Below are 144,179 nucleotides of genomic sequence, written 5' to 3' on the forward strand. Positions count from 1 at the left end.
AGCTTGTCACATATGGTACAACAGAATTTTTCTTTGTAAGTTTTATCTTTTCCTGGGTGTGGGGGTAAAAATAAATATCACTATTTGTGTTATTTTTAAGTGTTAGGAAGTTATGATTTGTTTGAGGTGCTGGGGTATGACACAAAGCTGTATGGACAGGTATTGCACTTCAAATTGCTGCAATCTTGGCATTCAGTTGAGTCCATTTTGTGTTTTATCTACATTCTGGCTTTGGTTAGTGTAGAGCCATTTGCACATTCCCACAGCAAGCCTGGGACAACTGTGCAGTGCTGCAGACTGCAGAGCTGTCTGCAGGGCATCTAAGTCAATCTGATGTGTGCTCATGTTACTTTGGCTGTGCATTCATGATCGGTGGAAAAACAATATTCACCAATAAATCTCACAACACATTTGTGTATGCTATGATTCAAAGAGACAAATATAATTTAGCTTAATTTGCTTATAACATGTGTAAACGGGCTTTAATGTTCCTAATAAGTTGAACATCATCATATTAATTTGCCAATGGCTGAGATATGCCACAAATGCATTCAGATATCACAGACGTATTCCAATAAAAATGTTTTAAAAGTATTGTAATTTAATAAGAAGCACTTCAAAATATTATTTCATTGTTGAATTATGGGTCATATTTAATTAATTTACATATATGATGTGCATGATATGATAGCAGTGACCGATTGCTAGACTTTTGTCATATGGAAGTTGGATTGCATGACAGTAGCAGTAGAAATGATTGCTGATGATAGAACATTATCATTACTGTGGTATAGTTTACTGATTTTCCATGCATGAGTATAAATGCAGTAATTTACTATTGGAGTTCTGCAGTGCTAAGGATATCAACAGGAGTGTGTGATGAACTGAAGACTTTTGAAGTGACAGTAGTGAAAATAAAAACAGCACTATTATGAAAACATGACAAAGGCAGAGGGTAAGGCGAGGATATTTTTTGTGATAAAAATTATTTCATTCATCACCTGAATGAACTGTAAGTAATATAGTGCACTTTTTAGTGGATATATTGATATTTTAGTGTGCAATTATATGTTTTGTGTTAAGTAACATTTTTATTTACCATGGATGGCAGGAAGATTTGGTCAGTGTTTTATACTTTAAAAGCTGACATCAGTATGGTATTGTCACCCTTTCTATGTCACCCCTCCCCCATTTTTTGTACAGCACAAGGAGAGGGCAAATGATATGGTACCACATGTTAGAAGCAAGGCCAGCTAGAATGCAGTTTCTCATACCACTAGCAGGGGGAGGCCTCTGAATCTTTTCAGTAAACACCAGATGAGGAATACCTTCTATCCATCCATGGGGATAACTATGATACAGAAGATGGTAGAAATGGAATAACTAGAGGTGGTGTGAACACTCTTCCATTTTACCAATGTCTGCAGCAGTAGCACTCTTCTGCTGTTGAAGGTTGGTTTAAAATCAGGAAAATATATTTATGTAGAGAGAAATGAATGCTGACAAGGAATGATGTAATTAAACATGTAAGAGTTAATTATTATTAGGTGAACCTTATACATCAGAACAAAATAGAAATGAAGGCAGTGTGAATGTTGTGTTCCACTCACCCCCTTGTAAACATACATTACTGTATATAATTCCTTTATTATAAATGTTTTCAAATAATTTTTTATTCATCATCAGAAACAAATAGTTCAACTATACCAATAAATCTGGATGATAGCAGCAGAATGGGTGTTGCTGCTGCTGCTGATGATAGCAAAGTTATATTAATGAGACAGCCTGAGGAAAGTGACAGGCAGTCCCCACATTTAATGGCAGAATTACTCATCCTACAACATGTCTGCAACTCTGCACAAAGTGACAGTGCACCACAAAGTCAAGCACAAGCTGACATGCCACTCACACTTGTACAGGACAAACACCCCAGCACCTCTACACCAGTATCTCCAAACCTAGAGGGACACTTTGAGGAGGATGGCAGGCATGCAGACATAACAGTGTCCACAGTGACACCTTCTCAAAGAGGAGCTAGGTGCAGGAATTTCTTACAGCTACCACAGGAAACATGTAAAGGATTGGCTGCTGAACAGGAAGTGTGTTGTGACTTTGTTAGGGCTCTGAGCACTGACACAAAGAGTACTGCAGGGTATGCGCTGTGATTTCCATCACTACTTGCAAATGGCAGAGGGTAGGAATAATGTCATGATCACACTAATACATACTATGGTGGCACACCGAGCATTTGTACACCAGTTAGGACATAACAGAGTCAGTCTTGCAAGAGGCAAAGGACAGGATACGGTCTAGACACTTGGAGGCAGATCATATGATAATACCTTGGTTTCTCAAGACAGTAATGGAAGTAGTCAAAGTGAACAGTCAAAACATATTTCATGTAGGCCTTGTCAATGTTCATCTGCACTTAGCAGAACTTGACATTTGAGGTCATGGTCACATGGTAGTGTCATGTCAGTTACAGCAGGATCATCTGTATCAAGTAGTTCATGACATTGGACCAACTCATCTTACAGTTCTTATGGTAATCCCTCCTAATAATCACTTGCACCATCATCTAGCCTATGGATTGGAGATGTGTATGACTAATTAGATCTTCAACTACTGTAATTCAGCTTCAAAGACACAGTTGTCTGTATAACTGGAATGGGGATTTGGGTAGGACAAGATTGCAAATGTATGCATTGCATCTTTATATAACTAAATAAATGCTACATGGATTGCCATTCCTATAGGTGACAGGTACCTAAAAGATAAAAATAGTAATGCTCAAAATTTTCAGGAAAAATACATAATAAGTGAATGACAGTTTAAAATGAATATCCTGCCATGTAAACTAACACTACTGCTACTTCACCCTCCCCATTGCACAAATGATGATATATATTTTTATATTTCTAAAGTCAGAATTTATTGTGCAAGACAGCATAAAACAAATCTTATGTGCGGTGTCTCAAAATAATTTAAGAAGAGACAATATTTATTACTTTGGTATAAATAACTAATCAGTAAAGTAGAACTTATTCATCAAAGCAGACATAAATGTGAATTATTTTTTATATGATACCTTATGGGATCATTGAACAGGAGTCAGTCAGCACTCAGGGATGACTTATTTTATCGTAAGTAACAATAATATGAATACACTTTTCTAAAAGATAGTTAAAAAATACTTTAAGATGAGAGAGAATGTCAGATGAACAATGACAGTAGACCATGCACCATACATCATAGCCCACAGATATCACTGCATGCATCAATTATACTATATGTGTTCCTTTTTATAATAAAGGAGCACTAACCTCAATGTCATAGTCCATAGTTGTGTACTAGACACCACTTCTTTACCTGCACAAGCCTGTTGCATGGGGTCCTATACTATTGCTCCTGACAGGCCATCAGTAGCCGTAGTAGGACTGAAACTGGGAGCTGCAGTGACAGCATGGGTCAGTTCATCACCAGAGTGGTGCATGATCATGTTATGCATAATGCAACATGCAGTAAACATCCTGCATGCATTAGCTGTGTCATACTGAAGGGCACCCACAGACTCATTCAGACACCTGAAAATGACTCTTCTGGGGGCCAAAGGCTCTCTCATTGACAATACGGATCTGAAATTGAGATGTGTTATGCATCTCCACCTGGATTTCTCAATGGTGTCATGAGTCATGGCTCCAGTGGATATCTAGCATCACCTGAAAAAAATAAATAAATGAAAATAAAAAAGATAAAGAATATGGGGGAGAGAAAACAAAAAACTTTAGTATTCTGCAACACTAATGTGAGTTTCAACATGAGTGACTACTTAAATACAATATCAAAAGAAAAATATTTTTCCACTTATCAACAAGATGACCACTGGGTGTTTACCATGCAGGAATAGGTGGTAAAGTGAGTGTATACCAGTTATGGGAATCATGTGCACTGCCAAGATGCTGGGCAGAGACATTGGTGATGCACCCCCATCCATCACAAACTACCTGACAATTGAAGGAATGATAGCCCTGCTTATTGGGCAGACACGCCCCTCTGTGTACCAGAAGGGCTCCAATTGCAACATGAGTGGAATCTATTGCACTGAGTACCTCAGCAAAATGTGCCAATCCGTAAAATACACACATAGTCCTGGCCTGGTCCTGACGTGACATGGTGAAATTGATACACTAATCTGCACATGCTAAGATACATCCAAGAACTGCTGCAATATGCTTGATGCAGAAGTCTGTGAGATCTCCAGCATGTCCACAGTCTGTCTCTGAAAGGTCCCTGGGTGCTATACATGCTTTGGTGTCCACAGGGATAAAAAGTTCATTCATTCACCCACTGCCTCTATGAGGGTCAAACATACCTAGTAAGACCCTTATAATGTCCCTGCCCACTCGGAACCTGCCAAGGATTTCCTGATTATCAAAATGTTAATGAGTAATCCTTTGCCTATATGTTTACCTTCTTGGTTGGCAAATGCTACCATGTACAAGCGGTTTCAGCACAGCCAAGACAAGAAACTCAGACCTCGAAATAGCAAAGCTAGCAGCAAGTGGAAGCATTTTCACCTACTGCAAATTTGATAGATTTGGTGAGGCCTTTCTCTCTATAGCAAAAGTGTGACAGGGCAGAAAAGTGAGCAAATCTGACTATGAATTGCAAATGGTATAAAACATATATCATTAGCATCCAAAAATTTACATAATTTTTTTCCATCTCATTATTTGCACATTTGCATAAGCATATTCAAGATCATTATCCATTGGCATAAATGGTCTCTGTGAATCACAGTTTAGCTACATTCATCCACAGACATCATGGATAGTTTCAGTGCATTTGCCTAACTGAGTATGGATACCAGCCATAGTGTTTTCTTCATCAGAATTCTGTAGGCTTGGTGCAGAAACAATTTCTTGATTTGGTGTTATTTGCCCTTTCTTCTTGGCTGTGCTGCTCGTAGGTCAGCATATTTATATAATAAGCATGGGGCTTCAGGTGCTTTATCTTTGTAAACAATTCCTTTTTCCTTCTAATTTTCACAGGAAGTAGCTGTCTGTGTTCATTTTCCTTTTGTATTTAATTTACTGTTACAGGAAGCAGTATTTCTGCTTCTATCAGTTCATCAAGTATCTGGCCAGATCATATGCATCATGTGGTATGGATATGTGATGAATGTCAAGCAAGCTTTACATTTTACCAAATGTACCTTTACACCCCGGTATTTACCTGAAAAGCCATGGTCTAGATTGATGTGCACATCAGTCTTCTACCCCTTGCATTTTTTTTTGTTTTGTTTTGTTTTTAAGAGATGGCCATTCAAAGAGGCTAGATAGATGTTTGTACTACAAACTCTGCAACACACCATGCAGCAATTGAAAAAAAAGTATTGCATACATTGTATTCCAGAAATGGTACTGTCTCATAATGGATCTTGGATGTCATGTAGTTGAATTCCATATAGACTGCCTATGTATCTAGATATTTACAATGTCATCTTTGTGTAGAATGCATTTTGTGCTGTTTGGATCAGCTGTCACATTGTGTTGTGATCATTTTTGGTAAGGTAGATGTGCAGTGGCATTATTATGCACACTAAACTTTGTATATATTTTCCGTTCTAATTACCTCTTTTTTTTGTATTTTTATTAACCCCATTAGTGTACTATAGATAACTGCAGGGCTGTGATATACAGTGGCTGTGTGCTATTTTATGCAACAGCTGCAGCCACTATATAATGTTTCATTTCACTACCAGCTTATCATTTATTTTTGCTGGCATGATCAGAACAGTTCAGTCTACAGGGAAAACACTTTCCGCCAGTACTGCATGCATATTTGCTATATTCCCAATTATCACTAATCTTCCCATGTTGTCCTTGAATACTATTACTCTGTGCTTAAGTGTCTGCCTCCATAAGTGTCAGTATGTATTTTATGCACATTTTATATACATCAGTCAATATTTGATGTTATACATGTTTGTCTTTTCGTCTTTTTCCCAGTAAGGGGTCACCACAGTGGAACTCTGGTCCACTAATGATTGGCAGTAGATTTTTACGAAACGCCGAGGTGCCTGCTCGATGCCCAACCTTCAATGAAGGCACGCCCATTTACACACACATGTCTTTCGAATGCTACCCAACCATGGGGAGGACATGCAGACTCCACACAGAAGGCACTCCCAAGCCACGCCGAGAATTGAATGGGAGAACCTCTTGCTGTGAGGTAGCAATGCTACTGCCGTACCACCGTGGCTACTGTTTGATGTTATACATGGCATTGTGTAAATTGCCCTCACGCTAAGACTTGTTGTTATATCCATACCTCTCAACTTCTTAGCAAAAAAAATCTGGACAAAGTGGCAAATAATGGGGGGGGGGCAAAGGCCTACAAATAGGGACAGATTTTAAATATTGCTCATAAACTTAGAAAGCTGTTATAATAAAAGCTTTTGTGTAAACATGCATTTTTATATAGGATATGAAGTCTGAAACTTAAATGTCTGCCATATTTTAGTGAATTCAATCCTCACAGATTTACCACAAAACCACTATTTTTAAAAGAAACAGACCAAAAATTTGAGGCAAAAATCTGGACATTCTGCAAAAATCTGGATAGTTGAGAGGTATGGTTATATCTATATCAATATTTCAAATACAAACCTTACTGTTTGTCTTGTTGAAGCATTCTAATTTGTTATCTGGTAAGAGGTGTCTGGCTGTGTTCCAGTTATTGTGTCTTTCGGCTTTTCCCGGTTAGGGGTCGCCACAGCGGAAATCCGGTCCGCTAATGAGTGGCAGTAGATTTTTGTGTGCCGAGTTGTCAGTCCTGATGCACAACCTTCAACGAAGGTATGCCCATTCACGCATGTCTCCAGACAGAAGACGCTCGCTGAGAATTGAATGGGACAATGTCTTACTGTCAGGCGACATTGCTACCACAGCGCTGTGTTCCAGTGTTGATGTTTATTTTCCTGACTATACAGCTTTCTGCATGTGGTTTCTGTTGCTCTGCTTATTATACAAATACATCTTTTTGTCTTACTGTTCTTTTCACCCATTTTTATTACATGACTACATTTGTTTGTCTTAATTTTTATCCTTTTTTCCTTTTGTTCTCATTGTAACAGCTGATCCTTATTTTTGAACCAAAGAGAGCTTAACAGGGACAGCATGCATGAACTTAAACATAGCACTATACTTCTGCATATGCTATCAAGATCCTTGCTTTATGCTTAAATGCTACTCTCCTCTTTCCTCCAAGACATTGCTTGTCCATGTGCTCATGGTTATCATATTGGTATTGCATGCTGCTGTACATTGATTTATTCCTTAAGAAACAAGACATTTGAAATCATTTTTTTGTTTGCTGGAAATTAACTTTGAAGAAATGTGCTGTTTAAGAAAGCAAAAATATTTTTTTTTTCTGTAAAAAGAAATGTTGCAAAGTGTTACACATCAATTCTGGAAGTCAGCATAATTTCATATTTAAATTATTTTAGTTTCTTTTTTTACACTGATTATGGATATAATTAAAAAAAAGTTAAATTGACAGAATTAATGTCAGGTCTGCTTGTGATGTCTGTCGTTTTGTAAGGGCTTATAGACTGATTAATTTAGGGAAATTATTCAGATCAAAATGCAGTGTAACCTAAAGTAGCATATAATTTAACAACTATCTAGTAGAAACAATTTGCATTTAACAGTGTTGCAAAGCAAAGCTATGAGGTGCCAAAGTATGTTTGCATTATGTATATACTGTTTATTTATTTTGTTGTTTTTGTGACTGCTGTTTGTTATCTCATTTTATTTAGCTGCTTGCGAAAATGGAATCATCATGACTGGAATAGCAAAAGCTGTATTTCATCTAACTTTGCATTAAATAAATGCACACATCAAATACATGAAGAAACTTGAGAATGATTTTTCCTGCATTAAACAGTCTCTCCTTCATTATGCCTTGTCATTGAATGTCAAGGTCAGGCTAATCACCCTCTTAAATGACTGGATTGAAGAAAATTAGATAAAATGAAGATTGTAGTGCTGTAATGGAGATGAAGTTGAATCTTCTAAGAAGATCATCTACGTTGACCAAGGATATGTTCTGGCACACATTGTATTTGACTATTCAACAAAGACTGATTTAAATTGGCTGATCATGCTTTATTCTGCAAAATGAAGATTAAGGCATGTATTTACATGGCTTTCATATGATACTAAATGATGTTTTTCACCCTGACATTTTTAGAACTTTTCCTTATTTAAGATGTCAAGATTGCACTTCATTTATAATTCAAAATATGCTATTAGAAGATATGTAAAGTACAAAGAGCAAACATTACAAATATAGTAATACAACACCATACAGCTAGAAGAAGAAATAAAATCTGAGCTTAACCATGGTAAATGCCAAAGCTCTCCTAAAACACTGCAGGTCAGTAAGTAGCTGATTAATTGTTAATTGGACTGCAGTAACTATAAAAGTATTATAGACAGGTTGAGAAAATCTGTTTAGCTGCTAAAATATCATGACAACTTAAACATTTGTCACTACACCTTGCAAGATGAGAGCTTTTTATCTAGTCATTACTGAGGTAGGATAGCTGCTAGTCATTTTATAAGAATATTTCGCATCCAAAAGTTTAACATTATATTTCTATAACTTCCAGATCCTATTTTAGCTGTTTATAACTGTCATTCCTTCTATATTTATTTCATTCTCTTCAATTGTTCTTAAATTAGTAGAAAATAAAAAAATGAATTGTTGTAATAGCTATACAGCTAAATGCATTGCTGAATCATATCAATAATACAATTGATTATTTTAGGTAAAAAATAAACATGCATTAAGAAAAAATATTTCTGATTAAAAAGTATGAAAGGTTTTCTTAAATGTGGATAATGAGTTATTTCCAAATAGCTGGGAAGGTGGATAAATGCATGTAAAAAGTGAAACAGAACAGAAGTGGCAAAATATCAGTAAAGGAAACATTGAGCCTAATTCTTGTTGTCATGATCACTCATCATAGGAATTTGTTATAATAACTAAAGGGAACAACATAAGCATAGTTTACAACATGGGAGAGCAGGAATCCCTGCATCCTTTCAAGATTTTTTTAACTTTGATTTTAGGAGGGTCAGCCCCTCCTATAGTAACCATATTTGATAAAAATGGGTGAGATCTCATAGCACTTGAATTTGGCTTACCTCCTGGGGAAGAAACATTTTTTCATCTGGAATATGAAGTAAAGAACAATTCTATCAAGTAGACCAAACACTGATATACTGCTATAAAACACAACCAGAAGACCTAAGACCTTTTATTTATTTCTATATATCATGATTGACAACATTAAAAATTATATTGTAAGCACTACTTCTGTAAAAAAATCTTTTGTCTAGTAGTATGAAGACAGACACAGTGGTTACTGTGATACAATATTTATTTTTAGCTTCACTCTACTGCAACCCACATATTAATTCTAATTGCACAGCATGGGTGCAGGAGGTAGATTTCCCTTATTTTCCCTGCATGGGATATATGCATATATATATATATATATATATATATATATATATATATATATATATGTGTGTGTGTGTGTGTGTGTGTGTGTATGTGTGTATATATGGATTCATGCTATTGAGCGAAAGCTCAAATAACCGAAACCACATCGGTCAAACACACTTTACAGAAAATGCTTTTCACTGAAAAAATACTTTCAATAAAGTGTGTTAAAAAAACTAGAAAACAACAAAATAAAAAAAAAACAAAAACACAGTACTGATGTACCCCCCTGAATCCCCATGTGGGGGTCTGCGCCCCTCACACCCCCCTACTTTTATATTCTCAGTCCGAGATCACACTACAGTGGGGAAAAGGGAATATTCCCTTATCCCCACTGCGCTACGATCTCAGCAACAGCCATCTCTCCACATTTTTATCCTTATTTAAGCACACGTTTGAGAAAGTTCTTTTTCGGTGATAAGCACTTTTGCGAAAGTGTGCTTGGCTGTTTCACTTTCGGTGAAACGGCTGTTCGATAAAAAGTATGGATCCTGTAGATATATATATATATATATATATATATATATATATATATATTTATATTTATTTATATAGATTTACAATCATAATGTTGAAGCGGACTAGTTCAAATGATGGAATCATTGGACCACGTCCGCGAAGCATCACAATGCTGAATTCCGATATTGTTGAATTCCATCCCAATTCAACCTCGGAACAAGCATTAACATGGGTGAGATTTGTACTTCAACAATATTGGAGTTTGACGTTGTCACTGTTCGACCTCCAGACTTCGTCAAATTGGATCTGACCACTTCAATATTATGATAGTAAGTTTTATAGATATATATATATATATATATATATATATATATATATATATATATATATATATATATGTGTGTGTGTGTGTGTGTGTGTGTGTGTATGTATAAAAAGGGGTACTGTTGGAATGCAGTTTTGATTTTTGATTGCCTCCCAGTCTTGTGTTCTATGATATGGCTTCCAGAACCTGAATGCCAAATATTTATATATCAGGAATGATACAAACTACTTTGAGATAGGGAAAATGCTATTTTTTGTATGAGCATTTAAACTCCTCTTTCATGAAGGAAGTCACTTAAGATGACAAGTTCAGCCATAATAATTCACTTTACAAAATAATCAGATAATTGTGGACCTTATTGAATGTCTAAAGAGACAGGTAATGTGGTCGTTTGCATTTAGTCTAAGAAAAAAAAAAATCTTTCCTTTTTATCTTGTGACAGGTCTAAAATCTCAAAACCATCTGACTTCTTCAAACTCAGTGCATGTTTTTAAATGTTTCTAACAGTTCATGTATGTAGCACGTGGTGACATAATTTCAGAATAGAGTGATTTTTTTTATTCTAAATCTACATAGGATTATCAGGAATATTAAAAATGTTCCTTAATACAGAGTTCATATTTACATTTCTTTCTAGCAATGATCAGATATAAAATTTTAAAAGTGGATGAGATAAGCAGATAGTGATAGGGAAAAGGAGAACTCATCAATACCCACAACTAAAATTAAAATCTGCAGTTAAATTAATATCAAGATTGCACTGGATCATGACAACTACTCAAGGACTCCCGCACATATGGAAAAACTCCCTCTCAGTTCAATTGAACCCATCATCTCCCACCTTCAGGGTGGATTTGGATAGCTGCATGAGCATCAGCCAGTTCCAGCATAGGATACAGGATCATCTGGTGCTCCTTGATGTAGAAGAGGATTTGGGGTTGTTTTCCAAACCTCAGAATGTATGTGCTTTGTAGGGTTTTACTGCATACTGATTAGTGCAAAGTGATTGAATTCAGACTGCTCAGTTCATATCCCTCAGAAAACAGCACTGACTGCTTTTACAATAACATAGCACTACTGATGTGATATCTGTGTGGTGGCAGAGATTTAAAATGTAAATGCTTTTCCTGTATGTTCACAGTTGTGTGAAATTTATCTATAATTAAGGGACTCATGGGTACAATGCCCACCCTACCAAAGAAACATGTAAAGTTTGGGTGATTTGGCCTTTGTGAAGAAACACGTAATCTTTGTTTAATTCATCCATTTGCAGTTTTGACTGATCTATTTTGTCCAGTTGAAGCTTGAACAAGTTTTCTCTTGAAAAAGCATAGGGGATTCATGTTATCAAGCTTGCATTCTGAGATTCGATACCTCAGCTACCAAATAAATAAATGGAATGGTGATACATGCCAGAATTTTATCATTGTTAAAATATACTTAGTGACATATTTTCGAAGCTGAGGCTTCATTTCTTGAATTTCTGCATTTATGACATTTTCCTATGTCCCACAGAATTTGTTATAATGGCTAAGATGTTTACCTTCCAGACAGAAAGTACAGGATTTGAATCTCACCTTTGGGAAGTATTGTTAAGCTTATGAAGGCTATCTGAGGCCATTACTTTCATAATCACCTATGCACTTTTACTCTCAGCTGAGATCTTTACTTTCACTGTTTGGCAGAAAAGGGACTCATCAAAGTTTGAACAGAGCCATCCCAATTAACTACACCATGTTAAGTAGGATTTGCATGCTAGTGTAATAATCTTGGGGATTCAAGGTTGGCATAATTGTTAAGTTTTTTTACCTTGCAGATACTAGACACATGGTTTGGTTCTGGCCTCAGGTTGTTGGCTAGTCTTATAATAATCCTCAGACATATAGCAAAATATGAACTTATGAGACATTTCCATGCCTCAATCTTCAGTTTGTTGGGGATTGGTATAATGGTAAAGGTGTTTATTTCATGGTACAGGGTTTGATTCTTACCTTTGTGGGAAAGTGGCTGGGCATAAAATAGTCTCTAATGGCAGCTAGCCTAGTACTTTATCTATGAATGTATCTACATGCACAAACATTCTGTATGCTTATACCTTTGAGCAGCTCATACAATAATGAGAGATGCGTCACATTTTTACCCCAAAATTAAGAAGCATAACTCAAAAAAAAAGTATAAAGCAGAAAAATGTTTGAATGGAGAATACCCTTCCTTAATCCCCATATGGGGATATCAGCCCTCTAGCAAATCAATGTGGTTTCAACAAATCCCAACAAAATGAAAAGTCTTTCAGTGAAGAATGCCTTGATATAATATGGCATGCACAAGGACATGTGTGTGTGTGTGCGCGCGCGTGTGTGTACGTGTGCGTGCACGTGCGTGTGTGTCTGTGTGTCTGTGTGTCTGTGTGTGTGTGTGTGTGTGTGTGTGTGTGTGTGTGTGTGTGTGTGTGTGTGTGTGTGTGTGTAGTTTAGGACTGAGCAGCTGTGGTATTTAATTTGGCTTTGCTTGTCTTTGACAGTTGACTGTACAGTGTGTCTTCTGTGAATACCTTATTATAAAAAACTGCCTATTAACCAGTTTTTCCACTTACTGCATTTTGCTGCATCACATAACACTCAAGAAAAGCTGTAAAATTTGGCTCACAGCAAAGCTGTCTTCTTGAATAATCTGAAAAGACCCTATAGAGCCTAACGCTAATTAAGATAAGCTATTTAATTGTGAAGTACAGAATACATTCTTTCCTTTATCAACAGAGAATAACATTGGGAATGGCTGGTCTCGGTAAGGGAGAGTAAGAGGCTTGTGCTTTGGTCCATCTCTGCTACTGATTTATTAATTTTCTTCTATTTGCACACATTTATATCACATAGACACACAGGCATTCTCCTTTAATGTGCTTCCTGCACACTCAGTTTATTTTTTTAATTGTAGTGAAACACAGTCATTGGTGTAGTATCCTGGCAAAGGCCACTGATTCACCCAGACAAAAAAAAAAATCTCTGAAGAGATGGGAAGGAACCAATTATTTGATGAATGCTTTGCAGTCTTTATCAGTTATAAAAGTCCTCAGTTTTGGTTCACCAGTCACTGGTGAAAGGTGAATGCCCTACTTTTTGCAGCTCCAGGGTAGTGTTTCCATTGATTATATTGTGCTATATACACTACACCACATTTCATTACTTTTATTAATCCAGAAAATAGACAATTTTATTTTAGTATTTTATATTTGATTACTGGGTTGGTCTCACTGGGCAATCGGGTGCCCATGTTCAGCAGAGACCTGGCGAGAAAAGCTGCACATACATGACAATCATAAAAAATACAAAAGCTCCACATACATAATAAAAATACAAAAGTCAGAGATGAGTGCAAATTAATAGAGCAAACAATAGTATATCATGACACAGTATGAGGAGAAGTTACAGAAGTGTTCAATATAAAGAGCGTACAGTAGTAAAGCAGAAAATATAATGCTTTTCAGTAAGAAAGTGCAGTAATACTATATACAGTTATATGTATACATTTAAAAATACAATTCATTATGGTAGTTTATTCTGTGTGTTTGACCTTTGAGTGGTGCCAGAGGAAGATTTATTTAAATGGTGGTAGTAGAGCTAGCCATGGTCAGTGCAGGTACATTGCCAGATGAGACTGAGGTGGGCTTTTAACTGAGTTTTAAGGATGGGACTGCTGTTTTGCAATCTGATATCCTGTGGAAGAGAAATCCAGATTTTAGCAACTGTGTAGGAGTAGAGGGGTTCACCAGCTCTGTGTCTACACTTAGCTACTTCAAGAAGGGCTTTGTTTGTGGATCTTATTTCGTGAGCAGAATTATGAAAGTTCAGTAAGCCTGAGAGATCAAGAATCTTGTTTGGGTGGTACAGCAAGTAATGAGCCATGGTGAGTTTGTTATAGTTTAGTAAGTTGGAGAGTTCTAGCCAACCTAGTTGTTTTAGTGAGTGACAGTGGTGGGAGCAGAAATTAGAGTAGTTGCAAATCTACCTGTAGCATATGGACAGTTTGTGTAGTTCTGACTCATTAAGGTTTGTTAATACAGCGGATGCATACAGCAATGTAGAGAGAAGGTGAGTTCTGGATATAGTAATTTTGGTGTTTTTGGTTAGATAGTTTTTTGCAGCGGTATAGGGTTCCAAGTTTTTTATGGACTTTGGATATGATTTGTGCTGTATGTTTGTCAAACTTTAGGTTTTGGTCAAGTATTACACCAAGAAGTTTAGCTTGTGATACTGGGGAGATTTGGGTGTTATTGGCAGAATTTATAGAGAACAGAGCAAAAGAATGAATAGTTTTGGCAGGGTGGAAAAGCATAAGTTGGGTCTTTTTGGGGTTAAGTAATATTGGAGAAGGCCTCGGGTTTTAGTCTGGAGTTTTTGGATTGTGGGGGCTGAGCAGATCAGTGTTGTATCATCAGCATATTGTAGCTTGATGTGTAGCAGTATGGAGGGTGTTTGTAAAGATATTAAATATCAGGAGTCCAAGAATGGATGCCTGTGGTGCACCTGCTGTTACTGGGAGAAGGTGGAGAGGGAATTATACCACTTAACTTCTTGTTGGTGGTTAGATAGGTAGTCTTGAGACCAGAGCAAGGAGGAGTTGTTTAGGCAGAGTTTGGCTAAGATAGTAAGTAGTTTTCTAAGGGATACTGTAGCAAATGCTTTGGACAGATCAAGTAAGATGGCAGACACTAGGTTTCCTTGGTTACTATATTGATTGAAAGTGTTGATGAAGGATATGAGTGGTGTGGTGGTGCTACGGAATGGGCGAAAGCCATGTTGGGTGTTGGTGAGGAGACTATTTGTAAGTAAATGTATCAGCCAAGAATGGATACATTTCTCAAGGATTTTTGATAGGGGGGATAAGATTGCTATGGGGTGGTAGTTGGTAATTCCGGCTGAGGGACAACCTTTATGTAAGGGGATTATATTGGAGGCTTTCCAAAGTGGTGGAATTGCATGCTCATTGATAGACCGGTTGATAAGTATTGAGATGGGATAAGCTAAAGCACTAGCAGTAATTTTGAGGTACTCTGCATGCAGTTTGTTGATTGCCAAAGTTGTGGGTTTTAGTTTAGTGAGGTGCTTGTATATTGTTTTGAGAGTGAATGGAGGGTATAAGTTTGTTTTTTTTGACTGGTTGCGGGAGAGTGCAAGGCTAGCTGTTGCTAGTTAGGTTAAGGATGGAAAAATTGAAGTAGTTGTTAAACTGGGTAGCTATTGCTATATTATCTCCTCTGACATTGGGGGGAGGGGTAGTGGGTTTGTCTGGTTGCAATACTTGGTTGACAGCTGCCCAGACTTTTGAGGGTTAGTGGTATGTTTTACTTGTAGTTCTGTGCAGTAATTTTACTTATCCTGCCTTATCTATTGTTTTGCTTTATTATGTAGATCTTGGAAAATCTGCCTGTTGTGATCAGTCTTATTGCGACACCATGTATCCTAAGCTTTATCCCTAAGTTTGAGAAGGGTTATTGTGTTTTTAGAGAGCCATGAGTCTGGGATGGATTTTATTTGAATTGTCCATAAGCGGGCCATCTGCTTTAATATGTTTAAAAGGGTGGAATTGAAGTACTCCACTGCCTTGTCTTGTGTGAGAGTTGCTAGGGGAGCCCAGTTGCAATACCTTAGTGCATTAATGAAATGCTCAGGTATGACATTTTTTGAATTACGGGTATCACGTAAGGCAGTTGTTTTAGTGGTTTTGAGGTGTTGTCTTAATGTGAATGTGGGTAAATGGTCACTAAGACCAGTTGGTACTGTACCATAATATTGGACAGTAGATGGGTTGTTTGTAAGGATCCAGTCTAGTATGGATTCCTTGTTTGCATTTCTGTCAATGCGGTGGGTGTTTGGATAAGTTGAGTATAGGAATAGAGGTTAATGAGATTAGAGGGGATAGTTGTGCTGATAGATTTCCAGTCAATGTTAAGGTCCCCTAGGAGGAGTGTCTCCTGTGGAAGGTTTGCGGATATCTAGCTTAGTATAGACTTGAGAGCATGTATGTTGTCACCTGGGGGTATGTAAATATCCACTAGGTTAATTGCTTCTGTTGATTGATTTAAAATTTGGTGAATAGGGTTTCTGCATTGTTAAATGCTGGGATTTCTTAAAATTTGGTGAATAGGGTTTCTGCATTGTTAAATGCTGGGATTTCTTTATGTATAAGGTCTACTTTGAGGACAGTCTTGTATAGTATGGCTATGCCTCCACCTTTTTTGATAGTTCTACCAGCCCTGATTATATTATAACCTGGGGGAAGCATCTCATTGTCCTTAATGTGGGGTTTGAGCCAGGTCTCTGTAATGAGTGTAATGTCCGGTTTGTAAGCTGAGAGTGTGGTGTGTACTTTGTCAGTTTTGTTCAAGATACTTCTAGTGTTCATACTAAGTATAGGTCATAGGGCATTTTACAGATAATTGCATTTTGGATGTTTGGACTAGTGAGGTTGGTAGATCCGTTGTGGGGTCTGGGTTGGTATGTATATCACCACAAATCTGGAGCTGTTTTTGCAGGAATAGATATGGAGATTGAATTTTGAATAGATGTTTATTTAATCTGTTGGGTTTGGTGGAAGGAATGGTAGAATTAATATAGTTGAATTTGCATAGCTCAGTGGTAGAGTAGTTCAGTAAGTGGGGTTGGATGCAGGTAAAGGAATTGTTACTATATGGTTGGTAGGTGGAAGTTAAGGGTTGGGTTGGGGTAAAATATGTGAGCATTATGGTAGCAGGTAACAGTGTAAAGTGTCACAAAGGTAGCTAGTAGTAATAGATGAGAGGTAAACATAGTTACTTAAGGGTTTCTGGGTAGTGGTTCAGTTGGTGGTAAAAGTATGGGGGTATAGAGTATGGTAGGAGGACTTGGTGGGTGGAGGGTGGGAGCTTGTTAATATTTGCAATTGTTTTGGGATTGGTTGAAGTGATGGGTGGGATGTGGTTGTGGGGTGTGGTCTTGTATCGATAAATTGGCAGATAGTGGGGGTGGGTGAGAACTGGGGGCAGAACAGGGAGTGGAGAGGGCAGGCGTAGATCAATAGTCAGCTGTTGGAAATCACTCAGTGAACCTTAAGAACCTTAAGAAAAGGTATGCTACTTTGACAGTCACTTTACTTTATACTGTTAAATTAAGGCAAGTGTTATACATTATCTAATTTTACCCTGAAATTATTAAAAGGATATAAAATTAAAGCTTGGGATAGTTACAGATGAAACAAGAGAGGTTATGGAATGTCATTTCATAGTTTTAGGTGCTTCTCAAAAGAAAATAGATTTTAGTTGGGGGGGAATACTTACTGGAGAGGGTTATGCAGCTGCTGATTCCTGGTGATGTACTTGTCAATTCAGTGGTTTGGTTAACAAACTATACAGCAGAATGTACTAACACACTCACCAACATTTGTTTAAGTTAGTGCAGTTAAGGTATTTTAATGGCTAGACACTTGGAAGTTAAGCACCTACATTAGTTTTTAGTCTCTTTAGTTACAAGACAGTGTCTGTGGGTGCCCAGTGCACAAGAGAGATGTTTGAGGTTTCCACTGCTTGTTATGGGGATCAGATACTCGCTTAACTCAATAGGTGGTTTGGATTACTGAAAGAAAATTTAAAAATAATGTTAAAGAGCATTAGGTTAAGGCAGCACATGTTGTGTGACTAGTCAGATTGGACTTGGTTTAGCAGTAGTCAATAACAAAAACATCAGGTAATGGTAATGATTGTTCCTGCTTCAGCACCTGATAACATGACTCTGTTCTCATGGCAACATACAAAAATAAAATGTGAATAATACATAAATCAGTTCTCTTCTACATTAAGCAAGATATACTTTCAACATGTTTTAAACACTAGTCAATGCAGTTAGAGCAGTTAAATGCAAAATTTGAAATAACCCTTCTGGTTCTATAATAGTAAACAAGGAAAACAGAACATATCTAGGTGCATATGTGACATCAGTTTATTAAGCAGAAACATCAAAGACATCCTGCAGAGTTAAAAAACAGAAACAGATAGTATATGCTGTTGTAATAAAGAATTAGGTATTAAACCACAATCTACAGCATATCTTGAATGCAAAAACTTACATGAGGATGATTACACACCAGGGGAGAATGCTTCTGTGGGATTGGAAAAAAAACAAAATAATGTATTGTGTTAATAGGACTCTTCCATGCATTTAAATAAGTGGTCTTGTCTTTTCCACCAGTTTACCATTACTGATCAGATTTAAAAAATTTCCTAATGCTACTGTGACAGACCAGAAGTATTTTTGCTGGTTCTGGTAGATGAAACAGTGGCCATAAGTGGGACAGTTTTCCCACACTCATAATTTATTGGAGCTTTCTAGAACTTTATATTACCAACAGGCTTAAAACCTTCTTATAAGAAGAGCAACTTGCTAATTAAAAGAGGTATATCCTTGGAGAAGTCTTTCTCAGTTAGTGAGTGAATGAGTGGCTTAGTTAGTTGTTTTTGTAATTTGGAGAAGACATCTTACCAGTGGCCAGCTTTTTGATTTCCTATTTTTTTTAATGAGTATGTTAGGCTCGAAAGTTTAATTCACCAGTTATGTTTTCACCAGAGTTTTAGCAAAGTGTGTTTTATATGATTTTTTTTCAGATAAAGGTATGGGGTGTTATGTGGATTAAGTTGCGTTTGTACATGCCCAGATGTTCTGACACTTCTTTCATCACTACGCCTGCTCTGATGATGTATGTCCCATTCCCTCTGTGATACGATGACCCTGAAGTTGATCTTATTAAAAGATAACTACACCATACACACATTTCCTTTTTGCAGAGTACATTTTCCTGTCTTCAAAATGATCTTTACATTGATATATTAAGTAGGTGTCGTACCCTTTTCTTGCCATCTATTGTATTTGTTACCTTTTTCCAGATTCATGAAAGCACGCCATACTGGTTGTGAATGAAATATTATGATACTTTATTTAGGAATTGTTGTCATCCTTGCTCAATCACAGTCTTATAGTTTAAGTGTGAATGTATTTGTCCAAGGAAAATTCTTGTAACAATGTAGTTTAGTGTTCTGTTCTTTCCCAGCCACTGTGGTTGTAAACCTATTGAGTTTGTTAGAATTTACAGCTATTTTCCTGTGCACTGAGATTTACAGCTGTTTTCTTTCCATTTTCTGTGGACATAAACTTATTCAGTCTGTAAGACTGCAACAACTCTTTCTTTTGAAGAAAGATAACAATGAAAGAAACAGTTAACTTATGGGTCTACGTGATTAGTGTGTTTTCAAATACTCTAAATTAAGCACTATTCTGCAGCAACAGAAGACAAAGAAATTGCTTTTTATGGAATGTATAAAATATGACAAGCAACACAAACCAGAATATGTCATATGAGTAAAGTTTCACACACTCACTTCAGAGATTGTTAGAGTTAACCCTGAGTTCTGCCATTCAAAGTAAATGCAAACAGGATTTGGCGTAAAAGAGTAGTGCCACATAATTTGATCTTTGGGGTGGGATGTTGTATCAAATGCCTTAGCCCAGTCAAGATACACAATATGAATTGTTTTAACCTCATACATTGCCTTGTTGACCCTTTCAAAGACATCTACCAGCTTAAGTAGGCTTGACTTTCTTTTGACAAAGCCAAATTGGGACTGTCCCCATGTCTGTAGGTTGCCAATGTCCTTGTCTATCATTTCCATAATAATTCATTCCATGGCTTTGCATATAAGGCTTGTTAGACTGATGAGACTATAGTTCCCTGGGTTGGCTGATGGTCTGCTCTGGTGGAAGGGAATGTCTGTTATGGTCCTCCATTCACTTGAAATGTAGCCTCTTTCAAGGTTGTAGCTGAAGAGTGCATCAAGTTGTCCCGATGGGTCATGTTTTAGATTGTTTAAGGGGCAAATGGGGATGTTGTCAGGACGCATGGAGGCAGTACTATTGGCTTTATCGAGTGCTGCCAGCACCTGATCCCTGCTAATAGCTGGTAAAGTATGCTGGAGGGGAGTTTTCTTGGTGGAGTGTGTGTGTGTGTGGGGGGTTGAGCTGAATTTATCAGTCAGTAGATTTGCTATGTCATCCTGATCAGTGTGAGTGATGCTGCTCACCATAAGTTCAGCACATTGTTGTGTATTACCTCTAGGGTTCCTGATGTAGCTGAAGAAGGCCTTCCTTAATCTGCAAGGCTATCCTGACCTCATAGATGGCCTTGTTGGACTTAATTAGACCTCTTAATTTCTTATATAGTTGTATAAAAGAGCACTTGTCTTTACGAGAGTTGCTTTTCTTGATTTTGGCCATGAATTTTCCTCTTTTATTATATATCCTGCTTAGGTGATGATTCCACCAGTGGGATTTGTTTTTAGTGTTTGTTTTGGATTTATTTTTTGTAGGTACAGCAGCCTCTATGCAGCCAATCACATGTTTATATCAAGACTCTATGAATAATTCTGTATTGGTAGTTGTGGTCTTGGGGTTGGAGGGAGCCTTGAATTTTGACAGACTATCACTTAATAGGATATAGTGTGCCATTGAATAGTTCACAAATGTTACTGGCTTAGCTGGATTTTCTGGGTTAATTTTTTACTTCAAATGAGACAGCTTTGTGATCTAACCTAACTAGTGAGGATTTGACATGGGGGAGTGCTATACTCTCCCATGACGGTAAGTGCCACATTGAGTAATCCACTATGTTTGACCCTCTTGTTGGAGTGTGCACTATCTGTGCCAATGTGTTTTGTTAATAAAGTCCAGGAAGCATTGTGCCTGTCACTTTGAGGCAGTGTATGCTTCCAAGTCTATAGACAGGTAGTTATAGTCATCCATGAAAAGAAGCTTTGGTTGGATAGCGAGTGCCTCTAGAAGGGTTAGGTAAGAGAACAAAATGGCGAACGACTAGTAGAAAAAGTGGCAGCAAGTCCATCACAGTTAAAAGTTCCTTTAAAAGGTTTATATACAAACTCACACTTAAAAGCAATAAAAAAGTATCATTAAATAAAGTGAGATGCTAGCACTTTTGTCCTGGTAACTTCCAGAACTTCCTCAGATAAATCTCAGAGTTCTGAGAGTTCTAAGTTCTGATGAAGTTCCACCTTAGGGAACAAAAGTGCTTAATTAATGTTATTAGTCCATAAAGTCATTTTTTCCAGTTAATGTTTAGCTTTCATAGTGTTTTACCTATTCCTGGTGTGGGTTTATTGTTTTTTTTCATTGTTTGTGGTCACCTGGTTTTTAGTTTTCATTAACACCTTAATGTTGCTTGCAGACATTTTTACTATATTGGCAGTTTTGTCTTTTTGGCATTGCCTAATAAAGGGTCTAAGTGGGTGGATAACATTTTAGTCAATATCTGAAAGACTAAGGGGACAGGTACAACCCATTCTTGGCAAACAGTGTGTTTTTTTGACTATGTTCTCTCATGCTGACAGATATTGGATCTCCCTGGAGTGACACCAGAAACTAAGCCACTTACTAAAATCAATCATATGATGTTCATACTGTGACATCATCCTTGGTGAAGATAGAATGTTATTCAATGCAAGACGCACATTCCTTTGTCATATAGTACACTGGAGTATAATTCAGGTCATTTACACCCACATGGACTGTGACAAAATCATATTGGGACCTGGGGAGTGCAGTAACTTGAGTGTGTGCATGATATAGCAGATCATGCCTCTAGATAGGCAGATGACTGTTATCTTCCCTTTGTCTAATGTGTTGAGTGGGGCATTTGTGTGTTGCACAATGCAGTCCCTAATGACAAGAGTATTAGGCAAAGTATATGCTTGCCTTTTGGTGTTTGCACTTGGAAGACCATTAGGTGTACGTTTATGTGAGATGTTTGGTGTTGCTTTTGGTATTTGCTTTAGAGATTTCTGAGGAACAATGTTGTCATTAGGTGGCTTTGGAGGTCTTTGAAATTTGGGAAGGTCTCTTTTAAGTGCCTCAGCATAAGACGGTCTGTGTGTTTGTGGTAAGCAGTATGTGTGAAGTATGTGGGTATTTCTGACAACCTCATTTCTCTGTGAATTTGTTGCCTCCAAGGTAGTTGTGTATTTACATCTCTGGCATACTGTGTTGTTTTCTTCAGTGATTAACTGGTTGTCCGAGAACATGAGAGAATTAGTTCATTGCATTAGATTGCCCAGCTGCACCAAGATGGACACAGTTACATTTGGAAATTGCATATCCATGTTGTTTGGTCCTGTAATGGGGTTGGTTGTTTAAGATTAGGATTGGGTTTTAACAGTGGTCTCATAGGGTAGTTTCTGGGATTAAGGGCAAGTTGTTATATAATGCTAGGATATGGTAGTGCTAGCCAATGCACAAACCAGCTGCTCTAAGCTTATTTCCACACAATGCCACACTGTTTAACAGATTTCTGATCTACTCATAACTTTATAGGAAAGTTTTACTGTATAGGTTTGTGCTAATATGCAGGACACTGATAACCTCCGCTGCCCAGTCAGCAGCTCCACACAGCAAAAAAAAAAGCTTGAAAGCTTACTCCTGTGCCCTCTAGCCAATAAATAAATATACTTTGAAATTCCTGTAGTGCTTCCCAACTCAAGGAGACAAGATAAACATCTTCTGCCACAAGAAGTCTGATCCTAGAATTTGTTAATATAAAAGCACAGCAAAAGCATATTTCAAGTGCAGATTAAACAACTATCAATCAACTAAGTCCCTGGCTATTCACCCTTCTGTAAAGAGATTTGGAGGCCCACAGACTAGAAAAGCCAACAAATGGGGAAATGACTATTTTTGCCATAAAATTTAATACATGCCTTAAAATGCTCAAAACATTAGCCATCACTGTATAAAGCAAGTACGTGTACAATTAATCAAGAAAATAGTCTTATCCTAACTTGGATGACTCTGGATGCAGTTGAAACAATTGAGAAGTATTGTAGAGCTGTCTGTAAATGAGCAAAGAGCCTTGCAACTTGCCTGATTTATAGTAGAGAAAAAAGCTTGCAAACTGACACCTCTGACCTCTAGCCAATAAACATGTTCCAAACACTACATTAATACTTTCTAGTCCCATAGCTGTCCATTCTCAATAAACTCATACATAATGGAAAACAACATTTGCTTTCTCTTCATTTACTCATCGTGACATATATCCCCCAGATTTGAGTTCAGCACCCCCCAATAAAATATTTGTTAGCTAACTGATGATGGCAATCCTTATCATACATACTAAGTAACTTATCACTGCATTCCAATCAGCTTATTGTTTTCCAGTGATGGCAATTCTTTAAGTTTCCTAGAAATAACTTCCACATGGATATTTCTGTTTTCTGTAATGTTTAATCTTATTATGAGGCATGTGATTGTGCCAAATGCTTTTTGTCCACCTGATAATAGAGCTACAGCTTCAGCAAAGATGTGGAGCTGCCCTTTCTGTACTATTGTGCAAGCAGCTTCCCCCTGCAAAATAATGCTCTAGATTGTGTTCGCTGAAAGTGGCTTTGTACAATTATTTTATATTGTTTTTACTGTTAAATCCCATTGATAAACAGCATTCATTAAATAAATGTGAATCCCTTCAATTATTCTTTTTTTGCCCTGCAAATGTTTCCCACATTAATATATTAAGAAAATTGATCAAAATATCGAGAGAGGGAGTAAACAGAAAAAGGGAGAGCAAGACAGTCTATTGAAAATAACAAATAATTTAAACTATATTCTGTTAAAAAGGAGGATATAATGATTTCTCCTAATATAAGAAAAAACTGCTGATGTCTTACACCTTGTGTAACTTTTGTAAAATTAAAAGGAAAACCACAAGTAATGGTGAAGCACTGTGTCACACAAAAAAGACTTTAATCCACTAGTTTAGCACTTTCAGCCCAAAAATTAGACCTTCATCAGAACAAACTGTTAAAAAACTGTCCCATTTTTATAGCATCATCAGTACACATCAAACCAATCAGATCTCAGTTTTCTTAAAACTTAATGTAAAAAAAAAAAAAAATATATATATATATATATATATATATATATATATATATATATATATATATATATATATATATATACATATATATATATATGTATATATATATATATATATATATATATATATATATATATGTATAAATATATATATATATATATATATATATATATATATATATATGTGTGTGTGTGTGTGTGTATAAAATACATCCTAAATAATGCATTCATTTTTAACAAGCATATAAACTATTTACATTTATTATAATATGCTTTTCTTTTCAACACAGCTTTATAGTTGACACCATTGTTAAGCCCTGGTGCCCTGCATGCATCCAAAAGAACCTGCCATTTGAACTCTCTGAAATCTAGTTCCCCATCTCTGTCTCCATTGAAATCCACTGGAACATGATCTATAACTGTGAAAAGAAATTTAACACTGTCATTGTTACCCACACAGTTTAAAGTATGCTTATAAAGAACATTGTCCAAATTCTTTCTAATGGAATAATAATATTCATAAATCCTGTTTTTAAGTTGTGTATTGGTCTCCCAGTATAAAATGAAATACAGGTGGAGCATTTTGCCATGTATACCACAAAGGTAGATTGACAGTTGAAACTGCCTAGAACCTCTTATTCTGGGTTACAATACCAAATTATGGTCCCCTGAAATCTATTTACAAAAATTGCAGCTTTTGCATTTAAAAGTACCTGTGTTACCTTGGGGCTTTTTTCTTGGTCTACTTTCTAACATTTCCATGAAATTCCTTGCTCTTGTGTTAACAACAATGGGGGCTTGTCCTACTACCATCTGAAGATCACTGTTAGAAACTAATATTCTCAAGTTGTTGGACACTGTATTTTTGATTTCATTGCTGTCTATGTTAAAGGTTAACAACACTGATGTAACCCAGTCCTTCTTGTCCTGTGTGTTCCCTCTGAGCCCCACCTTTTCATTTGTACTAATAGTGTCATGCACAATTTTGGAAGGGTACCCTCTGTTTTTAAATCTAAAATGCAGTTCCTGTACTAACAGATCTAACTGTGCTTCGTCACTTGCAAGTCTCTTAAGTCTTATTAACTGCCCTTTTATAACGTTGTATTTCACATAAGTGGGATGCATCCTAGAATAACTCATAATATCATTACTTGCTACATTTTTATAACTGATCACAAACTGTTCTTCCCAAGCTGCCATGACAATGTTGGCGTAGCTACTGGCACATGGTGTGCCCATAGCTACGCCATCCATTTGTCTATAAACAGTGTCACCAAGCACAAATAGGTTATTTTCCAAAATGAGTTCCATCAGCATGACTAGAAGTCAATAAATTGATTATCATAGGTCCTGTCTTTCAACAGATACTGTCTAAGTAATTCTATCCCTGCTCTATTGGGAATCATAGTGAAGAGGGATTTTACATCTACAGTAATCATTAACCATTGTCTGTTAAGGTTGGCATTGCCAACAAACTCATGTAAATCTCAAAGAAATTGCTTGGTATCCCTCAATATAAACCTATTCTTAGATAAAACAGGCTTTAAGTGTTGTTCCACAAAAACAGACAATGGCTCAGTGCACCACCCTCTCCCTGCCACAATGCGCCTCATAGGGGATAGCGTAGCATGTTGGTGGACCTTAGGCAGTCCTTGTATAACAGGTACTATCGGTTGCTCTACAATAAAGTACTTGAATAATTCCATACTAATTAGTCTACTCTGCAGGCATTCAAAAGGGGAGTTATAAATGCATCTTTCACATGTACTAACCCTATTAACACTTATTTGCTCATAAAACTTCTTGGCATTTAACATTTCTTTCATAGTTTGTGTGTAAAATTCAAAGTCCATTATAACCAAAGGGCTGCCTTTGTCAGCCGGTCTAATTGAAATAGAATCATCATGGACTAGGACTTCCAAAGCTTCCCTTTCTTTTATATTTAAATTAGAAAAATATTTCTTGTTCGAATTACCACTGTTTTACAGTTCATATATTTCTTTAATGCAAGCCGAATTGTTTATAGGAATAAAGCTAATGTTTTTTTTTAAATTACTAGCAGCATATGTGCTATTGTCCATTCCACCAAAATGAACTTTCAACATAATGTTATGAGTATAATTTTTAAGTTCAATTATGTTCTCTGTAACAGTCATTCTTCTGGCTGGTATAAAGGACATACCTTTCTGTAGTATGTTGGCTTTAAATTCTGTCAATATACGACTTGAAATTATCCAAATCAGTGTAGCCTGTTCTGTTGCCACATCGTTTTTATTGTCAGGGACTTCTCCTCTTCTACAGAGGCTTTGCGTTTGTGGTGGTCTCTGCTCCAGGACCACTCTCAAAAAGAATTAGCTCGGATAGGGTAAAGCACTGTTAAGTTCATCTTGTTCATAATAAAGTTGTTCGTGGTGCCATTACATCCATAAGGGGAGACAGTGGACCCAGTATTTTTCCTCTGTGCCCCTCCAGTACCATTCATCTCTGTAGCAGTAGAGTTGTTCACCTCCTTTAATGGCTGTGCAGGAGGCGGCGTGTCCTGCATCTTAAAAGCTGTTCCGTCATTGTTAGTGTTGACCAAACTGATCGGATTTAAAGGAACAGCTACAACATCTTTAGTATCATGTGGTTTTAAAGTTCTATCACTGTCAGTTCTTTGAACAGGCTGAGGTTTTGTGTTATTACTACTAAAGCTACCATAAATCCATTCTCTCGGCCAGGCAAAAACCCTGCCAGTCAAGAAATTGTGTGTGTCTCTTTGCATTTTCTTTCTTTTATAATTCAATAACTGCTTTCATAAGCTCAACAATTTCCAGAACAGCATCAAGTTTTAAATCTAAAATATGGTGTGGATAGATGTCAAAGTTCCTTGTAAATTGTTAATGCTAGTTATCAGAGCTTCTTCCTCCTCCGGTGTAAAGAAATTAATTAACAATTTCATATAGCTCCTGCTAGTCTCTAGATTAATTTGTTGCCATTGTAGTAAAAGTTCATTATAGACAGTGCCATATGTAGGTATATTAAGCACCCATAACCCATGAGGGACAATATCCAGCTTAAGACAGGCTTCTAGGTGGAACCTTTGAGCCTGGAGTCTTTTTAACTTACGCAAATCATTTTCCAATTTATGTATCTCCTTCTTCAAGGCCGTTACATCATACTCACAGTTCTCACTAATTTGTGTAGCACTAACCACAGGTTCAAAGTCCAGCAATGGATTATTTTGATTCTCCAAAGTTAGTTATAGTTTCTTCTTCCAAGCATCACTTTCAGGTTCATAATAAAGTTCCAAATCCAATGAGGCATTGTCCTATGCCATGTCTCCACAGCACTTAACAATAAATAGAGAACAAGCAAATGCGAATAAAGTGGTGTAGGCAAACTGTACCTCGAAAATTAGAAGTACAATGCAAAAACAACAAAGGAGGCTCCAGACCACGGCTACTAAAACATATAAAAAAGTTTAATCCAAAGTGAGCGCTTTCGTAACTCAAGGCTACTTCATCAGACAAAACTTGCATCAAAACATACAGTTTATATACCTTCAAGTTAACTAATCAGTCAGTTAAATAACTAATTAGCTTAAAGGTACATAGCCAAATTCATTGACATTGACACTAAGTAAACTCAAAATGTAAAACTGCATAAAAAGGCATCTATATATATATATATATATATACAAAAAGCCATTGAAGGAAGTGAACAACTCTACTGCTACAGAGACGAATGGTACTGGAGGGGCATGAAGGAAAATACTGGGTCCACTGTCTTCTCTTATGGATGTAATGGCACCACGATCAGCTTTATGATGAACAAGATGAACCTAACAATGCCTTACCCTATCTGAGCTAATTCTTTTCGAGAGCGGTCCAAGAGAAGAGACCACCACAAATGCAAAGCCTCTGTAGAAGAGAAGTCCCTGATGATAAAAAAAATATGGCAACAGAATGGGCTACACTGATTTTGTGCATTTCAAGTCATATATTGACATAATTTGAAGCCAATGTACTGCAGAAAGGTATGTCCTTTATACCAGCCAACAGAATGACTGTTACAAAGAACATAATTGAACTTAAAAAATTATACTCGTAACATTATGTTGAAAGTTCATTTTGGTGGAATGGACAATTGCACAGATGCTACTAGTCATTTTAAAAACCCAGTAGCTTTATTCCTATAAACAATTCAGCTGTAGAGACTTTTGAAAAGGCATGCATTAAAGAAATATATGAACTGTATAACAGTGGTAATTAAAACAAGAAATATTTTTTCTAATTTAAATATAAAAGAAAGGGAAGCTTTTGATGTCCTATGTCATGATGATTCAATTTCAATTAGATCACCCGACAAAGGGGACCCTTTGATTATAATGGGCTTTGAATTTTACACACAAACTATGAAAGAAATGTTAAATGACAAGAAGTTTTATGAGCAAATAAGTGTTAATAGAGTTAGTACATGTGAAAGATGCATTTATAACTCCCTTTTAGAATGCCTGCAGAGTAGACTAATTAGTATGGAATTATTCAAGTACTTTCTTGTAGAACAACAGATAGTACCTGTTATACAAGGACTTCCTAAGGTCCACAAACATGCTACGCTACCCACTATGAGGTCCATTGTGGCAGGGAGAGGATGGTGCACTGAGCCATTGTCTGTTTTTGTGGAACAACACTTAAAGGCTGTTTCATCTAAGAATAGGTTTATATTGAGGGATACCAAGCAATTTCTTGGAGATTTGCATGAGTTTGTTGGTAATGCCAACCTTAACAGACAATGGTTATTGATTACTCTAGATGTACAATCCCTCTTCACTATGATTCCCAATGGAGTAGGGATAGAATTATTTAGACAGTATCTCTTGAAAGACATGACCTGTGATAATCAATTTGACTTTTTAGCCATGCTGATGGAACTCATTTTGGAAAATAACCTTTCTGTGTTTGGTGACACTGTTTATAGACAAATGGATGGTATGGCTATGGGCACACCATGTGCCAATAGCTTCGCCAACATTGTCATGGCAGCTTGGGAAGAACGGTTTGTGATTACTGAAATGCAAGGCTGACTTGACTTTTATAGAATGTTTGTGGATGACCTTTTTTATCAGCAATACTTTCAATCCCTTTTTTGTTAAATTAGGTAACAATTCACAATTTTTAAAATTTACAATGAAGAGATCCTTGTCCACAATTGACTTGCTGGATTCAGAATTATACAAAAAAACAATCAATTTGATACTGAGATATATCGAAAGGAATGTTACAGAAATTATTATTTGCACAGACAAAGTATGCACCCCAAGCACATCTTTAAAAATGTGACTAGTGGGCAAGGGGTGAGAACCTCCAGGTTGATAACTAATGATATGAAATTTGAAAAAGAGTTTATGGATATGAAAGATAGATAGTGAAACAAAAATTTCTTAAGTGACAATGGATATTAACAGCAGAAGAGAAGTAGATATTACCCCGTACTTCTCTAAACAGGAACCCACTTCCATAACACCGAAGTATAGAAACAACACATTGAGGATACCCATCACTTACTTTAGCAATACACAGTTATTACAAAGGATTTTTCATAAAAACTGGAATATCTTATGTGCAGATGACAAGGTGAAAGGAATCATGGGGGAAAGACCTAGATATGTCTATAAGAATAAGAAGTGTTTGAAAATAGTATTATGCGGGCCACAACTTAGTCGTGAATCAACTGACTCTGAAGAGGGAGTGGTATTTGGTACACACCCATGTGAGAAGTGCAGGTTCTGTGACTTTCTTGACAGTACAGGGATGTTCACCCACCCTGATACAGGGAGGGTATATACGTTTAAATTGACAGCACATTGCAATACTATTAATTTAGTGTACCTAGCCACCTGTGTATTATGTGGCTGTTTATATGTAGGGATGATGACACGTAGACTATGTGATTGCATGAGGGAACACCTCTATGACATCTCTAGGCAAATAGATACCAATGCCCTGGCGAAGTTTGTAGTGAAAAATATGGTCAGATCTAGTATTAGAGGGGGTGGTATTAAGAATAAAGTCGAAGTCAAGGAACTTGAATGGATAATCAGGCAGCAAGCCAATGTTAGTAAGAGCATCAATGATAACATTTGTATTAAACCAGTACTAATGGATAGAGGCATCAGATAACAGTGGCTAGATAAATCATGTATTTATTTTATTATATATTCCATGTATTCTGAATGAAAACTTTTTATAGTAACAATATATGTTTTTTAGAATATGTATATGCCTTTTTAGATAGGCCCATGAAGTAGGTAAATGTTGCTTAAAATGTTTTTTTATATGTTTTTTGATATGTATTCACTATTTTTTAAGCTTATACATACTATTAGATGCATGAACTAGGTGGAAGATGCTTTTTTATGCAGTTTTACATTTTGAGTTCACTTAGTGTCAATGAATTTGGCTATGTGCCTTTAAGCTAATTAGTTATTTAATTGACTGATTACTTGAAGGTATATAAACTGCACATTTTGATGCAAGTTTTGTCTGATGAAGTAGCCTTGAGCTACGAAAGTGCTCACTTTGGATTAGACTTTTGTATGTTTTTAATAGCTGTGGTCTGGAGCCTCCTTTGTTGTTTTTGCATTGTACTTCTAATTTTGGAGGGTTAATTTGCATACACCACTTTATTCGTATTTGCTTGTTCATTATTTAGGATGTATTTTATACACACACACACACACACACACACATTTATATATATATATATATATATATATATATATATATATATATATATATATATATATATATATATATATATATATATATATATATTTTTATATTAAGTTTTACGAAAACTGAGATCTGACTGGTTTGATGTGTACTGATGATGCTATAAAAATGGGACTGTTTTTTAACAGTTTGTTCTGATGAAGATCTAATTTTTGTCTGAAAGCACTAAACCAGTGGATTAAAGTCTTTTTTGTGTGACACAGTACTTCACCATAACTTGTGGTTTTCCTTTTAATTTCTCCTAATAGTAGAAGACCTGAAGCAGATAGTTGCATTAAACATTTTGGGCAGGATTCACGAAGCCTCCGTGTAAGAGTTATAACTCATACACGGAGGCTGCAGTTAAACGGAGTGATGTCACCATGCTTTGCATATTCATGAGAGCATGCTGAATCACACCTAAGGCTAACACGGTCCATGTAAGACAGTAGGGGGCATGTCCGTAGGCCGAGCCCTGTAAGCGGACACGCCCCCAGAAGAGTAAAAGTGCCCAAAGTAAACACCCACGACAGAGTCCACGGAAATGTGAATAAACAGAACACAACACATGCCCCCACAGACTATGAACAGAAAACATATAAATAAACATGTTATATATTTTTAAATTGTAAAATGTTTAACCGTGAGTGCGCTTTATGCTGGCGTCTGTGAGAGCAGCTACAGTTAGCAGTCAGTGGGAAAGCATATAAGAACTAAATATGCAGAATAAGCCAGGAAGCAATATCATAGCGGTAGAGATGTTGGCTGAAGAGCAGGCATTCATGGTACGAACCCCCACAACACCAATTTTTATTTTTAGCAAAATAAGCACGAAATAAGTCCCTGACAAATATGTACACATAAAACCACATTTTATGTAAAATGTAATGAAATAGCCCATTTATGTTAAAGAAATGTGAGGTAACAAAAGAATAAAAAATGCCAGATGTGCCCATAGCTGAGCTACAGTTTAACAGGGTGGGTGCATCTGCCAGTAGATGAGCACTGGTTTAACTGGTGCAAAATGAGTGCCCGTAGCTGAGCAGTGGTTTAACATGCTAAATCTATGTGCCCCTAACTGAGCTGAGCGTAATATGCGTGCTGATAGCCAAATGAGGCTTAAACCAGCGTGCACCATTTATGCGCGAGCTGCGATCGCAAACAAGCTAACCGTCTGGCAACGTTGAGCAAGCTGTATCAAAACTGCCTTTACACAGACACACCCCTCAGCATGTCTAGACAGTCATGAAAAATAAAAAGCAGTGGCCAGGTTCGAACCCAGGATACTATACACCATAGTCAAGGTACCAAACCACTAAGCCATGACAGCAGTACCTCGAAATGCAATAATAGCTAATATATAGGAATGAATACAAACTGGAGCATGACAATGCAGGTTTACTGAAGTTGATACAATTCCAAAATGACCAATCACAGATATGTGCGGGGAAAAACGGACTATATAAGCCCCATAGGCGGGAATACACAGCATAAACGATTGTAGAACTCAACTGCAGGCAGAATGACAGGAGTAGGAGAGGGTAGTTGCTTTCGAGCACAGAGGTGGGGCGTTGAGGAGTCCAGGTACATGGTCTGGCTCCTAGTCCACAATCATGAGGCCCAACTCATACAGGGCCAGGTCCTTTGGGGAGCATACAGGGCTGAGGCGTGGGACCGGTTGGCTCATGATCTCACCAGTGCCACAGGGATTCCAAGGACTGGTGAGCAGGTCCGTCACCACCATGTGGACCTGAAGAGACGCAAGCAGGACCAACTGAACCTTTGGATCCAGGAGACCCGGAAAACACCCAATGCCCCACTACTGAGTAAGTTACATTTAATTATGTATGTAAGAAATTAAACTAGCTGATATTATGGAGATGTGTATTCCAATATTACTTAATTTATATTACAGCTGCAGGTGTCTGTTCTGCGAACCGCAGAGCCTATGGTGATAGGCTGGTGCGGTTGCACCACCAGGCAGGTCAGTAATCCACTACCAGTAACTGTAAAGAAATATAAAAGTATGACAGTCAGCAAAAGAGTGCAGTGTAGTCACTAAGGAATAAAATGTGCAAGTAACAGTGTGAAAGTGTCTGCAAGTATTGCTTGATTACAAAAGTGTGTTTCAGCCTGTAAGTTAAACCAAAATATGAAACTGTCTGACATAAATTCTGAAATAAAAATGCCCCACCTGTAAGAAAATAGTACACAACCTGCAGAAGGCTGAAAAGTATAGCTGCAGAAGATGATGAAATCACATGTGTGAAATATATCCCTGTTGAAATACTGAAACATGACAGAAGTGAGACTGCTGGAAAGGATTGTAATAACTACAGGTAAAACATGTCAATAAAGCCTAGAAGTAAGTACCATCCTGAATAGTAAAATGAAAGCAAGTGAGAGAGTGTGAGAAAGTGTCATGAATCCAGCAATACAGTAGTAATAATCCCTGAATAAAGTATACTGCAGTCAAGACAGAATGAAATGCATGTGAGAATCAAAACCAAACAGCTAAATCTGTTCAAAGTGTTGCTGCATCTGGAATGTGTATCCCAAAATCTGGATATGTTGCTCTCAGTCTGCAATATGCAGATAGGATGATTGTCTGATATACCAAACATCCACACCTGTCTACAGCTATATAAAGCAAATGTAGCAGGATGATGTAGCTGAACAAAGCTAGATATGAATGTGTATGAAGAACAATAAAATGTATATTGATGTTGCAGTAACAGTCCTATCACCAAGTTGAAATAGTTATCATATAGGAAACTGTAGTTAGAACAGTAGTGTGTATATATCTGTAGCTATTAGAAATGTACAGCATATGTATTGGTATTTGAAGGTGTTAATATTATTTTCTTCACCCCACCCTATAACCACATATAACCCATTCCACATGAAAATGGTATGTGCAATCACAATTAACACCCCTGGACGTTTGTCCTGTTGGGTCATACATATATGCATGTCCATTGATGCATCTGCCCTGTTCATACATCCAAACCTGATGGCCTGTTGCCATCAATTAATCCTGCATGTTGCGTGAGTGAGCTCCGCGCAAACCAGCGCTAACCCGGTAACAACTGCTTAAAAGTGCCTTAGTCACTTTGATTGACAGGTCCTGTACTCAGTTCAAAAGCAAAATAAAATCCCACTGTCAGTCCTGACCCCAAGACCTTGGAAGCAGTAGTCTGTATGACCTACCACTAAGCCATGACTCTTATACAAGAACATTGTGCTAAAATAAATATAACATGTAATAGTAGGGATGAATGTAAAGGGAATATAGGATGTGTAGTACCCAAAGCATGTCATTTAGAATTACTGTCAAATCTACTGGATTCCCATAATAGTAGTGTGTGAACAGAAGCAGCCATGCTAGTTGGTAACTTGTAGGTAATAATGTCAGTTAATGTACATATATAAATGTATGTATATGTACATATATATATATATATATATATAAATATATATCTATATATAGTTGTAGGTGTCATTGTGCATACACACTTTCTACAGGGAACATGAGAGAGGAATGGAGAAATGTGAATCTACAACATAGCCTGAATCATGAGAGAGATACTAACCTTTACACTCACAGAACACTGTCCACAGCATACCAGCATGGTCCCCGCCCTTACAATCTGAAAGGGCAACGCCTATCCCACATACCCTTTTATAGCACTAGCCTGAAATCACAGTGAGAACTGCAATCAGTACACAACTGGCTGTATGCAATTAGCAAATGCTGGCTTACAATTGGTGCAGAGGCTATCACATGGACCTATGCAGATACCTACAAAAGCATCCAGTACTAACACTCCACACATGCAATACATTCATTGCACTGTCTGGAAGTAGACAGAGGGAGAGAGAAAAGTGAGAGAGAGAGAGAGAGAGAGAACAAAAAAATAAAAGAAATTATACACTGTGACTCTGTATTATGTAATGCTGTATCTGCTTACCCTTGTAGCTTTTCTCCCCGGGCCTCCCCTGGAAATGGACATGCATCCAGTTGGACTATCCCGGTCAACAAATGTAGGATAAATAAGTAAATAAATATAAAATATATCACAGTGACTACTATACAAGTCAGACATTGACACGCACTGACAACATGCTGAACACACTGGGGCATACGTGGGGACTCAGAATAGCATCCTGCCTGAGCATCACACACCTCTGCAGCTGGCACACAGGCATATGTTCCGTCAGAACAGAGCACATGCCACACATGGCACACACATCCCCTGTGCCACACACTCACAGCCTGTAGGGCTACACAACACACCTGCTACAGACATGTCAGGTACCTGTCTTGGGTGCTGCACTGGGGTCCCGCTCAACAGGCTGTATCTGGTGAAGGTCACAGTGATATGCCTCAGGGGCACTATGGTCCACCACAGAACACATGCATACAGGTCAGTCAGAGGCATGGACACATATGACTCACTCATTGACCATGCCAGTATGGCTGACCTGAGACATACCTCCCTGGACTACATGATAGGGAACATAGAATGGATCTCTCAGCATGTGGAACAGGCCAGTATGAGCCTGATCTTGGTTGCCAACATACCCTCACCAGGTATGCTACCACTATATGTGCGAAGGGTGTTGTATGTCTACATTATGCTCAGTCTCCACTGTCATTCATAGGGTATCTGCTGGCTGTCAATGTGTGCTTACATGCTAGGGAAGCCACAATGATGAGCAAGGGTCATCTTGCACGTGACACCCATGGCTCAATGTATAATGGCAAAGCTCCTTAGTACACACATACTGCCTTATGCTGCAGGACATGGTTTACATAGCCACCTCCGTGGGTATCACACAGGTTAGGACACTAACAGTGTTGCTACACAACAACAGCAGTGTACACCGGAAGATGCATGCACCAGACACTGTCCTCAGCACGGTGAACTGCAATGTCTGTGCAGTACCAGATTCCTGTTTCATGGCTCACAGGTGTTACCCATCACTGACAGGTTATGCCCCATACCATGCCTGTCGTCCACTACACATGTAACACACATGGACAGGGGTGTGGTATCCCAAGGTACCACAGATACACACACCTCCAGGTTGTTGGCACAGCACAAAGCATCAGGGCCTAATCATGTGCAGCTAACAGTGTGTCAGACTGCCATCTGGTTCATAGCCTGGCACACACAACCCTCCCATACACAGGAAGACCACCTGTCCTCCATAACAACACTGGCAATATGACAGTCTCAAGAACTGTGTTTATATGGCTGGACTGCATCCAGCCAAACATTGTGCATGAGCATTACTGTAGCTACAACACACTAGTTGAAGGGTTCACAGCATGTGGTCACTGAATTGCAGTGGAATGACATGTTACCACTACCACAACAGGTGGGAACATGCAGCACCTGTACATCGACTACATGTACACTATATGGCCCAGACCAGATGTGTATCCCCTGCTGTAGGTATTTTACCATATACACCCACACTGTATAGAGACATACCACGTGCGGACCCTGCACAGTAAGACACAGTCATATTGGTATACATTGCAAATACCATTTATCCACTCGAGGCATTTGTCAGACATGGTAACTACTGCAGGTCACAGATATTTATGTGTATGTGTCACACACATACATCATGTGTGCAATGCCATTGCTGGTTTAGGCAATGGCATGCATTGTTATGTACAAAGACCCACACAAGGTCATACTGTGTGACACAACCACACGTGGCAGTTGTGGGTTACTAAAACATACCTATCTGTACTCTGACAATGGTAATAGACACAGTAGCAGAGCGCACTATTGGCATTACTAGCCAACTAGCCCTGTTTGGCTGTGCTGATAGTGTGGTGACATCCCCTGTGTTTACTGGGGGAATATGCAGCATCTGGTGTATTGTAGTATTTGCCAAAAGGATCTGTTCTCTCACACTTGCATTTACACACACCCTACTACCCCCACACACACGCACACTTGCTATTTGCAAGATTCATTCCCCTACCTAACTAAGTCATGACACGTGAGAGAGACGCATTAGCAAAGCGCACTATTCGGATTACTAGATAGTTCTTTTTCTCTGGCTGTACTTATAGGGTGCTGACAACATCAGTATTTTGAAAGAGTAATGTGCATCAGGTAGTGTGATCTCCTGATTGCCAAAACTAACATGTTTTTCATACGGAAATGCACACACACAAACTCCCCACATCCAAACACACACACATGCCATTTATAGGTTTCAAACTCCTACCTAACTACATTACGACACTCGGGAGAGACGCATTAGAAGAGTGCACTATTCGCATTACTGGGAGGCTTCCCTTCTCCTGCTGTACTTATAGGGTGCTGACATCATCTGTGTTTAGAAAGGGGAATGTGCATCCTGTAGTGTGTTCTCCCAGTTGCCAAAAGGGACATTTCCCTCACACAAAATTGCACACACACTAACCTCCCTCATCCAAACACACACACTTGCAAGATTCAAACCACTACTTAACTATGTTAAGACACTCAAGACAGACGCATTAGCGGAGCACGCTATTCGCATTACTGGGAGGCTTTCCTTCTCCTGCTGTACTTATAGGGTGCTGACATCATCTGTGTTTAGAAAGGGGAGTGTGCATCCTGTAGTGTGTTCTCCCAGTTGCCAAAAGGGACATTGCTCTCACACAGAATTGCACACACACTAACCCCCCTCATCCAAACACACACACTTGCCATTTGCAGGATTCAAACCACTACCTAACTATGTTATGACACTCAAGACGGACGCATTAGCAGAGCACGCTATTCGCATTACTGGGAGGCTTGCCTTCTCCTGCTGTACTTATAGGGTGCTGACATCATCTGTGTTTAGAAAGGGGAGTGTGCATCCTGTAGTGTGTTCTCCCAGTTGCCAAAAGGGACATTTCCCTCACATAGACTTGCACACACACTAACCCCCCTCATCCAAACATGCACACTTGCCATTTGCAGGATTCAAACCACTACCTAACTATGTTATGACACTCGAAATGCACGCATTAGCAGAGCGCGCTATTCGCATTACTGGGAGGCTTCCCTTCTCCTGCTGTACTTATAGGGTGCTGACATCATCAGTGTTTAGAAAGGGGAATGTGCATCCTGTAGTGTATTCTCCTAGTTGGCAATAGGTATACTTCTTTCAAACAGTCTTGAACACACACTAACCCCCTCCACACACACTGAGCATGTACAGGATTCAAACCCCCACCTAACTATGTTATGACACTTGAGACGGACGCATGAGTGGAGCACGCTATTCGCATTACTGGGAGGTTTCCCTTCTCCTGCTGTACTTATAGGGTGCTGACATCATCAGTGTTTAGAAAGGGGATTGTGCATCCTGAAGTGTGTTTTCCCGGTTCCCAAAAGGGACATTTGCCTCTCACACACACAAACCCCACTCACCCACACACACACTGAGCATTTGCAGGATTCAAACCCCTACCTAACTATATTATGACACTTGAGGGAGACGCATTAGCAGAGCACACTATCCTAATTACTGGGCATCTGTTCTGCACCTGTAGTATTTATAGGGTGCTGACATCTTTATTTCTACAGAGGTATGTACATGTAGTACTACCTGTCAGGTGGGGGATAGCATATATATGCATTTGCAGCCACCTACGTCAGGGTCAGATATGCACATCGCACTGGCAGGTTATGTTCTATACCATGCTTTGGGACCACAGGACCTGTAACACACAACACAACCAGTCCAGAACACCACACCCACATCCAGGACACACACTTAGCTTCGCTGGGAACAGTGCCAGGATATGCAGGTGTTCACATACACCATTCCAGTTGTTAACAACAGGTACAGGCATATTATGTGTGAGAACTACTCAGGCCTCTACCACTTTACCCTACAGCCACTACAATTTGTGGGTCCATGTGCTATGGCAGAACCACACACCACAGCCACATGGGGGAATACATATTGCACCTGTCCATCTGCAACGTGGGTACTCACTGTTCCACACCAGAGGTAGACCACCATTGTTGATATCTGACCATACCCACCTTTCCCTGGACATCCATATCCCATCTCCACCCCCAGGCAAGGTTGTCACTGCACACAAACTGTATTTAACACAAGCAGACTCTACACTTGTGTAGACTGGGGTGGACGACTTCAGAGGACCCATGCTGGAGGACTATACTGGCCACACAGCATAATCATTGACAATTGCATTCTATGAGCATGTGTACGGTTTGCATTGGTCATGCTATCCCACATATACCCACGACTGCTCCACAACAAGACACCTGTCAGCTGTACACCAGCCATATATGCGCCGTACAACAGACAGGGTGACCTAATACATTGCAGAGCTGTAGCCCACAGAGGGAGGACATCTGTGAACAGTTCCGGCACAGCACTTCATTCACACATACTCATTACAACACAGTGTTGACAGTGGAATCGTCCAGAGAATGCAGATAGGGCTCCCCTCAGTCTGTTATTGACGGACACCTACTGTCAGAAATCCTCAGCAACCCTCTCACAGCACACACCGACAACATGGCTGTGGCTTAGCACATTCAATCCCTGGGACCTCCACGGTGCCCCTGCTTGACAGAGGCACAGCTCACTAGCCTCACATGTTGCCTTCTGTGACCTACTTTACAGTGGCACAGTAGCCTACTATCCTAGGGATGCAGATGCCAAGCACACTCTGGCTGAGCTGTCATTCCCTAGGGCAACAAGCCTAGTATTGACCTCTACACCCATATGTTCAATTGTCGGATGCACAATATTTGTTGTGCTGTTCTACTGTTTGCAGGTCTTTATTGCCATAGCATTCCCTGTTCCTATGACCAACTTGTGTATCTGTGGAAGATGTTTGCCTATGACGGCGATCCACTATATCACTTATGTCTCTTTAGTCATTTACTGTGTGCACTGGGCTGATTGCTGTGTTGTGGTTGGTTCCTGGACTGACACGTACAAATACCAGATATGTGTGGCCAACTGCTAAACGGAGATATGGCCTAAGTGTGTGTGCATGCCCAGTTCAGCCTTTCCATGGCATGTTGTCTGACATATGCCTCATTTATCAAAGTGTGCGAGCATGCCCAGTGTGAGCTTTCCATATGTTGCACTCTGAAGTCCACCACATATTTGGGTGTGTGTGAACTTCAACAATATCTCACGTTTATGGCTGTGTGTTGGGTGTCATGTTGTGTACTAACTGGCCAACTGCTTCGTGTCTGCCACAACAGGGATTATACTGTGCCTGCAGGGATTGCATGGGATACTTTGCAGACAGTTCTCAACATACTTTCATAATGACCTAACACTGTAGTACCGTATAGTGTACTGGTTCAGTACTTTCACTGTGGTGGACAGTATCCTGGGCTTTAGTCCTATGACTGCTTGACATCTTCATAGTGAGCACAACAGACTGTGTAGGGGCCAGTTGTGCACATATGACCATGTTGCAATATGTTCAGATATGGACTACCTACACCAGGCTCGTCCAACATTGCTAGTGTATTCCACAACATGGGTGGACATTGGCAAACACTAGCGATGTTCCCTAGGCCATTTCTGATGCTAGTCACAGGGTGTGTTTGTCCTTCGACACACATTGTAACTGGAGTTTGCCAGGACATATGTCATGGTTAGTATGCTGTGCCTCCGTCTACCTCTGACATAACAGTGATACCCAGGGTTAGCCTACCATCTCCCATACACTCATCAGGATTCCTCTTGAGGGGTGTCGATATGTGGCTCTCTGGCTGACCTGTACCAGGAGTTTACTGAAGAGTGGGGGTGCCTTCTGTGTTATGGATCATTCTGTACAGCTTGTCCTATGTATGTCAGTGCTGGGGTTCAGGTCTCTCATGTGCATAGCTCACTGCCATTCAGATTGTACAAGGTGCAACATGTTCATTCATTCCAGGTTGGACATGGCTTCATACATCAGGCACAGCTTTCCTGTAGCTGGGAAGGATGGTGGTGTGTGGGGCTGCAGTTTGTTTACTCAGGCAACACATTTGCTACCCCTGGTGGGGTACTGTTGTGGACTATACAGTTGATGGAGGTGTCTGCTGCGGTATATCCCACAGGGGCTATTGTAGTCAGTTGTGACATTGATGGAGGATGGCTGCAGAGCCACAGTGAGTTCCCCTTGTCTACATCTGCCAACCTTCATGTTTGGGTGGGTATATGGTACATGTTTCTGCGAACACTACAGCCACATGTTTGTCCAGTGCAGGATATTTATCACCTTTTGTACCCAGGTTTCACATTACATGTTAGGTACATCATGGGTTAACACCTGTGTGGTAATTTGTGGGCACTTACTGTATATCGACGGTGGTTGTCTATACACAGTTCTGCAATTAGTTTGCTGACATGGCTATGGCTACAGTTGTCTGTTTGTAGGTGGCCCTTTTGTGGGTTACTTGTGTCAGCTGGGGGTCGGATATGGTGGGCTGTTTGTACTCCTCTGCATACATGTTCAGTCACAGTCCTTCCATGTTGGCCTATACCTATGGGGTGGGGGGGGCAAGACCAGGCCTTGTGGGATGCCACTCATATCCGCTTTGTAGTCTGACATGGATGCGGCATGTCTGACCATGTCAGTTCTGTCCTTGGTCTGGTTTGCAAGCCCTCTACTGACATAGGGGTATATATTTAAGCTGCTGAACATATCCATACTGAACATGTACGGTATTGTCTAGAAACATGTGCACGGTCCAGCTACGCTGTGTGGACCACATTGCCCTCATCAATGACCTTAATGACTGCTTCAAATGGGTCAGACATGTTTAGGGGAGGTTCTGCAGTTACAACAGCCACACTGTGTAGGGTCCAGTATCAGTAGGTCCACAATAGCCTTCCTGGGGTGGTAGTTTGGAGTATCCATTCAGGCAACACCTTTGTTGATGGACCACTGTTGTTGTACACTGCTCTTTGGGTACATATCCTGTGGTAAGGCTGACATTGGGCAGTAGTGTGATTTGGCATTCCATTATTCTTGGAGTCCATGTTGGCCTCAGCACAGGACACCATCACATACCTTTGCTGCTGTGTGTTCTGCTTTGCAGATGATGGCTGTTACCTCAGCATCTGCAATGTCAGGGGACCATCAGTCTGCTGTGATAGGTATTTTGCACTCGGGGGGTGTTTGCACTACACCTGACAGGTTGTATGTTAGCAATATGTGTGTGTGTTTGGTATGTTGTTTGTAATATCTGTGTGATTCAGAGCATATCTGTGGATGCCCAACATGGTTCCTACCATCAGTTGGGTAAGCCTTGTGATTATCCTTAGTGTCCTGTACGTTTTGTATCTTCATAGGTTCATGGGTTCATACTAGGCTATACACGCTAGGCCATTAGTAAGCCTAGCCAGAGTGTGTGTGTCTTTTGCCACCCCTTGCTATGTTCAATTATGGCCATTTATGAAGTTCTTCACTGTGCCTCTGTCTGGTCATGACACAGTGAGGACCCCAGTATACATGTACGGTCATCCATCCACTTGGCAATATTCCTGTTGAGGGGTGTCAGTGAGGGGCTCTGCCTACCATGGATTGGGATCCTGTTTCTGGGTGTGGGGAGCCTCTGGGTTATGTATCTGTCCCTCCAGCACATCTTATTTCATTATGTGTTGAGGCTGACATCTGTGACTCTCACAGCTCCAATGGCTTTGATTTCCTGTGGTGTAGCATGTCCATTACTCCTGTGTTGGACATGGCCTTGTACAACAGACATACAATGCCTCTGTGTAGGCAGTGTGTGACTGCAGTCAGCTGGGGTGTCTACAGCCAGGCAGCATATGACATATATTTCACACCCTTTATCCTGTTGGTGAGGTAACTATGAGGTCTTCCGAACCGCTGCAGGTGTCACGTACGGTACGTCCCATATGAGTCATTGTACTAGATTATGGGTCTGATAAGGGAACAGTACAGCGGCACAGTGACCTCTGTTGATGTTGATGTGAATCCTTTCATGATACGGTGTCCAGTATCGACAATCTTCATAGCCACATTGGCATTGTGGGTGTCACATGACAGATTAATGTCGACCTGTGTCCCTAGGTCCCTGATTACTCCTTGCATACATAATGGTTTGACACCTATGTGGTAATTTGTGTGTACCTTGTCTGGTATTTGGTGGGACATTCATACTGTCCAGTGTCTTCGGATGTCTGGGTGGAGTTCTTGTGTGTGAGAGTGTGGTCTGTCGCATGCTACAGACTGTACAGCAGTTTTGACTACAGTTATGTGCACATGGGTGGTCTCCGCTGCTTTGTGCATTGTCAGTTACCTGGTAATATGGGTGTCTGTGCTGCATATGGATACTCCCCCTCCTTTGATGTTTTGGTGCAGGTGTTGGGGCCATAACACATGATATGTGGTATAACCTAGTAGTGCTGGTGTGCTATCACTAGGCTTGCAGCAGGCTTCTGTCACTGCACAGACATCAATGTTCTCCATAATGGGAAGTGCCTCAGGGGCATGCATATTGCAGTTTACACATCTGGCATTGGTCAGCATTACCCTTATGTTTCCTACCACTTATGTTTTCTAGGGTGGTGGGTATTCTTTTTGGCCTTGCCTACATACGGCTCTATGGAGGCGGCAAAGGCCTTATCCAGTATCCAGACGCACGGGTAACAGCTGCAAGCCATCCCTGGAACAGCAGCATGGCTTGTCATGCTTGACATCTCAAGCAGACAGACATTAGACCCTCTTGGACTGACAGCTGTAACTGTGCCAGCTGTTAAACATGAGCATTCTGTGTTTGTACTGTGGCATCATTCTTGGTGAGGGTTGGATGCTGCACACAGCCAGTGTCATACTGCCCTGGGGTACATACTCAGAGGAACCATCCATGTCTCTTTTGATGTTGACCAGGGAGGTACATCTCAGGTAATTCACACCAGCATGAACATTGAGTGCATCATATTTCTGCTTGCTTTGGGGTGACCTGCGTACTTGTGTTATGTGGCATTTTGTGGCAGCCTACAGGCAGCTTCCTCTACCCTTTCCCTTGTTCAGTCTGGTGAGTGGGACAGCAGTGTGTCTGCCTATACAGACACCTATTACGACTGTATCAGGCATGTTGTTTCTCCTTCTGGCCTGTGACTGTTTGGCACACCAGCTTTGCGTACTATTCGTTGCATGTGCTATGTTTGAAGGTTGTGGTTGCTTGTGATCTGCTTTGGAGGCCTCTGTTGGTGTGGTGTGTTTGTAATTAAGGCCTCCGGGAATATTTGTCTGTGTTTATGTGTTTGGTTTACAGTTGTGGTAGGTCTATGTGGGACTGGGTTTGTGGTGTATGTGGTTACCTTCTCCTCCTGACTAGTTTTGACAGTGCTGAGTTGGGGGAGCTCAACCTCTGGTTTGGATACATGGATGCATCTATCACATATATTTGTATTTATTGGGGGTGTTGTGGTTGTCTGTGTACTTGGGACTGGTGTCACATTGCCTCTGGATTCACAGATTCTACTTGTTGTGGCTGGACTTAGTGGATTGTATGTGTGGACATATGTTATTGCCATACTACTGGTCAGTGATTACTTCCCTTTTTATGTTTGCTCTATCATGTGGTAGCTTCCTCATTCTCTTGCATGGTTTGGTAATGGCTGGAGTCCAGCATGCCAGATGCCTGCGTGTATGGCATTGTGTGTTGTTGTTATTTGTGATTGCATACTCCAAGCATTCCTGGCTATGTTCATGGAATGCCTGTATAACATGTTCTGTGGTGTGTCCCATATTCTGTACTTGCACAGGGCCTTTTGTGGATTCAACATTGGTTTTGAGGGCTGCAACCTATGCTTTACACATGTTTTTCACTGTGGTATTCTGGCCAGGAACTGGGGTCAGGATGTGTATATCCAATGTGATTACTCTATGGTCTGGTCTTACCAGTGAGGGGTACACTTCTCATCTTGCCATCCAGTACACATGTTGCTGATTATCACATCCAGTATGCTTACCCCTCTTGTGGGAGTGGTACATTGTTCCTGGGCATTTTGGTTTATGGAATCTGGGTAATTTTCTCCTACTGTGTTGGTGCTAGTATAATGCTCCCTGTGTATGTCTGGGTATTTTCAGTCAAGCAATATAATGTGGTTTGGGGGACTTGATATATTCATGTATTCCGACATAGGCCAGGTGCAGTTCCTGGTATTAGGACAGTAGTCTGCAGCAGGCTATATACTGGGAGGCGGTTTTAGCCATTGGTATTTGATCATGGCTAATCCATGCTGCTTCTTGTTGTGGTACCAACATGGGGGTGTGGTTATCCTTGCCATTTCTTGCTAGTCACCCTCCTTTTGTAGCTTGTTCCATGTTTTGCGGCTGTACAGCACAGTATGAGGTGTGACCTGGTAGTGTTAGGGTGCTGATGTGAGCCTTGACCCAGTTCTCTATTATAGGACTGGTATCTACATTCTCCATACTGTGTGCTTTTACACTGCACACATCTTGCTGTTTATACATCTGTCATTGGGTAGCATTACATCTAGGTTCCTATCCCTTGTAGAACCTATGAAGGTGGGTTTGTGTTTTGAGACTTACCTATTCAGGGCATGCTGTGGGTACTGACAGCCTTTGCCAGTATCCATGGGGCATGGCATGGTAGGTGCACGCCACCCCTAGCAGGTGGTGCATCATGTCAAGCTCCGCATGTCTTCCCAGCCTGAAACACATTGGCTCCCCTTTGACTAACTGCATTACTTCAGCCAGTTACTGCACTTGATCATCCCATCGTCATTTTGTGGCTTCATGCTTGGTGAGGGTGGATGTTAGTCAGGGTGCTCAGGTGTGCATATAGTACATGGTGTTACATTACTTAACACATGGCATTCATGCCTCAGGTGGTGCTGCAGGGCTGCCTCTGTTGGATGCGCATATTACACTTCCCTGTACATGTTTGTGAGCAGGTCATGTCATTTTAGGCATCCATGTTATTATTTGAGTGATTCAGAGGGGGTATCATTCCCAGGGTTCCTACTGAGCCAGTGTATGTGCTATGCGTTGCCTCTTTGCCAAGGCCAGGACATACTGGGCACACCTCCTTCTGCCTACTGGGGCAGGCTCAGGTTTTTCCTCCTCCGAGTCACGCTCTGCCTGTGATGGCCTTGGCAATGGTGGGGGGCTGTTTGGCCCGGCCCTATGCTGGTCCTGCTGCAGCTGTTTTTGCAAGATCATATTATGTAGCATAGCACATACCATGACAATTTGGGTACATGTAGTTGGTGTGTACTGCAAGGCTCCACCAGATGTGTCCAGACACCGGAACCATGACTTGAGCAGCCCAAACACACGCTCTATTACATTAACTGTTTGTGCGTGTGCCTCATTATGGCGTTCCTGTTCAGGTGTGTGTGCATTTCTGATGGGTGTCATCAGCCACGGCTCCAGTGCATAACCTGCATCCCCCACTGGGATGTCCCCATTGGCAAATGTCTGGTACAGCTGCGTCAAATGCCAGATGTGGGAATCGTGGTAACTCCCAGGGCAGCCAGCACACACATTCATTATTATGCCCTGGGCATCACACACGACCTGGCAGTTGATGGAGGGGAAGCCCTTGCGGTTAATGTAGGCCCTACCCCGCTCACCGGCTGGTGCTTTGATGCGTATGTGCGTGCAGTCTATTGCACCCAGTACCTCAGGGTATTCTGCTATTTGCTGGAAGAGACGCATATTGCTGGCCAATACCTCATGGGCATTGGGGAAATATACATGATCACCGACATGTGCTGACATGGCATCCAGGAACTGGTGCAGTACCCTGGAGGCTGATGCCTGTGATATCCCCATCATATCGCCAGTTGGTCTCTGGAAGGTACCTGTTGCTAGTATTCTTAGGCCAACACATACCTTGGTTTCCACTAGGATGGGTTCCCCTCTGTTGGTTCTGTGTGTGAGGCGTGGCCTGCACAGCTCAACAATTTGCTGCAGGAGCTCTCTGTCCACTCTATAGCACTCTACTATCTCCAGCTCATGTAACCCGTGGTAGGTGACCCTGGGCCTGTACACTCTTCTCCATCTCCTCACTGTGGGTTGTCTGGCACCATCTGCATTGTCACCACCCTCAGCAAGTCGCCTATGTCTCATTATGACAGCTATGGCAGCCCCTAACATTTCTGCTCTGAGTTCAGCTTTTTCAGTTTTCACTTCTATTAGCTTACTCCTGTCTTGCAGTGTCTCTTAAGGGAAACATCCTGCACTACTGTTTGCAGAGTTTTAAGTGCTGGGCTGGGCTACTATTCTGCCTGTGTAATTGCCTGCTTCTAATTGTTTTCACCTGCTAGCTTCAGCAGTTATCCCTGCTAGCTTCCTATTAATTCTGTTACTTCCTTTTTCCTCTCTGTTTCCTCAGGGGGGAGCAACGTGCATACCATCAGAAACACGCTCACAGTGGCTTACACGCACGCACACGTGCTTACACGGTTCAGAATCTACTTATTCGGGTTAAACCGCGCGTACACCCACGCAAACACTGTTACACATCTGCCAACAGCCTCCAACATACTCAGCCTGCCCTACACGCGCGCACACCCATGCAAACAGTGTTAAACATCTCCCAACACACTCCCACATGCTCAGTCTGCCTTACACGCGTGCACACTGCCCTACTCACACTTCATGGTGCGCACACGTGCGCATGCACGCCCAGCAAGAAACTTTGGTGTAGGTAACAGTGTACACCTTCCATTTCTTGACTTTCCATGACTTATCTAGTGGCACACCTCTTTCCATGATCTGTGCCTGTCATCTGTCATGTTACACTGGCCTCCAATGAACTGCATTTCTTTCTACCATTCCCCCCTGTGATGTCACCTATCTCCTACTCTATTCCTCCCCTTTATATATCTCTTACACTACTCAGACTGTGCTCATTTGCTATGTGACTGTGAGATTCAGTATCCTAACCCTCATTTACATGAGATTGCCTACTAATGCTTAGTTACATGTCTTAGACTCAGCTTCCCCCCTTAGCAACCACTACACGGTGGCCATGTTGTTTTTGGTCTGCTGGTCCCTGCATTGTCATTCCATGTATTGCATGAAACCCACATTTGTGGGTTTATAACCTTCATTTTCATGTTTTATACAGTGCAGCCCGTTTGTGCGGGGCTGCGCTGGGTTTAAAAAAAAATTATATTTTTATTATTTTGCCATCGGGTTATATTGGCAATGGCCACATATTTGGCCATTGGCATACTGCCTGAGTCATATGCACCCTTTTTTTGGAGCTGACATGGCTCCGTTGTGGAATTTGCAGAAACGTACTCAGTTGTCAACTGAGTACATTTCTGCAACTAAAATGTCTCTTACACGGACTGGTTTCTGCTTCATGGATCGCTAATATACCTCATTTGCATACCTTTCGGATGCAAGTGAGGTATTTAGCATGTCCACGCCCAGTCCTTGTAAGAGACGTTTTAGCTGGTCTCTTACATGGAGTTTAGGGCTGTTCCTGGATCGCGAGGCTTGCATGGAGTGTTGCACGTCTCTTACACTCCGTGCAAGCCTTCCTGAATCCTGCCCTTTGTCTAGCATGTAAGCAGTTAAAATCTATTTGATAATGTTACATATTATTTGCAGTTATTTGTAAGTTTACAGCTTTTATATTTCAGAACATGAAGAATATTAAAGAGTCACTGCATTAAAATACAAATGCTAAGAGAATTAGATATGGAAAATGTATGGACATTTAGCTGTGGGGATGCTTACAGTGTAAATATATAAAGCAGACATGTCAGAAACATAAAAAATCTATAAGTATACTGTCTAGGTAGACTGCAGTACTGAAAGAAGGGTGTACATAGCACGCTGTAAAACTTGCAAGCCTTCAACATGTAAATATTCTGGGAAATCAACAAAACAGCCTATATAACCATTTGAATTCCATACCAATAAGGAAAAGAAAAGTAGGCAGTGCCTTATTTAATCAATCCAGTATATGTGATAGCTTTCATTACTCTATATTTCAATCTTTGGAAGGGATTTATAAAAACAGTGGTGTGATATTAGCAATTTATTGCTATTCAAACATTACTGTTGTAACTTTGGCTAGGAGGAAGTCAATCTCCTGGTTTAAAGAATATCTACGTTTTAAATAATCACGAAAATATATGGGACTAAGGCATTAGAGGTCACGGGATAACTGGTTTGTGGGCATTCTTTTTTTATAAAACAATTTTCAGAATGTAAATGCCAGTAAGAGTCATGTGAAGGATCCAGTCAACTACGAGATGTCCTTCCATATCACTAATGCAGTATTTTTTTACTAACGGGATCTCCTACCACAGATAGTCCAACATCTGGCAAGTATAGAAAAGCCTTCAGCTTTTATAGGTGCTATACATCACTCATATGCGCCCGTACAAAATGTAGGGCATAAAAGTGACATATGGGCGCAGATACTCAGATATTCTTTACAGCTAGTCTGAACTGCATTGTTGACTGTCCTTCTGCTGTGCTGGTTACCAAGCTGTGTTTACAGGTAAGTGCACCACTGGGGTTTCATCTCTTTCTCTTACTTTTTGTGGTTATTGTGTACATGTCATCCAAACAGGGAAAATGTCAGCATGGGAGGCAGATTCTCCATAAAGACTGTCATGACTGATCACATAAAACCTTCCCTAATTAATATTAATCTACATCCACAGTTCAGATGACTACTACCATGCTGGTAATGCAGCTAAAGTACCACTATTTGTTCTGTAAGAACTGCCATGTTCTATGCAATGCCAAGATTTAATAATGAACTCATGTACTGTACTGTATTTACTTATCTGTGATTATATATGTACTTGATTACCAATTTTTTGTCTAAGCTTTATAAGTCTTGTAACTATTGTAATTTACATTTATTAATCTTGTTAAGTTTCTATTTTATTTTAGCTATATTAATTGTGGAGCTTTTCTCCCCAGGTCTCCACTGAGAATAGGTTCCTGACCCAGTGGACTTTCATGGTCAACAAATGTCAATAAATAATAAATAATATAATAAATGACCAGTGTCTCTTCTGTTAGAGTGCTTTCCATGACTATACACAGTGGTCTATCTGCCAGGTGTTTGTACCTAAGACCCTTCATAGTTATCTCTTCTCTTTGTCCATCAATCTGGATAACAAATGTCTTACGTTGGCTCAAGGTGCTATCTATGATGGAATCCTCCCATCCAAGGGCCAGCCATTGACCAAGAAGAAGACAAAAAAAGTAATATCTGATCCAGCTGCTGTCCAGCCTCTCCCAGATGTCTATCTTACAACTTCTGAAAGCCTGGAAGATCATCCATTGGTTGCTTTGGATTTCTCTGCAGTGACCCCATCAGAATTCAGCATGTGTCTAGCTTCTCACATGTCTTTGGAAGCTTTTCAAACCTTTGTGCCTAACATTAAGATGGACCTTTGGCTGATTATATCCTAAGGACCAAAGGGGATTCCTCAGATCTTAGTTAGGTAGGAGATCCCTGCAACCATTATTGTCTCTCCAAGGGTCTAACCCTCCGAGGGTGTTCTGTGCAAAAGTCCCACAGAAGAAGAAGCAGATACAAAAAAGACATATTCCCTCTGTTGTTAAGGATCCCAAATGTGAATGTCAGGATTTCACTCAAGGTCCTTTTAATGCTTTGATGGCCTTACTGCTCATTAAGGGGTTTCTGTGCCTGCTCCTACCTGTCTACCACTCCACTCAAGAGACCTAGAGAACAAGATTCCTTGGATCAGGGTCTGGACTCAAGGGAAGAATCTTTGGTTTACTCTTCCCAAATCCCTTCCCCCCTTGGACTACAGTTCAGTGGAAGAGGACTCCATAAGTCCAGGTTCCTCCTGGAGGAACTTTCCTTTAGGGATACTGTAGATCAATATGTGTGTATATACCTTTAGGAAGCTATCCAAGGGCTTGCACAAGTGTATATGTACTAAGCATGTGTGAGACTGATTGCCATTTTGCAGTTAGCTGTTGAGATGTAAGCATGTATGTATGTAAGTTCTGTCTATTAGCTACTTTGCTCATATTTAATGATGCTGCTATCCATCCTGATATGTTTGTATGTATTAAAGCATCAGAACGAAACCCCAAGCCTTCTTGTTTTATGTATTAGAGATGAGCAAGTGACATGATGTCAGAAGTGGCATGTCTAAAAGGCCATGGTGTCAGAAAGGGATCCAGACTCAAGACTGAGAGACACACAGCTAATATACAGGAATGAATCATCCCTAAAATGTGCAACTTGCTCAGCACTATTTCTTTTCACAAAATATGAAATGAGGCATACAGAATGTTCTAAATAATTTTCATAGAAACCAATATGTACGATATTGATAAAAATATTCAAATTACTATGGGAAATGTTTGAAATAAAATCTATATTGCACAAAACAAATAAAATAATGGAAAATGACTGAATTTTCACAAATCATATGCATTTCTGTATTAAGCAAAGATATTTGAGTTATCAAAAGTGTATAAAGTGTTCTCATGTTTGCGGAGTGTTACAGTAAAGCTATTTCACAAAATTACAGCAATTAAAAGGCATATTTCACAGAATACAGCCATTACAGATCATATTTTGCAAAGTACAGTACCTCACAGTTTATTGTGCATTTGAATGTTGTTACAAGCTCACAGAACAGTTTGTTTGTACATAATTACAAGGGCCATATATTCTATGTGTTTGTGTAGATTTTTTGGGCATGGCAGACAGATTTCGAAAACCCAGTGCACTTATCTTTGACAGTAATATTGCTGAGAATTGGAGAGTGTTTGAGCAAGAGTACAACATTTTCATACAGTCTGCATTTTTTGATAAAGATGACCATACAAAGGCATTTATTCTGCTTAATTTAGATGGGTCAGAATCTATAGAAAAGGAATGCTCATTTGTGTATGCACCTGATTTTATACCGGAGAGTGGGAAAACCATCATATTGCTGTACCAGCTGTGTCAAGGGAGGACCCAGAGTGGTTGAAATGTAAATTTAGAGAAATGTGTAATCCCAGGAAAAATGTTACAATGGAAAGGCATTTACTTTGCACAACAGATCAAAAGCCTGGTGAAACTTTTGCAACATAAATAACTAATTTGAGAAATAAAGCTAAAACATGCATATTTTGGTGACTTAAGGGATGAGTTAATAAAAGACAGACTTGTGTGTGGCATAAAAGATGATGCTGTGAGAAAAATTTTTCTTCATGACAGTGATTTAACTTTGAATAAGGCCACTGAGATTTGACACATATATGAGCTCACAGAAAAGTACACAAATATTCTTACAAATGAGACCAACTCTAGAAGGCACAGTGATAGAGCTCATGTTGATAGAATGCAACATGTTATTAAAAGAAACATACCCAAGCATATGGCAACTGCAACCCCTAAAGCACTCACTGGTAAACCCCAGAACGTTCTAGTAAATTCCATAGTTTGCACAGTCTCAGTGAAACATTAGAGTGAGTCAGCAAATTAGCATAATGGTGGGGGTGAACAGGTGCCACCCACTTTCATTGCCAACTTTTGTAATTGTGGTGGAAGTCATGAATCTAATAGGGAAAAATATTCAGCTTTTGGTCAACAATGCCATAAATGAAATAAATGGAATAATTTCAAAAGATTTTGTAAATCAAAAGGCCCACATTATTTTATTAAAAGGGAACATTTTAAGAAATGAGCTGATTATTTAGACTGTGGCAATTCTACTCTTTATGTCGATGGTGGTCAGTGCTTCATGAAATGGTCAAAGCAGTAGATTTAAGGGCAAAGAATGAAGTATTTTGTGCTGTTTGGATAAATGGCAAACCCACAGAGCTCAAAGCTGATACAGGTTCCAAGTCCAATGTTATGTCAGCAGCAACATTTGCTAGAGTGTGTCCTGGTGAAAGGCTTGATTTGGCAAGGTGTGTGAAACTTGTTGCTTATGGAGGTGAAGAAATTCAGACCAAAGGCTCAGTAGTGCTTTCATGTTACTTTGCTGGAAGAAGCTATGACTTATTATTTTATGTGGTCAAAAGGTATGTCCAGTCATTATTAGGGCTCAGAAACAGTTTGAAAATGGGACTGTGTTTATTTAACAAGGAAGTCCACCAAGTTGGCTTAAAATACCACTACTCTAATTTTGCCCAGCGCATTTTTTTCTACCTGTGTTGATCTTTTCGAAGACAAACTAGGCAAGTTTCCAGTTGTGTACTCCATGATGTTAGACTCAGAGGTCAGTCCATTTATCAGGCCAGCATGTAAAGTTCCAATAGCCATGCAAGACGGAGTCAAAGCTGAATAGATAAAATGGTACGACAAGGTGTGATTTGTCCATTTGAAACTCCAACTGAATGTATATCTTCCATGGCAGTAGCTCATAAAGAAAAGCTCAGATGACATCAGAATATGTATTAACCCACAAGATTTGAACAAAGTGCTAAAAAGACCTCATCACCCAATGTGCACAATTGAAGAAGTCACAGCCTTGATGCCAAATGCAACTATTTTTTCTGTCTTAGATGCAAAGAGTTCATTTTGGCAAATTCAGCTTGACAAGAAATCATCATGCTGACTAGTTTCAGTACTCCATTTGGCAGATACAGATTTTTGAGAATGCCATTTCAGATAAATTCTGCAAGTAAAGTCTTTCAATGTGCAATGGAGCAAATTTTTTCTGGCTATCCTTGTGCTATCATAATAGACAACATACTAGTAGGAGGCTGTGATGGAGCTAAACATGACAGAAACCTCAGAAAAGTTCTAGAAAGGGCACATCAAGTGAATTTTAAGCACAATGCATAGAAATGCAAATTGAAGGTACAAGAAGTTACTTATGTTGGTCATTTATTTACGAGTATGGGCGTATGACTAGACCCTTCAAAGCAAACAGACATTCTTGAGATGTGGGCTCCAGACAATGTTCAAGCCCTGCGTTTTCTTGACATGGTCAACTACCTGGACAAGTTCATTCCAGACCTCAGCCAACTTACAACACCACAGTGTGTGTGCGTGTGTGTGTGTGTGTGTGTGTGTGTGTGTGTGCGTGTGTGTGTGTGTGTGTGTGTGTGTGTGTGTGTATAATGCCCCAGTTAGGTATACCTGGTGGTTAATGTTACTCAGGCTCAAACAAGAATCTGAATTTTCTACTCATACCACCACTTGTGATTCAGGGAGTTGAATCCATAGCTGTCAACTGTCCAGATTTTCACAGAATATTTGGCATATACGTTTGGTCTGTTCCTCTTAAAATTTGTGGTTTTCTGGCAAATCTGTGAGAACTGAATTCACTAAATAATGATAGCCCTGTAAGTTTCAGTCTTCCTGTCTTTCAGGAAACACATGGTAACAGAAAACAGTTTATTTTAGCAACTTTCTAAGATTATACAATCAATATTTAAAATGTGTCCCTGGTTTTGGGCCTTTACCCCCTACCCCCCCCCCCCCCCGCAAATACATTTTGGCTTTTTACAGATTTCTTGTTCTGCAAAGTTGAGAGATTTAGGTGAGTGTCAAATGGATTTTACAAGGAGCTGAGAGCTTCAGGGGAAGAGAAGTTTAGTGCTACTTATACCAAGCCACTCGCATTGTTAGTAGCACAACAAGTCGTATACTTGCTTTTGATGCCGAAGGCTGCGGGTTCTACTCCCACAGTATGCAGATGGATCACTGATACTGAACTGTGTTGTACATTAAAGGGAGTGGATGCTGCAGTCCTATGAATGTCCTCCTTTGGAGGAGTTACCTAGTAACTATTTTCTGTTATCAGTTTGCCATCCATTCCCTATCACAAAATTACTAGCTTATCATTTTTAATGTAGCCTAGGCAATTTATTCTTCAAGGCAACAGACACTTTATTTGTAGATAAAACAATGAAATATAAAGTTTTTTGCTAGCAGCAACCTCTTCATTAGTTACAGATGCCTTTAATGTGGAATTATTTAAATGACTTACTTCTGCAGAGATTTTTCATATTTACTGATATTGGTGGATAGTAATGACAGAAGTTTGAGTGGCCTTTTATGGTTGAAATTTTCTGAAATGGGTAGTTTTGTCATTATTGGTTCATGCATTTTGTTTAATTGTTTACTAGAAGACTGTTCCAAACTACAAATTTAAACCACATTGTGGTGCTGTATTATACAAGGAATATAATTTAATACAGTCAGGAGGGTGAATCAAGGAATGCATACATGTATGCTTGTTCACTGGATGCAGGAGATCAAAATAAGGGAAGAGACCAGTCACCAATGGAGTTCCTCAGGGTTCAGTGCTGAGACTTTTTCTGTTTGGCATATACATCTCAAAAGTAGAAGGAAATACCAAAGGAATTTGGTTGACTAAGTTTGAGATGACTGCAAGCTAGGGACAGTTATTGAATCCCTAAATGACTTAGCCATCATGCAGGAAGATTTGTCCCAAACAATAACTGGTGCCAATATCATGAATTGTAACTAAACTCCAAGAAATACATTATCGTATCCTTTGGGAAGTCATCTACTCCAGGGAACTGCCAGATTGACAATGCCCCCTGAGAACTTACCCAGTTGTTTGGCATTTGGGAACTTGTGTGTACAGTGACCTAACTTTTGACCAGCATGTGCCCAGAGTCATAAGGCAGTATTTTTATATTGGACAACTTATAAACAAATTGATTTTGACTATATCTAGAGATGTTATTGTCCCCCTTTACAAAGCCCTCATTATGTCAATCATTTTGTATAATGCCTCTTTGGCATGTATCTTTCCAGACTCGTGCAACAATTGGAATACCCACAGAGATACTTTACTAAAAGGATACAAGTCCTAAACAATAGGTCTCGCATGGACCACCTCAAAGATTTATCACTATACTCAGTATCCTACAGAGTGCTTAAAGGTGACATGTCTGGCATACAAAGCATCCTCCATCCTAATACAGATGGACTTACTGAATATCAGCAAGTCAAATGGCATCAGAGATACTCAGTCCAGGTATCTAAACTAAATGTTGTGGAGAGATGGATATATTATCACAGGGGCTACCACTGTTCCAGAACAGACTATCCATTCAAGTAAAACAAAGCTCATCCCTGTCAATATTCAAATGCAACATGCCTCTAAGGATGTGTAATAGAAAATGTACTCCAGGATTGCCCCTCATGCCACTAATGTATAAAGGGAGTTCCTAAATGCTGCATCCCTTACATGGATCCCCTCAAATTATCTATAGTTTGATCACATTTATTCAAACTATGTCTAATATACAATTATCAGCCATGGGATAGGTAAGACCTATCAGGAAATGCTAATTCAAGCACCAAAAGGAAACTGACTAAGCTTAAAATGTCCTCCAAGTGTAACTATGTCGTAGCAGTAAATAGTTTTAAAAAATTGTCCTTTAAGATCACTAAGTGCCCCTCTCACCCTCCGCCCTCCCAGTCTTTAACAGCTTCTGGTGCCTCTGTCTACAAGAAGAACAACCTGTGGTCTAGGCATCGAGAACTCTTACCCAAACTGAGAGACACAGTATGCCCAGATTGAGAAAGAGCTTTTGCAATTATGTTTGCACATTCGAAGCTCCATGATTATGTTTATGGTAGACCTATACAGATAGAAACAGACCACCAGCCATTAGCCACTATCTTGAGAAAGCCAATGCATTCAGCTCCAGCTGCAATGTATAATGATGAGATTACAGAAGTACAATTTCAATCTTTTCTACAAGAAAGGCAAACTTTTTTATCTTGCGGATAGCTTATCCAGAAAACCAAGAAATGCGACAGAGCAGCATGAGAATGAGAACCTTGATTCTGAAGTCATGGAAGTGAGAAATTTTTCTTCCACATGTCCTGATGGTCTAAGAGATCACAGAGCCACTGATCCAGGTTTACAGAAGCCCAACCACTTTATCGTTCAAAGATGGCCGTCAAAGCAATTGAGTTTACTTCAAGAAGGGAAACCTTATTTTCCTACAGAGATGAGATTTTGTCTGAAAAAGGTATCATAATGAAAGGGCCAAAAGTAATTGTTCCAATGTCCTTGCAACCAGAGTACAGTACTATCTTGCTTTGTGGTCACCAAGGAACCAAATCTACCAAAATAAGGGTAAGAGGATTAGTATTTTGGCTTTCTATGTCAGAAGACGTTGAGAGAGCACTTTTATCTAGTTGAGTGTGTAATAGTACAAAGACACATCAACAGAAAGAACCACTTCAGATTAACCAGATTCTGGAACTACCTTGGTCAACAGTGGCCACTGATATCTTTGAGTGGAATGGTCAACATTATTTGATGTTAGTAGACTCTTACTCCAATTGATTCGAGATTGACTTACTTCCCAACCTAGTATCCAATACTGTCATTACTAAAATGAATCATCATTTTGCAGTGCATGGTAGTCCACACAAAGTTATTTCTGACAATGGCATGCAGGTTACAAGCCAACACTTCAAAAGATTTGCTGAAAGATTTGCTGAAGAATGGGATTTTACTCATGTCACAAGTAGTCCAGAGTACCTGCAGTCAAATGGTTTGGCAGAAAAAGCAGTTCAAAGTGCAAAACAGTTACTTGAGAAGTCAAAAAAAGACAATAGTGATGTTTTCCTGAATCTCTTGAATCTCAGAAATGTTCCTCATGATAAACATCTTGGTTCACCTACTCAGAGACTTCTGTCGAGACCAACCAGAACCACATTATCAATCAGTAGTCAATTGTTGGTTCCATGTGTCAAGAACAACAGGTTAGTGAAAGTCAATCTGTTGAAGAAGCACCTAACCCAGAAGTCCTACTATGTTAAGACCAGTAAACTGTTCAATCCATTATGAGAGGGAGAAGTGGTAAGGATGCAGACATCCAAAGGTTATGATCAGATTGGAGTCATTAAGGATATTGGTCCAGAGACGAGATTGTACATTACAGAATCTGAAGTAGCAACTTTTAAGTGGAAATGGAAACATTTGAGACTGGTGTCCAAACTTATGCCAAAGCAGATAGCCTGTGAGAAAGACTCTTCATCTCAGAGTGAGTTGTCTGGTGTTACAATTCCTGAGGAAGTTCCAGAGGACATTCCTGTTCCTATGATGAATCCAAAAGTTCCTGATATGATTTGTGTGCCGCAAGCTGTCCCTGTTGCTAAATTTAGTCCCGACTGTTATGTTACAAGATATGGTCAGATGTCTAAACCCGGTAGCAGATATGAAGCAACTTGAACATGAACATTGTGTTTTGTTTGCAGTCTATGTAGTAATGCATGCCTAGCTGTAACATTGTTTTGCATAAAGGGCAATCGGGAGGATGTAGATCAATATGTGTGTATATATCTTTAAGAACAGCTTGCACAAGTGTATAAATATTGAGCATGTGTGAGCCTGACTGCCATTTTGTAGTTAGCTGTCAAGATGCAGGCATGTATGTATGTAAGCTTGTTTGTATTAAATGATGCTGCTATTCATCCTGATGTGTTAGTATGTATTAAAGCATCAGAACGAAACCCCAAGCCTTGTTATATGTATTAGAGACAAATGAGTGACAGCTACCATTGCCAGTATGATGGATTATTTTTAGTGGGACTGTTCTCAAGTCTCTGAGCTTCAGAAGAGCTATTAAGAGATCTGACAGAATGAGTCTCCTAAGCCATCTGCTGTTCCTCCTGTTCTGGCTGCTCTCCTGGATAGCTTCATACCTGCATCTGTAGTCCCTGACTCTCTTCTCCCTACACCTAAGAAGTGAGTTAGATTCTATATGGTGCCTGAGGGGTGCAAATTTATATATCATCACCCTTCTGCTGACCCTTCTGTAGTGTCAGTTTCCTCTGATAAGTCCTTCAAGTTGTTGGCCTCTACCAAGGATGTTGCCTTCTAATAAGGATAGTAAGGCTGTGGAAAGGCTGGGCAAAACATTTGCACTGTTGCCACTTTTTGTTTTGTTTAGGGGCATTAACAATCAGACTCACACAATCAGGTGTGTTTTGACCCTCCTTTCTCATGTTTTGAAAGTGGTTTCTAATCTTTCTGACTCTGAGAAGAAGGCTTTGTCCCTTTCCCTGCTGGGCTGCATTTTTCAAGATGCCTGCCACTCAGTTAAATACAGCTATGATGCAGCTGATGCCTCTTCCAGGGTTCCTGCCTTGGTTTGGTTCAGTTACAAGACATTATTATTGTCTTTGTCTTCAGGCTTTGCTGATAGCATTAAGGCCAAACTTTTGGATGCTCCTTTGGATGATAAAAACCTTTTTGGTCTGCTCCAGCTGACGTTTTCAAGTCTCTCCAGGGCAAAGGTAAAGCCTTGCAGAAGTTTAAATATATTTTGTTTCTCCTATTCCAAAATTTCACAGTAATTTTCCCCCTAAGTCTACTTTTTTTTCCACTGGCAATCTTGCCCTCCTTCTGAGGGCTAGCAGAGTTCTAGGCGTGTGCCTCCTTCTAATTCTACTCAGACCCCTACCTCTCAGAAACCTACTTTCCAGGATAAGACAGGCTCTGTTTAACATTTTGCTTCCTCCTGCCCTTAACCAGGATCTCTTGTCCCTCTGTCAGTCCCTGTCTCTTCCAAACTGGCTACAAGTCAGTTCAGACTCTTGGGTTCCATCCATTATCCAGCAGGGATATTTCATGGTTTGGAAATTCCTTCCCCACTTTTCAGGCATTCTTCAACCTCATCAGGAACAGCTTTCTCATTCCCCAGAGATTCTTTACTCTCTTTTGGCTCAGGGCACCATTCAAGCCATGCCTTCTGCCTAGATAAGAAAGGGATTTCTTACTCCAAAATGTTTCTTGTCCCATGAAAGGAGGGCACCTCGAGAGCAATTCTGGGTCTTTCAAGATTCTTCCTTTTGTATGTTATCTCTGCAAATGTTATTCCCTCTCATAGGTTCACGGGTTCATAGGTGTTTTCTAGGCTAATGAACACAAGGGCCTTTTTAAGCCTAGACATGCTTTCCACGTCTCTAGCAAGTTCTAATACCCTTGATAAGCATGGGCCTGGGAGATGAACTATTTACAAGTTACCTGTGTCCAATAAAGACCTAGGTGCCAAACCAGGGATGAATTTCTGGTTTCTGATCCAATTGTTTAAGTTGCACATGAATTGGGTTGGGGAGGAACTCTGCTTCACATGGATGGGGAGCCTGTTCCATAGACAGGGTAGTCTCTGGGGTACATAACTATCTCTCCAGCAGGTCCTATTTAAATCACAGTCAAGGTTTAAGTCTTTAGAATGGGTAATTCTGGTGCTTTTTGTTTTGGGGATATGCACCAGGTCCATCAGACTGGGGTCTGACAATGCCCTGTATGCAAGGCATAGATCTCCCCTCAAAACCCTGTAGGAGACATAATACAGGGATAGCGCCTTGAGGCTGTCTGCATAGGACATTTTTCTTATGCCCTGTATTGTTTTAGTGAGGAACCTCTGTGGATGTTCCAACTGTTGGATATTCCTGGTTAGGTACATACCAAGGGGGCATTGTACTCAATAATAGGCCTGATGAATGACAAATACAGTGCCACAATGACTTCCTTGGACTTAGATGCCATACCTTTGTTTATAAGTTGCACAACATAGAATGATTTCCTCACCAGTGTAGACAAGCGATAATCAAAGGCTAGATTACTATCTATGTGCATCCCTAAGTCCCTGACTAGTGGGTCAACTCTAAGGGGTGTGTTGTCAATATGATAGTTACCAGGGATGGATGACTTCCCAAAGGATACTATTATGCATTTCAGGACATTTAGTTTTAGTCCATGGCTCTGACACCAGTTGTTTGTCTGTGTCAGCCCCTTATGGAGAACATTTGTGTCAGAGTGAGATTCAATGACAGCTCCTAATTTGCAATCATGTGCAAATTTAGACAGCCAGAGACCACTGACATTGGCTTTGACTTCTGAGAAGTTAATGCCAAAAAGAGGCATTCCAAGGACTGATCCCTGAGTGACTCCTCTTATGACTGGCCTCTTTGTAGAGGTAGACTCTCCAATTCTAACTTCCTGGATTCTGTCTGTTAGTCACTTAGCTATCCACAGGGTGAAATACAGGTTTGTACCTAACCTTCTGAGTATGTCAACAATGTCCGAGTGGGGTATTTTGTCAAATGGCATGGCCAGTTCAAGGTAGGCAGTGGGAATGAGTTTGCCCTCATCCATTGCCTTGGTGACTTTCTCAAAGAAGTTCATCGGGTTGATGAGGCATGATCTGCCCTTGATGAAACCAAACTGGGTTGGGTCTAGTGTCTGGAGGTTTGCTATATCTCTATTGATCATCTCCATTATAATTCTTTCCATGGCTTTACATATAAGACTAGTGACATTTATGGATCCATAGTTTCCCGGGTCTGTAGATGGCCAACATTTGTGCAGAGGGATGACTGTTGCCATTCTCCATTCTCCATTCATGAAGCACAAAGCCTGTTTGGAGGCTACAGTTAATTGGTAATTCCAGAGACCCTGACATGCTATTTAAAAGGCATCCTGGGAAAGTGTCTGGACCTATTGATGCAGTGTTCCTGGTCTTAGAGACACCATTAAAAACCTAGTGATAGTAGCAGGAGTTATATTTGATGATATTACGCAATGAAGGTTGAGGGGGAGAGAGGAGTGAAGCTGGAGTTGGCTCAGTAATAGTGGCCCCATTTACAATGAGCTCTGCACACAATTATGTATTGCCTATGAGGCTGTGCACATAGCTAAAGAATGCTTTGTGGTTGTCCTTGGCCTGGAAGGCCAAACTTACTCAAATTTGGCTTTTGTAGACTTTCTTTGTCCTCCAAATTGTTTGTTTACTTTGATGAGAGTGCTTTTATTCTACTGGGTGTGGCACCTCCTAATTTTTGCCATGATTTTCTTCCTCCTGTTATACAACCTATTGATTTTGTGATTCCACCAGGGTGGCTTGTTTTTTGAGTTAGTTCTGAACTTCTCCCTCCTGATAGGTACAGCTGCCTCTATGCAGCTATTAACATGCTTGTGCAGGGCTTCTGTGTACAGTTCTGCATAGACAGAAGTGTTCTTAGGGTTTATGTGGGCTTGAAAGTTTGCCAGGTTCTCACTTAATAGCAGGAGATTAGCCTTAGAATAGTTCCTGAATGTTCCAGGTTTAGTTAGGGGTCCATGTTTTATTTTTACTTCAAAGGAGACCATTATGTGGTCTGACCTTACCAGGGAAGGCACTACAGTAGGGGTGTGCAGCACTCTCCCATATTAGTAAGGACCAGATCCAGTTTAGTTGCATCCCTGGTTGGTGTATTGACTATCTGGTCCAGGGAGTTTGCTTACAAAATCCAGGAATCTCTGTCCATGTACGTTTGGTGTCATATAGGATTCCCAGTCAACAGTGGGGTAATTGAAGTCATCCAAGAATGTGGCATTGGGTTGGATGGTTAGTGTTTCTAATATGTTTAAATACATAGTATGGGTTTCCTGGGTCATAGAGGCAGCCTATAGCTTGCAAGGAAGTGGTACTGGATTTTACCTATGGTTATTTGAACATGTAGTAGCTCAAGTGCATTGTCCTGATTGACCAGCCTTGAAGTATATTTATTTTTGATGTAGATAGAGACACCTCCACCTTTAGTCTCTGCCTGTGAAGTAGCTGGCCCAAATATGTGGAAGACACTATAACCTTGCACTGTTGCTTTGCTCTCCATGGTCTTAAACCATGTCTCAGAGACCACACAGATGCCAGCATTCTCTAGGGTAAAGAAAGCTTCCAGGGAGTGGAGTTTTTTGCTTAGACTCCTAGCACTGAGCAGTAATACCTTTAGATTTTCTTGGTTTTGATTTGCTGTGTTGGAAGCTCTTTCAGTTTGGTATTGCCTCAAAAAGGCACAATGGGGAAGACAGTGTTTTAGCTAATATTCAAAAGCCTAGAAGGGAGATGTGCAGACCATCCCTGGGAAAGCAACATGGTCTGTTGACCATCTCCTTCAATGCTGGCAAACATTGCACCCCCTTAGAATGACACCTGAAACCTAGCCAATCATTAAAGTCAATCATCTCTTGTTCGCATTGTAGCATCATCCCTGGAGAAAGCAAAATGTTGCTCAGTGCTAGGCCCACACAAACCTGAGACACATATTCTGAGAGCTCCATGATGTGTCTCTTCATATAGTCTAGGGAGGTAAGTCTCAGGTCACCCACTCCCATATGGACCATGACTGAGTCACACTGACAATCGTAGTCCAATGACCGGAGTGCATGCATAATGAGGTGGATCCTAGCCCCTGATAAGCAACTGACCGTAACTTTCTTCTTACTCATCCTGGTGACAGGGACATCAGTGTATCTCACGATGAATTCTCTAATGACTAGAATGTTGGATTGTGTGGTGGCTTGCCTTATGGGCTTAGAGGTAGAGGCTTCATGAGATGTAGCTCTATGTGTTGATATGGGTGTTGTTTTGAAAGAGTGCATTTGGGACTGCTGAGGGTATTTGTTATGTGTATTTCATCTAGGAGGTCTTTGTGGTTTAGGAAGATTACATGTTAGTGCCTCAGCATATGTGGGTCGATATGTCTGCTTTGAATTGTGCATGATGGGTGCAGCATGTGTGCTACTGATAACCTTATTGACAGTACCTTTATGTGAGACCTTTGCCTTCATTGACATTTGTGTAAATACATCTCTCACATACCATATCAGTTTGTTTGAGAATTATTGAGCTGTCAGTAAACATGAGGCAATTTCTACATTACCTCAGGATGCCCATATCCACCAAGCCAGTAACAGACATAGTAGGAAAGTTCATATCCATAGTAACAAACCCTTTTTTATTGACTGGATAGTTGGAGTGAGAATATCAGTCACTGTCAGGAGTATCTGGTTTGCAAGTATATGGACAATGCTTGTCACTACAAACTAGTAGGTATTGGAGTAATTTCAATTGTGCTTTTACAGGAAAAATGTCACTTAAGGTGTCTGAGTCTGTACAGAGCACAGACAAACACTTGAGGGGAAAATAATATGTAGACCCTGAAAATTTAAGGATGAAGTATTTAGGCAGATATTCTGAAGTCAGAAACAAATCAAGCAGTACTTACTGAAAACAAAGAATTTGCATGCCAAGAATGATGAAAAGAGGGGAATTGCATGATTGGCTACTGCCTGGCTACTATTGGTCTCAGTACAGCTTCACTCTGATGGGATACAATGCTCCTTTGCTCTCCTTCTACACCAGGCCTTTCTGGCATTTCTGGATCTCAAGGATGCCTGCCTTCACATCCCCATCCATCATCTCTTCAGGAAAGTTTTACATATCACTGTCTCTAATTGCCTTTTTCCAATTCATATTTTGTCTGGCATCTGTCACGGTCAGGGAATTTCTCAGGGTTTTTTGGTTCTTGGCTTGCACCATTACCATGCTCCTCGTACCAGTCTCATGTCAATGTGGCTTCAATATTGTCACCCCTGGGCTTCCCAGTACCATCCCCCCCCTTTCTCCAGCTTGAGCTTCAGTGGTGGATTCATCACCTTTCATTCACCCCAGATCTTCCTTTTTAAGCTCCACTTCCAACTCAGGCGCTCTTTAAGGACACCTCAGAAAGGGGGTGGGGTGCCTCCTGTTGCCTCTACAAGGTTCAGAATCTCTGGCCTCCTCATCGAAGATCAGACCACTCGTCCCAGGTCCCTCAAAGTTTTTAAAGACAGTACCACAGTGATGTAGTATTTCAACAAGCAGGGGAGTACAAGGTCCTATCTTCTTTACAGGCTAGCTCTTCAGGTCAGTGATCTAGCTATCTGGTATCAAGTGACTCTTCAGGCATATTACACCCTCTTGGAGCACAATCTAGTTGCAGACTCCTTGAGCAGGTCTAGCACACAAGCTCACAAATTGATATTTTACAGGGATATGTTCCTGGACATTGTCTTTTGTTGGGGTATTTCTCATGTAGTTCTTCTTGCCTCTACTGTGAAGAGACAATTTCCACTATTCTGTACCAGAGTCCCAAGCCCTCTGGCTTGGAAAGTGGACATCCTGTCTTTGCCTTGGAAGGAGATATTTTTGTATATCTTCTCTCCACTTCCTCTGTTGGGTCTACTTTATTCCCACGAAAGCTGAATCGGTCAAACACAATTTGCGTGACACATAACGAGCGAAACGCGAGTACGTCGAATGCACTAAACCACAAAAGTGGAAATATTGAATTTGCATAGTTGGCCCATCTGCGGAATAGCTCCGTAAGGTAAGTGTACAATAGTTATGGACCTTAGGGTTAGGGTGCGGGTTAAGGTAAGTGCATAGATAGGTAATGTATGTAAGGTTTAGTGTAGGGTTTTGTTAAGTGTATGTGTGTGGAATATTTAGTTTGTTTGGGTATAGCTCAGTAGTGTAAGTGTGCTGTAGTTATGGACCTTAGGGTTAGAGAGGGGTTAAGGTTAGTGCATAGATAGTTGTGTATGTAGGGTTTGGTGTAAGGTTAGAAGTAGTTTTTTGCTTTACTTTAGGGTTAGAAGTAGGGTTTTGGTTAGTGTGTGTATGTGTTGTTTTTTACTGTGATTCGGTAGGTAGTATGTTGCGGGTGGTGGGGTTGGCCAACTATGAGATATCGAGATTTTGAATTTCATGGTTTAGTGCATTCAACATACTTGCGTTTCACTCATTATGTGTTGCGTAAATTGCATTCGACTGATTCAGCTTTTGTGGGAATAAAGTAGACCCTCTCTGTTACCACAAGTCCTGCACAAGATCAGGCAGGACTCTCCCAAAATCTTCCTAGGACTCCCTTTTGGCCCAGACAGCATTGGTTCCCCCTTCTTTCTCATTTGATCAAGGGTAATCACCACAAGTTACCACAAGTATTGGATCTTCTCACACAAGACAAAGATCTCTTATCCATCACTTGTCCACTCTTCAACTGACACTGTGGATGATAGGGTTTAGATTCCTTTCAGGCACCTCTTTTGTCAGGACATGCTTTGGATTGGAAAATAGGCTGGGAACCTCACAACCAGGAAATCATATATGTCCAAATGGAAGTGATTTTCTGGCTAGTGGCCTTGTTACTATCAACATCCTCTATCTGTGGAGTTTCTGTCCACAAAAATCACAAAAACTGATAGGGCAAAAGAAGAGCCATACAGATTATAGAGTGGACTATAGAAAGAAATTATGTATTGTTACTTTTATGCAAGAAGCCCAGAATTTCCAGACACAAGATATACAAAAAAATTAATAGAGATATTAGAGCAATAAAATATACTTCCACAAGAGAAACTGTCAGAAGCTTCAAATAAAAATGTGTGTTCATTAATACAATGAGTTTATTAAAAACATCATATGGAAAAAGTAGCAACTGAGGAAGCAGGAAAATATAAAGAACAAAATCTAGAGAGTTTTGAAAGGAAGAAAAAGGAAATCTAACTCACAAAACATCATAGCGGGATAAAGCAATTGATCCCCAAATTAAGGTAAAAACCAGTGGAGCTGGAAACATCTTACCAGTTGCCAAATGAAGATGCAATGTAGCCTTCCATAGGAACCCAGTACAAAGGTCTAGTTGGAGTTGTACACCAAGGGGAGGAACAGGAAACCGTGACAACTCTGACACAGCCAATGTTGTGGGGTGATAAGCCAGTGAGTTCCCATATGAAAGAGCAACGGATGACACAGGATGAAACCGAAGAGAATGTGGCACATTAAGAACTACCTATAGAATGCACACAGGAACTGGAGAACAAAGAATATGTCCTTAGTTTACAGGAAAATGACCTAAGAGAAGAGTTACTTGATTTAGTAGAGACCGAGATATTAAGATCAGTGAAAGAAACAGATTACAGAAAGTCAATAAAACTTAAAAAGTTTGAAGTTTGATAAAACAAATGAACACAGTAATTAGGACTGTCGACAGAAATTCATGTGATACTACAGAAGTAAATAGGATATATTACTGTGCAGCTAAATTAATAACAGATAAAGTCTTACCACAAAAACACAGGGTAGTAAGGGAAAAGAAGGGGAGGAACAGAATGCCATAATGGGGGTATCAAATAGAGACAACTGTAAAGCAATTAAGACAAGAAGTGTCACTATTAGAAAAGTATAGAAGAGGGAACAGATCAACAAAAATACTCAGAAAGATAGACATGATAAAAGCATTGCACAATATCAGAACAGATCAGGATCTATCATGCACTATCAAAATAATAAACTAAAAATATCAGCACAGGCAGAAAAACTTAGAAGATATGCTTATAAATATAAAGGAAAAGTATAAAATAAGCAATTTACTGATGACTCATAAAGGTTTTATAGAGAATTGGGAAACAAAGCAAAAGGAATTGAAACACCATCAAAAAATTAAGAAATAGATACATTTTGGAGAAATAATTATGAAGACCCTGTAGAACATAACAAAGATGGTAAATGGATAGAAGAAGTAAAAGAAAGAATACGAAGTTCAAATGTACGGGATATGCAATGGGATGAAGTAATGGCCAGAGAGATTGAAACACAGTTCAGAAAAGCTCCCAATTGGAAAATCCCTGGCCAAGATAAAGTACCTAACTTCTGCTTAAAAGTATTAACATCTTTACATGAAGATTTAGCCATGATTAAGATCTATTTATATGCATATTCTGAAAAGACATCAGTCTGGCTAACAAGAGAAAAAACAATATACTAAAAGCAAACCTGCAAGCTATCGTAAAACCTATAGACCTATAACTTGCCTTTTGATGGCATATAAACTATACAGTGGAATTGATGCCGACAGAGTTTATCGTCATTTAGAAGAAAACAATCATGGCAATAGAATAAAAGGGTAATAAAAGAAAGTTGTATGGAACAAAGGATCATTTGAAGTTAAATGGTGTCATAATGGAGAACTGTAAAAAGGGGAAGAATTTAAGTATGGCATGGATAGACTACAAAAAAGCATTTGATAGTATCCCACATTCACAGATAAAGGAGTGCTTAAAAATGTATAAAATACACCCTACACTGATCAATTACATTACAGTGATCATGAAACAGTAGCAAACCACTCTGCAGTTAAGCCATGATAAAGGACAGATTATTATTCCAGGGATAAAAATTCAAAGGGGGATATTCCAGGGTGACTCTCTTTCACCACTGCTGTTTGTCTTGCCTTTAATCCATTAAGCTGTATACTTAGGTCATGGCTATAATATGGCCCCCAGAAAACAACAAAGTGTAAAGACTTCTTATCATCTTTTTGTAGCTGATTTAAAACTCTATAGTTCATCAGATGAGGAACAGCAAGCACAACTTCAAGTGGTCAAAACTTTTTCAGATGATATAAGAATGTCATTTGGTCTTGATAAATGTGCAAAAGCAACCTTTAAAGCAGGAAAGCTGCAGCAACAAGAAAACATCAGTTTGGGACAGGAATGTGATATAAAGGAACTTGAGCAAGAGGGCGTGTATAAATATATGGGAAATGATAAAGAATCAACAATAAAACATGTGAACAAACCTCAGTAAGGAATATTTTAAAAGGCTTAAATTAATACTAAAAACAACATTGACATCTAGGAACAAAGTTCAAACTATAAACCAATTTGCTCTTCCTTTCCTAACTTACAGTTTTGGAGTGAATGACTGGCCTCAAAAGGTTTTGGATAGTTTGGAGAATTAAGTTCTGAAGGAGGTATGGGCCTCCTCGAAATTGATTACATGTATAGAGCTGTGATAGTTGGAGTCATACATGTCTGCTGACCTCACAAGACCCAAATATAATGAAAGTTTTGAAACATGAGGAAAACAAGTCTAAGATGACTTCCTTGCTTAGTTTACCAGAAGCATACTGGTGTCAACTGGGAATGGAGATCAAAGCAAAAGTAGATAAAAGTAGATAAAAATCAAGTAGCAACTGAATGTGCCAAAAAACAAAAGAAAGAATATAAGTTGAAGGATCAGATGAGAAGGCAAGACATGTGGAAAATAAATAAATATAGCTGCAAGTATAGGAAGCTCTTGGAATAACCTCATGTTGATCAGGATCAAATGCAGGAATGGTTAAGGAGAGGTGAACTGAAACCACATTGGTTTACAAAGTCCACTGAACATGTGAGAGAAACAGACAAATGCAGGTTTTGTAAAACAGAATTGGAAACAGTTGCACATCTTGTTGCTGGGTGGGATATACTAATGGCAGAAAGACTGTATACTGAAATGCATAATAATGTGGCAAGACTGTTGCATTTGAGATTTTGCAAACATTATAATATTGAAGTAGCTGAAAAGCAGTGGAAACATGAACTACAAAGCATCATATAAAATGATGATGTTTATATCACACAGAATCATCCATTATTAACACTTCAAAAAATAGATGCAAGAAAACCAGATATAGTAGTCCATGAGAAGACGACATAGCATTGATTATTGAAATCACTACACCCAGTGACTTCAGTGTCATAGAGAGAGAGACACAAAGTCATAAAGTACCAGGATTTGCAGGCAAAAACAAGGGCATTGTGGAAGAAAAATACCTAGACAGTTCTAGTAGTAGTAGGAGCAATGGGTCTTATGAAAATAATTTACAATTGTACTTAAATAAGTTACTGATACATGTAACTTCATATGAATTGCAGAAGGAGCTGTTACTGGGCATGTTGTGGATGCTACAACGAGCAATTTTGGCTAACAACTATTGTAACAATGCTACATTTCATGAACTTTAATCATACTTTGACTTAGGAATGGAGATTCTCTGGTTCTGTCTTATTTATGTGATCTGCTCCATGCTGAGTTGGCATATTCTTCAGTTAAAACTCACCTGTCAACAATTCCTGCTGGTCTACCTTTGACTCCTCCTCTGGCTAATAGATTTGAGGTCAAGCAATTTCTTAAAGGTGTCCTTTATATTAGGCCTCTCAGAAAGCCTATTCTGCTTTACTTGAACCTCAATTTTGTCCTTGAAAAATCGACTCAGGCTCCTTTTGAGCCTGCTTCTTCAGCTTCCTTTTATGAGGAACAGACCAGAAATAAGAGGCACAAATCTGAACATTTGAGAGGTATGTTTATGCGCATAACATGGGAGCAAATCAAGGCAGAAGCTGAGTTTTTGTGATATCCGTTATGTGTTTGAAGGCTTCATGTTAGAGTGCTTCTCTAATTTATAACATAATAAATTAGAATTATAATACTTTCTCCTATTTTTAAATAATGGTATTAACTTTAAACTCACCATTATGTTGTCATTATGTTGTTTACGGTTTTATTCTGATATTTGTTAGAGCTTGTGTGTGTTTTTTCTCTTGTCAAAGCTTGTTTAGAACTCATTTGACTCAAGCACTTTTACTCTTTCTGTTCTGATATTATTCAGATGCAAGACTGCTACCAAACATTTCAATGAATTGTTAGGATTAACTAGTAATCTTAACTATTGCTTTCCTATATTTGTAAGTATTGCTTTCCTATATTTGTAAACATATTCCCCAGGATTCACTAATCCTCCGTGTAAGACTAGATTAGTCTTACACGGAAGAGCCAGTCTAAGAGTAAGATGGCAGCACGCCATGCATATTAATGAGGGCGTGCTGCCTCAACTCTAAGGCTAACATGTCGTGCACGAGTGCAGGGGGCATGTCGGACTGCCGAGCAGTCCAAAAATCCACGCCCCTGCAAGTCTGACACTCAGGAAATGTCTACTTACATTAGCGAGTCCACTCAAATGTGTACATACCCAACACTACACTCCCCCACATTCTAAACCCCTGTACAATTATAAAATGTAAACATTTTTTTGTTTATTATTTCCGATATAGCTGCCCGTATTTGCGCATGTTTGCACAGGTTTGCCCATTGCTTAGCTACAGTTAGCAGTTTAGACACTGAAGAGGATAATAAGAAACTTATATGCAAAGTAAGCGTAATAGCAATAGTGCAGTGGTAGAGCCTTTGCACAAAGAGGAGGCATTCCTGGTTCAAGTCCCACCACTCCCCCTTCTATTTTCTGTTGGAAATCTGTATATAAAAATAATTCCTGACAATTGTCATTTAAATTTTTGTAAAAAGCATTGAAATGGCCTATATAAAAAGGTGAAATGGTTATGCATACTGATGGATGCATAAGTAACGTATCTTAAGCAATGTGAAGTACTGCTAAGCAAAGTTTACCAGTATTAAGCATATTTAAATGTAATTGCTTGTAGCTGAGCACTGCGTTAACTAGCACAATGGCTTTGCACATAGCTGTGCATTGCGCCAACTAGCGCAAACAGAACATGTCTGTGCGGAGTTGCGCTCCGTGCTAACCAGTGCAACATCGAGCAACATAGAGCAACATACAGCAATGTCGGGCAAAGTTGAGCAAAGTCGGCTAAATACAGCCACACTTCCTAGCCGGTCTGGCCAGTAGAAAATAAAAAGCAATGACAGGGCTTGAACCCGGGATACTATGCACCATAATCATGATCTGAGGAAGACAACAGTCGAAAGCGCTTATCAGATATCTTCAAGGGACAGTTTTGAGCTTTTTTATTTTTCATTTTATTTTCAAGTCGAAGTTTTATTCGTATTAAAGGACTACATTTTAATTGGAACACTTGTGGATTTCATTGATTGGCCATCCTTGGGTGGATTTTCTGTCTTTTTTCTGCTAATAATCACAGTACTGAACCACTAAGCCATGACAGCATTTAATAACCATGCACTTTCAACACACACATACATATCAATGGAAGTTTACCCATTGCTAAGCAGGTGTGCCTTCAGCTGAATTTTTTCAAAACTGGCCAATCACAAATAAGTGCGGTAAATGAGGCATATTTAAGCTCCATAGGTGGGAATACTTGCCATAACTGGTTGTAGCTCCCATCTGCAGGCAGCATGGCCGGTGCTGGAGAGGGATCTCGATTTCAAACACAATGTTGGGGCATTGAGGAGTCAAAAGTAATGGTTTGGCTCCTTGTCCATAATCATGATAGACTCCTGCGGGGTCAGTACCAGGGCACCCAATACAAAGCAGAAGCCTGGAACCATCTAGCTCATGAACATACCAGTGCCACAGGTATCCCTCGGGCTGGTGAGCAGGTCAGACACCACTACTCAGACCTGAAGAGACGCAAGGAGGATCAACTGGACCAGTGGATCCAGGAGGCCCGTGGGATGGAAAATGCCCCACTACAGAGTAAGTAGCCATGGAATTAAGTATGTAAGAATTGCTATTGTATTTTATACTATGGATAGGTATGTTTCAATATCACTTCATTTACTTCACAGTTGCCCACACTGTGAACCAGCAAGCCTATGCAGATAGGCTGCTAAGGCTGTACCACCAGGCAGGTTTGTAATTATTCTGCATGTACTGTTATATAAAATAAATGAGACAGCCTGAAAAAAAGTGTTTTAACCCAATAAATAAAGGTATAATAATTCTTTAATAATTATTCTGCATGTACTGTTATATAAAATAAATGAGAGAGCCTCTAGAAAAGTGTTTTAAGTCTTTAATAATTGTATAATTCCTGGAGTGTGTCTGTGTCATTTTCTTTGATATGTTGTTGTACTCTTGCATTATAGAAATAGTACTGTTGTATTAAGCGCTGTTAACCCACGCTTGGGTAGGCCCATATAAAGTGGATGAAGGGAGTGCCAGTAGCTTTTAAGCATATTTGCAGTCCTCAACTGTTGGCTCATGCCCAGCATGTACAGGTTAATCTGGCACATGAGTACCTTGGTATTGTGCTCCCCAGAAATGTCAGTGTGCTGCCAGAAATGTAGGGAGCTGTTAACATATAACTGATAATTTCACCTGAACATATCTAGATAATTATAGGAAAGTAGAGCTGTCAGTGTACAATCTCAGCAGTAGTGTGTCTGAACAACTCACAAAATATGTAGCAGTAACATTTGCATCCCGGACAGTTTGTATGTCAGATACAGCTCATGTATATAAAGATCTAGCAAAACCCATTTCACAATTTAAGGACAATTGGGTAGTTTAATAATACATGTAGGGGACATATAACTGCAGTTAATAGGAATGTAGTGTAAACTAGAAGAATATATAAGTTGTTAATGGAGCTATCTTTTTCCACCATACTGTATGTGCATAAAAAATACAATTCCACACCTCAATGGGTATGTCTAATCTCAAAACATTTGTTGGGGCATATGTCCTATTGGTTTATAAATATCTGCATTTATTTTGATGCATGTGCCCTGTTCAAATACCACAATATTGGTGGCCTATTGCCATCAATTAAACCTGCATGCTTTTGTAATGTCCACTGTTTTTCTATATATGCATGTGTTATGCATGCTGTTCAACTGTTGGAACTCTGGTGTGTTGGGTTAATGGGAATACTTCTGCGTGCTGTTATAACTAATTGGGAATGCTATAAGCTAAAGGAAATGAAGCTAAACAGGAATGAATGTATAAACAAATAAAACGTAATTTATTCCATGGTGTCCAGACAGATAAGCGCTTTCACTAACAAGTATCATCAGATCTTTAAAACATTCACCTTGTAACAGAATTGCTTTTATATAATAAAAGTTATCTATGGTCCAATCAGGGCTTGCAATCAATTAACTCATTGCAATCAATTAACTCATTGATATTAATGAGTTAATTGATTGCAAGCCCTGATTGGACCATAGATAACTTTTATTATATAAAAGCAATTCTGTTACAAGGTGAATGTTTTAAAGATCTGATGATGCTTGTTAGCGAAAGCGCTTATCTGTCTGGACACCATTGAATAAATTATGGTTTATTTGTTTGTACATTCGTTCCTGTTTCGCTTCATTTCCTTTAGCTTATTGATTTTATATTTATTCTCTTTGGACCTGGACACGGAGAGTTTATCGGGTTTTTTGACAGCTAGTCTATCATTAATTGGGAATGATGTTGACTGTTACTAACCCATATTCTCATTAAATCCTCCAAAACATAGGACGTATGGGAAGGCTGGTCCCAGCGGACCCACCTGTCCCACCTCAGCTGGCGATGGCACCTGGCACCAGCAGGTCCGGTGCCCAGCCTGGACCTCCTCCTCCATTGGCCCTGTGCCACCTTCAGGTGGAAGCACTGCAGGGGATGGGGCTCATCCCCCCGTGCAAGCGTATGCGGAGGAGGGCCACCTATCACCCTCCGAACATGCCAGACTGTGGTGCGTAGAGAGATCGAGCGTTCTGTCACTGATCCTCTATGCCAGCTTGAGGCATGAGTGGCGTGACTCACGGGTGAGCCTGCCCCTCCTATGCAACCCCCAGCACAGCCACCCTCTGGGCTGTGAAGGTGCAGTGGTGACTGCCATGGGTGGGGATCTCAGTTCCACTGTTGCCATCTGTGGGCTCATGGGCTTGCGATTTCCAAACATCCTTCCCCATCAGTGGTGTTCACCCACCACATGTCACATTCTGCCCCATATGTGTCTTGTTTGTCTTGTCTGTTTACCTCCCCAACCTACCTCCCCAAATATTACTACTTTCCCTACCCCACATTCCACTCTCACCTGAAAAAAAAAAAGAAAAAGGGCAATCAGCTCCAAAAAAAAAAAAATTACGCCCCATACATAGCTGCCCATTTTGCACACATGTCCGCTGGGCACATAAAATGTAATTTAATTGGTAGTACAACATACTTTGTTGTCCTCACCCCTCTCTCAGGGGTGGAATGTTTCATATTTCCCTCCAAATTTATTGCATATGCACAGCTGTTGCTGTTAAAGAAATGGGCAGCTATGGATCTTCCCTACACCCATCCTGCACATCCCGAGCTGTTTTTCCTACTGTATTTCCCTCTTTGTGCCGCTTTTTCACCACTTTCCTATCTCCCCATTTTCTTTTCTTTCAAAGAAATGAGCGCGGGGTTAGCAGGACTAAGCACTTTTAAAAGGTAGTTAGCGGGTTTGCGTGAGTGTGTGCACTTAGCTAAGCATTGCTAAGCATCGCGCAAACCCACACAAACCCGCTTACAACTGCTTAAAAGTGCCTTAGTCACTCTGTATGTGAGAGCCCTTGTTCTGCTCAGCAGCAAAATAAAACACCTCTGTCAGTCTCGAACCCAGGACATTGTACACAATACACTGCATGAAGTACCACTAAACCACAGTAGACATACAACAAGTCTGTGCTGAAATAAATATATCATGCATCAGAGTGAGTGAATGTAAAGGAAAAATAGGAATGCCATAACACACAACTTGTTCTGTGGATCTTTATCAGCAGTTGTTGTGGAATTGAATTACATGACTGTGATAAGAGAAACAGCCATTCTAGCAGGAAATAATGTTACAGCAGCACTTTACAACCCCCACACAGTAACATAGCAGGACAAACAATGGCATATCTGATTAGGGCAGAGGTTATACCTGCCAACTGTGCCTAATTTTCAGGGATGTTCCTGATTTTGAAACAAATATTAGCTGTGTCCCTCTGAATCCCTCTGAAAAGTACTGATGTTGGCCAGGAAGGTGGTGAATTACACTTAATGAATAATGACAATAAGTAAGAGTTAGACACTGCTTGCACTTCAGAAAAGGTGTATTAGTCGATATGCTCTGGTTTTCTCAAAGTCTCAACTTAATGGCACTAATATTTTAAAGTTGTACCTCACTTGTATGTACTTTTCCCTGAGTCTGTTCAAATATGTACCCGAGTGTTTGAGAGGTCTGGCAGAGGCAGAAACACACAGGCATATCAACTTTTCTGCTGTTACACACTGTGCAAATAGCTTTGGAAGGAGTTCCAGAAGCATACGCTTATTTAGGAGTACAACACTGAAATACAAAAGGATGCAGCCATGTACTGGTAGCAACCAACTGTAACAATGCCATTGTTCCAGTGCTGAAAGGGCTGGTGTGGTGCACAGACAAAGAATAACAGGCTAATCTCTGGCTGCCATGTGGATAGGTCCACAATTGGGACCTACGCAGACAGACTACTTGCCTTGATAAACTAACAGGTACACATCAACCCTTTAAGTCCAGCAAGATAAAATAATACACAATAATACACAATAATACATAATGCTCTCTGTACTTCTGCACCCCTACACTAAATGTAGAATATACCTGTGTGTTCAGGGTCTACCAAGGATGTATGTAGGCATACTCAGTACTGAAATTTGTCCAGTTTTCTTGAGCAGCCTGTGCTAATGTCAACACTAAAAAATGCACAAACTGTTCAGAAGTGAGTAAATTAATATTCACAGTATAGCAGTTCACAAACAATTCATGTGTCAAAGGAATCCATCTCAATAACTAGTTTTGTATGGCAGTTAATTGTACAATTAGAAAAGTACATACTCCCATGTATCTTGGGTTAGCGTTTTGAGGGGTGAGCACAATTCTACACTGACAAGTGTGTACTGGAAGCAACATTCAGGTCTGAGTACAACGTTTGAATCACTGGCTACACCCCTGGCTTCAGATATAAGAACTATACCAACCTTCTGCCTTAAACAACGATGTCCACAGAAAACAAGCATGATCCCCATCTTGGAAAGCTGAAAGGGCCACGCCTACCTGAGTTAACAATTTATAGCATTGGGTTGCTATGACAGTGATTACTGCAATTACCACACAGCAGGCTGCATGCAATTAGCAAATGGTGGCCACCAATTGGTGCAGAGGCCATTACATGCACATGTGCAAATACCTATAAAAGCAGGCTGTAATTGCTGCCAACAAACTCAATCACTCTATTGCAGAGACTGACAGAGAGAGAGAGAGAGAGAGAGACAGTGAAAAGCAAAAGGAAAAAGAAAAAGAAATAATACCAACTCATACAAAGGAAAGGTATGTAACAGATATGTATTTACTGGCATGTAGTAGATGTTTTTGAAGAGTACTCTACATAATGTGAACCATTCATATGTGGCAGCAGTACATATCTATGCACAGATGTCCTGCTTAACTACTGCCATGGACAATTCAGTGTGTACCTGTGGGCAGTGGGACATAACTGTGAAATGTGTAGCTCAGCATTAAATGTCAAACATCTGATCCATGTTATCAGTGTTCTGTACAGTAGTGTGGCCAATGGCTGTTTGGGGGATTAGCGCAAACATTTATATAAAAATGGGTGTGACAGAGTAACACATGCATGATATTCATATTAAAGTGTAGCTTAGCATTGGCAACTGCTGTACCAGGCTAGTATGCTAATCTAGCATTTGGAGCTATATATACCCCCTCTAATGTTACTGTGTGTTCACATGTGACACCTGTTCATGTTGCAGCAAGGCCCAACAGTTCAGCTGTGAGGTTCAGGGACTTACAACAGTGAGGACTTTGTGTGTGTATTGCACACACATACGGAGAGATATATATGTGTCATATATATATTAACATCTGTATATGTGCATAGAGCAAGGGACATATTGCAACTGTTGGTGAAGGGTGGACATATATATGTTGGTGAAGGTTGTTATGTGCATATTTGTATGTAGGTTTTAGTGTGTGACAAACAAGACAGCATACAGTGCTGGTTTATGACATGTGGTGGTTAAACACTGTGGGAGTTTTGTTCAGTTTGCAATGTTGCAGCCAGTGAGACCTGCTAAAGCTACATGGGCTGTGAACACTTTCAATGCATCTCTCACAAGACTGTGCGATATTATTACATTACTGTATACCTCACATCCTTTGTATAATTGTTATTCCCACCATGAAAGGTGGACTGTATACGTGCCTATATGTATATGTGCACCAATGGATGTGTATATGTATGTAGATATATATATATATATATATATATATATATATATATATATATATATATATATATATATATACATATACACGCACACACAGAGAGACATATATACTCATACACACCCACATCTACTTGTTGCAATAGATTCTATGTAAAGTTGACTGAGTGTGATGGTCAATGTGTTGGTGAATATGTCAAAGATGTGTATTTGTGGGATAGCTTAGTGGGAAACTGTTTCTGTCATGGTATTATGGGTCCTTGCTTTGATCCTAGCAAAAGCTGTGTATGCTGTTGCTAGGCAGATAAAGCACTATGGCCTACAGTCTGATGTAGTCCCTTGGTGTTAACTGGGGTGTGTCATTGGAGGCTAAAGCACTACATGTATGCTTATTGATTAGTACTGATGTTGAATCCAAATCCTGTATGTACTGTAGTACTACATGAAGCTCTGGGCCTAAACAGCAAAGTATGGTGTATGTCCACATTGCTTGGAACCACTGTTTTGTATGGTCCCTATAGTCATCACAGATTGCATTCCTCAAGCTTAAGGTTTTGTAAGTACTGACACACAGTACTGTATGGTATATACGTAAAGCTTATCTGGGTTGCCACACTTTTGTGTCTTGTAATTATGTCTGATGTGTGTGTGGGTATGCCTGTAACATGTCCTCTGTCATATGTGTGTTACAACATATAACTGCATATCTAGCAACATTTATAGTTTACTACAGCAGTATGCCACCTATATTCACAATTGTGCACATATTTTGGCCATGGGTTTACCATCAGTAAGTTGTGTGGTATAATGGTAATACTGTAACTGGACCTTACAAACATTGCGATGGATGACATATTTCTTTATGCATTGGCTTGATCTATATCTGCTGTGGCTAGGTGGTGCATTGTGTTGCATATAGTGTGCCAGGTACTCTTGTATAGTCTTATATAGCGATTTTATTTTGTTGCTGTGCAGAACATGGTTTATTATATAGAGCGTGCCAGGCACGTTCAAGCAGTTGTGGGGTGAGCACTGATAAGTGGTAGTGAAAGTGTTTAATCTCAGTAAGCTAATAGGTTGCTATATATGGCAGTTCAGTGATATCTGTACTGTATAATGTTAAATGTGCCATATGACTTGCTCAGACAAATTTTTTCTTTATGTCTTCCAGGGATCATGGCACACCATAGAAATCCTAGCTACAGTAGTGCTGAAGATAAGATTCTTACCAGCTGTATGATTCAGCCCTACAGCCTACTATTCTCCAGAACCAGCCAAGACCAGCAGGAGCATACTGCAATGTGGCAAGATGTTGTAAACGAGGTAGGCCTGCATAACCGGACATATGAGCAGGTACGCCACCACTGCAATGATCTACTTAGACATGTCCGTCAGCATGCTTCTGATGTGCGGAGACAACAGCTTGCAACAGGTGGTGGGGTTAACATCCATCCCCCCCTCACCAGAGTGGATGAGCTGCTCCTGAGCCTGGTGGCACCTGCCCAACAACAACAGCAGCAGACATTTACCATGATGGAGGTTGGAGCCACCCAGCAAGAACACATGGAGCATGCAGCTAACATGGCATATCTGTAGATTACTGTTACCTCTATTGGTAGATCATGCATATGTGAGATGTGTACTGTAGTTAGAAGATGTGGAGCCTGTTGTTGCGCAATACTGATCATTTGGAACATAATCTGTAGGCCTGTGAATGTAAACGGTTGTTCTACTGCAAGATTGCAAACCTACAGTAGCAATGCCGCAGTTGTAGCCACTGACTAACTGTCTCATATCTATGTAGGTCCCTCTGGTGTGACAGCAAGGCAGCGGACAGATGCTGGTGAGTGTGTTCTACATTTATTATTGCAAATAAAAAGTGGATGTCATAGTTAAGGTGTAGGCCATGTACACATGTAACACACTTACCCATAATGCATGCTGTGCATGTTTGCTGTAAGACCACGCACATCTCACTAATGTGATTAGCTGCCTCAAGCACATGCAATACACAGACTATCTCAAACAAATGTGGCTACACTGTAGTGACCATTGGTTAGGGCAGAGTCGATACACAACATGCACATAACATACACAACTATGTCATACACAGAACATGCTAACATGCTACACATGACGGATTCACAAACCCTCTGTAAAGTCACACTCCAGTATTCCAAATGTCATCCACACAGCACACATAATATACCTGAGGGGTAGAGGCCTATCATGGGGCAGTGAAACACTCTGCAACACACAACACATTTATGTTAGGGAATGCTCCTTATTGGCCTCCTTACAAACCCATGTAACAACTGGTTGTGAAATGGTGAATATAGCCTTGGTAGTGCAGTTCTGGTACAGCATGATAGGTGCTGGTTTGGGACACATTTGTAGCCTTGAGTGACCACATGATGCTTCATGATAATGGCTTATGGTACTACACCCCATCCAGTTATTGTAACCACAGTACTACACATAGCTTTCATTGTTATACACCTCAATGTTGTGTGTGTGCAAACATATGCACCTCTGAACAATATGCATACCAATCCCCATTTGCACAACTGACACATATATGTCTTGTGATGCTATTGAGTGGCTTGGTCATATGACACACATTGGGTATGTGTGATGTTTAAATTTGCAGTTGTGTTTTAGCATGCCATGTCATGGATGACACTGGCATGTCCACAATATGATCTAAACTCACCATAACACCTGTACATTGGGTTTGTGGACCAATGGTATTCCATCAGTTATACATGCACCACTGATCTTGTGTGTATACACATCATGCATGAGCTTAAACTCTGTCCACAATTATTTGCTGAAGACACAGAGGCTCTAATCAGAATTGGATATCTATGTGGCACACAGATACACATCCAGCCATGGTATGTAGACCTGTGAGTGATGGTGCACAGTACATTACAGAGTTTTGAATACTTGCACAGCAATGTTGTGTCCATGTATGCATTGCATTCCAGGGGGAGGCCAATCACCAAACAAGAAAACACATGCATCAAAGCCATGTATACTGTTAGCAACAATGACTTTCTACACTTGCACTGCATGCTGTTGAGCAACACATCCTGCATGCTGACATGTGTGATATGACTGTTTTGCTTGTGATACTGTACCCCACCATCAACTGCTATTGAGTATGTTCTGAGATTGCTGGTGGTGTGTGTGTGTGTGTGTGTGTGTGTGTGTGTGTGTGTGTGTGTGTGTGTGTGTGTATGTGTGTGTCTGTGTGTCTATTTGTGTGTATGTCTGCTTTAGTGAGGAGTGTATTTGTGTGTGTGTGCATGTGTGCATGTGCATGTGTGCATGTGGTCTGACATCATGTACAGGTCTTAAAGTGTGTTTCCTGTTTTCCTCTCACAGGTGCTGAGGTGGGGCTGGTGCAGCAGGGAACCTGATGTCACTGACACAGATAGTGATAATGAGGATAGGTGTGTTGAGGCACAGGGAGGTTTGTCAGGGTCTGTTGTTGGGCCACCAATTGACAGTACACAAGTCTCCACCCCATCCATGCACAGTCATACTGCCTGTACATCCATCATCACCGATGCCCTTAGCAGAGGGACAGTGTACAGTCAGCACTGGCCAGGACAGTGTGGTATCTATGGCACATGCATCAGGACACAGCAGCCATAGCCAGATGTCTGGAACGGTACCACATAGGCAGATGCCCAGGGGTTCTTGTCAGAGCACTGCTGGTCATCATGCCCCTGGCAGACGTGCCACAACACTTACAACCACACGAATGTTCCAGGCTGTCATGGAGGCATAGACACGTATGGAGCGGTACACCAGACAGGGACTAAGGGCACAGAGGGCTCATACCACCTCTGTAAATAACAGTATCCGTGACCTAGCAGGTGCCATCCGTAATTACACTGAGGTCATTGATAGACGTCGGGGTGAGACATTAGATGTCCTCCACAATGTCATGTCCATGTGTCAGGACAGTGCGGGACAGTTGAGACGTCGACGTGGATGTATGCCAGCAACATCATCAGCTGGCAGTCGCCGTGGATGTCCATCAAGTCATAGCTGCTCCCGTAGTGCCAGTACCAGCCCCAGCAATGTTGGAGGGGCTGTCCATAGACCATCCTAGAAGTCCATGTGCACGTGGCTCTGGCCAGTCCCAGCACGGACCTGGATCCAGTGGACATATGTCAACCTCTGAGGATAGCACCCAGTCTGGATTAGTATCTGATACTGTCTGTAGCACCCCTGCCAGGCACAGGTCGTGTATCTTTGGCCAGAGACGGTAATCTGTAAAGCCTGCCAGGTACAGTCAGTAGCTGTCCCACAAATCCCTGTATATGGCAGCCACATGGTGGAACTGTGTGCATGCAGACACACACATAAACCAGACACCTAGGACAAACACATACACGCACACATTACATCCAGATTGGCCCATAACAGTACTCTTGGCCCTCACACACACACTCACACACACACATGTTGATTGTATGGCTCAATGCAGGCCTCTGGCAAACCAACAACACACCCTGTGCATATGATGAAACCTGTGCCACCTCCTGTCATCTGTAACATTGATGCAGGAACAGGCTAACATGGTGCTGATGCACAGGGTGACTTTATTACAGTATAGCAATGTTTTAATGTGTAGCATGTTGTCAGCAGTAAAGTGTAATGATATCCTTGAAAGTGTAGCTGAGCAGGCATGATGCATTAAAGCTATAATTATCAATGTAGTATTGTTTACACCAGTGTTTATTCCAATTGTGTATTGTCTGCCCATTTGCCACTTGGCTGATGTGTGTAGTTTTGTCAGCATGTGTTATAGAGTGGACAGTAAGTGTGGGATGTGTGCAGCACAGATTTGCAGGTGTACATTTGTGAACATGGTTGAGGTGCACTGTCTGCATGTACGTGCATATTGGACACATGGGCAGGGTGACATGCCCTGTATTAGACAGTGTTAACACTCCATAGTTTCTATTGGTGGCCAGTATGCATTGTACTACACACATTTTGGACCTTGAGTACACGTGTGTGTATGACACGCTTTGACACTGTGCTGTGGGTAATACTGATGTTACTATCTGTCATTGGTTTGCATTCTGGTAGTATACATAACCTCAACAGCCTGCCCATAAACAATTGTTAGATGATGGCTTGACAACTGACACACAGATGTAGGACACACAGTAACATTTGCAGCCTTCAAGTACTATTCTATACCAGTAGCAAGTGATATTCACCTGCACTCAGTCCTGGGACCAGTCCTGTTTGGCATATAGCTTTCTTAGGTACAAGCAAACACAATAGGGATATGTCTGGCCACGTTTGGCAACGCATACTGTGGGCTATAATGCATTCTCCAGATGACACACACATCCTCCAAAAGGGTATCATACAGACAGATACCTGGTGTCAAGCCCATGCTGTAAAGCTATAAGCAAAATAAAGCATAGTCATCCACTTTTACAAAACATAGTATCCCCAGAGTACCACATAGGTAGTAGCCCACAAAATGTGGAACATGTACCGATGTATACATAGAGCCATGTGTTAAGTCATCTCTCCTTTGATAATCACATTTCCAAAGGAAATCCCTCTGTGGATCACATAAGTAATAAGGGGTCTGCATGCATATCCACAAAGGTTGTTGCACACCTATAATAAATAGCCATCTTTGACAGACTTTGCTGCTTTTGAACAGGTTTCAAATATACCTCAGGCATAAACCCTCACTCACACTATTCAATAGAAACCGTAATCAGTGTATGTGAAATGGATGACGTAGGCCAGGGATCAGTGCAGTGGCTAGGCTTGTCACAAGCATACAGATGTGACCTAAGGTCTGGAAAGCAGCAGCACAGTCTGGCAAAGATAACAGATGTGTTCATGGAGAAAGCAGGGTCCCCACCTATGAAATAATTGAGGTCACATGTATGTATATGTATTTGCCACACAGCTACCTGACATGTGTAATGCACATACTGTTGTCATTGTGATATGTCATACAGTAGTAAAAGCAAAACCCACGACAAATTGACCAACAGTGTCATACATGCACACACAGTCAACAAGTGCAGGATTCAACCCCCTACCTAACTACTTTATGATATTATAGGAGTACACATTTACATGATGCACTATATACATTACTGGGAGTTCTCCTTTCCACAGGTATATTTGTAGGATGGTGACATCATCAGACTAGACAAAGATGAGTATACCACGTTTAAGGTGTTTCAGTAGTCTTCAAAAAGGTTGCTTTTCTTCAAGGGAGCACACACACTCGGCAAGTGCAGGCTTCAAACCCCTACCTAACTACTTTATGATACTAGAGCAGTATGCATTTACTCAACATGCTATCCACATTATGGGGAGCTCTCTTTTCCACAGGTATACTTGTAGGATGGTGACATCATCAGACTTGACAAAGATGAGTATACCACTTTTAAGGTGTTTCAGTAGTCTTCAAAAAGGTTGCTCCTCTCCCAGAAGACACACACACACTCAATCATACAGTTGGCAAGTGCAGGATTCAATCCCCTACCTAATTACTTTAGGATACTAGAGCAGCACGCATTTACATGATGCGCTATACTCATTATTGGGAGCTTTTTTCCACAGGTATATTTGTAGGATGGTGACATCATAAGACTTGACAAAGATGAGTATACCACTTTTAAGGTGTTTCAGTAGTCTTTAAAAAGGTTGCTCCACTTCAAGGAGACACACACTCTCATACAGTTGTCAAGTGCAGGATTCAAACCCCTAGCTAATGATACTAGAGCAGTACACATTTGCACAACACACTGTACTCATTACTGGGAGCTTGCCTTTAAACAGGTATATTTGTAGGATGGTGACATCATCAGACTTGACAAAATGGGTTACATTAGGTAACATTAGGTGGGCTATATAGAAGGAATTTCTAAACACTTTGGCAATGTGATCATCAAAGGAGAGTTTACTATCTACCTGGGTCCACAGGTCCATAATTACATTCTCTGTACATACTGGATTACCACCTATGTGGTAATTTGTGGGCACTTTGTTTTATCCAAAGGGGATGACTATGCATTTTTTGGCATTCTGCTTGAGGGCATTGTTTTGACACCAGGTATCTGTCTCTGTAAGACCCTTCTGGAGGATGTCTGTGTCAGCCATAGAGTTGATTATGGACCACAGTTAGCAGTTATCTGCAAACTTGGTCAGCCATACTCCTCCTGTGCTTGCCTGCACCTCTGAGCAGTATCTACTGAACAGGTGGGGTCCCAGGACCAAGACCTGTGGGATGCCACTTGTGACTGGTTTAGAGTCGGACATGGCACCCACAACTCTGACCATGTGTGTTTGATCTGTGAGCAAGTTGGCCACCCATCCTGTGACATATGGGTTAATGTTGAAGCTGGTAAGCTTGTCCATGATGCCAGAATGGAGAATGGTGTCAAAGGCCTTAGTGAGGTCCAGGTGGGCTGTGTGGACTACTTTCACCTCCATCTATGTCCTTGGTAACTGTTTCAAAGAAGTCAACTAGGTTTAGGAGGCAGGATCTGCCTTTAACAAAGCCAAATTGGGTAGAGTCCAGTGTCTGGAGGTTCCCAATGTCTCTGTTTATGGGTTCCATGATAATTTGCTCCATAGCTTTGCAGATAGGGCAATAGTTTCCAGGTTCTGTTGTGGCACCACCTTTGTGGAGCTGGATGACTGTTGCTGTATGCCATTCTTTGGGTACATAGCCTGTGCTAAGGTTGAGTCTGGACAGTGAATGTAGGTGAGGGTGTAGTTCCTTTTGGGGCTGGTGTAAGACGCAGCCTGGGACACCATCCAGTCCCATTGATGCTGTGTTCTTAGCTTTGGAGAGGACTGTTTTTACCTGTATGTCCATGAAGTCTGGGGCTCTGCATTCTTCTGGGATAGACACAGGCCCTTTTGGGGGTGAGGGGGGTGAAGTTTGCACTGAACTTGTCCACCAGGATGTGGGCAATGTCAGTTGGTTCAGTGTATTTTTTGCCATTTTTCAGTAGTTGACAGCATATTTGAGAGTTGCCACCTAAATGTTTGGTATAGCTAACGAAGGCTTTGTGGTTGTTATTCTTAGATTCCTTGGTGATTTGTCTTTAGAAACTGGCCTTGGGTTATTTTATGAGTGATCATTGTTTCTTCCTAATAATGATCAGTGATGCCTTACCTTTTGTGAAGTTTGCTCTATCATGTGTTAGTTTCCTCCTTCTGTTGTATAGCTTATTTATGGGCAATGACCACCAGATTGGTTTCTTCTTTTTGGAGGAGTGTGTCTTGGTTTTATTTGGGATGTCTTGATCCATGCATCCCTGTAGATGCTCATAGAATGCACTTGTAAATGATTCTGCAGATTGTATAGCATTATCCTATAGCAAGGGGGCTTTGGAACTTTCCACTTTGGTCTTGAGAAGTGTGCAGTTTTCTTTTGAAAATTTCTTCACAGTGGTTTCCTTGAATGGGGGGGGCAGGATTTGGATGTCCAGTGTGATTACTTTATGGTCTGATTTTACCAGTGAGGGGTTTATCTCTGGTGTGGAACACTGGTACCCCATGTTGGTGATGATCAGGTCCAGTATGTTGTCACCTCTAGTGGGCATGGTGACCAGTTGTTCCAGGGCATTTGAGTTTTTAAACTCTAGGAAGCATTGGGCAAAGGATGTTGTACATGAGTAATTCTCCCAGTCAGTGTTTGGGTAGTTGTAATCTCCTCATATAATGGTGTTTGGTAGGACCTTTATATTTTCCAGTGTTCTCAGGAATACTGAGTGAGGTTCCTGAGACAAGGTAGGTGATCTTTAGCAGGTTACAATCTGATAAGCAGCTTTGCCCAATGTTAGTTGCCCTTGCATGGTCTCCAAGGCCTCATGCTGTGTGACTAACCTGAAGGTGTGGGTATCCATAAGGTAAATGGATACACTCCTTCCTTTTGTATTTCACTCTGGGTTTTGGGGCTGAAGATCAGAGGGATTGTGAGTGTTTTACATGGAGCATGTCCAACAGCTCTGTGTTTGACATAGCTTTGTATGTTAGGCAGAGATCACCTCTGAGTAGGCGATATGCGAGAGAGTACAGCTGGAGAATTTTGAGATGGTCTGTGTATGGCATGTATTTCAGGTCACTAATCCTCTTTGTGTGGTATTTCTGCAGGCTTTCCAGTTGTTGTTGATGTCTTGTGAGGTACATAGCAAAAGGGGCGTTGTACTCTATTATGGATCTAGTGAGTGATGAGTAGAGGGGAACAATGTCCTCTTCTATTCTGCATGAGACACCTTTTGTGATGAGGTGTGCCACGTAGAAGGATTTCCTGACTACTGTGGGGATGTGATTATCACAGGTGTGTCCACTGTCTGCCTGTGACCCAAGGTCTCTTATCACACTTTCAGTGTTAAGTATACTACCGCCTATGTTGTAGTTCATGGCTACAGAGTTTTTACCAAAGGGGATGACAATGCACTTTTTGGCATTGAGCTTGAGGCCATGGATTTGACACCAGGCATCTGTCTCAGTGAGGCCCTTTTGTAGGATGTCCACATCTTTAGTAGTTTCAGTTATGGCTCCTAGTTTACAGTCATCTGGAAACTTCATTAGCCAGAGACCTTCCATGTTAACATTTACTGCAGGGAAGTAGATACCAAACAGGACAGAACCCAGGACTGAACCCTGTGGTACTGCATTCATCACTGGTCCAAAGTTGTACTTGGAGTCTGCTACTTTCACAGTGTGTGTTCTGTCAGTGAGCCAGTTGGCAACCCATCTTGTGACATAGCGATTTATACCTAGTTTAGTGGGTTTATCAATAATTCCAAAGTGGGGGATGGTGTTGAAAGCCGTGGCAAGATCTACATAGGCTGTGTGAACCACCTTACCCTTGTCTATGGTTCTGGTAACTGCTTCAATGACATCTATCAGGTTTAGGAGACATGATCTGCCTTTTACAAACCCAGCATGGTTGTGGTCCAGAGTTTGGAGATTACCAATGTCTTTTTTTATAAGTTATATGATGATACATTCCATGGCCTTGCAGAGCAGGCTCATCAGGCTAATGAGGCGCTAGTTCCTGGAGTCTGTGGTGGCTCACCCTTGTGTAGTGGGATAACTGTCACTGTGTGCCATTCATCAGGCAGAAAGCCTGAGGTGAGGCTATGACTGAACATGGTACGTAGGTGTGGTGCCTGTTTGTTCTGTAGTTTATGTAGAACACAGCCTGGGATGTTATTTGATCCCATGGATGCTGTGTTCCTGGCTTTGGAGAGTGTTTTTTAGCTATGCAGCCATGATGACAGCAACTTTGCAGTCTTCCGTTATACAGATGTGCTCTTTCATGAGTGAGAGGGGGGTAAAGTTAGCACTGATCCTATCTGCCAGGATGCTGGCAATATCAGTTGGGTCTGTATATTTAGTGCCATTGTGCTGTAACTCAGAGCAGATCTGAGTGTTGCCATTGAGATTCGTGACATAGCTATAGAATTCTTTGTGGTTGTCTTTAGAATCAGTGTCGATTTTGTTTTTGTAACTAGCTTTGGAGGATTTTATCAGGGATCACAGCTTCTTACTGATGTTGACCCCTTTTGCAACAGTTTCTTCCTTCTGTTGTGCAGTTTGTTTATGGCAGGGGAACACCAGATTGGCTTCCTTTTCTTGGAGGATAGAGTCTTGGTTCTGTTTGGGATAGCACAATGCATGCAGTCATGTAAGTGCTTATAAAGTGCAATTATGAAGGATTCAGTAGTCGTAACTGTATTGTCCATCTGCATGGGTGTCCTGTAGTTCAGTACTTCTGTCTTAAGAAGCATGAAGTTGGCTTTGGAGACATTTTTTAACATGGTTTCCTTAATGGGGTGTGGGTTCAGAATGTGGATATGTAGAGTAATTAGCTTATGGTCAGATGGGACCAATGAGGTGCTGACTTCAGGTGTGGAACTCCGGTCACGCAGGACAAACCAAACCCCGTAACCAACACAAATAATCACAAAGTGAGCTAAATGCACTCATTGCCAGAAGTCTCAGCCTCCAGATGCACACACTCGAGGCACTTCTCATTATGGAGAATATTGATATCTGTGCAGTAACAGAAACCTAGTTCAAGGCTCCAGACAGCACACCAGCACTACCAGGATACTACTCATTCCATTCCTTCCAGCATCAGCTCCTGAATCATAGCACATAGGGTGAGGATGTATCCATATTCATCAAGGATATCTGCACCTCCCTCTACATACTCTCTACAGGATATGTACCCATAGAATGTCGCACAGCAATATTATTCACACTCCACAGGGGTGGGGCCACAAAAACCCTTTGGCATTCATGCTCTATGAGCCTGATGAGTGTGTTCTGCAAGGCAATGGATCCAATCATAATGGAAGTCAACAATACAAAGATTGGGAACCTTCACACAGTTGAGCACACCCAGTTTGGCTTCATCAAATGCAGACCACGCCTCCTGAACTGGGAGGATTTCTTTGACAGTTACCCAGGCTACAGATGATTGAAATGAGCTCAACACAGCCTACCTATACCTCGCTAAGGCCTTTGACACCATTCCCCAGTCAGGTATCATATATGAACTCACCAACCTGGCCATGAATCCATACATCACAAGATGGATTGCAAACTGGCTCTCAGATAGATCCCACACATTAAGAGTTGCTGGCTACATGTCAGACTCTACACTGGTAACAACTGGTGTCCCCCAGGGTTCAGTCCTGGGGTCCCTCCTGTTTGGTATAGACTTCTCAAATGTACATGCCAACACAGGAGGGTTGTGGTTGACTAAGTTTGCTGGGAACTGTAAAGTGTTTGCCATAATAGATTCCCCGGAAGACAAACATATTCTTCAGAAGGGACTCTATAAGACAGATGTGTGGTGTCAGAATCATGGCCTCAAGCTCACTGTGGAGGAATGCATAGTGATCCTCTTTGTTGAAAACAAAATACCCACAAACTACCACATAGGTGTTACCCCCTTAAAAATGACAAGGTGATAAGGGATCTGGAGACACAAGTAGAAAGTCATCTTTCCTTTGACAACCATGTTCTTTATTGTGTTCCACCTACTCAGAGGCACACTCTGCCTAACATACCAGAGCCATGTCCAACACATAACTGTTGAACATGCTCCATCTACAGATAACAACACTGAGTCACCCTACACATTCTAGGGATATGAACCTCATCACAATGATGAATACAGCATGCTGGTGGGATAGAGTACCATCCCAGACACTTGCCTTACTGTGGAACAGAGTCCCAATGTACATAAGACAGAACCCCTCTCTGACACTCTTCAATTGGAACCTTGATGAGTGGATGGGAAACAGACAATTCATGCCAGGCATCACATCAGCAGCCCCACTAGAAAGGGGCTTAGGGTACTAACTATTAGAACTAGGCCTTGGGAGACTACCCAATGGTGTGGTGAAAGCTGCACAACTTGCGTAGGCTGATATATGCCTTCGTGGAGATACTCTACTACATACCTATGAACCTATGTGGCAGGTACATGTCTACAGATAGTAGATGTGTACTTCATTGTACAGTCATGTTGTACAGCAATCACATGGACCACATACACTGTAATGCTTACAGATACTGGTGGCTGTTATGTACAGTGGGAGAGATGTGCACCTCATGTCTTTCATGCCATTGGGATGTGTGCTGGGTGGGACAGTCCTGGATGGCTCCCTGTCATGGTCACCCTCTTACACACATCTCTGCCCATCCATCTTTGGCTTATTATACTGTGTTCCCCCTACATATATATATATGTATGTATATATATATATATATATATATATATATATATATATATATATATATATATACATATATGTGTGTGTGTGTACATGGGTAGGTAATAGGCTATCTGCCTGAAGGCATATATTAGTATGGCCAGAGTGTGCAGCTATCACCACCCATGGAGTTAGTTCCCTAGGCCTCTGTGTAGTAGAGCTGATGAAGTGATCCATGGTGTGACAGTTCAGTTTCACATACACTCATCAAGGCTCCTCTGGAAGAGTGTCAGTGAGGGACTCGGCTTAATGTCGGTTGGGAGCCTGTTCCAAAGCAAGGGAAGTCTGTGAGTTAGTAATGTATCCCTCCAACATGTTTTATTTAATGTTGTGATGATGATATCCCTAGAGCATGTGGTACAGTGAGCTTGGGTTTACTTCAAATAGCGCATGTACATCAGTTCTGCATTGAGCATGGACCTGTCTGTTGGGCAGAGATCTCCTGAGTTGACAGTATGCAACAGAGTACAGATTGAGTTAAATTCAGTCTTGTTGCATGGGGCAACTGTTTGAGGCCAGTAATCCTCTTGTTGGGGTACTTCAGTTGTCTTTCCAGCTGCTGAAGGTGCCTAGTCAGATTCATCGCAAGTGTGTTGTGGTACTCTCTGATGGGTCTGATGACTGATGAGTAAAGGGAACCTCCTTTGACCTACATGCAAAGAACTTGGCAGTTTGTTGGAACACATAGCATGATTTTCTAACCACTTTGTGAATGTGTTTCTGGAAGTAGAGATGACTATCCACATGTGTCCATAGATCCCTTATTATCACCTCCATATTTAGAGTGTTGGCGCCTATGTGGTATTTGTATGACTGTAGCTTGAGGCCATAATTTTGACACCACATCTGTCTGACTGAGACCCTTTTTAAGGATGTCTCTGTTGTCCCAAACATCGATTATGACAACTATTTTTCAGTCATCCACAAACTTTGCTAAGCATAGCCCTTGTGTGTTTGACTGTATTTCTGAAAAGTATACACCAGACAGGAGGGGTCCCAGGGCTGAGCCATGGGGGACAGCAGTTGTTACCAGCTTGAACAGGAGATCACAATTCTTACCTTGTGGGATGTATCTGTGCCCCAGTTGGCAATCCATCAGATGACATACATATTTATGCACAGGTTGTTGATTTTGTGAATATGACATGTCTGAGATGTTGGAAAAGGGCTTTTCAAGGTCTATGTGGGACGTGTGTAGCTCATTTCATTGATGTATGTCCTGGGTGACTGCCTTGAAAACAGTCTAGCAGGTTTGGGAACCATGATCTGCCCCTGACCAAACCAAAATGGGTAGGGTTGGGTGTTTATAGGCTCCCAATAGCTCTGTTTATGAGTTCCATCATGATGGACTCCATGGCCTTGCAGATCAGGCTTAATAGGCTTATAAGACAACAGTTCCCATGGTCTGTTGTGCACCAACACTTGTGGAGTGTGCCAAATGTTGCTGTAACCCATTCAACAGTTTCATATCCTGTACAGAGGGTGAGTCTCAACAGACTGTTCAGGTGCAGGGTCTGTTTGTTTTGGAGTTCAAATATGACACAGCTAGTGAAACCATGTCATCCCATAGACACCATATTTTTAGGTTTGGAAAGAGCTGTTTAACCATTGTATATGTGATTTCTGGGTTTTCACAATCTCCAGGTATGATAATGAGCCCTTTTGTCAGTGAGAGGGGGGTAAATATGTATGAACCTGTCTGACAAGATGTTGGCAGTGTCAGTCATGTACATGTATTCATTTACAGTTTGCACTGACTCAGAACATATATGAGTTTACATTGATATTTATGACATAGCGAAAGAAAGCTTCATGGTTCTCTATGGACTCTTTGACAATATTTTTGCCAGAACATGGATTGGATAATGTTAGGAGTGCTCATTGTTTATTTATGATACTGATCGGAGATTTATTGATCTTCTTTGAATTTTCATTTTCTTTGAACAACTTAAGAACTTGTAGTACATAGTTTGATTATGACAGGAGTCCAATATATTATATGGGTCAGTTTTCATATAACTGTGTGCGCAAGGCAGGATTGGTGAATAGCGACAAGTATCTGGGGTAAGAACTGCAGCTGCCAGATATGTGTGGCCCACTGCTGTACTTAGACATGGTCTAAGTGTGTGAGCATGCCCAGTATGACCTTTCAGTATGTTGCTGACTGAAACTTGCTAAATTTGTTTGTGCGTGAGCATGCCCAGTATGGGCATATATACTATATGTGTGTGAACAATCAAGTTGGCTTTTACTTCAGGGCTCACCTTTGTGTTGTACATCGAAAGGAAGCGCGCTGTGCATGCAGGGCTTCATGAGTCACTTTGCATAGACTTATCAACATTTCTACATACAGAGGGTACAGCTATTATTTGTACATTTCTACCCAGGGGGGGCACACCTGATTGTTACTGTGGGTGTACATAGGATGAGGGGTTCACCTGACACTTATACACATTTGCTAGGCCTGCACTGCTATGTCAGGTACTCCATTTCAGTCTGTGCTGTTGCCTATCATACTGGCTTGAGGCATACTACTGTACTACAGATCTTAGCTTCCAATTACATGCATATTAGTTTGTGACTTCATAGCCTACCCAACCCACATCACACTGTCTGACCTGCTGTTATCTGTCTGCATAGGCCTGGGGGGAAGTTACTCATATGCCTCTTCAGAGGGCATGATACAGCATTTGTTTGTGTTTGCATTAGTCTACAGTCATTCTGTTGTGTCTGTGCCAGTGAAATGCTGTCATGGTTTAGTGGTTCAGTACTGTGACTATAGTGCACAGTATCCTGAGTTCGATCCCTGTCACTGCTTTTTATTTTCCTGCTGGGCAGACCAGACTGCTTAAGGAACAGTAAAGCAGGTGTGAGCGTGTTTACCTGACTTTGCTCAACTTTGCCTGACCTTGACCGACTTTGACCGACTTTGCCCAACATTGCCCAACGTTGCCCAACGTTGCACTAGTTAGAGCGGTGCGCAGCTCCACACAATTGTGTTTAAATATGCTAAATAGTGGTAAAATGTGCTTAGCACTGCTTTATATTGCTTAAAATAGGGCAATCATGCCTCAGGTGGTGCTGCAGGGCTGCTTATGCCGGATGCACATAGTACACTACCTATACATGTTTGAAAACAGGTAGTGTCAAGTTAGGCATCCCTTTTATTGTATGTGCGAGTCAGAGAGAGATGTCATTTCCAGGGTTCCTACTGAGTCAGTGTATGTGCTATGCGTTGCCTCTTTGCCAAGGCCAAGGCATACTGGGCACGCCTCCTTCTGCCTACTGGGGCAGGCTCAGGTTGTCGTCCTCCGAGTCACGCTGTGCCTGTGCAGGCCTTAGCAATGGTGGGGAGCTGTTTTGCCCTGCCCCATGCTGTTCCTGCTGCAGCTGTTTTCTCAGGATCATATTGTGTAGCATGGCACATACCATGACAATTTGGGTACATGTAGTTGGTGAGTACTGCAAGGATCCACCAAATGTGTCCAGGCAGCGGAACCGTGACGAGCATCCCAAACACACGCTCAATAATGCTTCTTGTTTGTGCATTTGCCTCATTATGGAATTCTTGTTTGGGTGTGTGTGCATTTCTGATGGGTGTCATCAGCCACGGCTCCAGTGCGTATCCAGCATCCCCCACTAGGTGACCGTAAGGGATGTCCCCACTGGCAAATCTCTGGTACATCTGCATCAGATGCCAGATGTGGGAATCATGATAGCTTCCAGGGCAGCCAGCACACACATTCATTATTATGCCCTGGGCATCGCACATGACCTGGCAGTTGATAGAGGGGAAGCCCTTGCGGTTGATGTAGACCCTACCCCACTCACCGGGTGGTGCTTTCATGTGTATGTGCATGCAGTCTATTGCACCCACTACCTCAGTGTATTCTGCTATTTGGTGGAAATGACACATATTGCTGGCCAATGCCTCACGGGAACTGGGGAAATATACGTGGTCACCGACATGTGCTGACATGGCATCCCGGAACTGGTGCAGTATCCTGGATGCTGATGCCTGTGAAACCCCCATCATATCACCAGTTGGTCTCTGGAAGGTACCTGTAGCTAGTATTTGTAGGCCAACACATACCTTGGTATCCACTGGGATGGGTTCCCCTCTGTTGGTTCTGTGTGTGAGGTGTGGCCGGCACAGCTCAACAATTTGCTGCAGGAGATCTCTGTCCACTCTATAGCGCTCCACTATCAGCTCATGTAGCCCCTGGTAGGTTACTCTGGGTCTGTACACTCTTCTCCGTCTCCTCACTGTGGGTTGCTCAGCAGCATTCACAACATCACCACCCTCAGCATCTTGCACATGTTGGTTTATGATAGCAATAGCAGCCCCTAACATTTTGTCTGACTTAAGCTTTTTAAGTTTTCACTCTTTGTATACTGCAGTGTTGCAGAGTTCTTGGGAAAAAACAGGGTAGACTGCTGTTTGCAGAGTTTAAAGTGCTGGGCTGGGTTAGTTTACTGCCTGTGTAATTGGCTGATTCTGATATATTTCACCTGGCAGCTCTGCTAGTTCTCCTTGGTTAACTTCCTACTACTTCTTTTCCTTCCTTTTCCCTTTCTGTTTCCACAAGGGGCAACAACGTGCAAACAAGCACATACGCGCGCACACGCGCGCACATGGTGTAAGCACATTTGCAAGAAATTTCAGGTATATCCACGGTGTACACCTTTGGTTTCTGGTTTTCAGCTAGGACAACTGTAGACACGCCTCTTGCAATCCTGAGCAACTCAGGGCAAACACAAGCCACTGTGCTCCAATAAGCTTACAGTCTTTCAGCCATACCCCCTCATGATGTCACATATCTTCTACTCTACTACTCCCCTACTCCTACACTTACAATCTAGGGACATGGCTCACATGCCAGGGAAAATTGGGATTCACTATCCTTATCCTCATTTGCATAGGATTGCCTACTAATGCTTTGTTACATCTCTCACACTGAGCTTCCCCCCCTTAGCAATCACTACTCAGTGGTCATGTTGTTTTCAACCTGCCATTCACCTGCATGGCAGAGCAAGCTTTTTAGTGAAAATTCCCAATTTTGGCTATTTTTTTTTTTACATTTTATTTAAAGCGCCGCACGTTTGCACGGTGCTGCGCTATGCTTAAACATCGGAGATCAGGGATAAAACTGGATTTTAGGGATTTACAACATTTGCAAATGCCAATGGACTTATATTTGGCCATTGGCATGCTTCTTCAACTAGATGCATCCTTTATTTGGAGCTGTCATAGCTCCATTTAGCTATTTGCAGAACGGTACTCTGTTAACAACGGAGTATATTTCTGCAAATAACACTACTCTTACACGGACAGGTTAGTGTTTCCTGGATCACAAATTTAGCTCATTTGCATAGCTTACCCTTGCAATAAAAGAGGAGAATCTTGGTTAGGCTTTGGTGAAAATTACAGCTGAAATAGAAGAAAAAACAGATTGTTCTATTTTGGACTTGAGTTTTAATGATACAGGTTACAGATTTTAGGCAGTGATTTAAGGGAGGTCAACCTGGGAGAAGAGCATGTTAGGGTAATATATAATATATTGACAGTGGAACAGTCAAGTCTAAATTGGCTGTTCAGTTTATCTCTACTTTTCTGACTGTGTGACATAGGTTGTACCAAATTGCAGAGAATGTAGTTAAACAATCTGTAGGCTTATGAGCTTTTTGGTAACTTTGAGGTACATAGGCAACTGAAACTGTAGTAAACCAATTATATGCAGTTTTAGATTTTGTATGTCTTGGGCTAACTTGATCTCTTATACGGAAGCAGTATTCCACAGCATGTGGATGGATTGCTGATACTGTGTTGTATTTTAAGGTGATGGAGTGCTGCAGACCAGAGTATGTCCTCCTTTGGATGAGATGCCTAGTAACTATGAACCTGTTTTCAGTTTGCTATCCATTCCCTATTGGCTATTGCAATATTACCAGCTTAACAATTTTAAATGTAAAATATGCAATATATTCTTCAAGAGCAGCAGGCATTTAATTTATAGAAGAAACACTGAAATATAAAGCTGTTTCCTAGTAGCAACCTTTTCATTAATTGCAGGTCTATTTAATGTGGAATTATTCAGATGACTTTTACTTCTGCAGAGATTGTGCATATTGACTGATATCAGTAGATTGTAATGAGATAGGTTTGAGTGACCTTTTCTGGTTGAAATGTTCTGAACTGGGCAGTTTTGTCATTATTGTTTTATAAGTTTTGTTTCATTACTTACTGGAAAATGTTTCAAAAATATAAATTTAAAACATACTCTAACAAGTGCTGCTGTATTTTGCAAGGGATATAACTTAATTATTATGTATTATAATGTAATACAGTAAGGAATGTGAATCAAAGAACTTTTGCATGGTCCTAAAAATGTGTGCAAGGGACCTATGATTTGAAAAGAGTCCACAGGTAAACTTAATCCACCACTGGTCAGGTGCATTTTCTTTGAATGTGAGTTTTAATGCTGTTTCAGTGAATGTGAGTTTCAAAGGTACAGACGTTTTAATGCTATGTCTGTTTTCATTGTGAGACTACTTTGTTTAGCAAATATCTATCAGTGCTTGTGTTATAAAATTTGAAATAAAAGTTTTAAATTAAATTCAAATATCTGTAATCATTGTAGAAGTAAAACAGAAAACAGCATGCACACTGAGAGTCTTGAACAGTGTTTATTGCAACTGGGAAGAAATGGAGAAATACCCAAGTAATGGGGCACTGGAATGGCTGCTTTGGAGGGAACGGGGGTACCAAAATTATACACATTTTGCTTTCACATACATGTCCAGAATTTTTGACATGAAAAATTGGCAACCCTAATCACACAGTAGCAAAGTGCTTCCTAAATAACTTGTAGCAAGCACATGCTGGGGTTTATGCTGACCATTCACTTCAATGCAAGTACAGTGCTGGCATTCAAATGGTGGTATTGCAATGAAGACTGATCAGCTTCACCAAGTGTCCCCCCAACTTTGCATCGCAGTGATTGTCCCCTCACACCCCTCTCCACCTATTCTTCTGAGTATGTGTACATACTGCATGTATATGCAGTCAAGTGATCATACTATAAGTAGTGGGACAGAAATGCAAGAATATGCTTGGGGGAATGATGGAGATAGGTGATGAGGACTTTTTACCAGCTAGGCTTTAAATAGGGTCGACACTGGCTGTAGGTGAGAAGAGCTTTCAAATTACTTTTTTTTCTGAAAATACTGAAACATCCTAATAGCTGCTACACACTCATATAATGTGTTTTACCTGCATGCTTGAATTAGGAAACATGAACTTTCACAACAGTGAGTGGGAAGACATGGCAGGGAAGCTCTCTGTTGCAGTTCATGTAATTCGAAACAGCACAGTAAGGACAAACTCCCTGGGCACAATGTCTGATTAATTGATTTGCTTGAAGTCACACAGTAGGCAAATGACAGCTGAGGGAATCAAGCCCTGTACCACAGGAACTACAGCCTTTACAATTTGCACCAACTGCAAGAAACATAACTAATCACAACTCAACAAGTTGAAATTTTCACTTTGCACCAACCATGCCAAGAGCTGTTATTCACACAGAAACAAACACATTGTGTATTATGCTGCAATGCAATATCAAATATCACCCTTAAATATCCATTAAAATAGATCAAGAAATGTCCCATTTTGCATACATAAACAAAAAACAAACAACAAGCATTGAAAGTTTTAACATCATCTAAAAATGCTCTCCCTACTTCTGTCTTATTATCTACATTCCATAGGTTCATAGGTTCATAGGTAGGTACTAGGCTATTGGCCCTAGGGCCTATACAAGCCTAACCAAAAAGGTACTCTGGCTTTCGCCACCCAAGAAAATTATTTTCCTGTGCCCCTGTCAAGAAAAACCACAGAAGTGATCCCCGGTGTGAATTTTCTATTACCCATCCAATCATCAAGATTTTTCTTGAAGAGTGCTAATGAGGATCTCTGTTTGACATAGATAGGTAGTCCGTTCCAGAGTATGGGAAGTCTCTGAGAAAGGAATCCATCCCTCCAGTATATTCTGTTTATTGTGGTGACAAGGTTTAGGTCCCTAAAGCGGGTAGCTCGGAGGAATTGGGATTTCTTTAAGTGGAGCATATCCAACAGCTCTGGGTTTGACATAGCTTTGTATGTTAGGCAGAGATCGCCTCTGAGTAGGCGATATGCAATAGAGGAAAGCTGGAGTTTTTTGAGTCGGTCTGCATAAGGCATCTGTTTGAGGCCAGTAATCCTCTTTGTGAGGTATTTTTGCAGCCTTTCCAGTTGTTGTAGATGTCTTGTGAGATACATACCAAAAGGGGTGTTGTACTCTATAATGGGTCTAATGAGTGATGAGTAGAGGGGAACAATAACCTCTTTTTTTCTGGATGAGAACCCTTTTGTGATGAGGTGTGCCACATAGAAGGATTTTCTGACAACTGTGGCGATGTGATTATCAAAGGAGAGTCTACTGTCCATCTGTGTCTCAAGGTCTCTTATCACACTTTCGGTGTTAAGTAGACTATGGCCTATGTGGTAGTTCATGGGTACAGAGTTTTTACCAAAGGGGATGACAATGCACTTTTTGGCATTGAGCTTGAGACCATGGCTTTGACACCAAGCATCTGTCTCAGTGAGGCCCTTTTGTAGGATGTCCACATTGTTAGGAGTTTCGATTATAGCTCCTTGTTTGCAGTCATCTGCGAATTTAGTTAGCCAAGGACCTTCTGTGTTAGCCTGTACTTCAGAGAAGTAGATACCAAACAGGAGAGGACCCAGGACTGAACCCTGTAGTACTCCACTTGTCACTGGTCTGAAGTCTGATTTGGAGTCTGCTACTTTCACAGTGTGGGTTCTCTCAGTAAGCCATTTCGGCAACCCATCTTGTGACATAGGGATTTATACCTAGTTTAGTGAGTTTATCTATAATTCCAGAGTGGGAGATGGTGTTGAATGCTTTGGTGAGATCTAGATAGGCTGTGTAAACCACCTTACTCTCATCTATGGCTTTGATGACTGCTTCAAAGAAGTCTATCAGTTTTAGGAGACATGATCTGTCTTTTACAAACCCGAACTGTGTGGGGTCCAGAATTTGGAGATCTTCAATGTCTTTGTTTATGAGTTCCATGATGATACATTGCATGGACTTGCAGACCAGGCTCATCAAGCTAATGGGGCGGTAGTTCCTGGGGTCTGTTGTGGCCCCCCTTTATGGAGTGGGATAACTGTCATGGTGTGTCATTCAATGGGCACAAAGCCTGAGGTGAGGCTACGATTGAACATGGTACTTAGGTGGGGCGCCAGTTCATTCTGTAGTTCATGTAGAAGACAGCCTGGGATGTTGTCAGGTCCCGTGGATGCTGTGTTCTTGGCTTTGGAGAGTGAGGTTTTTACCTGTGCAGCCATGATTACATGAACTTGGCATTCTTCCGGCATACAGATGGGCCCTTTAGGGGGCGAGAGGGGGGTAAAGTTAGCACTGAACCTATTTGCCAGGATGTTGGCAATATCAGTTGCTTCTGTATATTTAGTGTCATTGTGCTGTAACTCAGAGCAGATCTGAGTGTTGCCATTGAGATTCTTGACATAGCTATAAAATGCTTTGTGGTTGTCTTTAGAATCAGTGGCAATTTTGTTTTCATAACTAGCTTTGGAGGATTTTATGAGGGATCTCAGCTTCTTACTGAGGCTGACCAGGAAGTTCCTCCAATTGTGGGAGTTTACTCTTTTTTGCAACAGTTTCTTTCTTCTGTTGTAGAGTTTGTCTAACAAAGGCATGGTAGGTGATGACAGATAATCACAATTGCCTCTACAAACACAACAGCAATTCATAATTGTCTCAACAAAAAAATAACAATGCCTGCATATATGTCTACACTGCTGCAAAATGCACTTTCTAATAAAATGCAAGATTTACACAAAGAAATGTACAAACAGCAGAGCTCAAAGCTAATCATAGTTATCATCACCTACTATAACTCACAGTCTGCTGCAAATCCTGTAAAGTAAAACACTCACTACAACATGCAGATGAAAAATGGATTAACTGCATGAATTGTGCAAACTACAAAGTCATGTGCATTGTGTTGTACATTACATAGCACAGTACCCTTGATCATATATCAGACCACCATAGGGCAGGGCCAAAGGAAAATGGAGTAATGCACTTGTCACACCTTGGTATGGTAGCTGTATTATGATGATATATGCAGTTAATGGCTCAAAAGCCACATGACCACAAGGAAATATGGTTGCAATGACATGTACCTCATGTCTTTCACATCAGATTTACTATGAAAATAATGTTCTTGTATTAAAATTGTTCCCACATCTGCTGCAGGTATGAAGAAGTTTGAGGAACTGGATAGCTTGGTGGATGAATGATAGGACACAGAAGTTTGAAATGAGAAGGATGATGACAAGAATTAAAGTAAAAACTAGAGAGTACCATAAGGATGACAAGAATTAAAGTAAAAACTAGAGAGTACCATAAGGATGACAAGAATTAAAGGAAAAACTACAGTGTACCATAAGGATGGCAAGAATTAAGGGAATAACTAGAGTGCACCATAGGGATCTACTCTAGGTACTTTAAGTGTGTTTAACTGAGAAATCAATGGGGAATAAAGAACAGGATCATTCTTTTTGCTAATGACACAAAGATAGATGCAGTTGAAGGGAGGTAGGAAGCATATAGCAAAGGATTTGCAAAGGTTGAACAAGTGGGTAGAATGTTAATAGTTCAATGTAAATAAATGTGAAAGAACTACACTTTGGCCGCAACAGTTTGTTGTGATGAATCAGCTAGAAAGAGTGCAAATGAAGACAACAGTGGAAGAGAAGGACCTATGGATGTTTATCACACATGGACTGGACCATTGAAAGAGCATGACAGCAGTAAACAGAATGCTAGACTGTATCCTCAGGTGAGAGTATTTCAGAATAAACGAGGTAATGCTTCTACTCTATATGGTCTGGGTCAGACTCCACCTAATGTTCTCTGTGTGGTTCTTGATGTCAAATATGGACATTACTTCAGGTTACTGGTAGGAACTCAGTAATAAGTTGCAGAATGATCCATGCAACAGAGCAGGAAGGAACATGTGTAGAAAACAGAAGATTTATAACTTTTTTTACTTATGACAATAACAGATGTGGAGCTGGATGTTGATGTGCAAGGTCATGTCAAGGAGATGTGAAGGTTTAATGGATGTCAAAGGAGGCACACAGGCAACAGATTATATGAACTGCCTACTCTCTGGATATCTGAAAATACTTTTTCATACAGGAGGCTGAGGATTAATGGAATGGAATACCACAATGGGTAGTGGACAAAACAGAAAGTCATTCATATCTTCTCCAAGTAAAGGTTTAGGATAAAAATACCAAATAGCATCTCCTTACTACAGTTGGGGCTTACAGAAACTAGACCCTGGACCCTCACTCTTGGCAATAAAGGGAGATGCCATGAGGAAATTATCCTTTGGAAGTAGGTACCCCCCCCATGACATATTATATTCAGGTGAATGAGAATAAATGAGTCCACTGGGCACCTGGGCATTCTTGATAACTAAATAAGGGTACCAATAAAGTACTTCGAAGAAATCTACCAGGTGTATTGCATATGATATTACTTTATCTAAAACAATGTTACTGGTATCTGTGCAAACAGTAAAAGAGTAACAAAGTCATGACCTTGGGATACTGCATGAAACAGGTCTATATTAGTTTGACAAATGTTTTTTTCAGCAAACACTATTACGTCGACCCCTATTAAGAAAAGTTGACTTCTGTGATTCACAGAATTTAGCAAGAGCAAGGAAACAATTGCCCCACAACACAAAGGAACCCTCAACTAACAACATAAATCCCACCCAACTGAGAGTCTTCATCCATCACATCCTCCCATTTGGGGTGCTGCACTCCCCACACCCCCAACTATATATACCAACTCAAAGATCGCACTACAGTAGGGAAAGGGCAAAGTTTTGTAGCTGGCCAACTACTTCCTTGCCCTTAGTAAATTCAGTGAATTGCAGAAGTGAATTTTACATAATAGGGGTTGACAGAAAGGTGTTCACTGAAAAAAACTTTTAGCAAACTAATATAGACCCACATGATACAATAAAATATGAAGAGAAACCTTGAAACAGTTGACAGCGCTGACAAGGATGTATTCAAGTGACAGTTGCTCATATGTCTTTATAAAGACATGCTGTTATGAAGAGGAGGACAACAGAAGGAATATTGTGAATGAAGACCACAACGTAGTCACAGATGATAACTTCTCTTTCCTTCTTACTTTCCATTTTACAGCCTAGAAACTGTCACTGAGCATGAAAGATTATTGAGAAGTTTTAATATATAAGCTCCAACCTAGATTTTTGAAGTTTGCTATGTAACAAATTGCAGTCCATGTGTGTCTTCCCCAATAACACTAGATAAATGAAGGTATCATCCTATGTACAGCCTTGAAAAATTGCACAAATTACCCCTGATCCTAATGGAGGGATAATGTATCTAGTCAACCTCCTGTGACTGACATGTGTATTGAATCCACTAGCATTATTTTGAAAATGCTGTGTATCTACAATTTATATTCCTCTGATGCAGTAACAACCTTTTCAAATTTTAACCACAAAAAGCAAGAAATGGAAATTTTCCTGTGCTATCAATGAAAAGGTTGAACAAATTAGTTCAGTTCTGAAGGCACATTTTAATTAATTCTTTAAACATCTAAATGGTACAAATACCACTGAGACAGGCACTTACACTTCTCTAAATAGTAGCCAAAAATTCTCAGCCGTTGCCCGAAAGCCAAAACACAGTTGCAAAATAATGTTTTAAAACTGTCACAAAGGAAGTGGAAAACCCACTCAAATATCTCACTCAGTAAATCTCACTTATTGGAGTTACTCTAGTAGCACTCAAAGAAAGGAAGTGTCTGCAGACTTAACATTTCTTACTGCATACATTTAAGCAAAACATTTCATTAAAAAAGTTTCATGAAATAGTACACAATGTCTATGCCTAACACATATGCAGTGTTAGCTTTGCTGCAGGAATTGCTGAAAACTAATGTGCTATGAAAGTAGAAACAATTTGAGGAAAAGACTCCTAGGAAATGTAGGGGAATGCTTGCTTGGGGTAAAGTGTTTAAAAACCAGAATCAAAAGTATTCAATAACTCCCTTGCAATTCATAATTTTATGAGCAGGTGTATCATGTATCTTGACAGCTCTCAGAGTTTGAAACTCCAAGTGAGCTTAATTTGCCCTTTCAAAAACAAACACAACAACAATTTCATTGTCTCAACAAACAAAATAACAATGCCTGCATATATGTCTACACTGCTGCAAAATGCGCACCTAATAAATGCAAGATTTACACAAAGAAATGTACAAACAGCAGGCTCAAAGCTAATCATGGTTATCATCCTCTATAACTCCCAGTCTGCTTGCAATCCTGTAAGTAAAACACTCACTACAACATGCAGATGAAAATGGATTAACTGCATGAATTGTGCAAACTACAAAGTCATGTGCATTGTGTTGTACATTACATAGCACAGTACTATGATCATATATCAGACCACCATAGGGCAGGGCCAAAGGGAAGAAATGAGTGTGCACTTGTCACACCTTGGTATGGTAGCTGTATTATGATGATATATGCGGATGTGTCCAAAACCACATGACCACAAAATATGGTTGCAATGACATGTACCTCATGTCTTTCACATCAGTTACTATAGAAAATAATGTTCTTGTATTAAAATTGTTCCCACATCTGCTGCAGGTATGAAGAAGTTTGAGGAACTGTTAATGGTGTGGATGAATGATAGGACACAGAAGTTTGAGGCAGGAGGATGATGACAAAATTAAAGTAAAAACTAGAGAATAAAATTCTGAAGTGTACCATAAGGATGGCAAGAATTAAAGGGAATAACTAGAGTGCACCATAGGGAATCTACTCTAGGTACTTTAAGTGTGTTTAACTGAAAGTAATGGGAATAAAGAACAGGATCATTCTTTTTGCAACTGACACAAAGATAGATGCAGTAGTGAAGGGAGTAGGAAGGCATATAGCAAAGGATTTGCAAAGGAGTTGAACAAATTAGATTTAGAATGTTAATAGTTCAATGTAATAAATGTGAAGAACTACACTTTTGGCATAGCAGTTTGTTGTGATGAATCCAGCTAGAAAAGAGTGCAAATGAAGACAACAGTGGAAGAGAAGGACCTATGGGTTGTTTATCACACATGGACTGGACCATTGAAAGAGCATTGCAGCAGTAAACAGAATGCTAGGACTGTAGCATCCTCAGGTGAGATATTTTCAGAATAAACGATGGTAATGCTTCACTCTATATGGTGCACGATGGGGTCAGACTCCACCTAATGTTCTCTCAGTGGTTCTTGATGTCAAATATGGACATTACTTCAGGTTACTGGTAGGAACTCACAGTAAAAGTTGCAGAATGATCCATGCAACAGAGCAGGAAGGAACATGTGTAGAAAACAGAAGATTTATAACTTTTTTTACTTATGACAATAACAGATGTGGAGCTGGATGTTGATGTGCAAGGTCATGTCAAGGAGATGTGAAGGTTTAATGGATGTCAAAGGAGGCACACAGGCAACAGATTATATGGACTGCCTACTCTCTGGATATCTGAAAATACTTTTTCATACAGGAGGCTGAGGATTAATGGAATGGAATACCACAATGGGTAGTGGACAAAAAAGAAAGTCATTCATATCTTCTCCAAGTAAAGGTTTAGGATAAAAATAGCAAATAGCATCTCCTTACTACAGTTGGGGCTTACAGAAACTAGACCCTGGACCCTCACTCTTGGCAATAAAGGGAGATGCCATGAGGAAATTTCCCTTTGGAAGTAGGAACCCCCCCCCCATGACATATTATATTCAGGTGAATGAGAATGAATGAGTCCACTGGGCACCTGGGCATTCTTGATAACTAAATAAGGGTACCAATAAAGTACTTCAAAGAAATCTACCAGGTGTATTACATATGATATTACTTTATCTAAAACAATGTTACTGGTATCTGTGCAAACAGTAAAAGAGTAACAAAGTCATGACCTTGGGATACTGCATGAAACAGGTCTATATTAGTTTGACAAATGTTTTTTTCAGCAAACACTATTACGTCGACCCCTATTAAGAAAAGTTGACTTCTGCGATTCACAGAATTTAGCAAGAGCAAGGAAACAATTGCCCCACAACACAAAGGAACCCTCAACTAACAAAATAAATCCCACCCAACTGAGAGTCTTCATCCATCACATCCTCCCATTTGGGGTGCTGCACTCCCCACACCCCCAACTATATATACCAACTCAAAGATCATACTACAGTAGGGAAAGGGCAAAGTTGTGTAGCTGGCCAACTACTTCCTTGCCCTTAGTAAATTCAGTGAATTGCAGAAGTGAATTTTACTTAATAGGGGTTGACAGAAAGGTGTTCGCTGAAAAAAACTTTTAGCAAACTAATATAGACCCACATGATACAATAAAAATATGAAGAAACCTTGAAACAGTTGACAGCGCTGACAAGGATGTATTCAAGTGACAGTTGCTCATATGTCTTTATAAAGACATGCTGTTATGAAGAGGAGGACAACAGAAGGAATATTGTGAATGAAGACCTGGCGTAGTCACAGATGATAACTTCTCTTTCCTTCTTACTTTCCATTTTACAGCCTAGAAACTGTCACTGAGCATGAAAGATTATTGAGAAGTTTTAATATATAAGCTCCAACCTAGATTTTTGAAGTTTGCTATGTAACAAATTGCAGTCCATGTGTGTCTTCCCCAATAACACTAGATAAATGAAGGTATCATCAACTGATTCCAAGATGGCTGCCGACTAGACTAGTCCCTATTCTCAGAGCTCCTCACAGACCAGTATCATCTTTAATTTTTACAACTTGAGACTAATATTTTTCCTCAGTTTTTTTCATAAAAGGATTATACTAAGCTTTTTACATATAGCTGGAATATTTTTGGCTTTGGAATTTTTATTTTGGGTCACATTTTACCTCAGAACAAATTGTGGAGCTATCAGACTTGGGCACCTGCTGCTTCAGACTTTCCTGGAACTTGTCACCCTGGTAACAGCATCTAATCACTGGGCATGGCTACTAAATTGGAGTCTATGGATTCACAGACCACGAAGGCCAAATTCTCATCAGTTCACTCACCAGAAAAAGATAACACTTCTAAAAGGCTGAGAACTTCCAAAAACTCTTCTGAACCAGCCAAAGTAAGTAGCAAAGAATTAAATGACTCAAACTTTTATTTAGACGAGTTAAAGCTAGCATTAAAGCCTATACAAAGTGCCATTCAGAACTTTACAGAAAAATTTACTGACTTTGGTGATACATTAAAAAAAATAAATGACAGAATGAGTATTATTGAAAACAATAACTCAGCTATGGAAATAAAAATTGAGACATTGGAAAATGATTTAAAGTCTAAAGATAAAACTATCTCTGAAATACAATCTAAATTAATAGACTTGGAAGCCAGAAGTCGCAGGAACAACATTATCATTCGGGGTTTACCAGAATCTTTTGATAAGAATAATTTGCTATCTGTGTCCAAGAGTATATTTGAGTCATTACTAAACTGTGAAGCATCTTCAAAAGACATAACTGTTGAGAGAGCACACAGAGCTCTACGTGCCAGTCAAGATGCTTCCTCACCAAGGATCATATATACAAAATTGCTAAATTTTCAAGATGCTTTTCAAATACTGCAAGCAGCCAAAATAAGAAACAGTTTGTATGGAAATCGCATAAGTTATCATTCTCACAGGATTTTCCTCCTCAAATAAAACTAAACAGACAAAAGCTCTCTCCCTATTGTGCAGAATTAATTAAAAGAGGGATAAGATTTCGCATGTCTTATCCAAATACTTTGTCATTCACATTTAATGAAAAAAAGTTTACTTGTTCTGATTCTAAGGGAGCAAAAGATGTTTTTTTCAAAGCATTCAAAAGCTTCAGTTCAATTTCTAACAAGGTATATAATTGACTTGACACAAAAATGTTGAAAGTATATATATATATTTCCTTTTTATATAGGTTATTTACAAACAGTTAATGAGCTTAATCAATTGTGAAATATATTACTGTCAAGGGTAAACAAAAGGTGTATAAATATGTACACAAATGTGTTAACACATTCCTCTTTTCTTTTCTGAAAACATGAAGTGTCTTAGCTTTCTTTGTGGTGAAATCAGAAATATTAACATAGATTTCACCCTCTTAATAAATCTTGCGGTCCCCTCACTTAGTGAGATTTAGTATTTATACATAGTTCAAATAAGAACTTGCCAAGTGTTAATATGATATTTATCTTGTAAAGACTAGAATAATACAGAATATACGAGGTATAAATCCTTCACAGACTGCCCCTGTTAAGAGTATGTACTGTGCATATATATATAAACATAAATATGTTTTATTTTCTTTTTTTTCTTGAAGCAATGGGAAAGCGCAAATTTGGTATGTGCTTACATGTTTTATCTTACAATTAAGGTGCTGGTATTTAAAATAGATTCAGCACTCCAGGTACTTTCTGTTTATATTTATTTAAATAGCGTACAAGCGTTTTTTCTTTTTAGGCAAATAAAATGCCTTGGTTTAGCCTGTAATTTTTTGGAGGGAGATACACAGACTCTCGAGACTGCTCCGAGAGAAAATCTCTTATCTAACGCATCAGCAGATGTTACTACTATGGCACGCATCATTATGTTGATCACGGAGCTTGGCGGTGACGTCATCAATGTAATGGGAAGCTTGATGACTTGAGAAGCTTATGTACAGTTAAAGAATGTATTTTCATCAAGACTACATGTAGGATATGCGTGTTGACCTCAGTGGATCTTTGAGACATAGTTGTGATGACATCGTTGGAGGGTGTGGGGAGAGCGCTTATGAGCGTATATTCAACGGAGCTATAGTGTTTGGATACTCGTCAGCTTCATGCTCGTGGTGTATTCTGATTGATTGTTGATTAAAATGCTGGTCTCCTTCATGGCCAGTTTGGAATGGGGAACAGGATCGAGGCAAGGAGCCTTGTACGTTGAATGTATATCTGTAAAGCTCTAGCTGGTGGCAGTATGAGAAAGAATATGGTCATGTTTAGTGATGGGGAATGGAGCGGCGAGGAGTATCATGCTTATGGCTGGATGGATGCACTCTTCGGAATGGGGGTTGAAAGACAAGACAGATGCGTTTTTGTTATTGTTTTTAGTTCATGCTTCTTCTCTTTATTCTTTTTTCTCTTGGGGTCTGCATCTTGATGGGAGGATCTTTGGTTGTTGTGTGCTGTTGTGGAGAGCATCACGGAGATTGGTGTCTGTGGCGAGTCGCTTCGGCTTGTGTTGTTGGCTTGGTTCTGTTCTTGTGGGTTCGTGCTTTGGAGTTTCTGCTGAATATATGATCCTTTGTGTTTTGGAGTCTTGGTTGGCTTGTTCGGATTGGATGGAGTGAGATGTTGGTTCCCTTGGCTAGAGATCTTCGGTTTTCAAAGCTGGTTGGGCGGCTTTATTAAGGGTGCACCGAGTTTGTGCTTTGATTTGGTGGTGACTGCACTGATGTGTAGGGCTACTGGGTGAAGTGTATGTTTTTCTTTTTTCCTTTTCTTTACAGTGTCGGTGGACCACTGACGCTAGGATGGTCTGGTGGCTTTGGGGCTACTTGGCGCGTTGGATGGGAGAAGTGCTAGTAAAATATCAGCAGCTTGGTTGCATATCAATCTATGTGTTTGTCTTATGTGGATTTTCAAGGCATTGAGGTGACGCCATTGCTAGAACATATACAGGAAGCACTTACTCACTGAAATGGGGTTAATTTGATAATTTAGAAATATATAATATGTCATGGTAGGTTGCTGTCTGATGGCTTGTCTAGGCGTGATAGAGAGCGTTTAGGAGTGCTGTTTCTATAGTTTACTGCAGCATGTACAGAGCTCTTTTATGGGATATTGTTGGTATATGCAGAAGTTCTATTTGAGTTGCATGATGTTACCGAAGTTTCAACTACTATATGCATTATAGCTTGAATACCCCTGTCAATATAGACAGGTGTAATACTATCTTCGAATTGAGGTTCAACAAGTCATGTGGGGATCTTTGAGAGGGGTTGCAGAGGTGGGATTTGATCGGACAAGCAAACTCGGATGCATGGAAAGTCTTAAGCGTTTATGCTTGTTAGATCAATCCAGATTACCATAAACAGTACTCAAACGCACATATTTTCACCTATTTTTACATTTTTTAATCAGGAAAGATGCTTGGAATGGACCCCATCTTTGATGGTGGTAATGGGTGAAAGGCTTCATGTATAGTTACCATTTATTATATATTTAAGAACACTATACAAAATACATGGAGCAATAAGTAAATTTTACTCATAGAAAGGTAGATCTTTTTAAAAAAAAAGACATACAGCTCAAAAGAGGGGAAACAGGGGAAGAAAGGAAAAAGCAACTGCAAATAAAAATATGTGCATGTTAAAAGGTTACTGTTCTGTATAAAATGTTTTAACCACACAAGGGAGCATAGTCATAAATGTTTTTTTTAGAAATATGATTCATTTGCTTACATTTTGAGTTAGTTAATACTGATGTGACCGTTCACAAATTTTATCAGAACAAAACACAAAGTTTTTATTGTCGAATTATTTGTCTGATGTTAATGCAGTTTGTCTATGACACATATATGTCTATACTAAGCTTAGTTAAAACTGCAATTTATCTCTGATATAATCAATATTAGTTTCTATAGCAACTATTATTTATATGGGATAACATCAAACTTATTTTCATATGTTTCTTTTTTTTTGTACATGGAAACATTTACATAAATTTGATTCATTAATATCTGAAATATAAAATTGAGGAATGTCTATAACAAATAATATTTTCTATTCAATAATGGAGCTTATACAATGAATAAGAGAGTAGGGATTGTGCATGTTGGACATCTTGATTTTAGTTAGATATGTAAATATGTTAGATAGTGTATTATGGTGTTTTTGTTTAGTTAAGCAATTCTGCAAAGTTTATACATTGCAATTGACATTGAAAATGTTAACCAAATTCACTTATATAATTCATCTTTATTTTTTTTCTCTAGTAGGGGTTAGGTGGCTAGGCACTGGGGTACTAGGGAAGAAATTTTTTCGAATCCTTATAACAACTTTTTTAGGTAGACAATATGAATCAATATGACGGTTGTGGGATATTGAGGTCTATAGTCAATATTTCATTTTTGTCAAATCTTAGATATATGTTATATATATATTCTTAGTTAATACTATGACAATAAATATTGACTCATGGAATGTGAGAGGATTACAAAATAAGAACAAAAGATCTCTATTATTCCATTTACTATTTAAATCAAAGGCTAATATTTGCTTTATACAAGAGACTCACTTGACTAAAGATGACTTTGATAAAGATAAAAGAAGAAATGGATTAAAACGATAGTAGCAGCTGGTAATAGTACAAAATCAAGCGGGGTAGCCATTATAGTTAAAAACACATTTCAGGGAACTATTTCAGAGATGAAATATGATGCGAATGGAAGATGGTGCTACATTATTTCTGTTTTTCACAACATTGATAAGCCAGTCATATTCTTTAATCTATACGGCCCTTGTGAACAACAACATATCTTTTTTATTCAAATATATAATATTTTATCCTCCTTCAAAGATTATTATTTAGTATTGGGAGGGGACTGGAATGCTATTATTAATCCTGACACTGATCGTACTAGTAGATCTTCCTCATACAATTTTCAAGCATCCATTGCCTTGGAAGAAATTATAATAGATTTAAACCTTATAGATCCTATTTCTCTTATAACACAGAATGATAAAAAAGACTTTTTCACATATTATTCAAAATGTTATAAATCTTGGTCAAGATTAGATTTTTTCCTTATTTCAAATGATTTTACTCATATGAAGTTAAATTACTCTCTTGAACCTAGATTTTTTTCTGACCACTCTAGAATATCTCTTAGTATAAGTTTGGTCCCACATTCACCAAAATTATGCTCATATAATAGCTGGACATTGAATAATAATTTGCTTTCAAAGGAAAATATACATAAATCAATAATTGAAACAATAAAAGAAACATCTTAATTTACACACATCAGATATCCCCTTAGATATACAATGGGCCGCATGTAAGGCAACTCTTAGGGGCATATTAATCAACAAAGCATCATATTTTAAAAAACAATATAGAAATAAAGAATTACAATTAAAATCAAAAATTCAAAATTTGGAAAATCAGTACAAAATAAGTTCCGATCCTTCAACATATGAATTATTGTTGAATTCCCAAAAGAATTATTGCTTCTGCATCAACATAACCTTACCATTTCAGAGCAAAGGTTATTAGCTACATACTCTGAATGGGCACAGATTCCTTCTAAAGTGTTAGCCAGAATAATAAAAGGTAATCATTCCCTTCCTAGAATTTCGACATTAAATTATAATAACAAGAAATACAGTACTGATCAGGAAATTTTGCAGCTTTTTACATCATTGTTCTCAGAGATATATTCAAAAGACAATAATCTTAGGAGTAAACAAAACATAGTGAATTTCGTCCTCTATTAAATTTCCTAGTTTAAATGAATCACAAAAGAACACACTTTCTGCCCCATTGACTATCAGAGAAATATCGGAAGCCATTAGTAGACTCAAAACTAGTAAATCACCGGGACCAGATGGCTTCACACCCGAATTTTTTAAAACTTTCTCATCAGAGATTTCACCTCTTCTCCTAGTAATTTTTAACCACATAATGATTCATGGTATATCTGATCTGTATTGGAATACCTCAAAAACCATATTAATTTTGAAAAGAGACAAAGAAAAAACTGATCCTAATAATTATAGACCTATTTCCCTGATTAACATTGATATCAAAATCTTAGCTTCAATACTTGCTTCTAGACTTAAAAATGTTTTACCATCTTTAATTTCTCTGGAACAAGCGGGCTTTATGTCACATAGACATTCGTGGGACAATACCTTGACAATTGATGCTCTTATTCACTTTGCCAAAAATGACTCAAACCCTATGTATGCATTAATTCTTGATGCTGCTAAGGCTTTTGATAGGGTTAATTGGGACTTCTTGTTTCATATCATGCTTTGTTTCAATATACCATCTACTTACATAGACTCTATTAGAATGCTATATAAAAATTCTTATACTTTTCTTTATATTAACAGGAAAATATCCAAAAATATAAAGATCTTTAATGGCACAAAGCAAGGATGCCCATTATCTCCTTTCTTATTTAATCTATATATAGAACCTCTATTATTATACATTAAGCAAAATACATATCATAATATTCCTAGAATCCTTAACACTAAAGTATGTTTGTCCGCCTTTGCAGACGATCTTATAATATATTTTCAAACACCCTGCTCAGATCTTCCCAAACTAATTTGTTCCATTGAAAAATTCTCAGAGGTTTCTGGTTATCAGATTAATATTCAAAAAACACATATTCTTCCCATAAATCCACTTGCTCAAAGACATATATGTTTCCTGATTTCACTTTTCGGATAGTTCAGAATTTCAAATATTTAGGGATTCATATAAATCATAATGGTCTCTCCACATTTCAAAATAATTTGGCTAAAATATGGTCATTGATTATACTTGACTTGAACAGATGGAAATTACTAAATCTATCTCTTTTATCAAAAGCAGCTATAATAAAAATGAATATTCTTCCCAGATTGTTATTTCAATTCAATGCGGTGGATCAGATGATTCCAAAATCTTTTTTCTCAAAAATCAATAAAATTTTGGCTAATTTCTTGTGGTTTCCTAAATCAGTAAGAATTTCTTACATTAAGCTAATCTTACCTAAAAATAAGGGTGGTCTTGGTCTTCCCAATTTTCACCTTTACTACTTGATTATCTCGGCAAACAAATTATTATCCATTTTAAATTTAAAGACTGCAAAGTTTAATCAAAATTCTATTTGGACAGAATTATGGTTTCAACATATTGCAAATAAAAACATTAACCCATTAGCTCTTCCTTTCCTTTCATTGGAAGTAATGAATAAATTTAAAATTCCTAACTCTTTAAAACAAAAAATTATTGCTTTTCAAGTCTTGGTAAAACTTGTAAATCTAGAAAATATATTTCAATTAATGCAACCTCTTCACTTAAATCCTAATATCAATTTAGACAATATGTCTTTTAATCTTTCAGATTTTCCCTTGATTAAAGATCTTACAGTTTGGGATCTAATGCAATACAAGAATGAAACTATCTCTAATGTACGCAAAATTCTCAAGGTTAATATTAAATATCTAGTCATCTTACGTCAATTGAGAGATGTAATTAATGCTAAATTCCTACACATCAATATAGATAGCACCGATATTATCAACTATAAAGTGTTTTTAAAAGTCCTCATACTCCCAGAGAAAATGTTGTCTAAATCTTATAATCTCATAAATCAAATAATTCATAGTGAAGAGTGTCTCTTCTCTACTTATTGGGATAAACACAACTCTCATATATCTATAAATCAGAAACTCTCAGCTATCAAAAATACAATAGAATACTCGCCCTTCAAAAAACTCTTTTACACTCAACTAATGATAAACAATAATGCATACTTTACTCCTTCTAAGCTCAACAAATTTGATGCAAATAAATCACCCTCATGTTCTTGTTGTTCACACCCTAATGCAGATCTTTTACACATCTTTTGGTCCTGTCATCATTCACACAAACTTTGGACCTCCCTAAAAGTCCGTTTACAGAAAATGGGTTATCACAAATCCACCTTATCTTGGGAGACTGCAATACTACACATACCAAATATTTATCTCTCTAAATTGGACATGCAAGTGCTAATATACATATGTTCACTTATAAAATTATATATCACACAAAATTGGTTAGATCGTACCAAACTGAATTGGAATAATTTTAAAATTCTAGCCCACACATACATCAGTCAGAAAATGATAGTGAAAAGTCCCAAGAAGTCGACACATATTAATAAAGCTTTAGAAAAGGTGTTACATATTATTAATAGTGTATAGATGGCCACCCTCCTTATGGGATTTGTAGACCTCAGTCTCACTTATATCCTAATGCTTATTTTTTGTCTTAGCTCAATACTTATTTTGATATATTCTTTGGTTAACATTTTGTATATGATGTAGATAGTTAAGTGTATATTCTCAAACTGCATTGAGACAAAACATTCATCTTACAAAATTGTGTTATCATAAATATCTCCCAATGTTTCATTTTTAAATATGTATTCTATTATTGCTGTTGCTGTTATATTTCTGTATTGTTCAAAATTCAATAAAAAGTTTTTTGAAAAAAAAAAAAAAAAAATGAAGGTATCATCCTATGTACAGCCTTGAAAAATTGCACAAATTACCCCTGATCCTAATGGAGGGATAATGTATCTAGTCAACCTCCTCTGACTGACGTGTATTGAATCCACTAGCATTATTTTGAAAATGCTGTGTATCTACAATTTATATTCCTCTGATGCAGTAACAACCTTTTCAAATTTTAACCACAAAAAGCAAGAAATGGAAATTTTCCTGTGCTATCAATGAAAAGGTTGAACAAATTAGTTCAGTTCTGAAGGCACATTTTAATTAATTCTTTAAACATCTAAATGGTACAAATACCACTGAGACAGGCACTTACACTTCTCTAAATAGTAGCCAAAAATTCTCAGCCGTTGCCAGAAAGCCAAAACACAGTTGCAAAATACTGTTTTAAAACTGTCACAAAGGAAGTGGAAAACCCACTCAAATATCTCACTCAGTAAATCTCACTTATTGGAGTTACTCTAGTAGCACTCAAAGAAAGGAAGTGTCTGCAGACTTAACATTTCTTACTGCATACATTTAAGCAAAACATTTCATTAAAAAAGTTTCATGAAATAGTACACAATGTCTATGCCTAACACATATGCAGTGTTAGCTTTGCTGCAGGAATTGCTGAAAACTAATGTGCTATGAAAGTAGAAACAATTTGAGGAAAAGACTCCTAGGAAATGTAGAGGAATGCTTGCTTGGGGTAAAGTGTTTAAAAACCAGAATCAAAAGTATTCAATAACTCCCTTGCAATTCATAATTTTATGAGCAGGTGTTTCATGTATCTTGACAGCTCTCAGAGTTTGAAACTCCAAGTGATCATGCATTAAGATCTATTTTTTCCTGCATAGACTGAGAAGAAAGCTCTTGTTTTGATTTTTGGAGTAAAGAAATTCCATCTCTATTTTAGGTTAGAAATTACAGGCTGGTTAGTAACCATAAATCTTTATAAGAATTGGTAAGCATAACAATCCCCAGGATTCAGCAAGCTCTGTACTGCATGCAGGAACAGTGCAGGAGCTGCTGGAGGCAATATGGCCACTGAGAGATCCAGGAACAAGCTACAGAAAAGTTCACGAGTGCTCCTGCACTATTCTTGCACGGACACAGCTCCTGTATGCTAATCACCCCATTTGCAGGTGAAAACCATGCAAATGAGGTGAATTAGTGATCCAGGAAAGTGGCAGCCATCCGTGCAGGAGTAGTGTAACCTGCAGAAATGTACTCGGTTAGTAACCAAGTACATTTCTGCAAAATACAAAACGGAGCATGACAGTTCCAAATAAAGGATGTACAATGTGGAAAGCATGCCAATGGCCAAATATATGGCCATTGACATGGAAAACAATTTAAAAATAACAAAAAATAACTTTTTTGGCCGATTTTGGCTGTTTAAGCATAAGGCAGTAGCGCAGAAATGGGATTGGCCGGAAAATAAAAGTAAAACCTTGAGAAAAGCTTTTTCTGCAAAATCACAACTTTGCCATTATAGTCAATGGCAGGCATAAGACAACAAGGCCAGTTAATAGTGGTTGCTAAGGGGGAAGGCTCAGTGTCAGACTTGTAACTAGGCATTAGCAGGCAATTCTATGCAAATGAAGGGAATGATAATCACAGATTTCTCCTCATGGCTAGCCTGCACCCAACCATATAGGTGTAGGAAAACCATGGTGCAAGCCTAAGAGTTAGCTGACATCATAGAGGGGTGTGTCAAGCATACTGTAAGCTTATTGGAGCTCTGTGGCTTGGGTTTGCCCTTAGCTTAGCATAGCTAAGGAAGGGGCTGTGTCTGAAGCTGACAAGCACACTTTGCATTGCCTAAATGGGTGTGTGCGCTGCACACTGGGGTTTAAACAAACAAAAAAAAAATTTAAACCAGAAAAGAGCAGATCTATTCACATCTGAGCACTGTGTTTGCACGGCATGCCTCAGGGCTTAAACAGGAAGGCAATGGGAAATGAAAATAGCAGCAGGAAGATAATCAAGGAGAACTAGCATAATTCGGTGAAATGTATCAGAATCAGCCAATTATACAGGGAGCAGCCCAGCCCAGCACACTACTATAAACTATGCAAACACATTTCCCTCTGTTTTTTTTCCCACAAGCTCTTCACCACCGGTGTACACAAATGGGGAAATTTTACCTAACAAAATCAGCAAAATGATAGGGGCTGCATTTGTTCTCATAAATCAACATGTGGAAGAGGCTGAGTGTGGTGAGGATGAGAATGCTGATGACTAACCCACAGTGAGGAGAAGGAGAAGAGTGTACAGACCCAGGGTAACCTACCAGGGGCTACATGAGCTGGAGATAGTAGAGAGCTATAGGGTGGACAGGGACCTCATACAGCAAATTGTTGAGCTGTGCCAGCCATGCCTCACAAACAGAACCAACAGAGGGGAACCCATCCCAGTGGATACCAAGGTATGTGTAGCCTTATGAATACTAGCCACAGGTATGTTCCAAAGGCCAACTGGGGATATCATTGGGATCTTACAGGCATCAGCATCCAGGGTACTCCACCAGTTCCTGGATGCCATGTCAGCACATGCCAATAAGCACATATATTTCCTCAACACCCATGAGGCGTTCACCAGCAATATGCATCTCTTCCACCAAATAGCAGAATACCCTGAGGTAGTGGGTGCTATAGACTTCACGCTCATACACATCAAAGCATCACCCAGTGAGCGGGGTAGAGTCTACATAAACAGCAAGGGCTTCCACTCCATCAACTGCCAGGTCGTTTGTGATGCCCAGGGCATTATAATGAATCTGTGTGCTGGCAACCCTGGAAGGTATCACAACTCCCACATCTGGCATATAATACAGCTGTACCAGAGATTTGCCAATGGGGACATCCCGTATGACCACCTAGTGGGAGATGCTGGCTATGCACTGGAGTCGTGTCTGATGACACCAGTCAGAAATGCACACACACACCCGAACAAGAACTCCAAAATGAGGCACATGCACAGACCAGAATCATAATAGAGCATGTGCTTGGGATGCTCAAGTCATGGTTCCAGTGTCTGGACATATCCGGTGGAGCCTTGCAGTACTCACCAGCTACATGTACCCAAATTGTCATTGTATGCGGGATGCTACACAATATGATCCTGGAGAAACAGCTGCAGCAGGAACAGCATGGGGCAGAGCCACACAACCCTCCACCATTGCCAAGGCCTGCACAGGCACAGAGTGATTCAGAGGAGGAACAACCTGAGTCTGCCCCAGTACGCAGAAGGAGACATGCCCAGTATGCCCTGGCCTTGGGAAAGAGGCGAGGCATAGCACATACACTGACATGGTAAGAATCCAGGGAATGACACCTCACTCTGATGTGCACATACAATAAAAGGGATGCCAAACATGACAATCCCTGTGTTTAACCATGTATAGGGAGTGTACTATGTGCATCCAACATAGTCAGCCCTCCAGCACCATCCTCAATACTGGCACAGCCAGAAGGTAAGACACACTCACTATCAACTGCTGAATGGAGTAGTCTGTTCTGCTACATATATCTATGTATGGATGTAGCATGTTAGGGAATTGGGTGGCTGAATGGGATGCCAGCAAATAGTAGACAACTATATCAGCAGCATGAAATCATTAATGAATACTGGTATTAACATAGTAGGCAGTACTAGACAAGGTGACAAAACCCACTGCAGGACATGTGGTGGGCCAAATGTGTGTCCATAGGACACACGCATGCATGTCAATGAGGCTCACATACCCAACAACCGTCTCACCCAGCAGGACAGGTGTAGACAAACACAAAGAAAGGCTGTGCTAAGGCCCCTGATTGATGGCTATGGAGAACAGCCCCCCTCCAGACCTACACAGACAGACTACAATAGGTCAGGCAGTGGGATGTTAGTTCTGAAGGGTAAGAAGTCTGAAACTGAAATGTAGGTCAATAAAACCTAAGAACTGTAGTACACTGCTATGCCTCTAATCTGCATGATAGGTCAGAATACAGAATGAAATGGAGTACCTAAAATACCAGTACAGTCATAGCAAATGTGTACTGTTGTCAGGTGTGCCCCCCCCCCCCCACAATCATATGTACAAATGTAACTAATAAGGTTGTGCAAGAACAAACAACTGATAAAATATAATCAGATCCTGCAGATAGACTAGTGGTGGACCGTAGCTGGGATAGCTACTAAAGTTCAAAAAAAAATGACACGGATATATGAAACTTGAATTATGTCACTGATAAAACAGAACGAAAAAAAGATGAAAAAACACTCCTTTTAAATCCACAGAAACCTCACTGCTTCGCCGAATTGGCAAGATTTTGAACTAAAGTGTAACAAAAAGACTGTTACACACTGATGTTTAGCAGTTCAAAAGTAAAGTAGGACTAAATTTGTTTATATCCCAGGCATATACATTCCTATAACTCTTCCAAATGATGCAAAGTAACTTGAACACAACTCACAACAGTCTGTGTGGGGAGACCACAACAAGCATAAAAAGTACCTTAGAATGTTTGTAAAAGCTGATGAAATGTTGTAGAGCAAATGCCTGGTTGCTCAGGAAGTCCTGACTATCCGTTTAGCTTGTGGTAGAGAAACCCAATCCAATACTTTGTAGTTAGAAAAACACAAGAAGCTTCCCTTTGCAAACTCAATAGTTCCAGACTTGCAGGAAGCAAATGAAGCACTAGCACAATTGCTATGTAAACAAACTCAGAAGTTCCAAACTCATACACTGTTATACACTGATGTTTAGAAGTTCAAAAGTAAAGTAGGACTAAATCTGTTTATATCCCAGGCATATACATTCCTGTAACTCTTCCAAATGATGCAAAGTAACTTGAACACAACTCACAACAGTCTGTGTGGGGAGACCACAACAAGCATAAAAAAGTACCTTAGAATGTTTGTAAAAGCTGATGAAATGTTGTAGAGCAAATGCCTGGTTGCTCAGGAAGTCCTGACTATCCGTTTAGCTTGTGGTAGAGAAAACCCAATCCAATACTTTGTAGTTAGAAAACACAAGAAGCTTCCTTGGCAAACTCAATAGTTCCAGACTTGCAGGAAGCAAATGAAGCACTAGCACAATTGCTATGTAAACAAACTCAGAAGTTCCAAACTCATAGGAAGCAAAAAAGAGTGCTGTAGACTGAAAATAAATCCTTTATTACAACGATAGCATTCCTTAAGCACTAGTTGAGCGCTTTCATCTGCACCATCGCAGACTTCATCAGAACTAGTGCAAAACATTTAATTAACTCATTTAAAAACAGTTTTGGCAAAAACTTTGTTACTCAATTTAAAGAAACAGTACTCCATTTGTAACATAACTAATATTGGACCTATATAAAAAAACATATAAATCTAGGTGATTTATGTATATACATACCAAAAGTAAATACAAATGTATATATAATTATAAATATTGATTTTAAAAGTCACTAAAAATAATTATTCATATGGTATTGTGATTGAAATACTAAAACATGAATTAAATTCACTATGTGTACTTACATTTCATCAAATATTGCAGCCATAAAAATATTATGTATCAAGAATTAAAAATGGTTTTATACTTATAAAATCGTTAATACCTGGATTCCTGGTGGAATCAGTTAAAATCTGCCACTTGCTTTCTTTACAGGCCAGTCTTGTTTTCCAATCCCCTCCAAAAGGAATTTCCTTCACCTCATCTATTATCATAAAGGAGAATGTGTGTCCCTCACCATATTCCTTGATGTGTCTGTATAGGGCATTTTTACTATCCATTTTCCTAATTTTATAATAATGCTCATAAATACGTTTCTTTAACTCTCTTTCTGTTTTGCCTATATAATAGGCTGGACAGGAATTAACAAAAGATAACATCTCCAAAGAAGAAAGAGCGGTACTGAATGAATATATGTATAAAAAAGACGTAAGAATAATGAAACCCGACAAGGGGGGAGGGGCAGTTATTTATCCCCAAAAAGATTATATCACTGAGATACACCATATTTTATACCATTCTGGGAATTACCAACAGGTTTCAATCAATCAAATTAACCAAGGTTTTAGAAGAATTGACATAGCTTTGGAAGAATACTTTATTGATAACCGCATCACAGAAGAAGTATATAGGTTTCTAAAAGTGGATCATCCAGTGATGGCTTGCATAATAGGAATACCGAAAATTCATAAGTCTCTGACCAAACCACCCTTCAGACCCATCATCTCAGGTTCAAAGTCAAAAACATATAACATAGGAGTAACGATCGATAGATGGACGAAACATATTTATACACATGTACCATTCATCATCAAAGACTCATGGGATTTCTTGAGTAAACTCAGTCCTGACAAATGGACAGAACAATGTACATTCATCACCATTGATGTATGTGACTTATTTTCATGTATTCCTAAGGACGAGGGACTAGAGATTTGCCAGGAGTCTTAGAAAGTTTTCTACATTGACCTGGGATAAAATAAATCTAATCATGGATATGATGGGCCTAGTGTTGGATCACAATTATCTTACTTTCGAGGGTGAATTTTTCAGACAAAGCAAGAGTTGCTATGGGCATCTTGTGCCCCATATTTGCAAACTTGGTTATGTCTGATTGGGAGAATGAATTCATTACCAACTGTGCATTCTCCAGCTACATCACCTTCTATGTAAGATTTCTGGACGATATATTCATTCTGTGGAAGGGACCCAACGAGACAATACCACAATTTATTAAATACATCAACGAAACTACCAATTTTTTGAAATTTACCTATGAAACAAATAACTCAGGTATTTCATATTTGGATGTGTTCATAGGTTCCAGTGAGGAAGGTTTTACATCCAAGATACATAGAAAAGCACATTCTCTAATGATTATTTATTTTTTGGAAGTGAACATCCACCACACATTTTCAAAAATATTATGAAGGGACAGTGCATTAGATGTGCTAGAATGTCATCAACTAGAGAATTCATGGAAGGAGAAATGGTTCTGTTAGCAGATTTATTTGAAAGGAGAGGATATCCCAGCAACATGATTAGTGACACCATTGAATTTGTCAAATCCCAATGGGGAATAAAATACAAACCACTGCTAGGTCTTGATAAAGAGATTAACGCCAACTTGCAGAAAGCAAATATGGGCAGAGTGTGTGTTCTGACCTATACCCCTCACAGCACCAAGATTAAGGACATTATAAAGAAATAGTGGGTCATTATCACAGAATCAGATGTCAACAAAAATATACTGGGTGAGGAACCTAAGATAGTATACAAAACTGGTCCCAACATAAAAAGATTACTGGAACATTCCAAGTTAGGGAAAGGCAGAAACAATAATAAAGACAAGGTTTTCACCAGAAAGTGCGGAAGATGCAAACAATGTACACATATAAACACCAACAGTGATATTGTTTTGAATGACATTAATCACAGTAAAATTAGGAGCATAGGTGGAAATTGCAGCACCAAGCACATAGTATATTTAGCTCTGTGCAAAAAATGTCCAGCCTATTATATAGGCAAAACAGAAAGAGAGTTAAAGAAACGTATTTATGAGCATTATTATAAAATTAGGAAAATGGATAGTAAAAATGCCTATACAGACACATCAAGGAATATGGTGAGGGACACATTCTCCTTTATGATAATAGATGAGGTGAAGGAAATTCCTTTTGCAGCGGATTGGAAAACAAGACTGGCCTGTAAAGAAAGCAAGTGGCAGATTTTAACTGATTCCACCAGGAATCCAGGTATTAACGATTTTATAAGTATAAAACCATTTTTAATTCTTGATACATAATATTTTTATGGCTGCAATATTTGATGAAATGTAAGTACACATAGTGAATTTAATTCATGTTTTAGTATTTCAATCACAATACCATATGAATAATTTTTAGTGACTTTTAAAATCAATATTTATAATTATATATACATTTGTATTTACTTTTGGTATGTATATACATAAATCACCTAGATTTATATGTTTTTTATATAGGTCCAATATTAGTTATGTTACAAATGGAGTACTGTTTCTTTAAATTGAGTAACAAAGTTTTGGCGCCAAAAACTGTTTTTAAATGAGTTAATTAAATGTTTTGCACTAGTTCTGATGAAGTCTGCGATGGTGCAGATGAAAGCTCAACTAGTGCTTAAGGAATGCTATCGTTGTAATAAAGGATTTATTTTCAGTCTACAGCCTTTTTTGCTTCCTATGAGTTTGAAACTTCTGAGTTTGTTTACATAGCAATTGTGCTAGTGCTTCATTTGCTTCCTGCAAGTCTGGAACTATTGAGTTTGCCAAGGGAAGCTTCTTGTGTTTTTCTAACTACAAAGTATTGGATTGGGTTTCTACCACAACCTAAACGCATAGTCAGGACTTCCTGAGCAACCAGGCATTTCCTCTACAACATTTCATCAGCTTTTACAAACATTCTAAGGTACTTTTTTATGGTTGTTGTGGTCTCCCCACACAGACTGTTGTGAGTTGTGTTCAAGTTACTTTGCATCATTTGGAAGAGTTACAGGAATTTATATGCCTGGGATATAAACAGATTTAGTCCTACTTTACTTTTGAACTTCTAAACATCAGTGTATAACAGTGTATGAGTTTGGAACTTCTGAGTTTGTTTACATAGCAATTGTGCTAGTGCTTCATTTGCTTCCTGCAAGTCTGGAACTATTGAGTTTGCAAAGGGAAGCTTCTTGTGTTTTTCTAACTACAAAGTATTGGATTGGGTTTTCTCTACCACAAGCTAAATGGATAGTCAGGACTTCCTGAGCAATCAGGCATTTGCTCTACAACATTTCATCAGCTTTTACAAACATTCTAAGGTACTTTTTATGCTTGTTGTGGTCTCCCCACACAGACTGTTGTGAGTTGTGTTCAAGTTACTTTGCATCATTTGGAAGAGTTATAGGAATGTATATGCCTGGGATATAAACAGATTTAGTCCTACTTTACTTTTGAACTGCTAAACATCAGTGTGTAACAGTCTTTTTGTTACACTTTAGTTCAAAATCTTGCCAATTCGGCGAAGCAGTGAGGTTTCTGTGGATTTAAAAGGAGTGTTTTTTCATCTTTTTTTCGTTCTGTTTTATCAGTGACATAATTCAAGTTTCATATATCCGTGTCATTTTTTTGAACTTTAGTAGCTATCCCAGCTACGGTCCACCACTAGTCTATCTGCAGGATCTGATTATATTTTATCAGTTGTTTGTTCTTGCACAACCTTATTAGTTGCCTTACAGTGATGGCGGAAGCAGTGGTTGGGGCGTCGGCTGTATTGGATGGTGAAGAAATTCTACTTTTAAGGGCTGAAGTAGCCAGATTACACCAAGATGTTAGCAAGCTCACGGAATTAGTCACTTCGATTGTTAAATCTACACATATTAACGGTAAACATGAACGAACATCTTCCCACAAGGACATACCCAGGATTCAGGATAACAGCGAGAATGACTTGATATTGACAGTGGATACCAATGTTGAAATACCCAATGGACAGGGGTGTTTAAATCAAACAGGGTCATCACACAGAATGGGCAATATAGATATGAACCCAAGGCGTTGATGACCTATCGATACCTGAAAAGGACTTTTTCGATTTCAGCTTTTTCACAGTAGAGCTGAAATGGACTATAGAGGCCAAGGCGAAACATGCACCCCCCAAAAAAACCTATTCTGCTATGGCATGTATGCCAAATACTAAAACTCAATGTACTATACCTAGTAATTCTAACTTGTTACACAATTAAAATACTGTGAGAAACAAGAGAGTTACACAAGGAAAACATGTTGATAATAATTATTCCACGTTTAATAAGTTTCTCAAAAATGATTATGCTTTTGATCCATCACACTCTAATGAAATGTTTCAACATCATGATAATGTTATTAACAAAAAATATGGGGATGATGATCAAAATGAATCCATCAAAGGTAGTATATACAAAATGGGAAACATTTTAATACAAATACAGAATATTAAAGTTGATAAAGCTTATTTGAAGCAATGCATTAATTCGAAGGTAGTTCCCAAAGGGATTAGGTTTTTCAAACTACCCATGGGCCTAGAATACAATGAGAGTACAATTTCAGCTTTCAACAGTTTGTTTGATGATTTTGGCATTTGTTATATGAATTTGTTATTGAAGTGTTACGAGGATAAGTTGAATGTACTCATTGATGAAGTAGAGCATGTTAATGAATTTATTTTGCGTAACCCTGCATTTGAACAGTGGTATGATTTATACCACAAACAATTCCAAATGGCAGAAACCACAGCGGAAAATATTTTCCGAAGGAAAAACAAAAAATTAGAGCGTGATATGGAGCTATACAGAACTTGTAAGGTATATGTTTGGCCACAAGATAGGAAAGAAAGATTAGATGAAGGATATACACATGTAAGAGGTAGAAGACAGGTGGACAGACAGGAAAATTTTCAGGAGGAAGACACCATCAAAATTATGGAAAACAAATTACCAGAGCAGCAGAAAATACAAGTAAAATCCAGAGTTTGTCAGTTTAGAACGACAGTTGGAGGTTTTACTGTCTCTCCTCCTGCCATTTTAGTTCCCTCTAGAGAGATTGACGTGGTCCCATCTCCCTTCAACATCAACAATGAAAATTCAAATAATGGACATGATGAAACTGTGAAAATAGACATACAGGAGGTAGATACATCAGAATTAGAAAAAGAAAAACCTAGTATCACGCACTATAAAGGCTTCAACGTGTACAACTACACAGATGTCCCTATTCATGAAGAATTATGTTCCCTTTTATGCAAAGGAACCAAATTCATCCCTACACAGAAATTCAATCTAGTAGATCATATCAAAGAAATCAAATTATATAGTCGCAGACTTAACCTGGCTCTACTATTTGAAAAGGAAAGGATGATGAGGCCACATACATACCCACTGAATTAAAAGAAAAAGTACATTTATACCTCAGTACAATTCACAAGTGAATGTATTTGAACAAATGATATGTAAAGAACTGTATCTACTCAACCATGAAATCACAAGAGAATATCGGAAAAACAGGAATTAACAAAAGATAACATCTCCAAAGAAGAAAGAGCGGTACTGAATGAATATATGTATAAAAAGACGTAAGAATAATGAAACCCGACAAGGGGAGGAGCAGTTATTTATCCCCAAAAGATTATATCACTGAGATACACCATATTTTATACCATTCTGGGAATTACCAACAGGTTTCAATCAATCAAATTAACCAAGGTTTTAGAAGAATTGACATAGCTTTGGAAGAATACTTTATTGATAACCGCATCACAGAAGAAGTATATAGGTTTCTAAAAGTGGATCATCCAGTGATGGCTTGCATAATAGGAATACCGAAAATTCATAAGTCTCTGACCAAACCACCCTTCAGACCCATCATCTCAGGTTCAAAGTCAAAACATATAACATAGGAGTAACGATCGATAGATGGACGAAACATATTTATACACATGTACCATTCATCATCAAAGACTCATGGGATTTCTTGAGTAAACTCAGTCCTGACAAATGGACAGAACAATGTACATTCATCACCATTGATGTATGTGACTTATTTTCATGTATTCCTAAGGACGAGGGACTAGAGAGATTTGCCAGGAGTCTTAGAAAGTTTTCTACATTGACCTGGGATAAAATAAATCTAATCATGGATATGATGGGCCTAGTGTTGGATCACAATTATCTTACTTTCGAGGGTGAATTTTTCAGACAAAGCAAGGGAGTTGCTATGGGCATCTTGTGCCCCATATTTGCAAACTTGGTTATGTCTGATTGGGAGAATGAATTCATTACCAACTGTGCATTCTCCAGCTACATCACCTTCTATGTAAGATTTCTGGACGATATATTCATTCTGTGGAAGGACCCAACGAGACAATACCACAATTTATTGAATACATCAACGAAACTACCAATTTTTGAAATTTACCTATGAAACAAATAACTCAGGTATTTCATATTTGGATGTGTTCATAGGTTCCAATGAGGAAGGTTTTACATCCAAGATACATAGAAAAAGCACATTCTCTAATGATTATTTATTTTTTGGAAGTGAACATCCACCACACATTTTCAAAAATATTATGAAGGGACAGTGCATTAGATGTGCTAGAATGTCATCAACTAGAGAATTCATGGAAGGAGAAATGGTTCTGTTAGCAGATTTATTTGAAAGGAGAGGATATCCCAGCAACATGATTAGTGACACCATTGAATTTGTCAAATCCCAATGGGGAATAAAATACAAACCACTGCTAGGTCTTGATAAAGAGATTAACGCCAACTTGCAGAAAGCAAATATGGGCAGAGTGTGTGTTCTGACCTATACCCTCACAGCACCAAGATTAAGGACATTATAAAGAAATATTGGGACATTATCACAGTATCAGATGTCAACAAAAATATACTGGGTGAGGAACCTAAGATAGTATACAAAACTGGTCCCAACATAAAAGATTACTGGAACATTCCAAGTTAGGGAAAGGCAGAAACAATAATAAAGACAAGGTTTTCACCAGAAAGTGCGGAAGATGCAAACAATGTACACATATAAACACCAACAGTGATATTGTTTTGAATGACATTAATCACAGTAAAATTAGGAGCATAGGTGGAAATTGCAGCACCAAGCACATAGTATATTTAGCTCTGTGCAAAAAATGTCCAGCCTATTATATAGGCAAAACAGAAAGAGAGTTAAAGAAACGTATTTATGAGCATTATTATAAAATTAGGAAAATGGATAGTAAAATGCCTATACAGACACATCAAGGAATATGGTGAGGGACACACATTCTCCTTTATGATAATAGATGAGGTGAAGGAAATTCCTTTTGGAGGGGATTGGAAAACAAGACTGGCCTGTAAAGAAAGCAAGTGGCAGATTTTAACTGATTCCACCAGGAATCCAGGTATTAACGATTTTATAAGTATAAAACCATTTTAATTTTTGATACATAATATTTTTATGGCTGCAATATTTGATGAAATGTAAGTACACATAGTGAATTTAATTCATGTTTTAGTATTTCAATCACAATACCATATGAATAATTATTTTTAGTGACTTTAAAATCAATATTTATAATTATATATACATTTGTATTTACTTTTGGTATGTATATACATAAATCACCTAGATTTATATGTTTTTTTATATAGGTCCAATATTAGTTATGTTACAAATGGAGTACTGTTTCTTTAAATTGAGTAACAAAGTTTTGGCGCCAAAAACTGTTTTTAAATGAGTTAATTAAATGTTTTGCACTAGTTCTGATGAAGTCTGCGATGGTGCAGATGAAAGCGCTCAACTAGTGCTTAAGGAATGCTATCGTTGTAATAAAGGATTTATTTTCAGTCTACAGCGCCTTTTTTGCTTCCTATGAGTTTGGAACTTCTGAGTTTGTTTACATAGCAATTGTGCTAGTGCTTCATTTGCTTCCTGCAAGTCTGGAACTATTGAGTTTGCCAAGGGAAGCTTCTTGTGTTTTTCTAACTACAAAGTATTGGATTGGGTTTTCTCTACCACAAGCTAAACGGATAGTCAGGACTTCCTGAGCAACCAGGCATTTGCTCTACAACATTTCATCAGCTTTTACAAACATTCTAAGGTACTTTTTATGGTTGTTGTGGTCTCCCCACACAGACTGTTGTGAGTTGTGTTCAAGTTACTTTGCATCATTTGGAAGAGTTACAGGAATGTATATGCCTGGGATATAAACAGATTTAGTCCTACTTTACTTTTGAACTTCTAAACATCAGTGTATAACAGTGTATGAGTTTGGAACTTCTGAGTTTGTTTACATAGCAATTGTGCTAGTGCTTCATTTGCTTCCTGCAAGTCTGGAACTATTGAGTTTGCAAAGGGAAGCTTCTTGTGTTTTTCTAACTACAAAGTATTGGATTGGGTTTTCTCTACCACAAGCTAAACGGATAGTCAGGACTTCCTGAGCAACCAGGCATTTGCTCTACAACATTTCATCAGCTTTTACAAACATTCTAAGGTACTTTTCATGCTTGTTGTGGTCTCCCCACACAGACTGTTGTGAGTTGTGTTCAAGTTACTTTGCATCATTTGGAAGTGTTATAGGAATGTATATGCCTGGGATATAAACAGATTTAGTCCTACTTTACTTTTGAACTGCTAAACATCAGTGTGTAACAGTCTTTTTGTTACACTTTAGTTCAAAATCTTGCCAATTCGGCGAAGCAGTGAGGTTTCTGTGGATTTAAAAGGAGTGTTTTTTCATCTTTTTTCGTTCTGTTTTATCAGTGACATAATTCAAGTTTCATATATCCGTGTCATTTTTTTTGAACTTTAGTAGCTATCCCAGCTACGGTCCACCACTAGTCTATCTGCAGGATCTGATTATATTATATGTAGAAATGTAGCAACATGTATGTGTAAGTATAATAGTAGAGCACAGATTACCTGAGCTGACCAATGTAGCAGGATAGATTTTAGCACGTGTACAATATGCAGGGCTGTGTTTGTTAGGTTGGTGTGTGTTGTATATTGTGTGGAAGTGGTCAGCATGTAGGCATGGTGGGTTGTGTCCTGATGGCCATTGGCCAGTACTGTTGATGACAGGGCCAAGTTCTCACAGCTGCAGTGCCAAACACAATGCATCCAAGCAAGACACATTCCAGCAGTAATCCATACTAATTGTTCAGATGTAATATCTGTCACCATCTGAAAGATGGACATGGCATGAATGTTGGCCCAGACATTCAAACAGTACACAGGTGGAAGTACCATAGATAGAGAGTGTATAAAATGTCACTGTCAAATGGACACACCTTTGTAATTGTACATTACAGGTTAGAAGCACATTAAGTGGCTGTGTAGTATGGAATACTGATGCCATCTGGCCAAACACTGGCAGACCTCAAAAGGCACAGATATGAAGTACTGAGAAACTGCTGATGTCCCTGCACAAACCAGCATAAGTGGAATGTACCAAGTATATCTGTGAGCCAGCTGCAAGTAGCTTCCATAGCACACATGCACCCAGCTCACCCCACCATCAGCCACAGGTACCTCACAGGTCTTATCCCTGCTGTTGGGAATGAATACAATATCACCCCCACATCTGTATGGGAATAGCCACAGAATTCAGCATGCTGAAGAGGTGTCCCATGCAGGTGTGTCCCTAGCTGTAAGCAGCACCCTGCCAGCATCCACACCAATGGATCAATAAGGACAGAAACTATTGACATTAATACCTTGCACACCGACCCTGTCATCCCAGGGGAATGTAGTGGCTTGCAGCCTGGGACTGTAGGAGTGGCATCACCACCAAATTCCCTACAGTCCTCTGTCAAAGGCCTGTGTCTCACCCATACTGCCAATGTATGTTATTTCATGGACTCCCAAATAACAACATAACATAGTCCACAGAACCCAAATGCATGGCCATGTTGACAAATCCTAGTAGCTTGTCCAGCATGTCGTACTGCATGAACTGTGGACCAACCCCTAAATACTGCTGGGATGAAGTGATAACTATAGGGATACTTATCAGATATAATTTGCATAATGTTCAGAAGAGGATAGAATAACATAGGGGGGTAGAAGCATGGACATCATGGAGTGTGTGAAGTCTGAAACTCAGCTGTGAGCACATACTATACCTGCCTGCAAACACAGGAATGGGTGGTTACAGACCTGCCTGTAAACCACAATGTGAAGGGGTAATGACCAGATATATGAGCCCTGCCTCTGGGTAACCTGTGTGAATCTGTACAGCTGTGAGGTATGGCCACAGCAAGATATGACCATACCGTCACGTCGATGGATGTACAAGCATGGGATCCTCAGCCACCACAGTACCAAGATGCTGAACCATTTACACAGACCCATCAGCAAGTGTCTGTAGCTTCCCCTCCAGAATGGCATAATTGTGCAAGAATATGTAGGCTGCAGACCACAATACTGGACACAGCTTCATTCATCCTGTGTTCCCCAGGAAATTACTGCAAGCAAATATGTATACCTGTCAGTAGCTGATGACATAAAACATCACAGTGTAAAATATTATATATGTCTGAATATCTATGCTAACACCAAAACCATGCAGCAGAAGCAGCACAGACACAATTGCTTACAGTAACCCACTATCATTTGCCAACTGTGATCCCATATTGTCAACTGATATACAGATATCCTGGAGAAACAGGTTGCTAGCTGTAGGTGTAGAACACAAAAGCCTGCACTTGAGTACAACCTACCTGAAATGGATTCACACATTCAATACAGAAGGTCATACTGAGCATGCTCCCACACTTAGAGAAACAAAGCCCATGTCTGACAACAAAATACTGAAAGGTCATACTGGGCATGCTCCCACATGAAGCCCATGTCTGGCAACAAAAGTGGACTATACATATCTGACAGTCACATATTTTGTGCACACACTCCACATTGCACACCAGTCATGCTTTGCACATACATTGGATAGGAAGACACACATATATCCAAGGACAACACACTATAATTGGCCAAGCTTACACATACATAGATATGTGGAAGACAGTGACAGACAATGGCAAAGAACTTCCCATCATGAGACCTGTCCCACCCAGCACATATCCAATTGGCAAAAACCACATGATGTGTAAATATCAATCACTCTAGACATTTGCTTCTGGTATCCCTCAGCACTATAGCGTCTGTGGTGCTTGTGATAACTGTGTAACATGACTACAAGTCATTAATCATCTAGCAGTTGTATACATGTTCCTGTTAAATGTAAACCTGTGTGTGACTGAGTGTTGTGTGTGTGCTTCCAGATTAATGGTTTATGGCCCATTCACACAAACTGCACTCCCCATTGCCCTACTTTGGCAAGCCTGCTGATGTCATTCACCTTGAAATACACCTTTGGGGAAGAAGTAGCCTTATAAGCGCCGTGGTGCATGCTATAACTGCGTAATTCTGTAGTGTGATGTACTAGTGAGGTAGGAGTTCTAATCCCAGACATGATAACTGTGACACTGTGTGTGTGTGTGTGTGTGTGTGTGTGTGTGTGTGTGTGTGTGTGTGTGTGTGTGTGTGTATGGATCAATGCTTTTATGGCCATTCACAGTCACTAAACTTTCCATTGCAAAAACTTTGGAAAGCCTGCTGGTGTCATTCACCTTGAAATATACCTTTGGGGAAAGAGTATCCCAATAAGCTCTGTGGTGCATGCAATAACTGTGTAATGCTATAGTGTGATGATCTCATTAGATAGGACTTATAATCCCAGACATGGCAACTGTGCGACTCTGTGTGTGTTTGTCTGTCTGTGTAGGGATCGATGCTTTTGTGGCTATTCACAGTCACTACACTTTCCATTGCCCAACTTTGGCAAGCCTGCTGATGTCATTCACCTTGAAATACACATTTGTGAAAGGAGTAGCCCTATAAGCTCTGTGACATGTGTTATAACTGCGTAATGCTATAATGTGATGTACTAGTTAGGTGCTAAAACTGCATAATGCTATAGTGTGATGTACTAGTTAGGTAGAACTTCTAATTTCAGATATGGCAGTTGTGAGACTGTGTGTTTGTGTGTGTGTGTGTGTGTGTGTGTGTGTGTGTGTGTGTGTGTGTGTGTGTGTGTGTGTGTGTGTGTGTGTGTGTGTGTGTGTGTGTGTGTGTGTGTGTGTGTGTGTGTGTGTGTGTGTGTGTGTGTGTAGGGATCAATACTTTTGTGGCCATTCACCATCACTACACTTGCCATTGCCCAACTTTGGCAAGCCTGCTGATGTCATTCACCTTGAAATACACCTTTGGGGGAAAGTAGCCAAATAAGCTCCATGGCACATGCTATAACCCCATAATGCTAAAGTGTGATGTACTAGTTAGGTAGGGATTCTAATCTCAGACATGGCAATTGTGAGATTGCGTGTGTGTGTGGTTGTGTGTGTGTGTGTAGGGATCAATGCTTTTGTGGCCATTCACAGTCACTACACTTTCCATTGCTCAACTTTGGAAAGCCTGCTAATGTCATTCACATTGAAATACACCTTTGGGGAAGAAGTAGCCCTGTAAGCTCCATGGCATGTGCTATAACTGTGTAATGCTGTAGAGTGATGTACTAGTGAGGTAGGAGTTTGAATCCCAGACATGGCAACTATGTGTGTTTGTGTGTGTGTGTGTGTGTGTGTGTGTGTGTGTGTGTGTGTGTGTGTGTTTGTCTGTGTAGGGATCAATGCTCTTGTGGCCATTCACAGTCACTACATGTTACATTGCTCAATTTGACAAGCCTGCTGATGTCATTCAGCTTGAAATACATCTTTGGGGAAGGAGTAGCCCTATAATCTCCGTGGCACATGCTATAACTGTGTAAAGCTATAGCGTGATATACTAGTTAGGTAGGAGTTCTAATCCCAGACATGGCAACTGAGAGACTGTGTGTGTTTGGTTGTGTGTGTGTGTGTGTGTGTGTGTGTGTGTGTGTGTGTGTGTGTGTGTGTGTGTGTGTGTGTGTGTGTGTGTGTGTGGTTGTGTGTGTGGGGGATCAATGCTTTTGTGGCCATTCACAGTCACTACACTTTCCATTGCCAAACTTTGGAAAGCCTGCTAATGTCATTCACATTGAAATACACGTTTGGGAAAGAAGTAGCCCTGTAAGCTCCATGGCATGTGCCATAACTGTGTAATGCTGTAGAGTGATGTACTAGTGAGGTAGGAGTTCGAATCCCAGACATGGCAACTGTGTGTGTGTGTGTGTGTGTGTGTGTGTGTGTGTGTGTGTGTGTGTGTGTGTGTGTGTGTGTGTGTGTGTAGGGATCAATGCTTTTGTGGCCATTCACAGTCACTACACTTTCCATTGCCCAACTTTGGCAAGCCTGCTGATGTCATTCACCTTGAAATGCACCTTTGGGGAAAAAGTAGCCCTATAAGCTCCGTGGCATGTGCTATAACTCCGTAATGCTATAGTGTGATGTTCTAGTTAGGTAGGAGTTCTAATCCCAGACATGGCAACTGCGAGACTCTGTGTGGGTGTGTTTGTTTGTCTGTGTAGAGATCAATGGTTTTGAGGCTATTCACAGATACACACTTTCCATTGCCCTACTTTGGTAAGCCTGCTGATGTCATTCACCTTGAAGTACACCTTTGGGGAAGAAGTAGCCCTGTAAGCGCCGTGGTGTGTGCTATAACTGTGTAATGCTGTGGTGTGATGTCCTAGTTAGGTAGGAGTTCTAATCCCAGACATGGCAACTGTGAAACTCTTTGTGTGTGTGTTTGTTTGTCTGTGTAGGGATTGATGCTTTTAAGGCCATTCACAGTCACACTACTTTCCATTGCCCAACTTTGGCAAGCCTGTTGATGTCATTCACCTTGAAATACACGTTTGGTGAAGAAGTAGCCCCGTAAGCTCTGTGGCATGTGCTATAACTGCGTATACTAGTTAGGTAGGAGTACTAATAACAGACATGGCAAGTGTGAGACTCTGTGTGTATTTGTCATCAGTAGCTGTGATTGTGTAATAGCAGGACTCATTGTCGGGTGGGATTAGCAAATCTCTTATATGGAGGACCTATTATATGTCACAATGTCCACCTTACAAGGACAACAGATGTTAAACAGCAGAGAGGCTGGTGTAGTCAATCCATACCCCTACATGTGACTTTATGGATTGGGGAACAATATAGGCAACCCTTGTATTACCCAGAGAACACTCTCCAACCATGTCTCATACACAAACACACTTGGCTAGGCAACAACCACTTTGTTGGTAGTTCCCTGCATATTGCCCACAGATAGTAACCATGGTGTGTATGCAATGGACTACAGAGGACATGGCACCCTGTTCCATCCCTACAATAGGCAAATAATTACATACAGTGGTCCTTTGCTATGCTCCCCACTGGATGCCTGCAACAACAGTAGAGTCAGCAAATGTAACCCAAAAAGGAAATACCATTCCTTTTACACACACCCTGTATGAACAGATGCCACTAACACCTATGAATACCTGTATCATGCTGTCAATGTAGGTGCAGGATCAACTTGAGTCCCATTGCCAGTCCTCACTACATGAGGTCAGGAATGTCACATCAGATGATAACAATCTGTCCACACAACATGCCCCAGACACTCCAGGTACACTTCCACATGTCACAGAACATACATGTGGGACATGTGCACATCCTAGACACCACCCATGTTATGTATAGAACACATACATGGCAAGCATTGCACAGCACTGGCCACCCACAATAGAAACCCAGATGAGTGGATGGTGAATACAATACCCCCGTGTGTGGGCCATTCCAGAGGCTACACCCCTGAGCCACACTACAGACCATTGTCATGTAGCTTGATGCCAAGGTATACCCTTTGCCTAGCCTTGTACAGCCTTCTGGCACACTCAACACTACACACCTGTGAAGCAATGAGCCTATGCATGTCAGTACCGGCAAATCTGCACTTGTGTGTGTGTGTGGAGATTAATGATTTGGAAACCATTCACACTCACTACACCTCCCATTGCCCTACTGAAGCATGTCTTCTGATGTCAGTCACCTTGACAAAACCTTTGCCCATATATCAGACTGATACCCTGTGTGGTGCATGTGATACCTGAGTAATACCCTAGTGTAGCAAACTAGTTAGTTAGGAATTCTAATCCTGACCCTGCCAACTGTGATAATGTGTGTGAGTCCCTGAGAGAGTGTGGCTGTGTCATCCTTGAGCATTTGTGGACAGGCACATGTACTACACCTACATTATCCCTCCTTTATCACTGCTGCTGATGTCACCCACCTTCAAATAAACCTTTGGAAAGCTCTCCAACATGTAAACTCTGTGGCACATCCAATAACTGCATAAAAATGTAATAACAATACATAGTCAGGCAGGGGTTTGAAACCCTGTACTGGTAAGTTTGTGACACAAACATGCTTAGCTTTTACTCTCCTACCCCCTTCCTTTCTTACTTTGTCTCTGTCTGTCCCTCTCACTCCCTGTCTGGTGGATGTGTAGAAGTACACCTACTTTGCTTAGGCAGCAGCTTGTGTTTTGTAAGTGATGCTCATGATCAACTGATGGCCTGTGAATGAATTGCAGTCCCCCACTAGCTCATTGCATGTGGAACAGCTGTGGTGACATTCCCATAGACAATTGCATGGAAACACACTCCTATAACTAGGAACATCATGTGGGTTTCAGCCATTTTCGTTCACTGTGAGCAGGACTTCATGTTGATGTTTGGCAAACAGCATCCCAGAAGGTAGTGGGATATACCTCTTACAACATACACTGTGGAGACAGGCCAACCAACAGGAGAGGAATCTTCCAGATATTAGTACAAAATGTAAGTCCTGCTCTTCTACATTTGAAGTAATTTTGGTTTAACAGGGATTGTGTGGATATGGCTGGTCTACATGATTTAATGGCTGTCATGACAGTGCTATGTGGTTGAGGAATCTTCCACCTGTAGGGCTATTTGCAGACTGGCCAGTATTTGAAGTCTTATGTGTGTTGTGTTACTCACAGATGACCTATCTTTAGAAATGCATTAGTATAGTCTGAGGATTGCAGTCAGCACATGGTGACAGCCATGAGAGTTACTGACTTCATATCCCTCAGAAGACATATGTCACAACAAACCCTGTTACACCAGTAAATGTATGAGGTTATCACAGCAACATGTCAATATTGGCCCTGTGTTTGCACCTCCAGCCACAACTCCGTCAACCTTTGTACATATGTCATTCAGTAAGAGCTGCACATGTTCAGTACACCATTATTTATTGACATCATACCTAAGAAGCCAGTGAGATATCAGACTGGTGGACATATTATGCATAGTAGGGGGTATATTTGAGGATGAAACCTGGACATTCTGTTGTAGCGTGTGCAGTAGTGAGGTAGCTGTACTTATGGTGATTGTTGACAGAGTGTGTATTGTGAATATGTACCTTGGCCTGTGTTCAGACTATGGTCGATGTCATTGTTCTTGGTCATGTTCTATCTGATGTTGCATGCTGCCCCAGTGTATGGTACCCTATCAGAGTACATGTTTGTAGGGCCAAACTCATACATGTCCCATACCACAGTCAGGCATCGGAATACACTGTATATTGGCCCAGTATATGTAGGGTTAGTGTGTGAGTGGCACATATGAGGATGGTGTTGATGAGACAGTTCATATACTGTAGTATTAAGCATGCTTGCCATATGTGGCTGTGGCTGTGTTCAGATTGGTTGTGTGTATGCGCTTTCACACAGGTGTCTGTTACTCCGTGCTGTTACATTCCTTTAGGGCCAGCTATATTTGCAGGTGCATGTGTATTCCCCCATAAGAAATGTAGACCAGTGTTGTGGCAATCTGCCTGTAGTTTGCACAGTGCTTTGTGACATGCCTAGCAGCTCAATGTACTTACCCAGTGTGATGTTATGTCCAGATATCTGTCAGATGTACTGCTGCTGGGCCACCATAACTGTTGTGTATTTCTGACAAAGAAGTGGTGATGTTGTACAGATGTATGTCACTAACTAGTGGATAGTATGTGGGCTTGTGATCTCTGCTCCTCCAGCTATTATGTGTCAGGACAGACAGGAGTGTGTGAATGGATAAACTGTGAGCATATGTATTCCAGTATTTACGTGATATACCCATTTAAATGGCTGTTAACATCCACTTTGTCAGGCTTGGTCCACATGTCTTGCACTAAGGGGTTATGTGTATACCTCTGGACTGACCAGAGTGTGTCAGACAGTCCACATTTATTGGTCATATCTCTGTTGTATTCCACAAGACTATTACTGTGATATATGTTGTACTGTACTATGATGATCTTAGGATGTCTGTCAGTAACTGATGGCGTATATGTCAATATCGGATGTGACTTCCCACACAACATTTCTGTTAAGACAACCCCTGTTGCAGTAGCAACAGTGAAACAGTGAGCATATATACCTGCAATACATACATAATGTCCCCTTGCACTAAGAGGTTGCAACTATTGGTGCTGAGGTATGACTCCACTACATGTTCTGGACATATGTTAAACATATATGTGCATATATATATATATATATATATATATATATATATATATATATATATATATATATATATATATATATATATATATATATATATATATATATATATAGATATATACACATATAGATATATACACATATACATACATACATATATGGATATATATATATATATATATATATATATATATATATATACACACACACACACACACACACACACACACACACACACATATATACATATATATATATATATGTATATATATCTACACATATACAGATACATATATATATATATATATATATATATATATATATATATGTGTGTGTGTGTGTGTGTCTATATGTATATATATAGATATGTATATATATATATATATATATATATATATATATATATATAGATATATATAAAAACAGAAAAATAGGTGTGGACATCTTGGGTTTTTGATCCTGAGTGATGCCTGCCCAGAGGGAAGGAATAACCAATTTTACAAAGCCTTTCACTTTGAACCTAAACGGTAAACAGATTTCCACGTGTAGTCGGTGATGGAGCTAGCTCTAAAAAGAGGATTTATAGCCCTGTGGGCAGCTGGAGCTCTATATAGAGCTGTTACAGATTTCTATGAGCTCTGAGAAGAGCTGTTTTGTGTTTTGAATGCCCTTTCGGGCAGATGCGGTAGTTCTAAAAAGAACTGTTTTGTTTGGTTCACTGAAACTGTGTCTGTGCCTCCGGCTGGTCTTACTGAAGTTGATACAGATTTCTGTGAGCTCTGAGAAGGGTCGATTTGTGTTTTGAATGCCCGTTCGGGTGTTGATGGTAGCTCTAACAGGAACTTTTTTGTTTTATTCTTCAATGTGTCTCCGGTTGCTCTTACCAGAGCTTTTACAGATCTCTGTGAGCTCTGAGAAGAGCTGTTTGGTGTACTGTGAGCTCTGAGAAGAGCTGTTTGGTGTAAGGTGCAGATCCACGTGAGCTCTGAAAAGAGCTGTTTTGTGTATGAGCACAATGGGCTCTGGGAAGAGCTGCTGTTGTGTCCTTCGGTGTTCCACGGTGGTGTCGATCTCCGTGGTCCTTCTTCTTGAACAGATCTTCGGTTCTTTTGCTGTGTGTGAGTCCTAAAAAGGACTATTTGTGCGCTCCCCAAGCGCTGGTCAGAATGACCGAGAGCTGTTGCTGTGCTGCTTTTATGCTACTGTGGAGGGGGCGTGGTTGAGAGATGTCCAATGAGAAGTGACTAGTTGGGGGTGTGGCCCTAGTAGGCCTACAAGGTGAAGACGGACCTGGTTGGAAGCATCTCATTCCTCTTATTTAGTTCCTTTTTATTATCCAGCTACTTGTTCATATGTGCCATTCCTACCCTCTAGCAATGCATTGGAGCCTTTTGCTTTGCCACGATTATACCTATGTTTGAAAAAACTGCACTAAAACTTAAATTTAACCAAAAAATAAAAAATAATAAAAATTAAAATTAAATTTAAAATTAAATTTAAATTTAAAATTAAAATTAAACTGTAAAACAGAGATCTTGGGCAATATTCTGGGGTTACTGACTATAGTTCTAAATTTAGACTTGCCATTACCATCTGTAAAACATTGGAAGCAAGCTTGGTTCTGAGAAAGATTCTGAGATGTCCGGTGCTTTCGGGGCAGATAGGAAGGTAGCCTGTCTGCCGCTCCTTCATCAGGGAGAGAGTACATTAGGTAGTAAAAAGTTAAATGTAGATTTACATTGAAATTTTACCTTTTAAATTAAAAATAATTAAAAGTTGAGCTAACAATCGTAACTTTTGTGAGGGCTGATACATTAACTTACTGCAATTTTAGTTCTGCTTATAAACAATTATTGTTCAAAAAATGAATACATTCTGCCTTATACCAGTGAGAAAACAGTGAGCGAAATAGATAGCATATCTTACTAGGAGCGAGTTAGTTGTAGTTAGCATGGTTAAGTGCCCTGAAGTTCAGGACTGGGGTGATGGTCTCCATTTAGTTGAGACACGGTGGTTGCCTTGCTTCAAGTTGTATCTGCCAGATAAGTTCTTTTTTCTCTAATCTTGAATTGAAGTCCCCATTGAAAGGGATCTTCTCCAGCTGTTCGAGTATCAGGAACTTAAATCTTTCGTGTCCTGGTTTTTTTGTTGCGTGTGTTTCTAGTTTATTTGTCAGTATCTTGTGCCTGATGTCGTATAGGTGTTTGGCAATCCTGGTTTTGAGGGCATTGATGGTCTTGCCCATGTAGAAGGCTTGACATTTGCAGCAGTTTGCTCTGTAGACAACACCTTCTGTGTTGCAGCCTCTGAATGCTCTTGTGGTTATTGTTTTTTTGTTGTTGGAGCAGTAGAAGCGGTCCGTGCCTGCCATGTATTTACAGTAGAACAGGGGGATAAGTCACTACACGGATAGGTGCCGTATCTGTCGAGTTGTCTTGGTGGGGGTCTCTCGAGGTAGTCTTTAAGGTTGGGTCCTCTTTTCATTGTGAACCCTGGTGCTTCAGGGAAGATGTGTCCAAAAGATCTGTTTGAAATGATGATGGTCCAGTTTTCACAGATGATCTTTTGTATGTCCTTATAGTCCGTGGAGAAATGTAAAATAAAGCTGAGCATATATTTGTTTTCATACCTGTTTTTAGTCCCTAGGCTCTGTTGAAGTATGAATGGTTTTTCCTATCTGTTGTTCATGATGGGGTCCAGAATCTGGTGCAGAGTCCTGTCCATGTAGCCTCTGGCCAGGAAATAATTTTCCAGGTCTTTAATGTTGTGGAGAAAGTCGTAGGTCTTTGGTGATTCTGGAGATTCTGAGTCCCTGTGATTTTATCACGTTTCTTTTGAGCTTGTACGGGTGCATGCTACTGCTGTGGAGTAAAAAGTTTACTCTTCTAGGTTTCCTGTACAAGTTGTGGTTGAAGTCATTGCTGCTGGTGTTCTTGGAAAGAAGCAGGTCCAGGAATTCTACTTGTATTGGGCTGGTTTTGGTGGTGAACCTGAGGAAGCTGGTGCTGCTGTTGATGTGGTCTAGGAAGTCCTGTAGTTTCTGAGGGGTCCCATTCCAAACTAAAAATATGTTGTCAGTGAAATGGAAGTAGCACCCCATGTCCTTGTAGAACTCCGAGTTGTATACGTGGTCTTCTTCCCATTTTCTTAAAGCCATGTTATCTAGGCTTGGGGCCATGGCTGCTCCCATTGTAATTCCTGTGGTTTGTCGGTAGGTTTGACCATTGAAGTGGAAGTAGTTGTTGTTGAGAGGATTTTTCCAAATTTGTCTGTTTCTCCAATAACTGTTGCATTGTCTTTGTTGTAGGCCTCTACCATCGCCCTGATGCAGTAATCATGTGGAAGCACTGTGTAAAGGGCCTCCACATCGATGGTGACTAAAATGGCTTCTTCTGTGAGGCGAATGTCCTTGATTATGTTGAGAAGGTCCATAGAGTCCTGAATATATGAGGGATTCTTTTCTGCCAGTGGCTTGAGTATGAAATCCATGTATATTGCTAGAGGTTCTGTAATTGCTCCTCCACTGGCAATCATTGGTCTGTATGGTGGGTCGTCAAGGTTTTTGTGGGGTTTCGGTATCCCAAAGAACTGAGGTAATTTTGGGTGTGTGACAGTTAGGAAATCAAGTAGGTTGTTGCTGAGGAGCCCCTCTGCCCAAAGTTCCTTCAGTGTGTTCTTGACCTCGAGGTAGGCTGTTGTGATGTGGTCAGTGTCTCTCTTTTCATAAAATGTGGGGCTGTTCAGCATCATCGTGATCTTTTGGTTGTAGGTACAGGTGTCCGTGACTAGGATGCCTCCTCCCTTGTCCGCTTTCATTACTCTCCTGCTACTGTCCTGGCTTAGTTGCTTTAGCGCTTCCATTTCCTCTTTGGAGACATTATAGATCCACTTTTTGGAGGGTTTTTTAATGAGTTTCTTTAGGTCCTTTTCTCATTTGTTCTGGAAAGCGCTGATAACTTGGTTCTGTGGTGGGCAAAAATTGCTTAGTTTTTTCCAGTTGACTTCCCTTAGGGCATGGGTATGTAGTCTGTTGTATTTTTTTCCTTTCTGAAAAAAGAAAAGTTTGAGTTGTAGTTTCCTTGTCCATAGCCTGAGGTCTATGATGGTCTGGGAAAAGTTGGCCCGCTTAGTGGGGATGAAGGTGAGATCTTTCTGTAGTACCCTCAGTTCTTTGTCGGTAAGTGGTTTTTGAGAGTGGCTCCAGACCACTGGTGGTTCGATTTTACCAGTCTCTTTTGTGGAAGGCATATATATATATATATATATATATATATATATATATATATATATATATATATATATATACAGATAGCTCTATATATGACCATATATACAACGCAATATACAGATGTATATAAATACATATATATGAATATATATGTGTATGCACATGTACACATATATTACCATATGTGTGTGTGTATATATATATATATATATATATATATATATATATATATATATATATATATATAAAATATATATTTATCCTTGTTATGTGTAAACATGACTGTTATAAATACCTTCCCAGATGTATCACTCCATATTTATCTGATATGTGTATATGTAGATATAAGAAGATATGTGATTCAACAATAATATCACTAACAAGTACTACGCCATTATAGAAGTCATAGCAGTTGTTCAATACTATTCAGTATGTGTACTGACAGATATATTAGAAAAAAAAACAGCTGTGATGGCTTAATTGTTTACTGCTGTGACTATAGTGTACAGGGTCCTGGGTTCAAGACCTGCAGGAGCTGTTTATTTTTTTGCTGGGCAGAACAAAAGTTGTTGTATACAGAGTGGTTAAGACAGTTTTGAGCAGCTTTAAGTGGGTTTGCATGGGTTTGCATGATGGTAAGCGCTGCTTACATGTGGTCACATGTTCAGGCACTTACACTGTCTAGGCTTGGCTTACCAGTGTGCAAATGTGCTTAGCATTTATATTGCAGCAATGGTTAAACCTGTTAAGCATGGCTCAGCCCTGGTAACTAGTGTTCACATCCTAGTTTGATAAAATACCAGGGTAATGACATCTTTAATAAGTGTATTTAATGCCATGTACATAACATGCGTCTATGTGCTTTCATTACAGTAGCAAGGGAAGTGAGTCTACTGTCTGACACACCTGAGTATATATGGCTTGTACAACACTCTTTTCCATTTGATTGTGTTACATACATGGGTAGTATCCCAGGTTATATGCAGTCACACTGGCATGTAGTGTATCATTACGTTACTAATGTTGACAGTGCTTTCCCATGTAAGAGTAGATTGCAGAATGTAGTACTGGAACCAAATACCCCTGCATGCAAAGATGGGCTCTGAGTCCTCACTGTTGTGTTCCTAATGTGTGAGCTGTGTCTCATTAACTATTTCCTACTGGATATTGATCTGACAAGTGGAAAATAACTGTAGACTACTGTGTATATAGCACATGTCAGTGAAGGCTGGTGTCATGTAGCAATGGCATACCTATCGGGGTCAGACTTCTATCTGTCAACACATTCATCCTAGTGCATAGTTAGGTGGCTAGCTGATGTCTGTCTGTCCTCTGTAAAGATGTGCAATTGTCAGGTATCCCTCTTGGCTACTTACAGGCAATCTATGCTTAACTGACACTGACATGTCTGCCCAGCTGTGCTATGAATGCCACAGATAGGAATCCACACCCTGCATGCACCACATGCCATGGATACCCCAACTACACTGCCACAGTCAACAGAACATGCTTGGGTACAGGTCTCTAAGACAGACACTGACCATGTTATGTAATACATGTTGCATACATGTCAACGTGAGCACTTCACTGCCCCTCTAAAGAGGCAAACAGATGATTGGCTGTTGCATGTAACTCTCACCCTGAGTATCACCCCTGAGGTATCTGTTGACAGATGGTCTGCTGGCACATGGCAGGTGGCATGATACCACTGTACACATATCCCCTAAACTTCCCATCTCTCCATGGACAATAGCCTGGTACACACCTATGAACACCTGCAATGATGGACCCCAGTACTGACAAATGTGTACATGTGCATTACTGAGAATATCAGTGTCTGTGTGTTTGTAGATGTGTAGTTGAGTATACTTTGAGGCCCTTCATAACCACCTCACCCCCCATTGTCATAGTTAGAAGTGGCTGCTGCAGTACCAGACATTACATGTACCTTGTTACACTCTTCTCCCTAGGGGCTACCTGGGGCTTGCAGTACCAGCACA

Source organism: Protopterus annectens, chromosome 8.part1 (genome assembly GCF_019279795.1).
Source record: "Protopterus annectens isolate FY-2018-M chromosome 8.part1, PAN1.0, whole genome shotgun sequence".
NCBI lineage: Eukaryota > Metazoa > Chordata > Ceratodontiformes > Protopteridae > Protopterus > Protopterus annectens.